The sequence below is a fragment of the Lepisosteus platostomus genome, chromosome 1 (assembly GCF_059453375.1).
Source record: "Lepisosteus platostomus isolate fLepPlt1 chromosome 1, fLepPlt1.hap1, whole genome shotgun sequence".
Classification (NCBI taxonomy): domain Eukaryota; kingdom Metazoa; phylum Chordata; class Actinopteri; order Semionotiformes; family Lepisosteidae; genus Lepisosteus; species Lepisosteus platostomus.
In genome coordinates, this window is record NC_142611.1 from 5,365,271 (window position 1) to 5,509,449 (window position 144,179).

Here is a 144,179-nt window from a genome sequence, read left to right on the forward strand (position 1 = left end):
ATGGCATTTGTAGAGTGGAAATAAATGTACAGTAAGGTGCATTAGATTATAAAAACACGAGCAGCAGAGAGCAAGAGAAACAGACAATTATATCAATAATACAGATATAATTGTATTTCATTTACATAGATACAGGTAAAAAATACAGATGCAGGTCTTGTCTCCCATTAAACACAACATATAATGACTCCACATTGTTTCTGTTACATTAAATAACATTAAGATAGCGTTAATTCAGTACATGTGTATACAGTAACTGTACCTTATACCTTTAACTTCCTCTCCTCTCAAGGCTTACAAAAACTCTTACCACCTACTATAGGTCACACGTTCGTTGTCCAGGCATTCTGCCTCCAAAGAACTGCCACCTTGACTTGGCAGAGGAGTGTTCACAGTGTTTTGTAGATCCTGAAAGAGGCCCAGCAGGCTCAACAAGAGAGAGAGGTCAGGTGAAAGGATTGTCCCAAGTTTTCCAGGTTGCAAACTAGGACGAGGGTTACAATTCCACACTGTTACTGTTACACTGTCTGCAACATCAATGACCACAGCAAATCAGTGTAAGCTCAGTGGTACTTAAAGTCCAGGATAGAATAACTCGAAATGCTCCAAAGTCTAAATTTCCCTATGAAACAGTCAGATGTGAGGACTTTACTTTTGGTGGTTTCACTTAGTATTTGTAACAGGATGTGTAGAGTAGACAGGTGCAAGATCGTTGTTGTTGCTGGGAGAGGAAACACAGCAGATGTCTTAGATAAGGTTAAAGATATCATGCTGTCTGATCAGGGCTTTTTCTGGGTAAAGCACACATTTCCTATTTTGCATGGCAACACAAGAAAAACCGAGCATTTCATATTTCAGATTGTCAGCTTTGCAATTATAAAGCTGGAGAGGTCCAACCAAAGGGTGAACTGAGCTGCAGTAAAGCGTCTTAAAATATGCAACATGGCTTGATGGAAATTCAGGAGTTGTACTTTGCATGCAAGGGATGCTAAAAATCACATTTTGAAGTTATGCAGGGAGTCGAACTGTATAAATACTCAAGTCAAGCTTTAAAAGGTGGGCAATCCTATAAAAGCATCCGTGCATCAGCACATGACTAGAATTCATTTAACCAATCTGTACAGTAGGGCATCTATATTGCTCAGAATTTTAAATTGGAGTAATGCATGTTTTATTGCTTTTTAATTTTATTACATTTATTCGAAAAGTGAAATTTGACAATTGTCGTGTTTTCATGCTGTATCTCGACGCTAGGTGCAAATGAGACAAAGGGGAGTGTTGTTAGAATTGTGAGTAAAAAAGTTGCACGTCAGTTTCCTTTTCTGTACCACGGATAAAAATAAAGAACCACATTCTTTAGATAGTGTAAACTGGATGTATTTATTCGAAACAAATTTAACAATTCTGTGTTCTTGTACTGTATATATTCTAATATGTTTTAAAATTAAATATTGTATATATAAAAATATTCTAATATCTTCTTATTTTTCTAAGTCCTTAATAGCTTTAATTAATTTGATGTGATAGAGATCAATTAAGTACTTTACATCCTTCAGTGAATGCATCAGAATATATTTTAAAAGCTAAGGTCACAACCCTACTGTATGTTTTGAGTCTTGAAGTTCAGTTATACGTGTTAATTCAGCCATGTGCACTTTTGAGTTCTGTGCTTAGCTTTTTTTATATTTTCCAAAGAGCTTCATTCAGCTTGTTCATCCTCTGTGTACTGCCCTGCTGAGGCCCCTGGTCTCTCCCACAGACACTCAGCAGCTGATCCAAATTACACAGCCTGTAAAACCATTCAGCCTCAAAACCGATGAAGAAAGATCAAACTAAAATGTTCCTTTTAATAATAAAAATCACTAAAATCCACTGAACCTTGGTCTGTTCCAGATGGTAATGCCTGATGGAAAGCCTGTTGATGACTGAATAACTAAAGCTCATGTTCCTGACCGTAAAATGCTTATGTAGGATCATGTGCATAGCACTCTGATTATTACTGTGTTTATATCAGGGACAATTCGGCATGGAGCTGAGACATAGTCATTTAAATTGTTTTCAACCTACAGTACTTCCTGTACAATTGTCATGAAATCCCAATGAGAAAATCGTAAACTTTTTAATCCATCCTCCTGAAAAAGTATGTAAGCCAATGATTCTAACTGCGTGTGAGGGCACATCTGTCACATTGTGCAAGAGAACATTCATCAGTGAGTCCTGTGAGTATACTGTACTGTATGTGTCTTAGTGTGTGGCAGTAACACTAGCCTGCCATGGAATTATCTTCACAATGATCTAACTATCATATGCAGCTTTAATCATTTGTTGCTACAGTATATACAGTATGCATATACTGTAGCCATCTTCAGGGGTTAACAGCAATCAGTATACAAGCAAACTTAAGCTAGCATCACTTGTAGCAAGGCAAAAAAATCACAATATGCTGATGATAATGCCTTGTTAAATGTGTTCACCTCCCATTTTCTGTCTAGTATCACTGTTTGTGTACTCTGTATTATGTGTTCAACTTAGCTGTCAGTTGATCAAAGTGTTCTGAGAAGCAACTCGTACAGGTTTGGAAAATTCTGTGCCCACTGAAGTTGCTCCTTCAATACGAGCGGCATAGAGACATCCATTACTAATGCATTATCGTTTTACAAGATTCTAATTCCTTTCAGCGTGTCTTATTTATGTTTCTGTCTGGTATGTTTAGGAACTAGTTGCAGACATGCATAGCTGACAGCCCATGTGTTAGACACAATGTACTGTAGATATCCTGCAAGATTTTTCAGTGAAGAGCATTGTAAAAAATTCACATTTAAAATGGGAGAAAATCCTTTAAAACATAATGGGAAAAGTAATGAACTGATATGTTAACTAAAATGTCTTAATGAGAGTTGTAAAAATTCAGTTGCTGCATTTCTTTGATATTGTATTAGGGGCATTAGTCTATCATGAGAAAATCAACTTTTCTTCATTCTCAATGGATCCGATGCATCTTTATAGTTATGGACTGCAAATTATAACAACCATATCTCAAGAATTGCAGGGTCCATTTTATGTAAGTGCCCTCCAATTAAGACAGCGATGCTTAATGAAGCTTTCTTGATCTACTGCTCCAGTAATGGTGCTATTTTGAGCACATTACAGAAAGCCTTCTTAATTTGCCTGTTGCACACATTGCAGTACACATATTGTACACATATTTCAGTCAAAAAAATGTATGCCTTGTTGTTTAATTATATTTTAAGAAAACTTGTTACCTTTTTTTAAATAACGCATTGGACAAACCGTAGATACTCTACAAAGTATTCCTGAGAAGGTGAGCTTATTTGAGGTATTAAGAAATATATTGGGGTATTTTTTGTAGCTGTGTCAAATTGAAATCTTATTTCTTTTGACACATCGAGCTTCATACTGCCAGGGGCTTTGGGGTATTCAGTACCTTGTATTCTTTAATATAAAAAGTGCAAAAGAAGTGTTTTTCAGTCTGTGAGTCCTGCAATGCCTTTAGGAACACTGGCACCAACAGCAGTGCCTAGGAAGTCAAAATACTCAAGGACGTAGATCAGACTTGACCACACGATGTCTAGACTGTAGGTCTAAACATGCAAACCAAATGAGAGCCTCTAATGCTGGAGTCGCTCAGGCAATTAATCATGGCTGCTGTAACAGGGAATAACTTTGGCTTAATGTATGGTACACTATTATTTTGTACTGTATGGCTTAACTCCACTGTCCATGAAGTAAAAGTACAGATACTCAGTCTCAGTCCTGTTTTGAGATCCAATGTTACCCCACATCAGGGCAATAGGTACAATAATCTAGCCTGTAGTTAAACATTAGCTGGCAGGTTTTACTCAGACAGAATTAAGGAGAACAGATATCACCAATTTTTGTCAAAAACATAGCACTATCCTTGAAAAATAGAAATGAGAGACACTCCGTCTCTGTTTCAAACACGTGGAAGAGACTGCTACCTCACAAAATCATATATAACACAAAAATAGATTCTATCTTAGTACTTAGGGAGGAGGTGAGGATATGAACTGCTTGATTCTGGTTTCTGTTTCACATAGACTGGTTGGTTTTACAATATTTGATGCATTATCATGCAGGTCAGAAATCAATGTACACTAATAATACAGAGAAGACTCCAGCATTATCTGGTCGGGTTCTATGAGAAGATTAACTGCAACATCCTAGGACTCCAGTTTGTTTGCCATGGAATTGAAACAGTTCAATTTACTCTGCATTATGCTGCTCTGGTCACTCATAATCTAAATTTACTCATTAAATTGGTATCTCTCCTAAATATTCAGACTCATTTTTACATGCGGTTCTAACAAATATGGTTATATTGCTCTCATGATTTATTTTGCTTTCAGTTATGTTGGTGCTGCACCATCATATTAAAATATATACTGTATAGCTGTCCTATCCCTGGATACTCTGATGTTACTGTAGATATCAAAATGGCAGGAGTCTAAGTGAATGTAAAATTACAGACTTCCAGTAAAAAATTGAACATTTTATGCTCATAAACTGATTAATATAGGTTTATCTGAAATGCTGGCTGTAATGTTATAGAATATTCAAAGCACATAAAAACATTCTTATAGTTCACTTATGAACACAGTTAAGAGAATAACCATTTAGTATACAGTTAATTAGAGTATTCATACAGTTCATCTGGTTACAAAAAAATAAATTTAAAAAACTTTAAACAGGAGTTTCAAACAGGAGTGTTAAAACATGTTTTTATTTTTTTTTAAAGAGAATGACTGGGAAACATTTGACCACCAACATCGTTTCCAAAGTCGTTTTCCTAACCCTTCTATTTTCTCTGCTAGTACATCGTTTCTTTAAAAATGATGAAACGTTAACAGAATTGGCATGTTACAGTACTGCCTGGGCAATGCACACATTTAAAATTCATAATGTCTGGGGGCCCTGTTATTTACCTGTCTACTTTAAATTTGAACAATAAAATAGTCTTCCCAAAATAATAATATCATAGAATCTCTTTTACAAGAATTTAAATATGTCAAGGGCTTCTGTTTTTGGTAAATCTGTGTATTTATTACAGTACATGGAAAGTGGTTCAAGAAAGTGGTTCTTTACTTCATAAAAGTTTCCATAGTGAAAAAAATCATAAGCATAACAAGCCAAAACTGTGGGTGAGATCGACAGTTAAAAATAGAGAATCCTAAAGGGATATTTGGGGGGCTCATCTGTTAAAAGCTTTCACCTACACAAGTCCTTCTATCTGGAGATTGGTATTCTCCGTTAGCAGTGCAAAACTGGCAAAGCAGCAATAGGGCAGGAGAGGACAGAGATGATTGCAGCGTCTTTGACTGGCAGCCTGGAAGCCCATGGGACTGTGAAGTATCACTGGGAACTGTGTTCATCTTCTGGTTGACACTTAAACTCTGTTGTCTGAGTTTCAGAGCTCCAGTGACAGACAGGCGCAATCTGCTTGACAGCGAGTCTCGGAGGATGTGCCTGTGCGTCTTTCGTTATTTTACAGGGGACGTCCAGAGAAAAGGGGCCAGACCTTTTTCAGGACGCGAGTGTGAGGTATGAGGACAGATTGAAGGAACTTAGAACTTTCCAGTTTAGTGAGTGATGGCTAGGGGAAGACGTCAGTGTACTTTTAAGTGCTGGAGAATAGATGAAGTTGATCTCTGATTTTATTTCAAAACTTCAGAACTTTTTTTATTATGATTTGTTTGGTGTAAGCTACACTGTGGCATCTTATACCATCTTATACCCTTATACCCTGGGGTCTTTAAAAATCCAATCTGATGCTGCGGTAGAGTCACTTAGCATTGTCTCATAGAAGATCTCTACTGCTGGAGTTTTTAGAGTCTAGGATGTATGTGAATATATGAAGAATATTCACTTCACATGAATTGGACATTGTCAAAAAGTAATAAGAGCCTTAAAGTTCAATTTCAGGCGTGAAAATGAGTAAAAATAAAAGAGTTTTTATAAAAAATTGCAAGATTGTGCCTTACTTTTAAATCTATCCTGCTAGATGCGTTTTCTGAATACTATGAATGAGGCACATACGTACTGTACTGCATATTTTCTACAGTAAGGATTAGGAATTCAACACCACATCACACATGTGTAGAAACTCCTTAAAGGCTATCACAGCAAATCCCATGCACTAAGCAAGCAGTCATGTGAGAGATCATTTGTTCTGAGGAAAGGTTCAAGGTTAAAAGAAGGAATAGACTCCATAAATGATTTACTGCTGTTGTTTTCCTTTAGCACTTAAAATTGAGAGGTAGCACTGTGCACTACGAACATTAGCACTGAAACTGGTTTTCACATATTCCACAAATGGATATTAACAGATGTCATCTTTAACTACAGAATGAAAAATTGAATAGTTAAATTTGCCATTGATAACCAATACAGAAGGAACTTAACCTGATGCTGCAAATACATATTTGGTTCAATAGTATTCTTATACTCTCATTTGTCATTTTACCGTACACATACTATACAGCATAAGATTGCACGTATAGACTTATAAATGAATTATATAAATCCTGACCGAATCCCAGGTTTTTAGCTTTAATGGACGTATAGCATGTGCTGAATGGAAGGTGCTGAAGCAAATAATTGGTATTTTAGGACCGTTAAACAGTACTATCCATTTTTGATTGTTATTAATTTCTTATCTTGCTACATTTGCTTTAGTACACGTGATTTCAGAAGTGTGGAATTGAAATTCAAAAGAGTTCATTCGCACATTATCATGGCTTAGCCTAGCAGAACCTCTAAACCAGGGTTTACCATAGGACTGACATGTCCCTAATAAGCTGTGCTTTAGTATGCAGCACACATGAAGATTTATGGATGCTCTACGGAAAGGTAATTGACTAATTCATCTTTTGACATTATATGATATGCAATCAATACACTGAATCCTTAGTAGACATATAATGTAGTTCATATACTGCACATCAAAACAAACATGTTGCTTAAACTGTAACTGTAACAAATTCAGAGAGTTATAATCAGAAATATAACAAAGCCTATTTTGTAGTAGTGTGTAGGTGCAATGACATTAACAGTAACATTGGTTATAAAAGGGGTTAATCAGGGTCTATTGTGGAGGTCACAGGATAGTTGCATGCGTAGTCACTGTCTGGAAACAAATATAAGCTATAAATCTATGATTTGTGCTTTTGCAGTAGGTTGTAGGCATTGTGTTGTGGGATTTTGTCCCACGTCTCTCAAAGAGCAAAGTCAAAAAAGGGCATGTTTAATGAGGTGATCAGGGTATCCATGGGATAACTCCCAGCTTCACATCTCACAAGAAAGCTCAAGAAAGAAAATGGTACCAAAGATTACATGAGCAGCATGTTCTCATGTCAGGATGAGCCCACATGAAGGGCAGAAAATTAGTACCCAAAACGAGGCAAATGTACTGTAACTCCTTCCAGTCATGTTGACATTGATCACTGTACTATACATGGAGCTCTGAACCAAATATACACTCCTGCCAAGACCAGCTTTAATGGTCCTTCTCTTGAGGGGTATGTTGTAAACAACATTAGGGTATTGTTCTGCAAACCTACTGAATGCCACACTCGTGAATATCTATTGGGATGATCTGCTGTACACAGAACCTTATTTTTAAGTCATTACAACAGTCAATAGATCTTGGCACTACTGATGATGAGTCTACCTGACATGTTGCGTTCATATAAAAATGCTACAAATCGGTGATTAACTTGATAAGAGAGACAGTTTTTTTATTTTCTTTGTTTTTCTTTCTTGATTTTCACTAGGCTTGTCATTCAACAAGTCAGATCAACGAATTTCCTGTGCCCAAAACACTTTTCAGTGAGGAGGTAGTTTATTACTTATGCAACAGTCAAGGTCACACAAGAGTATTACAATCAGACATTGATTTGCTCATCAAAATTATGCCAAATACATTTGCTCAATATCTTAAAGAGTTTTTAAGATTATATTTAAACACATAAAGGTTGAACAACATAATATACAGTAATATAACATATTTTTCAAATGTACAGATGTTGGTTTATAATTGTTCAATAATAATTAATCACATTATTACCTTTCATGGTCAATATGTTTACTTTGGAGTATGCATGTCAGATATATCAAAATGTCAGAAAATCAGATATCGATAATCAGAATAATTTATGAAAAAGAGTTTTACCTTTTACAAAGATTCCCTTTAGTCAGTTAAAATTGTTGAAGGGACAACTTCAGCCTACTAAAGAAATATAGCCTTTATTTATTTTACAAAAATGTATCTACTGTAGAGTAAAAACTGCTAGGTAAGATACAATTAGAAATTATCATAAAAAGAGAATGATGTTTTAAAATACTTTTTTTGCTTTTGTTGTTTGGGACAATGCCTTATTATCATTAAATGGACTGGAATATCAAAGCTTTTGAGTATTCTACAGTAATTGCTCTGAAGTGCATCAACCATAAAACAGTAAGATCAATTGGACAGATCTATTAAATGGAAAAATTAAATGGGTTTCTCTTATCAACCAGGCAAGGGGATATTGTGGGGGAATTGCTTTGAGCTCATAAATTCTTTTTTTCCCCGGTAGTCTCCAAGTAGCAGTACAAAAAAAGAATGCCATGCCCTCTGCATAACTTACAGTACACATATATCCACACACTCACACTATCATGAACACAAGATACTTACCAAAAGAAATAAAACAAGAAATACCTATTAAAAGCATGCTATTTTAAACATTTTGCAGTATTTTATGTACAGTACAATCTAAGCATCAAAGTATTGTGCTTCTCATATAAAGTGTAAGAAACTAGCAAATATAATTAATAAGACTGTGTTCTAAATGTTCCAAAACATATGTATTTTGAAAAAAAGTCAGAAATATCTGTTGTGTCAATTAGATGAAGCATAATTTTGAATCGATTAATCTGAAGCCAATCTCCTTAGGAGCCCTAGTAAATAAATTGGCTAAATTTCAATTTCTTTTAAGAGGCGTTACAAATACGAATCTAGTTATCAAGATTTGTTCCACTTCTTTTACCCTAAACGAACCTCTATGAATACATAATACATAATAAAAGATCAAATTTGGTCTAATGAAATACTTCTGCAGTTTTGGACCAAAGACAAGAAGATTTACATGGTTCACATATGCGTCCGTTCTTCAGCATCTACAGTATATTTAAGATCTGAGGCAGTGTTTAGATTGCATTAGAAAATAACATCATGGGACCATTCCCTGGACGGAATAAAAAATGCAAGAAAGGACAGCCCCTTTTCTGTTTCAGAGAGGAAATTGGCTACTAGGCTATCTGACCTGAATGTAATTGCAAACAGACCCTGGAAGGTTTGGATGCCCAGGCATGATTTGTGTGGTTCTTGCTACTCGTACAGTACCTTCATAAAAACACACTGGATGATGACACCATGGTTTTGTCCTTGTGCTGTCCTTGCTACATGCATGCTGTCAACAAGTGTTGTAATAACAGAATGGGTCTATTTTGCCAGCCTTAAGGCGCAGGCATAAAGAATCTGGCAATTATTTACGATTATATGAACTTATGAAACCATAAATATCAGGGATATGCATAGCATCTCAAGAAAATGACAATATTGGGTACATATGTAATGGCTGTATTTCAAGTATAAAAATATAGTAAATTATAAATGTAAATGCACATTATAGATGTGTATGTGGGTACATACTGTACATATGCTTACCAATTGTACATGTATGCTGAATGAAATTGATTTTTTCCAGAACACGTTTGCTGAAAACATAAATATCGTCAGAGACATGTTTTGAGGTGATTACCAACGTTGTAAAAGTACAATTATTGTCGTTTGGTTTAAGATTTCTTCTGGCATCCATAATACAGGATCGGTCAGATTCAAAGACAAATGAAGAGTAGCTCAGTTTAGAGCATCGCGTAACCGTTGAGAGTAATCAAAACGGACTGTAAATTGAAAGAAGAAACCATAGTCAATTGCATAGTCCTACACCGGGGCTTTAACTTTTTGAGGCATGCATTGTTCACAGAGGGTGGCATAAACGATCATTTTAATTCGCCGTCCACACGGTACAGCAAACAGAATCAAAAGATACCAACAGTGTTTCTGATCGCGCGTGTTTACATTGCATTCGTCTGAAATGTGTAAATTAGATATTTTATGTGCTCGTGTGTGTGTGTGTCGCTCACGTACCGAGTTTTCTTACTGAGTGGAGGAATTTTATGTCACTCAGTCTCTTTAAAGGGGCGGGCATACCACATCTCGGCAACTCCGCGGAATGTTGAATTAAGTGTCAAGAAACACTCACGCTGCAACGTGCTTGTACGTTGTTGCTTGCATTTCGGGTGTATTTTTTTTTTATTAAGGTTATTCACTTACTTAACACATAGGTTTAAAAAATGTAACTCTTGAGGTCATGTGGGACCCAGCAACTTGTAATCCTTTTTTGTTTTCCATTATCAAAGCGTGCTCATCTTGTTGGATTGTGGCGAAAGACGCGTAGGCGCTGTCCGGGGTACTGAAGTCAAGTTTTTTTTTTTTTTTCCCCGTTCTGGTTATATGTCTACACAAATTAAGTCCAGAGATGACTCGAAAAAGGCTGCAGTCTGTGGCTGTTTGGGGATTCTTCGCATGGGAAATAGCTTTTCTACTGAGGTAAGGAAGATCTCAACGGCAGAATGAGAATCAGTTCAGGAATTTCTGAAATGCTTTCATTCAAAAAGGTATTTTACCATTCAGTTTTAGTTCATACTTCTGATTATCCTGATATCGTTTTCCCTTTCCGTTAGGTATACGCGTCAAAATGTGCTTTTTTTAATTGGTTGTGTTCATTGCCGCTAAACCATAGTACATGTTCCTTGCAAAACAGCTACATTTCAGACGCGTTTTAAAGGTCTACAATACCCAAAGTGAAAACGTGGAAAGCATTATCTGTGTTTGCAGACAGCACCACTGCCTGTACACAAAAACCGGCGTTGACTGGTGAAAAAGTATTAGTCTGAGCAAAACAATCAAAGGGCTTTGCTGGAATTATTTTGAAAAATCAAAAGCTTAAAATGGAAAACGGTTAACAGCGAGTTATTTGCCATTTCCTTGTGTTTAGGGTTGCTGACTGTGGGGTCTAACCTGTCTAAAATAATTTTCTTGTAAACACAGTATATTTAGATTTCTGTTTGTCATAATAAATGTCACCATTGGCGGTTACATCTTAGTGTTTCCTTTTTTTTAATGTAACCTTAGTACATTCATACAGTAATGCTATCACGTTGACTGTAGTACTTGTTAAAAGGGAATCCGAAAATAGTGTTTTAACGACACCGATGCATTGTTAAGTCTTTGAATCTATTTTCGAATGCACAATGGTGCATGTAACAGGTGACACACTGTATAATTAACATATCAGTGCAGCTCACCGCAATATGTCAATTAACACATGCCTTTATATAAAGATTTCTTTTTCAGCAACACCCAAGGACACTAAGGAATCTATTTAGAGAAACATTTCGCCTGATATCTGTTGCACTTTGTAATAATAACAACACAGTTTTACTTGTTTAATGAAAGTATTCCTTTCTACTACAGTTCTTCTAACTAAACAGTGATAGTACTGTATAAAGCAACTAGTATAAGGATGACACGGAGGTGTTCTTAATGTGTTTAACAAAATTAAATATTCACTGCTCATTTAGTATCCAGATATTTTCCAGGCTATGTTAGGAACAGAATATCTGATTGACGGAGAATATTCTAATTCGGCGGCATTAAAAGCTTTAAAAAGAAGGGAACAACATACTGTAGATGTAGCACTAATTTTCTACTTTAAAAAGCATACATTAAGTTTAAACTTATGCTCGTACATCCTCTTCCCCGCTCAAGCTCCATTACCAAATTCACCAGTCACTCACTTCATTTGTATGACAGGAGTATAACCCACACATCCACAGCCAAACTGCTTAGACTAGAATATAAGAATAAGAAAGATCACAGTTTTATTCATTTTTTGTTTGCTATAAGGTGATTACTTGATGGATCTTATCCAGTCATTTCTCTAAAGAACATGGGGTGTCTGTTTTAGCAACATGGCTGGGCAGCTTGTTTCAGACTCCTACAACCCTTGGTGTTAAAGAAAAACTGCTTCCTGCTCTCAATTCCTGCTTCAAATTGCTTCAGTTCCTATCATTTCCACCTGTGCCCTTTGTTCCATGTTTCACTCCTGATTCATTGGGTTGATTTAGTTAATGCCTTTGATGATTCAAATGCTTGAATTAAGGAGATGGAAAAAGAACAATGTAGTGGACAATAATAATTCAAAATGACAGCACGTTTGTGTGTACGTTATTTATAAAATAGACATTTGAATAATAATTAGCATACATATTTTTTGTATGTGTGATTTTGTTCATTTTTCTGCTCCTGAGATATATCTGTTAAGATCTGTTACTAACCTTAAGAATTCTAAAGGAACTATAGCCCACAATTTAATCTTTCATACATTTTTAAGACAGAGCCCTGGGAAGTCTTAAAGCATTTTGCAGAAGAAAAAACATACACTTAAGAATTAAAGTATACTAGTCTGGTTTGAGGAATTCATCTGCTGTGAATCTAGATGCTTTGACAGCATGTTTCTTATCTTTAAATGCTGAACAGCAGCCTCTGCTGTTTCTACTTTTCCCGAAGCAGAAATATCAATTGTTGTTCATAGAATTTCAGTTCTATCTAGTTTATTTTGGCTTTTGAGAATCTTGTTGAGCTCTCAAAAATATCCTGCTCTCTTTCTCTGCCACTTGTCCAAGTACTGTACATGACTCCTAGTGAAATATTTCATTAGTGGATTGTCCTAACATATAGTATGTCTTCTATGTATATATATATCTTGCATGTGCAGTCGAGTGCAGTCAAATAAAATCATTCATGCTGTACATGAGAGGAAATATTGAAGTTAACATGAGTGGACATTTATTTTTAAGTAATTTTTTTTTCTTTTTTTTTACAAACATAGTTAAAACTGTCAATTAGCTCATTCTCCTTCAAATTTGAAGTGAAAATGCCACAAACTATTACGACGTGATAAATCATCATAATGAATACGCTCACTATATACTTGAAAACAGGGTTTCTTGCATCTGATGTGTACAACTAGACAAGTAAACATGATAGAAATGTATTGCATTACTGAGTCATACACTATTCTGTTAGTACCTGATATTAATCCAAAGAAAGCAAACTTAATGTTTTTCCAGTTAATGGGTTCAAGATGTTCTATAACATCATGTCAATTATCATGAGTTATCTGAGTAATGCGAATATTTCACAATCAAATATACAGTATCAAGTTTACAGATGTGGTACATGTGTCAAATACAACCCCCAAATTTTGGTTTTCCATCTTGCTTGAGAGATGCTATATATTCATATTATCTTTGTTAAGAGATTCATAGAATACTACAGTACTGTACAGTATATAAAAAATAATGGCTCTTGTAACATGTAAATGTATAATTATGCCAATTTAGTAAATGACTTTGACTATTAGTTTATTTTTGCAGGTCAAATGCTGTGGTTATAATGATTTTCATTTTATAATCATTTTCTCTTAGTACTATGACTTTGTGTGTGTGGTGGTGGTGGGGTTATGGCATACAGGATCAATAAAGCAATATTTTAACAAAATTAAATGGTCATACACCCACACAATTGGAACACATGGATTGTAACACAAGAGAGTTCATTATTTATATAAAATAAAAGAGGCCCTCAAACTGTGATTTGTCTGTTTGCTTTTCAACTGAAGTTGCAAACTGAACTTTTTTGGCATAAGAATTTTCCAAAATGAGTAATTGCTGTATCATAGCATAGTTTTCTAGATTCTTCATGTACTGTACCTGCCATGTGTCTTTCTTTGACACATCCCAGTGTATAGGGACTGAATGGCTGGATTCAATATGGTACAGCTAGTGATGATTCCAGTTTCAGTTTTCTAGATGATGATTACCTTTCTTTGATTTTTTAGAATTAAAGATGGACAATTAAATAAAACAGACAATTTTCAGTATTGTTTTAAGTTTCAGTCAGTTATTCTTGCAGCATTTTATTTCTTAAGTTGCTATAGCGACTCAACATTAGCGATAAATATTTGAATAGTCCTAGTAGTGGTAGTAATAATATAATTAAGTGCTTTAAAAAAAGAAAGTTCTGTACATTAATAAACATGTTGTATAACCCCCCTATATTGATGAATTATCAAGCTTTAAGCTAAGAAAAAAAAAACCAGCAATATCCCTACCCTGTAGCTTGATTTTGTCTGATCTCTGAAGCTAAGCAAGGTTGTGTCTGCTCATTAATGGGATGGGAAATCTCTAAGGAAAACCACGTTACTGCTACACAAGTGGTGTTGGTAACCCAGTAGTTGGTACTCTTCCCTTTGGGCCAGAATTTAGAAAACACAATGCACCCCTATGGTGACTGAGTACACACTGTAGTTATGTAGGTGGTGCTCTGCCTTGGTGAGAAATTAAACTGAATTACCTGACTACCTTGTCATCAAAGATCCCATGGTGCTGTTCATAAAGAGTAAAGGTGTTATTCCAGTGGGCTAGGTACCTGTAAATCCCACTCCAGACTTGCACAATCTTGTTCCTCTAATCTTTCTAAGATAAGATCAGATCACTTTATTAACCATATACAATTTCTTGCATTAGGAATTTGTCTTTTCACATACCCCAGCTTGCTCTCCATGAGACACAGACACAGACAGGGAGAGAAGCTATAATAAGAATGTAATGTTAATAATGTTTCTTTATTAGCCCTATACAATTTCTTGCATTAGGAATTCATCTTTTTGCATACCCCAGCTTTTCTCCATGGAGACACAGACACACAGACAGGGAGAGAAGCTTGGGGTCAGAGCACAGGGTCTGCCATTGTACGGCACCCCTGGAGCAGTTGGGGTTAAGGGCCTTGCTCGGGGGCCCAACGGAGTAGGATTCCTCAGCGAGCCGCGGGATTTGAACCGGCAACCTTCCAGTCACAGGCGCAGATCCTTAGCCACAGAGCCACCTCTCCACCCAATTAACATAATTTACATAATTCATAATGTAGTTTTATTAGATTAACAGCAGAGATATTATAAACATTTACTTTAGTAGCTAATATCAATTGTTTTTACTGTACATTCAGCATCCATCCATTTTCTAACTGCGTCTTCTAATTCAGGGAAGCTTATCCCAACAAGTAACAGGTGCAAGGCAGGATACATCCTGGACAAGGACGCCAGTCCATTACAGGATACAGACATTCACAGACACATACACTCACATAAGTCCAGTTACCCAGATGCTAATGAACTTACTAGCATGTCTTTGGACATGTAGGAAAAACTGGAGCCCCTGGATTAAACGCACGAGAACACATGGAGCGCATACAAACTACAGTACAGTACATGCAGATAAACCCCTATGTCCAGAATTAAACCCAGGACCCCAGAGCTGCAAGGCAGCAATGTTAACCATTGCACCAACATGCTTCCCTTACATTCAACATTGTTGATCAAATACATTTTTTGTGATTTTTAAGTCTTGTGTGAATTGGCTGTTATACACAGTGACCAACTCACCATGTTCTCAAGATTAATTGATATTTTATATGTAAAACTGACTTAACTTTGTAAGACAACAACAACTCCTAAGGTTAAATATACCTTATGTGCTGGAATTGTGTAGTCTGTGGTATGTGAGAGGATGGCAGTAAGAGACCTTCTACTGTACATGAATGTGAAAAATCCTTTAGTTTTTATAATGTTGGAGGATGTACTTTATGTATATCTTATTTCATTCACATTTTAGGTACCTGTAAATCCCACTTCTGATCCAAAGCCACACAGAAATAGACGATATGTATATATAATAACATTACTTTATTAACCCTTTACAATTTCTTGCATTAGGAATTATCTTTTCGCATACCCCAGCTTGCTCTCCATGAGACACACAGACAGGGAGAGAAGCTTGGGGTCAGAGCGCAGGGTCTGCCATTGTACGGCGCCCCTGGAGCAGTTGGGGTTAAGGGATACTATATACTGTATATAGAATATATAATATAATATCATTATATATTTAATAAAGAAAACAACGCCTGTCTCCTTTGCCAGGGTCTATTCCATCTAGGTCCTTTCCACTTATGCCTGCCACTAGACTGGCATCGCACGCAACCCTCACCCTTCGTTTTGCAGGTGGTGAGCCCACAAGATGGCCTCACATTGCCTTTTTGGGCCGGGCCCGGCGGGGTTATGTGGCCTGTCGGGCCACGAGGCGCACACCGGTGAACCCCACCCTTCACGTCTGGTTCCAGGGGCAGGTCCCGGTAACCCTGTCCCGGGCAGTGTACAGTACATTCGATCTTAGTTTGTACTGTCATGGGGGTCTTTTTGTGGACCGTTCTTTGTCTGTGAGAGCTGCGTCCGAATTCTTGGCATGAAGTCGAATTCGTTTACTGTGGGCTTCGGACTCCGTCGGGGCTGCGTCTTACCACCGCTCCTGTTTGTGGTGTTCTTGGACAGGATATCAAGGTGCAGCCGAGGGTGTGAGGGCTTCCGGTTGGGGGTACTAAGGGTGGCATCTGCTATTTGCAGATGAAGTTTGCCTTTTGGCATCATCTCACTGCGACCTTCGGCGCGCACTTGAGCGATCTGCTGCCGAGTGTGAAGCGGCTAGGATGAGAATCAGCACCTCCAAGAATGAGGTCATGGTTCTCTCCCGGAAAGGAGCGGATTGCTCTCTCCAGGTGGGGGGGGAGGGGGGGGCAGTAGACGGCTGCCATTAGTGGAGGAGTCTAGATATCTCGGGATCTTGTTCGGGATGGAAGAGGGGAGTGTGAGATCGACAAGCGGATCGGGGCAGCTCTCGGTTTATCTGTCGATCTGCGTCCCTGTCCTCACCTCTGGTCATGAGCTGTGGGTAGTGACCGAAAGAACGAGATCGCGGATACAAGCGGCAGGAATGAGGTCTTTCCGCAGGGCCGCTGGGCTGACTCTCCGTGACAGGGTGAGGAGCTCGGCGATCTGGGAGAGCCTCGGAGCTGAGTCGCTGCTCCTCCAGATCGAGAGGAGCCAGCTGAGGTGGTCTGGGCGTCTCATTAGGATGCCCCCCGGTCGGCTTCCGCTGGAGCTGCTCCGGGCACGTCCCACTGGGTGGAGACCCCATGGCAGACCCAGGACACGCTGGAGGGATTATATCTCTCGGCTGTCTTGGGAACGCCTGGGAATCCCCCAGGAGGAGCTGGAATCCGTTGCTGGGGACAGGGAAGTCTGAGCTGATCTACTCGGCCTACTGCAACTGTGACCCTCACCAGGAAAAGTGGAGTGAAAATGGATGGATGGATTGAGAAAACAATTGACAAGAGTGCAACATGCTTCACACATAAATAGACCTACTGTGATAAAGATGGCATTTCTTTCTCGACTGGTTACTCTACAGCTGCACGAAAAAGAGAGAAAAATAATTGCTTTGATTTGTTATAATTCTTTCCTAAGATTCTAAAGAGCTTCTCACGTAGGAGGGGACCCACTTCATCAATCACTGAAGTGCAGCTCCCACCTGGGTGATGCGCAGCAGGCAGTTTGTGCCAGCAACCCCTCAACAAAACAGATCAGGTGGAGAAAATCGTGCAAGGCACTGCAACTGTAATTAAACTCGGTACACAAAGAACTTATTGAAAATATTCTAATATTAGTTTTTGTATTTTGACAAACACCAAGATAGAAATTATATAAAATATGATCTTACCAAACATAAATAACAGATATTGAGTTGAAGTTATACAGAATGTAAATATGCTACCTTTGGGATTGAGTAAGATCTGGAATTCAATGAATAAAGTGGACAAGGGCTCTGGTGCAATGTTTTGTCTGTTTTGGATTTTACGTAGTTTTGTCTGTTGTAACTTAGATTTGCAATGGATGGGAGTAACGAAACTGATAGATGAGGCACATGGCCTGGTGTTTGTAACCTTTCTTATGTTTTGATGCATGTATGGTTTATTTATATTCTATGCATACTATAATTTGTGGTAAATATCTAGTATGTAAATCGAAGCTGTGGTAAAATGAGATAACTAGGCTGTTTTTCACTGTAATACCCTATATCAGAGTAGTTGATAAATTCAAGTCTGATCCTGATGGTGCAGTAAACCGTATCCAAACATGTACATGAAGTACATAAAGCAAACATGCTGGTATAAATTCAAGAAACCTGCAAGCAATACCCATCACAGTGTATTATTTTAACAGAGGGGGAATAAAACACTGAAGGCATTATACTGTATATATAGTTTATATACCGTATAGAATTAATGTACATTAATAACAATAAGGAGATGTGAAAAGAAATATAACAATGAATGACATAAAAGACGTCACACAGATTCTGGCCATTTAGGCTGTCATATTCATATTGAACGGGCATTTTGCTGTCATATTGAATGTGATTTTGTTGTAAAGGCAGTTTTTTACTTGTATACATATTGGCAACTTCTAAGAAAAGGACTAAGCACATGGAAACGTACTGAAGGATATCCATCCAGGCAGAGGCAAGAAACAAGACTTTCTTTAAACACGTTAAAATATGAATATTCAAAAGTGATCAATCCCATAGGTTTAATCATATATCAGATGAAGTGCATGACAGATTTATGACTTGTGAGCTCTGTAGAAATAAGCTATTTTAACTATTTGCTTTCTGCAGTTTAGTGATCGTACAGTATAGAAAAAGCATGCAAAAGAGTTACTGATGAACACCATAAATTAGAACAGGCACACCGATGTATCTCCTTTTATTAAAGTTTCAGATTTGTGTATGCCTGACAAATAAATAATACCCAACATTTCTGAAATCTCAAAATCAACATAAAAACATTATTACACAGTCTTTCTCTCAACTTTGTTTCTTCTGCTTGACAGACGTAGTGAGTTAACGTACATGTTTCTCTTAATAGTTAAAACAATATGTTTACATATTCATTTTTTCAAACATTCAAATTACTGAAGCAATATTTACTGTATGTCTATTCAGTATTACCATATACATTCCTATATGAAAATAAAACCCTCCAGTAATTTACCAATAAAAATTAAAATGCATGTATACTTAGAATAATGAGAAATAATTTGAATAGTAATATTCGTTACAAAGTCTAATGTTGTTGTCAGTTTACTATTTTTATGCAACATTGATTATACGCAAGTCTGACGTATAAGCTTTTTCTTTCAAGAATGGAAGAGATGGTGTTGACAAATGCAGACTTCACCAATGCAGAACTTGTTCCCATTTTTCTGTCTGCAGGTAAAACCCCTCTACATTGCCCATCTAGTAGCAAAACAGCTACTGTATGTTTAAATGAAGAAAAAACATTTTGCCTTCCTACATTTTACCCTATGTACAGTAACAATTTTAGTCTTTAAATATTTACCATTTTGGAGAGAGAATAAATTTTGCTCTCTAACAAAGGTTTTAGAATTGGCAAGTTGATATTGAAAATAACCTTTACCTCTGTAAATATTGGCTTTCCTTGCTGAGTAACTGTGCTGCATTGATCAAACTCCACTGTGATGGATGAGCTGTGGACAGTCCTCTGTGGAGTGCTCGGGGACACAATGAAAGCTGCTCTGAAAATCATTCAGTTGATTTTTGATTCAGCCTTAAATGTTCACAGTCACACTGAATTACAGATAACCACAGTAAGCTCTTAGTTGTGTTGTCATTTAAAAGGGATGGTTACGGTAAACATTATTCACATTTCAGAAAAAAAAATCTGTCTCCAATTCCTCTGAATTCATTTTAATGAAATTATTACGTGAAAATGTTTTGTATTCTGAATGTCAGAGCTGTCTAAAAATGTAAATATTATCTTTAGGCTTGGTCCAACAACTGGGGTGGCAGTCTCTGTTGCTGATGTCTACTTCTACTTTTTCAGTCTTTTACAATGGCACGTTAGTGAGAGTATACACTGCCAGGTGCTTTGTACACTACAATATTAGAGTTTTCTGGTTTTCTTCAGCATATTTACACAGTGGCAATTCCATGAATCCACCCATGCCTGTGCTGTTTCTCGTCTTGTGGCACATCTGTAATGTCCTAAGGCCAGAGCTTTTTTGTGAAATATGGAAAAGTTGGTAGGCAGAGCAAAGGAAATGCAAGCACAAAATATCTCAGAACCAGGTTCCCATTAGAGTATATAGGACTTATTTGATTTAGAAAGTAACTAGTAAAGTGAAATAAAAAAATAAACTGTATGCTTTCCTACAGCTCCGGTATTATTTTTATTATTATTATTATTTTCCTATCCTTTTTTTTCTTACATTAGTGCAGACAAATATACTTCACAGTGCTTTAATTTGAAACCTCGACTACTTTCTGAGCTATACTAGATATGTCGGAGAAGTGAAAGCCGTGTCTGCTATTGTCTTTGTCAGCACAGGGCACATACAGTACAGGCAGATTATGAGATGCTGTATAGGAATGTCCATGTGTTAAGCTGAGAACTAGGCAGAATAGACCATGATAACTCCTCCACTCTCATCTTTTGAATTACACTTTTTCTAATGAAGAATTCTGTGTGAATCGAATGAGGAGCGTATGTAAACTCGATTGAGAATGTGACCTAAGTTTGCTTTCTCAAAAAAATGTTTTGAGGTTCTTCAAATAGTTAAAGTATTTAAAACAACAAAACAACACAAAACATTTTTTAATTTTCTGAAAATGTGAATAATGTTCTTTTATACACTGAAATTTTGATTCCATGCATTTAACTTAACAGAAATAAATTATAATAAATCATTCTTGCTATTGTTACAATTGCTGCCATTCCAGTGGAGGTACTGGTTTTGTGATACCATGGTCATGTTTCATTTTCTTTATTTTTTTTATTCAGAGTCGGAATAAAACAATCAAGGCAAATACAGTAGGTCACGTTTTTACCAGAGCTTAAATTTTATATCATAGGAGTGAAAATACCTTGAAAAGTACATTTAAAATAAAAGTTAAATAAGGTTAGGTAAGAGTTCCCACTCGCTTTCTCTTGTAAATATCCAGCATGTTTACCTTGGTGATATATGATTAAATTGAAGCCGTAGAACTAAAATCAAAATAACTCTGGTGAATAAGCCTTTCACATTATGTCAAAGTCTCATGCTCTCTGCTTCGTTGTTGGCCAGTCTTTACCTCTCTGCTAAAGGACCTCATGCAAGGAGAAGAAATAAATTGCTTTGAAAGATAAATCTCTGGGGAGGTACAGTTCAGAAGGTTGGTTTTCCTTAGGGCAGAGTGGAGTTCAAAGAAAGGTTTGTGAATCCATCAATAATGGGTGCAGTGTGCATATAGATTTCAGTATTGGATCGACATGTGCTAAGAACATTAATTAATTGTTTTTGTGACAGTTTGACTAAGCTGCCATGGTATCCCAAGACAGCAGATAATACAGTACATATAAGTGAAGTTTAAGCATTACATATTAAAAGTGTATTTTTTATTTTCATTATCTGCTGTGTTTTGCTAGCTTTGTAACTTTGGTTCTTTTTGTGTAATGAGCTTTTAAGGTATTGTAAAATGCTTTGAGATGATTACTTTTAAAGTCACGATTTAAAGCGTGTAAATATTAGATATTAAACAGAAATGTTGAATATCGTGTACGGTATATATAAATATGTAGATATATTTAATTTAAAATGCAAGAATCAAATACAGTATAAAAAATGATAGTTGATATTAGGATTTGGTGACACCTCCTTATTACTGTACATACATGAAGCCTGCATTCATGGGTTATTACTGCCTGTCACTCCTCCTCCCACCCATATAAGAGACTTTGATTTTGAAATGAAATGGTCTCATCTCATCTTTATAGCAACGGTATTGCACATTGTTTTCTTAGTTTTATGTCCAGGTTCCACCTCATCATAAAACCTGGGTCTTCAGGACAGTTTTGATAATTGCAACATGAGCCCTGAACAGGCAATGCCTTTTCCTGAAGGTGTTTTTAAAACAATATGCACATGCACATTGCTTGTGAAAAGGAAAGTCCCACATCTCAGCCTAGTTTATGCACACTGTAGATCTGCATTATCTTCCTACCATCCTGGTGTGTCATCTGCCAAATGAGCAGTAATAAAAGCTAATAGTTTTATTACTTCTAAATGGCCATATTCAAAAGTAATGTGACAATGCAGTTAGGGGAGGAGGGCATCATCTTAGATCTCTTCTGCTACTTATCCTGCACAGATGTATGAGACCGATAGGGTAGTTTTAGTACTAATTGAAACATTCATCCAGCCTTTATCAGAAAGCCCGCTGTGCTGATGAGGATCTCGACAAAGCCTGTTCCAGAAGCATAAAGCACAAAGCAGGAAAAAGAGCACATGGCCGCTCTCTGCTTGGATGAGAGACCATTAAACCGGAGAAGGGGAAAATCTGAAATAACCGGCTAACACGTCAACACCTGGCGATCACGCATGCAAACATGGGGAGATCATGCAAGCTCCACCGAGAAATGCCTCAAACCCAGAAGCTAGGAGGCAGAACAACTAACAAACAAACAAACCACTGTGCTGTCTAATTAAAACGATTCACAGTAAAACGAAGCTCAAAATGTACAATCAGATTCAGGAGTATGTACAGTACAATAATACAATTTGAGTAAAATTCAAATGTCCCGTTGATTTCAAAGCCTGTTGTTAGTGCAGGTGGGCATCAGTTTAACTCCATGTAAATGGATGAGGTTGACATAAACTGATGGAAATTAACATGCCATGGGGGTAAAGTCCAGGGACATTTTCTTCCAACACATGGCTGACATGAAAATCACAGAAGGCACCTAGTGTTTTAGAAGGTACAGTATATAAGAGATATGTTTTCAACAATATTTAAAGGAATATTTTCCCTCAAAATTGAGTTGAAACAATCTAAGGCATCTCCCATGTTTCTTAACCTTTTATGATGTAAATAATGAAAACTATATATTCTTCACCAAAGAAGATTTTTTAACTCTCCCATGATATAAGCATGGTTAGGATTTTCAGCACTGATGTACAAGTACGAAGTGAATCTAAGGGTGAAAGTAATGTTTAAAAAGTAATCTTCACATTATTGACAGTAATTCTATTCAGATTGTTGGATTAAGCAAGAGTAATTGAATTGTATTAAGATCACTCTTGTTTTGTAACACTACTGCAGTGATTTGACTTGTAATCTCTTACTGTTCTATACTGGTAATAAATTACAAGATTAATTAATAGCAGCATCAACAGACTCTAGTTCAAGTTTTTTTGTGTGTCCTGCTGCATTTTAAATGGTAAAATTGAGTTTTATAGAATTCAAAAACATTTGGCATATTTGAAGTTTTTATAGCTATTTGCACAAGCTGTGCCACAGTGTAATTTTTGTTTACAGGTTTGGAGCTTTGGAACATTTATATGTGCAAATACTATGATATACTGTATATATTATGACTACTGTAAGATGATTACAATTGTAATCAATTTTACATATTGTAGATTCCTTATGTGACAGGGAGCATTTGTTAAAAAAATATCTCTCCATCAAAGGAAAGCTAGTTGGATTTCAGAAAAGAGTTTACCCTAGAGGATATCATCAGTGGTTACTTTAGGGTGGGTGAACCATAGAAGTATTATCTTTCGCTACAGCTCAAAGCCCTTACAGAAACATTATGTGCAGGTGAAGGCTTTCTGAAAGAGGCTTAGAGTTCATGCCTGATAAAGTCAACAGCACTGGGAATTTAATGCATTACTATATTGCCAACAAACCTACCAAGAAAACCACTGGGTTTTCATGTGGTTTGTTGATCTAACTAATTAAAGGCATAAGCTCGTGAAGTAGTATCCAATTCTTATAGGCTAAACATGAAAATGCCACAAATCACTATACTGTAAGTTTAACTATTTTTTTATTTGTTGTTGAATTGATTTACTGTACTGTTACTGTGCGTGAGAGTCTATCTTTTGCGCTGAAGAGAAAGTAACTTGCTCCACTTTTTTGCTGTGATTTATTTCATGTAATATAGTAGATATGTTACTGTATATCTTCATTGACTTCCATCCCAAATTGTCACTAAGTGTGTAAAAATTTCAGAAGCATGCAAAATAATTCAGGAAAGAATATATTCTGCTAGGACAGTGTAGCAACCAGCATTCCTAACTTACAATAACATTTGCTCTCTGCACTCTATGACAGCAAAATATTTTTTCACTTAATATAGTTAAAAGAGCCAAAGGATAAAATGCATCATGAAATTATGCTGCCTGTACGTTTTGATTTCGACCGTGTGTGATTGTGTACAGTACTATTCCTTTTTAGGAATGCCTAATTTTCAACAATACTGTATGTAAAAGAAACAGTTTCCCTCAAAGCTGACTGGAAACGATCCAGGGTGTCTCCCATGTAATCCATGTGGACATGTACTGAAGAGTATGTATGCATTGAGTTAAATAATAACTTACTAGTTATGCTAAAGTAAAAGCAATTTTACTTTAGCAATTACTATATCAATTTCAATTCTGGATATAATACAGTATATTGCTTTTTATTTGGTATTATTTGTATGGCCATATTATCTCATAATTTTGAAGATACCCAATAAAAATACCCAATGCTTACCTCTTTGTGTTGCCTCTAAAACTCTTAGTACCTTTGTCTAAAACTTTAATTCGATTTCAGAAATGAAAACATCTCCACTCTTTGTTTTTCCCCTCCCACAACAGTGCTGGCATAACATGTCGTTGCAAAACCTATTAGGTGCTTCCACAGGGAATGTCTAGCATGTACTGTACATGCCAGAGTCAGTCCATGTCACTATGTGTCAGGTCTCAAAAGGCACGCCTAAAGGTTACGATGAAGCTTATGATTATGATGGTTATTGGCATTTTGACTTTAGTTATTATACAATGAATTATTACACTATAAAAAGCATGTAGTATCATCCGCTTAATCAAGATAAGATGTCACTAGGTGGCTACGGTACTCAGTGCATAAGTTATACAACTCGTTTACTTCCACAGCAGTGCAATGCAGATTATACTTCACAAATGCAGTTATAATAACACAGTGCTAAAATATTGCTGGGCATCAGGGGATATTTATATATCCTCTGATATATATTTATTTTTATAGTGGGAGGCACGGTGGCTCAATAGTTCATTGTTCATAGTTGTGGTGGTGCTTTTTGCAGGAAGTTTTATGTTCTCCGTGTGTTCTTGTGGGTTTCCGGAAGAATTTGCCCTGATGTGAGTGTTTTGCTGAAATCTCATCCAGGGTGCACCCTGCCTTGTGCCTGTTGATTGCTCTGGCTCTGGCTCCCCCACAACCCTGAACTGGATGAAGTGGTTGGAAATTGACTCATGGATACTTGTGTTTTTGTGTATCGAATAGCTGATACTTCACAGTTTAGCACCATTGAGACTGTGCATATATACAGTACATGTATATGTGTACAATGATTTTTACAAATAGTGTATATGAGTACTGTATGGAGATTATTATATTTGTAATGTGCTATGGTTACACAGTTCTCTCTGTGAGCTGTTTGAGTAAAACAGTTGCTTAATTATGATATTTTGATTTTTCAATTTTCTTTGGAATAGCCCCACACCTCACCCAGTGTTGTTCTCTTTCTCTATGCTCCATGTGTTGGAATGGAATCTAGAGCTCATACTGTATGGTAGGTCTCATTCCCTTTTTTACATCTCATTTCATTCATTGAAAAATAGGCTTGGTCTTTCAAACGAGAATTTGATTATAAATAGTAATAAGGTATGAATATGTATGCAAGAGCTTGGCAGCCTGGGTCTACATGGGTATACTACACAGCACTAAGTAGCCAGTGCTGTAAAATTACTATTTTTGTTTTTCAACCAATGGTCCCTAAGAAGACAGTATTTTAGCCAAGACTGCTCTGTAAACAGCTTGGTGTTTCTGGACATAGAAACAGAGACAAATACACCTTCTAACTGAGTCGGACAGTAAGGCATATGAAGCGCCATATGAAGGCCATTTTCACAATTTCCATCCAGTAAAAAAAAGACATACTACAGTAAAGAAAAATCAGATTATTGTTCTTAAGACCACATTTTTAAGACTTACCAGTCCTTCTGGGAAGTAGGGAATTGAGGCAAAGACCTAAGCCTGATGGAAATCTGTCACTTGTCTCAACCAATACAGAAAGCTACAGCAAGGCTCTTGTAAAAAGCTGTGGATTATTCAGACTTGCTTAAAAAACAGGCAAAATGTTGAGAAATTATAAATGCTGCCATGAGATTGCTGACAAACGTTTATTCTTTGATTACCTATGTCACTCTAACCGAGGATAAAAAGTTTAACTCCATTGCAAATGCAATTTTCATGCCAGTTCTGATTATGGATGCCAAAGCAGAAAAAAACTAATTATTTGAGTATCTCACCAACCCAACAGGCTGATCTTCTGCTGTTCATAAGCTTGAGCCAACATGCAGAGGAGCCCCGGACCTGTCTTCAGTCTATGGGACCTAATTAATATCGGGTGTCTTGCTGAAAGGCCTCACAAAAAAATTGAATACTTACTGTATAGAGAACAATATAATTCTTATTCAGTAATATCATTTGTACAAAACAAAGGAGGTACAAATGCACTTCACAAAAGTATACAGAGTTACTGTATACTGTATATATAATATAAAGGTACAAATCAATAAATAACATTCCTTGCATCCTATATTGTATTATGAAAGGCATACAGTGTACATTGTGAGAGGGTGATGACTCGTTCATCACACGTTCCAGGATTATTTTCCTTAAATTATGAAAGGGGAAGATAAGTATCTAACATAAATTCTGTTCATAAAAGACCCATCCTTTAGCATAAGCTTGACATTGAGTTTCAGCAAAATCAACTTTGCAGTGCAGCACCTGTGCTGTTTTCTTTTAAATGTAATAAGACACTATGGGAACCATTGGGTAGAAAAAATCAGACTTCTAAGAAAACCAAGGCCAAGGCATAATATAAAGGTACAGGAGGGTAAAGGGAAAAAAAGGAAAAAAGAAAAAATAATCAGTACTAAATGCACCCAAAGCTGGAAACATGCTGTATGCTGGATGTGAAACCCATAAAAGACCTTTAAATATTACTGATATCTTATAAGAAAAGTAAAATTCAGGTGAAAATGTAATAGTATTTTTACTAAGCTTATACACACGATGCTATTACACATTTTTCTCTTAAAGAGCTTTTGTAGAAAAGAAAAGACATGGAAGTTGTATGTTAAGAAGATATACAGTACTTTCTTTCTGATTTTTGATTACACTGTACTACAGCTTTCAGTATATGGGTAACTAGTAGTTTTAATGTAAAAAGTAGCTTTTCCTTGAAATATTCTTCTAGTGAAGGGTAAGATCGACACTTAAGTTCAATTCTAAATTCATTCTGTATATGGAATAGATATTAAGATACTACCACAGGAGAGTACTTTAAAATGACCATTAATAATAATTATTTGGAGGAGGTGATAAATGTAAAGTATAATGTACCTATGTACATGTATTGTAAATGAGGAATTAAGTATCCATTTCTTAAATGACAAGTTATTGCACTTTAAAAGGTCTAAGTTCAGCATTATTTCCTTCAAGCACACCCATATTTGAAATCCCAGGAAAAGGAAGATATATTTGATTCCTACAGTATTCATTATCACCATCAGAAACCTAAGCTGTTAATCTGCAAGATTTACTGATATCACTGAGCCACAATGAGGTGAAGGCTGCTCACAGCTTAGCTGGCATTGATAAAGATTAGTTTCATGTTGGTGATCAAAAGGTTGGCTTAGTTGAAGGCATCTGAGCCAAAGCATTTCTTTTTTGGAAAGAAATCGATAATTTCACTTGGGTCTTAGAGAGTGTGTACTTGTACAAAAAATATTTACACATTGATCCTGTGCTAAATCCGTTAAAGCAATATGTTAAACGTAGCTTGCTGTCCTTGAATATCCTGGTTTCCTGTTTGTATTTTTATGATGTAGTTTTTTTTTTTATTTTCTTCTAAAATCCTGGACTTGTTTCTGCAATATTTATAAATTAGTGGCATATGCATTGTAAAATGCAGTCACAGTCACTCATAAAATACGCACGTAAACACGTGTGTGTAAAGAGACAGACCATTAAAATTCACAGGGTCATTACAAAGACTTGCAGTAACCTCTGAACAAATGGAGCTATGCATGTACTGTAGCTGTAGCTGTGTCCAATTTACATACAGTATATGAATTCAAGTACTGGACTTGTGAATGGCAATGTAAAAAAAGATTCATCACCAATAATATACCTGTTTAAAATGACCACCTTCCTGATTAAGAAATTATTTACTATGTGCATTACATATATGTCTGATAGAAGCGTGTTTCTGAGAATTAAAGCTATACAACATCAAACATCTGTCTATTTACTGTACTTGTTCTCACAACTTTAGGAGTTTTCAGTGGTCAGAGTAGTTGTCATGTGGGTTGGTTCACCTTCCTATAAAGCTGTGACCTCATCAAGATGATCATGTCACATCTGCAAACGAAATGGGCTGGGTTCTCAAAGAAGCTTGATCCATCCTGGGAAGATGCTGCGAAACGTTATCCTGATGAAACCCTGTAACTTGTAGTTTTTGTTCCACCCCTAACTCTTAGTTTGTTAAAATGTCGTCATTCAGTGCCAGGCTATCATAGTATAGGTGTTGTTTAGAGGCACAGCACAGGTGTATCTTGAACAAGTTGGCACTGTATATGTGAAAACAGAAAAACTGGGAATGGGAATATTTCAGTAAAATGCTGAGAAAGTCACGGTGACAGTTTAAAACCCACTGCTACCAGGAGGAGTTAATGTCTGCCTAGGGCACCATTTAAGATAACTGCAGTCCTAGGGCAAGGGGTAGGCGGTCAAGACCTGCTAGTCTTATGTTAGGAACAGTTCTGCAGCCAAGGACTTGAGTTTGTATCAGTTTTTTTTTTATTTTAATTAGGTGAATTACTTCTGTGAATAAAGATAATAGCTTGGATTTCTCCTCTTTTACTTTTGTATTTCATGTTTCTGTCTGCATGCCATGTACAGTATATGAAGGAACAAGTAATAGGTTTATTCCATGCTGAAAAAAAAGAAGAAAGAGAACACAACACAACGTTTCGGCCGTGGAGCCTTCTTCAGCCTTCAACATGTACAGTATATGTTGACTTACATTTTTCAGATCAAAGTCCATGACTGTGCCCACCAGTCTGTGTAGCAGGTTACTGTACATCCCTCTAGTTCTTGTTTAGGTGAATCTGTCCTCACTGATCTGACAACGTAAATAAGTGACCAAAGGATGTTAGTGGTTTCTTTACTAATAAAACCCTCTGTGTGAATGCACTTCCCCATATGCCAGGCTTTTCAAATACATAATCATGCCATGTGTATTTTTCTCTAGTGAGGTCAGAGTGGAACAATCACTCTCATAATTTCAAACTATATGGAAAAAATCTAAGTTACAGAGAAAAATTATCCGGAATCAGGTGTGATCGAATTGTGAGATTTTAACCAGTCAATAATTGTCTCTTTATGAAGACTTTATGAAATATGAATTTGAAAATAAGAGCTCAACATGCTCTCGTTACAATCAATTTAACTAAACTAAAACACATACTGTATAGCTCAAAGGGGCCATCCTTTCAGTCATTTGAAGCTTTTCCCTGGAATTATCTTAACCTATGAATTTGGAGTTTTCATGATTTGAAATTAAAGAAGAATAAATGTGGTGTTAGATAAAAAAAAACATGTTTTAGCAATAAGTAAAAAATATTGCCCCTCATAGAGTAGCTTTGCTGCATATAAACAAATGGCCGTAATTCATGCATTTATTTAGTAAGATGTTTTATTAAAGCTGCTGAGGGGTAGCTTAACGATGAAGGTTTCTGGTTGGGGATTCTGGAACGTCACACTCTATAAGACCTCATCCGCCAGTTCCCGCTTGGTTGTGCACCGTTGCCTTGCATTAATCTCACTACGCTGTCCGTGTGGAGAGTATTCTTGTAAACGCTTCGACAGCTCTGGCTCACATCGCGCCACAGTATCCATTCTGTCATTCTCGGCTACACCCTGCAGACTTCATGCCCTTTTGCTAATAATGCATGTGGCATGCTTTTTGTTAAAGAACCTTTTTTATACCCCTTTCAAATTATTAAAGAACCAGCCTCAATCTTAAAACGCTAAATACAGCAGCTGAACAGATGCGGCACGCAGAGGACATACTCAAGTGTCAACAATGTTTGCAGTATGTAGCAAGCAAGAAAAGAGCTCTTGTTGTATATTAGTAAATATAATCTTTATTTTGAAAAGCACCTCTTGATGTTGTGGATCCATATGCTACTGTATACCAGTGAGTTAAGCATATGTAAGACTGAGCAAGAGTGAATCCGTTAAAGCAAACACAATGATGCACAAATTGTAAAACAATAAATTAAACAGAAATTAAACACAGCATGGACAGCATGGTTAGGTTGTGGTTAGGAGGCTACTGCCTCACAACTCCTGAGTCCTTAGTTTGATCATGGCCTTGTTTGTTCAACAATATAATATGTACATATACAGTATGTACAGTATACAGTACATGCAGCCTCCTACATCACTCCTACATCACTCAGATAAAACCTGTGATAAATGTCCATGAAACAATCGAGTAACTGCCTTAAAGTGGTTGCCATGGGAACACAAATTGTTGCTTATATTGTAGCTCATCAACCTTCAACAAGCTGCTGTTCAATCATCATCTCTCAAGCTGTCTCCTTAACAGTGATGAATTCCACTACACCAAAAACCAGCCATCTGCCATAAGAAAACTCAATGTTGTCGGGAATCTTACGGATTTGCATCAGTGTAACAGTCTCATATTACTAAGAAAGTGGTTGCAATGTTGTCCAGAGCCTCCATTGAAAAGGCAAATTCCAAAGCTAGCTTCTTTTACTTTGTGGCATGGTAGCACATTAATACACAACATTATTTTATATACATTACAGTATATATTATTTTTGCTGTATTGGAATTTTGGAATGTATTGGAATGGAATTTTGAATGTATTATGAACATATGATGTTACCTTTGTTGCTCTTGACTAAATATTTCAATTGAAAAATTAGATTCATAAAACAAAGAAGCTCAGTATTCGAAACAATTGTTGAAACATTTTCAACATCCATTACATAGAAAATAATTGTTACATGGCTGCCCTGTCTGAGTATGTTGCCTGATCATGAAACTAAATGAAGAATTTCACTCAGGTATTCACTAAGAGAGAAGTCAACATGCCCCAGGGAGGAGAAAGTTCTGTGTTGGATAATATCAGCATAGAAGTGGGAAAAATGCTTCGGGTACTTGAAGCACTCAAGATTTATTAGTCCCCATGGCCCAATGGTATCTTACCATTTGCACTCAAGAAATGAGAGATGTTACTCAGAAGCTATTGACTCAACTCTTTCAGTCACTTAATTCCTAGGGACTAAAGAATTGCTAATGTAGTACCCATACTTAAAAAGGATGAGAAATTAAAACCAAGTACTTTCGGCTACTGTGACATGTAAGGTAATGGAAATTAATACAAGAGCCAAACTAGGGGATGCCTGTATGGAAATAATATCATTGCAGATAGTGGACTATTTGGACTATGACTTAAAAAAGGGTGGTCTTACCTAACTAGCTTGATAGAGTTCACTGAACATAGTGCATTATGATTTGGAACAAGTAATAGGTTTATTCCATGCTGAAAAGAGAAGAGAGAAGGTAGTGTTTGATTGAGAACTGGTTATTAAATAGAAAACGGGTATAGGTAAGGGGCGAATAAGCAAATTGTAATAGTAATGTTTCTTCATTAGCCCTATACAATTTCTTGCATTAGGAATTCATCTTTTCGCATACCCCAGCTTTTCTCCATGGAGACACAGACACAGACAGGGAGAGAAGCTTGGGGTCAGAGCACAGGGTCTGCCATTGTACGACACCCCTGGAGCAGTTGGGGTTAAGGGCCTTGCTCAGGGGCCCAACAGAGTAGGATTCCTCTGCCAGCCGCGGGATTTGAACCGGCAACCTTCCAGTCACAGGCGCAGATCCTGAGCCACAGAGCCACCGCTCCGGCCTTTTTTTTTTTTTTTTCTTTTTTTTTTTATAATTGTGGTGATGTAAGCAGTAGAGCACCACAAGGATCTGTACAAGGACCACTGTTCTTCTTTAAATTCTATCAGTTATCAAGATCCCAGAATAGTTAGTAAACTAGTCAAGTTTGCAGATGATAACGAATTAGGAGAATTAGCAAACACTGTAGAAGCAGAAAATAAAGTGCAAAAGCAGTAAAAACTAAGATGGGGGACACTAAACTAAAAGAGGCTGCTTACGAAAAAGACTGTGGTGTTTATGTTGATGCTGTACTGTACATCATTTGCATCTTCTATGTAGAAAATAATTAAAACATTATTTAGTTAAAAGGGTAGGTTTATGCCAAATAACAGGAATAATGTGCCAACAGCACCCTATAAACAAAGTGCAAATAGGAAAATAGGAAAATATACCTTACATTATGGTATAGTAAAAGCCTTACATTATAGCATCCACATGGGACCAAGCTCCATGAATCTCCATGATTCTCCATGAAGAAAATCCAAGAGGATAACTAAGAAAGCTTTCACTCTCACAAATGTTGTCCCAGTAAAACTCCTCATCTGTAATACTCAGATCCCCATTTCAAAAAGTTACAGCTGTCAGTTTAGGTATCAATAAAGCTTCCATCTAAGAAAACGATGCAACCATTCTCACCATTCTGCCACAGAAATTCAACAGATCACACACTGGGTGTGTAGAAACCTTCATGCTTAGGGACTGCCACAGGTACTGGAGAAAGGAGACACTGGCAAAAAAAAAAAGAAAGAAGAACCAGGAAACCCGTAACCTAGACTACAATCCTGGAATAAGCAAATACCACCGCTAGCAAAAAACATCCACGAGATTAGGATGAAAATACGAATGGTCATTGCATGTCCTCTGGGACCTTTCTTTTTCCTTTGCTGCTGGGCTATGTTCCTCTGCAAAAGATCTGACTCAATGTTTTTACTACGGCAATACTGTAATTTCCTTTTAGAAACAGTTGCTCAAAACACACTGACACTGGATTGAAGAGAATGCACCGTAAACTGATTTCCTAACATAGCTCTCCAAGACATTTGGTGTACTGTATTTAATGATCGTAAAAGAGGAACAGTTGTTACTGTCTTTGCCTTCATACTTTGGCCAATCCAGAAGCTTCACCTATTGGTATTATTCCCATGGTCCACCATAATAGATCACATTAAAAACAGAAGGTTTAATTAAACAATATACTGTTATTTCATTACAGAGGTTCATGTCATAAAGCAGTACTCTGTGTTTCTATTTAAACATAAAGTATGAAAGTACTCGATTTAAATTACTATCTTGTAAAATGGATTTCATGGGAATATACAGTATGTATTGAGAGTTTAAGTGTGGTTCCTGCTTAAACGTTCTAGTGAAATGCTTAAATGCTCGTACAGTATGTGTGCATTTATTTCTACCCAGCTGTGACATATTCGCATTATGCCACCAATGGTCTTGAAAGAGACAGGTCACATTTTTCCGCTGCAGTAGCCATAATTACATGCAGTGAGTCACAAAGAGCCAGTGGGCAATTTTATCCATAGTAATATTTTATCCAGAACTACCCAGACTAATGATCTAAAACTATCCTAGGGGACAAATTCGTATTTTTTTAAATGTATTTGAACTTTTAAAAGAAATGTGCTTACCTTTTCTTGGGGTGTCTGGATTGAGTGCTGCAGGCAAGAATTACAATGATTCAGTTATGAATGATTTATTTAATGTATATTGTAATTTGCATTTTGTGGTTTATCCAATAACTGAAAAAAGACTGAATTAAGGAAATTTGGGAAAAAAAAACTTTTTAATTCTATGCCCATAACAGTTTAAATTATGAAGATCTCCTGTGTAATGAGCTGCTGGCACAGAACAAGATGCTTTATATAAACAAAGCATGTAATTCTCTCCCACATTTTTTCTAATTTCTGTTACTGAGTTCACGAATAGTAGGTAGTGTAGGGTCAAGTTTTTAAATGTAATTATATCAATATGACTTGAATCACAATGTATTTTACAGTCACAGCAAAGCCCCTGACTGATATACTGTAACTTTTAATCACGAAATGATGAATGATCCAGGGTTTGTTTGTTTGTTTGTTTGTTTGTTTGTTTGTTTGTTTGTTTGTTTGTTTGTTTGTTTGTTTGTTTGTTTGTTTGTTTGTTTTAAGATTAACAATAAACTTGCTGAAAATAATTTTTAAAATCATTGGTTAAAGTCATCTATAGTATGTAATGTTTATATAATTACAATGTAATATACATATCTTCAAAGCAATTTCCCCCACATGCTTATTAGTTAAATATAATCCAGTATGCTGGCAACTTGCAAGTGGATTACATTTTCAAAATACTTTTTCATATCACTGGTTAGGAATTTAAAACAGACCTACAGATTTAAATATCAACTGCATTCAGTTTCGAAGGTTTCCAAACAAGCTACAGTGTCATAAAATATTAAAAGCCATGTGGCAGTAACATATTTTAACAGTAATAGTTTACAGTTACAGTCCAGTACAGACCGTGCATTGACAGGAGAAGAAAAGGACAGTAGTGTTATCGTGATTGTGTTGTTATTAGAATGGTACATTATAGGTCTGTACAGCAGGGTACCATAAGACAGACTACAATAGATCCCCACCATTGTCAGTGATCTCCTCCCTCCTGAAAAGATGTGTGTTCAAGGGACTGCAATCCACGTAAAAGGCAATGCAGATCCAACCACAGAGAAAACGTCTTTCTTTCAAAGGGACCTGCCTATAGTATCTGTGTGCTGGGGAAGCTTTGAAATAAACACGATGAACTTGTCACAACCTCCAGAAGAGTGTTGTCCATTTATTTTGTGTCCATATAACAATTAAGTCTCATTGGATCAGATTAGGAAACCACTTATAGATCACTTTGTTCAGGAAGCTAAACAGATAATCACTTTCAGGTCTCTGTGGTAATTCCACAATACCTATTGTTTTGTCCTGAGTAATCTTCCAACGTGTTATCTTCTGTTCTACCTTTCTTGCATGTTTAAACAGTATTTGTTTTATACCCATCACTCGCTTAACTCAAAAACCAGTTTAATGACCAACTATTCACACATGTTAAATAGTTGTCACCAAAATAATTATGTTCCCTGACCATACAGCAATCCAGAATATTAACACAGCCATTTCAGATTTTGCCAGCTGTGTTTGTTGATCCACTGACTGCTGTAGCAGAGCCACCATCATAGTCAGTCTAGGAGAAACTCATTCATTCAATTTCTTATATGCTATAAAAGAAATGAGAGAATGGTCCAATGTTTTTTTTTTATTTCCCTCCCATCTCAGGTAGTTCAGAGATGAAACAATAAAATCAACTGTGGAAGATAACAAAAAAGGTTACAATTGGGTGGGTTGCTGAGAGGAATCATGGTTCTACAGTCTGGTCCTCTAGGATTGGCACAGAATGTTACAAAACGTTAATACTGGAAATAATTAGAACTTTTTCATAACTGGAAATATTCCACTAACATTATTTAATTCTAATGCTTAAGTGTATTGTGATTATTTGCCACAAGACATATATATTTAATAATAATTTCACAATTAAATCTTATCACTTAAAGAATTAAAAGACAGTGGTCCAAGGAAAAATATTTAATGACCACTTGAATAAGGTATATCACGCTTGTCCATAGTACTAACTCCTAAATAATGCCTTACACAGATCACTTTAATAGTGTTACAAATACGGGTTCCAAAAATAGATAAATACCAGAAAATGACTGAGCAGGTAAATCAATAATTAAAATCATAACCCTCAACGTAGATTTTGCCAAGAATATATCCAAGTGGTTGATATAATAAAGCATCTGAGTTCTTTGTTCTCTGACACATAGAACTCTGGTGAAAATAATAATGTCAGGCACACTGGGATAAACAATTATTTATAAATAATGACAACACACACGAATAAATCCACAATATAAACAAAAAACATACAAGTTACACTTTTAAAACACAAACAAGACATTCCAGAGGCCTACATCCTGACCAACCATGATATCCCAGGCTGGTACCAAGTATTCAAATCCTCTGTAACACCTACATTACATGCAGTAGGCCAATAAGAGAGATAAATCTCCCTTCCAAACCAATAGAATATGACCTACAGTACAGTTTAATCATCTATAAATCTGGGTGCTACACAGTAAATTCTTAAACCTGTCTAACTATTATTAAGATATTTAGTCTGAAACTCTAGTTTTACATATCATTATAAATGGTTGTGAAAGATTAATCAACAGCATGTGTTGTACAATAGATGGTTTCTCAGAAAGTTGTTTGCTTTCAGCTTGGTGGCCTCAAAGGAACCTGATAGTGCCCGAAGTAGAGCAATGCCAATGTCACCTTCAGACTTTCTGGACAAACTTATGGGAAGGACTTCAGGATACGATGCCAGAATCAGACCAAACTTTAAAGGTAATTTAATTTAAAAATGAGGAGAATAACTAAAAATTAAATCCATCCCTGTATTGGATGTACTGTATTTCTCTCCAGTATTTATTTGGTTTTGTTTGGTTTCTACTCTACAGAATCGACAGGAACTGCAATGTTCTCTATCATAAACTGAGGATAATGATGCCCCTATTATCCCCAGTTTATGATTATCCTTGACTGATCAGCAGCTTACAATAGTTGTTCCTGCATTCATTGCATCCTTATAGTGACAATATGCTGGTCTTTGTTCCAAACTCTATTTCTCTCAAGACTGTCTAACTGTAGATCTCTCTTGCCAATCTTCCTACATCAGCTGCCCATCCTCCCCAAGTCCTCCAAATTGCTTTAGCTCAATAACATTTTTCTGCTTCACTTCTCCCATGAAGCCTACCCTCTTCATGGGCTGTCTTTCCCTGCTCATATTCAATTGTCATCCCTGCCGCTCTCTTCATCATCTGCCCCCTCCTGTCTATAATTCATTGCTTGTACTCTTATCCCATCTCATCATCACTACTGATCTGTTGACTGCTCTGCTGATTTTTCTCTTCAATCAATCTACTGTAATGCCTTCTTATTCTCCCCTTTTGCATCTCTGTGGTGGCACAGAAATCCTGGGCATATCAGGACTGGATCCTTTCATGCCAGTCCTTTGCCTAAGTCTGCCTTTGTTTGCTGTAATTGCTGAGCTTTGATATTTGCATAGTGTAAAATTAAATGGAATATGTTGAATTGTAACCTTCTGTAATCTTTCCTCTGTATTCATTTCGTATAGACCGGTAATTGTTTTAGGTTCAATTTGTTTGAATGAAGACTCATCCAAAGTAACCGGGAAGAAGAAAGTTGGAGATGCAGGAAGAAGAAAACAACATGCATGAACTGAAATCACAAATGTTGATGTAACCACCAGTTGTTCTTAATAATAGCTATTGCAGTGCACGATTCTCTGTCCATGTATTTGCATTAGTGAGTACGATCTGGAAAGATCCAGTTTCAGCATGAAACTCAACAAAGGGTTTGTCAATGTATTGAACTTAGGAGGATGGAAACATGACTGGATTGATGTTTGTGCCAATGTATTTATTCGTGATCTATATTTCATTGTTGTGAAAATCAGCTGGATAGGTCACCAGCCAGGATGGGACTCAATGCATCTAGCAATCCAATTGATGATGACTTAGACATGTTTATGAAAAAGCTATGTTATGGACTGAGTTTAGTGGGAATTGTTCAGGTTCATTCTAATTTGTGTGGCACTTATAATGCTACGTAGTTTGACAGCTTCTGTGCTCTACAATTGCTTCACTGACGCAGATCTTTACAATACATTGACTTACGGAAAAGAAAGTGGAGACAGGCTGTCAGAAAGTACAAAGCATTGTTGTGCAAGCACTCAACAAAATTTGAAACACAATGGCAATTGTTTTTAATGTTATGTATTGCTGACAATTTGATTTGTGTTGTTTTGTTTTCAGGACCTCCTGTGAATGTAACGTGCAACATATTTATTAACAGCTTTGGTTCAATTGCTGAAACAACAATGGTATGTAATATTAAATTTGATCAATTTATAATTATTCCTATAAATATATTTTCATTTTGGGGCAAACTTAACTTTTTAATTGCTGAAACAATTACGATATATTTTTATTATTTGTTCACTTATACAGTATTTGTCCAATCAAAGTATTACTGTTAACTATAGTATCTTTTTTCCTCTTAAACACCTGCACCACCATTTATGAATAATTCTGTAATTAAACATCACTGCTCAAAATAAGTCAACCTTATGCTAAGACTGAGAGGAACCATTCTGTTAAAAATAACGTTTGTTGGCTGTTACGACAAGTCTCAGTACAGTTCTCTCTGAAGTCATATATTCAAGACAATTCTTAACATTTAATACTGAATTTATATATCCAATGGATCTTTGGTAGTGAAGTAGTGATTATAATAAACATTTGTTGCTATGTATCTAAGGTTGCCACAGTAATGTAGTGGTTAGTGCCACTGGCTCCCTGCTCCAGGGTCCTAGGTCAATCACTGAGTTGATGTCCTGTTCTGTATAAAGTTTGCATGTCCACATAGTGTTTTGTGCAGGTTTTTTCCAGGTACCCTAGTTTTCTTTCTCACCGCTGAAGGCAAACAGGTTGGTTAATTATGTGCAATAATTAAGCTTCCATGGGGATGGTAACAGGGCACCTCTGCTAATTAATCTGCTCTATCAGGAGAAACAGCCCTAGTGTATCTCTGCCCTGTGCTTGGATTCAGGAGTCGTTTTCAACAGGGGGAACTAGAAAAAGAAAAATTTCACCTATGTCCCTAGGCATTGAAATCATGCCCAGTGATTTTGCTTTAAATCTTAAATAGCAGAGGCTACCATTTTAGCACAGATGTACTGCGTTCTGCTCTTTACAGCAGATGTGTGCAGATGCACACAGCTCTGTGTCTGAATTTACAGTGTTCCTTGCCTGCTGTTACACTCCACAGCTTAATGGGAAACAAACACCACCCCAGCTTAATAAAAAACACAAACCTTTTAAAATATCTAAATTTATGAAGTTCTTTCTTCTATCTGGTATTGTATATGTAGAGAAAGGCTTCTGTTGGACAACTGGCAGATAACATACTGTAGTACAGGGGACATACACAAGGGTGAAAGCTTGTATTGTTTACACTCCTCTGTGGTTCAATGCCCCAGCTGTGTTTACTCCCAGAGTGTGCCTGAATGTTCGTATTGTGCAATGTGTAAAATTATTTGATATACAAAACACATTTGAAGAACCGGTGAGTCTGGTGAATGGATGTATTGTAAACTGAGTGAGCTTTCAGCAATAATTTGGATCACAGAAAACATGCACCGTTTTTCTTTTTTAAAGGACATCACTGTTCTTTTTGCTGTGGAATTCTATTGTGGCAATACGATAGTGCTCTCTCTTGAAGTATGAAGTTTTGTCTTTGCCAGATGGTAAAAAATCCTGTGGGTCTGGGGATTAATTCACAGTTCAGTTTTTCTATGAGCAATGTGCCTGTTAGAACTCTGTATAAGATGTGCAGTTGATAAACATATGTGTGTCAGTATCTGCCTGTCCATCCATGCAGATACGGTATACATTAAAAACAGGAAATTGCTATTATGAATAAATTCAATTTATATAATAAAATGTATTACTGTATATAAAATAGTTTCATATAATAAAATTATAATAATATAATGAAACTGATATTGTTCCAATATATGTATATATTATCCCTATATACAATATGTATCCAATACACTCCCATTCTATATTCTATTTATCCAATACATTTGTTGTGCTTTTAATGCCTCTCAGTGCATTTTAAAGTCAGACACAATTTTGTGATCACTTTTGACTGTCACTTTTTTGCATTCTTTTCTGCGTATATGTTTTCAAAAACCATTTAAAGGCTGAACCATAAATATTATTTATTTAGCAGTCAATCTTATGCACAGCAACCTACAAGCTTAAAAGTGTACATTTTCTGCAAGTGCAAGGAACATGTTATCCTATTAAGAGATTCGAAATCCAGTTTGTCTTTTCAAGAGGAAAAAAACAACAAAAGAATATTAAGCTGTTATCGACTGTTAAATATTACACAGAATTTGACATTGACAGAAGCAATACACTGTAAGGGGGATGATGAATTAAGGCACCCGCAGAGGGTTTCTCCACTAAACGTACTGTTCCATGTGGAAAAAAGACGTACTGTAGCACTTGTTAGTTCCACTGACTCCCAGCTCTAGGGTCCCGGTTCATCTCTGGGTCGAAGCACTTTTCTGCATGCAGTTTGTACATCAACGGGTGACCATGTATATGTACCAAATTATCTCTAGCTAGGATAGCTGGGACAGCTGCCTCTTGCTATCTATAACCTAGCTTTTGATGGTGTAAAGGGAGCCGGTCCAGGCTCCCGCGAAGCGTAGTTCAGGACCCTATGCAGACGGTATAATCCGGAAATAAGTGGAGAAGGACATCAGGGGAGGAGACAAAGAGGATCAGGATGGATTGACAGACAGGGGGGTGTGACGATGGTGATCCGGGTGCTCGGGGGGCGTGGCGATGGCAAGACAATCCAAAAGGAGGAATCCGGGTTGCCGTCCAAAGTCCAAAACCAGGAAATCCATCCAAGGAAAGACAAATAAAAAACAGGGACATGGAATAAGGAGATTAAAAATGGAGTGACGAGGCCAGCTTGGTCAGGACGCCGTTAGGAGGCCTATGCCCTCAAGCTGCGGATGTAGGGCGACTTGAAGCAAGGCGGGCCTCTGGGCGTCCGTCTTCCAATGCAGAGCCAGGAGCAGCGAGAGTGCCAGGCTTAAATAAGGAGGGACAAACAGAGAACAGGTGCACATAATCAAATAAAATACGAAAGGGGCGACGCACCCTTAACAGGATGGATTCCGATCATGACAGATGGACATAATGGAGACTAATTCAAAAAACATAACTCTCCAAATCAAGTCTTTTAGATTGGGGAAATCTACTGTATATATTCAGACATCCTGCTGAACCTTTAAGCATGCAGAAAAAGACAGCTCTTTAATTTTAAAATAAGCACCACAAACATCTGTGGAATAGTACATTTGGGTTGCCCTTACCTGTTCTCATGAGTATTATACCAAATATCAAGCTTCTGCTTGAGCACGTACTCATTCAGTTAAGTCAAAAGGCCAAGCTACCAAGTATTATGATGTTTGTGTCTGCTGTGTTTTGGGTTCTGTAACATTATCTCTATGACAAGGCTCATAGACAGCCTGCATACTCACTGTGGCATGGCCTCACTACATTTCTATAGTAATACAGATGTGTTTATGGATCCTGTAATAAACAATATTATTAATGAAATAGGGAGAAGTCTATACAGCAAATGCTGCACAGTATATAGACTGTTGGAGTCATAACCCATTAGAGATCACTTCACTGTCTCACAGGACGTGACTGAGTACTGTGCATCAAGATAACACTTACAGTCACTTACTGTTATATTTCACACTTCTGTAAGTTATAAATGGTACTGTATTTTTCTTTCCTCTGTTCTAAACAATATTTCACATTAAAACATGCGCGCTGGACAGTTTGTCACAGCTGTATTCTAGCACAGCATACACTTTCAGGAAGGTACTTTAGAACACACTTAAAAACAAAGAAACAGTGACATTTCTGGGACAGAGAGACCAAGGCATGTTTATAGCTCTTCAGGACTTGAAAGAGCAAACCTCATTTAATTTGATGTATTCGCATATAACTAGCTCATCTATTTGATGAGTACATGACACTGTATTTTTCAAGACTACTGCAAATAATGTGCGAGATTGACAAGTTAAAAAAAGAATCATATTCTTTATCATCGCTAAACATTGTCCACTGAACAACTACATTAGTCACAACCAAGAACTAAACCATCAGCTTAGTAAACAATGTATTTCATCATGTTCTTTATTTTTTAGTACTGCCTTCAAGCAAAATTACTTTCCTAAAATATTTGACAGGGTACATTTCTCTGGGAGAAATATTCTTTGTCAGGTGCAGAACCCTGTCTTCCTCTCAGGCTGCTGCTTGGCCAATACTTTGATACACAGTATAGGAATTCTTTTGAAATCCAGAGTGCCCCAAATCATCATTTAGCCTAGCTGTAATTTTATTATTGCATGTTATTATGTTCTGTTTGGGTGTTGCAGTTACACATTTGTCTAAACGTGTTACAAATGTGTCTAAATTGCAGAGTTGTACTATATTGTGCTAATGTTGTCAGTTGTCCAGCAAACCCAACGGTGTCAATTACAGCAAGTGCTATATAACACTGCACCATGAAGTGGCAGAATTGCGTTTTGTACCCTTTGTAAAAAAGTCTTTGTTCAATATAGAACAAGCTCGGGGGATATGAGAAAAACATTTTTTCACTTTATATTTACATGCAGTCAGGTCTGAACTACATGTCTGAGATGAATCAGTATTTGAAAATCTTGTTCAGAGGCAGAGACTAGCATTATGTTATTGTGGTCCATGAACTTTACGTCCTTTACGTCTTGGATCAATTCCAAGTAACTGCAAACCTTACCGAGAAAAACCCGCTTTCCGATAACAGATGAATGACTATTTGCATGCCAAGTCATCTTTAAAGATGTGCAAAGAGTGCACACTTGACTTTTGAATTTAATGACAATTTGATATTACTGTATCTTTATTTTGTTTTCCTTGGGAATCCGTATGCTTTCTGTGAACATGAACTCTGAGAATTAAGAAGATCATTTTTACTAAGAATAGTAAAGCTCATGTTTTGCTGATACAGACCATTCAAGTAATCTGAATCTGGTCTCCATTACTGCAAAGCATGTTTACCAAGGTTCATCAAGAGGTCCGATGTGTACAGTATATGCAGTTTTAACAATAACAGCACTGCCTGTATGAATATAAATAATGCCTTCTTGTTTCTCTCCCAGGATTACAGAGTGAATATATTTCTGCGTCAGCAGTGGAATGACCCAAGGCTGGCTTACAGTGAATACCCAGATGACTCACTGGATTTGGACCCATCTATGTTGGACTCTATTTGGAAACCTGATTTATTTTTTGCAAATGAGAAAGGGGCTCACTTCCATGAAGTTACCACAGACAACAAGCTCCTTAGAATATTTAAAAACGGAAATGTCCTTTACTCAATCAGGTGAGCATACCAAATGTCAATGCCCCACACTTGATTTTATATTGTGTACAATGTAAGACGTTGTACAAGTAAATTAATCTGAAATAAGTTATTAATTAAATTGGTACTCTAAAATACGTCTTGACATTTTTATTGAAGACATTTACTTTTTTCGTATATTGACAGTGCAAGTCTAGGAATTATGTTTCATGGAAATAAAGAGAAGCAAACTTATTTTGAAAATCATATTGCAGCAAATCAAATAGAAAAAGACTATATTTTCATGGAGAACTAGTGTAAAATCCCAACAAAAGACAGTGTCTTTTAAAATTCTAACCTGCCTTAGATAAATGTGTTGTCTTTGACACGGAAATGGAAATTGTCAAAATGTGGTGTTGCAGCTGACAGCACAGGAGACTTGAGATTAACAAGGATCCAGTAAGAACACTTAGCCTCTGGGTAGAATCTCTTAAAAAATGCTTCAATTATAATACTAAATGGACACCTGCAGCTCTCACTTTAAAGTAGGTGCTTGTCACTTACACTTTCATTCTGAAGTGTCAATACTTTCAAGTGACAGCCCAAAACAGTGACTCTGGTCACTTTGTAAAGAATTTGTACAGTATTCAAACAATCACATGTTCAGTTGCAATCAAGATTCATGTACGGCCTGTCACACTAAGTCAAGCTTCTGATCCCTATAGCACATCCAAAATAATTGTCCACTCTTTTAGTTATTTTCTCCAGTTATAAGAATAATGCATACTTTGTGCATAATATACTGTAAATTTGTGCAATAGATTAGTATGGTAGTTTTGTATAGAACATTTTATTATCTGTGGGCACTACAATAAAATAAAGCAAAATCAAGAACATTAGAAACCCATGAATATGCTTTTTAGTACAACAAACTCAACAGAATTAAAACCTGGAGTATTTATAGTTTAAACAGTTAAAACAGCAAGCTCTGTTGTGAGCTGGTAGCCACAGCCTTGGACCAGCAGAACACAAAGCTAAATTTTAGAGCCTAGCATTGGGAACCAAAAGCAAGCAGAAATGTCATGTAAACGTATGGAGAGAGAATTCACCAATGTAATCAGGAGCCCACCTGGTCAAGGCTTCAAAATTGTTGTAAGTAATCTAAAGGGACCCAATGCAAAGCAGCTAAAATATACAGTGTGTTATTGTTTTCTGTTTGGTCGGTCTTTGGGGGGGAACAGAAATTGTATCAGACAAATGATACTTTCGAAAAATGCCTGTTTCCAAAATCTTTTTGACTTTGTGGCAATATGTATGGTCCATAATCTGTCTCAGATGAATCTATGGCTCTTGGTTATGTGAGAATGCAATGCAATTGTCAGATTCACATTATTCATTATGTTAATCAGAATTTTATTTCTTGTTTATTGCAGATTGACTTTAACACTTTCTTGCCCTATGGATCTTAAAAACTTTCCAATGGATGTACAAACTTGCATAATGCAATTAGAAAGCTGTAAGTAGTAAATCATTACCATCAATTCCAGTAATTCGTTTTGGATTGATTTCATATTGGTGTAGATTTTTTTTTTGGCAACACTAATTTATTGCAGTTCTCTGTTCCCTTGCTCTGTTCTGTCTTCTAAAGGCAGAGTTGATTAGATGAGCTGGCACCCAATTTCAGGGTAAAACGTGTCAAAACATTCAGCTGTTTCCACTATGCTGGGGGGTTTGTCATCTCATCAGACAACCCCAAACTGCACATCAAAAACAATCCCCTCTGTTTCAATCAATGGGAGTTATACCTATGCCACAACACCACATCCTTTTAATATATGAGAGAATGAACATAACAAGCATACATATCCAAGAAATTTCAAAGCACAATTTAGGGCAGCCCAGCATGTAACAATATACAGTATATATATAAATAAAATATACAAAGCAATTTTTTCATTGACAAAGAAACCGCAGAAATTTTATTTAACATCTTAAAACCCGTCTCAAATCTTTTTAAATATTAAAAATTGCATAGTTCATGGAAATATCAAACTTAAGGGAAGTGTGAAATTATGGTTGTGTTAGTGCAGGTATAGAAGATACTGAGTTAGACCTGGGAAGATTATAGTACATGAGGAGGATTTAATTATTAATTTAAATCTTTTAAATCTTTTAAATAATAATTTTAATCATATCATAACATAGTCAGTATTTGCTATTGTTCTCAGTTCTATAGTATATAAACTAAGGAACACTGTCAGAGAAGAAAATAGAATAAATCTCTTTACAAAAGGTTCATTATTCCATTGCAGGCTGCAGCATGGAACTATTGGCAACCATGATGGACAAAAACCTTTGTTTTGTTTCTTTATACTGCAAGATTTTTCTATCATACATGAGATGCCCACAACATTTTTAAACTAGAGCTGTTCTCAGGTTGACTGGACAACTGGAGACTCATTGACCACATGGAGTCAGTGATGAATTGCTTACACCAGTAGTTTCTGTAAAAACTGGATAAATGTGAGCTGCCATGGGCTCAGATTTCCTGATTCCTAGCATGTCTCAGGTGAGCATTAAGAAGTCTTGGCCAGCCCTGACTTCATTAATTCATGAATGTCAAACATGAGGAACAAGCTAGGGGCAAGCTTACCTTTGTGGTCCATTTATGGCACATTTAAACCTTTGGGTGAATCAATTAATTGGCAAGAGAATATATAACAATAAATAATGTAAGAAATTAATCAGGACCCAGAAAACTAGTTATATTTGGTAATTTAGCAAAAATCAAGTATTGTGCCGCAAAAAGTGTCTGGAGGATACACTAGATGAAACATTTTAGCTATCAAATGGAGTCAGTTACACAACCAACACATAATGATATAAAAATGGAAAAGACTGTCCCATCCACCACAGCTCATGTCTCAAAAGAAGGAATGGATCAAAACTGCTGAGCTCCCCTTCTGAGCTACTTAACTGAAAAGAATATATACTGTATATGTATATATTATTTTACCATTTATGAGACATTGCATCTCTTGGTAGTTTACATTTCAAATTACTTCCATTGCCTAACATTTAGCAACCCTGACACTGTGAAATGTTAAGCTTCTTTTCTGCATAATTCTTTTACTGCTCCTTTTAAATACTGTACCTGCTCCACCTCCTTCAGAGAGAAATCATACCCTGCTGCTAGAAATCTTCTAGAAATGTACTATCATGTTCTTCAGCGCAAATAAAACAATATTGCGTAGACTGAATTATCCTTAGGGGAAGGATATCTGAAGTTACCCTTGGGTAGATGCAGATGTGTTGGAACTGAAAAAAGAATAAAAATGAGGGAATGAGTCTAATCTCTGGGGCGAAATCAGGAAATGAGACTACAGCAATGGAATTGAAAAACAAAGAATGGAAACTCATATATTGAATTTTATATGCCTTCTTGGATTAACAAGTCATCTTGTTGCCGTTAATTGTCAAAAGGCTTATTAAAGTGAATCCCGCTGGGTTTCAAGAATACAGTTCAGTCAGAATTTAAAAATTCTCAGGTTTGGAGAACACTATATAAAACTGAAACAAAATATCAACCTCCTTTTAAGAACACCCTGCTGTCTTTTAATTATATTAATATATTTTTTCCATACTTTTGTAATCAGTACAAGTGGGGCTACATAATGCTTCTAAATTACTTCAGTCTTCAGTTCTGTTGAATTTCATAATGGTTTGTAAGCTTTCCACTGCAGGATATTGTACAGTAAGTAGCACATTAATTTTGGAGTTTATGAAGGTGTTTATTATTAAGATTGTTTTAAATTATCAGTTTATACTTTTTTAGAATACAACTTCTTGTTGATATATTACTGACAATTGTGCAATTAAACCTGCAATAACTGAACAGTATTTTTCTGCATGCACTGGCATTTGTCCTTTCCTAGCATGCTGAGGTCATGAGAATACATATTCCAGATGATCATAAAAATGTTAACTATTCTTTCGTTACAGCTGTACATTAACATGTTCGGATGCTTACAGTTAACAATTATTGAGTGAAAATGCTGGTATGAGCGGTGATCCAACTCTCCCTCCTTTTAAGATTAAAGCTGAAAAAGATAATATGGACATTGCTCAATTATATAAGGAAATATAAATTCCTTCCAATTACATTTGCTATAATTTATTTAAGTACTTTTCACACACCACCTCCTTTCCAGTACAGTAACTGCCCTGGGGATACTTGCCTTGTAGTGTTTAATGCTTCAGAAGATAATTTGTCTTTGCTTGTAGACTCTTTTATTACTTTATTGTACACGACAATTGGCAATGCCTGTTTGTGTTTCAATCATGAAATGCAGTCCAAATTAAAGCTGGAGATATAAAAGTGTTGTATTCCTGAAGCATAATGTAAGTTTTCATATAATGAAAACCACAAATGGATTGAAATTGAATTCACTGAAGGAAATTTTATTATCATTATTTCTTTAAGAAATGAAGGAAAAGCAGCAAAAACCTATTTCAGCTGGATGCTCTTGATGTTCATAATAGACAGCCAAGTTTTTTTCTGACACAGCTGCTCTCCCTGTGATACAGTGAAAAACATGATTCAGAGAAATCTGATTATTGGACTACAGATCACGTCATGGAATCTAAAACCTGTTAAAAGTTCCAAGGAGTTAGAAACTTTGCAAATTGGATCACAACCTCTTGCACTCTGTTTCTTGTCTCAACTTGGAAGTGGGTTGAATTTTTCATTGATTTTTTCATTTTCCTTTGCAGTGTCACAAAAAAACACAATACTATATGTACAGTATTGCATAATACTGTATGTAAAGCATACACTGAACAATGAGACTAAACAATGTTTGAAAAGGAATAGGAGAATAACACTAAACCACAGGGTTTTTACAGCAAAGAAGCAGCAGTGCAACAGACTGCGTAATGTGACTGGAGTCAGCTTTGAAGCCAGACTTAAAGATTGCTGCACAATTTGTAAAACACTCATTTTCATGGACAGAATTGTGTCAGAATGTGAATGTACACATGGATTTGTTTCTGTTTGTCAGTGAGTGTCGGAGTGAAAGAGTTAGTTAAGTTACGAAGTTGAGTTTGAGCATATTTAGAAGACCCAAGAGTAATAGTAGTAGTAGTGTCGGGTGGAGAGGGCACTGTCTTGACAAGCCTTAAGTTTAGATTTTTTTCCTGTAAAATTTGATACATTTTACAGGACACATTTCCTTACTTTTGAGAGGGCCATTTCTGTGTGTTACTGTGAAAAACACATCTACCAGCTATCAGCATTTCCAAAGCAAGACATTCTGTAACAACATACAGTATCAAACATGACTGAACATATACTTTATCTTATTTTTTTTTTTCTGAGAGAGGAGATTAACGTTACAGTGAAGGTGTTATTTCAGGTCCAGTTGAGCTTATTTAGCAAAAAAGGATTAACCCTTGCTGAATTAATCATTTGAGAAAATATTATCCCCGAAATATAGAGAGAATTCTTGTTCCTTCCTTTATCTGTACTTTTCTCGTGTATTTTAGGTAAGTTGTGACTCATACTGAGAGAGCCGAGATTTCTTTCTGACTTGCATTTAATTAAACTTGAATGTTAGACTTACATGAAGCCCCAGAAAGATATAGAAGCACAGTTTCACTGTTAAAAATACGCAGCATGTGAAGTCAGCCTTTTATACAGTACAGTATTTGTAAGCTAATACTATTTTGAGTGTTAAAATAAGAGCCATGCCATATTTAAGAATCATTCAAATCAAAGTTTAACAGTGTACTGTGGTATTTCTAGTAAAAATACCATCATTACATGTGATTTAATGGAAATAATGTTCCTCTAAGCCCATGATTACAACAATTTTGTGCGCACTCCCAACACAATCTAGCAAAAAATCTGACTGAAATTAAAATATAGTTAAGTTGTGTAACAAAATGTCCAGAGACTGTGAAGTTGTGATCGCCAATTTCAACTAAGGGAGCTTTTGAAATGCAAAAAAATATGATTTGTGTTGCATTTACTTTTGAGGAGATTAATCAATTGTCATGTAAACTAAGATTTTGTTCTGATTCTATTTTATATTTTTGTGAGTGGACACATAGTGAGAATGAAGTGAAATCCAGGCGAACCAGTAAAAAAAACCTTGTACAGTAAGATATTAGGATATATAATAAAGAGAGAAGACTACTATGTTCTTCTCCCCAAATAGCACAGCATCTGAAATATTGCATTCAGTTTTGGCTTTTATTATATGGGGGTTAAAATAATTAATGTTGATGGATACATGTGAAAGACCTGTAAGGTCTTTTGCGATCATTACAGAGAGCTTCTGTTGATAATGGGCTCACTATAAGATTGTATAGCCATATATGAAATGAGATAAAAAAGTGTATTAAAGTATAAAACACTCATTGACCAACACTTCGCAACAAAAATCTTCTTAGCAGCCTGTCTAGAAATCACCCAATTAACATTAAAAATTCTGTTGTTTGTTGTCGTTCTGTTTAACATCAGAGTATTCTACTGACTATGGTTTAATCTTTCAATATCATTCTATAGTTGGATACACGATGAATGATCTCATTTTTGAATGGCAAGCTAATGGACCTGTACAGGTTGCTGAAGGACTAACTCTCCCACAGTTTATTCTGAAGGATGAGTCTGATTTACGATATTGTACTAAACATTACAATACAGGTAAGAAAATGTTTGCTTTTTCAATACGCATTCTTGTTTTACTAATTAGTGTGCTTGGTAGTATGTATTAAACAAACTATGAATCGATGCCTGAGGTTGTGTTACTGTGTACAGACTAGGAAACCGGATAGTTTCAGACATATCTTAAAATGAAACCTAGTATAAGTGTTCGATATAGTATATATTCTGGCATATATTCTCCAAAATTAATAATCTAAGCTTTACTCACTGTGGAATTCTATTTCTTATATTTTCAGTTAAACATACAGTATGTGGACCAGAAATATGGACAAAATAATTAATCAAATTTAACAATGGATCTGGAATTGACCTTTTTACTTAGCTTTTATTTTTTGTGGTTCACTTGATAATTTCATTCATTTTGTGATTTAAGTTCGATCTTTTGTAACCATATTTCACTTAACTACAATTCAAACAAACCTAGTGATTTATCCTTATATCCTATAGTTACTGTACACATGGTTATTTGAGGAAATGTGGGTCCTGTGATTGACAGGAGGGCTGTGTCTTTTTCTGTTTTAATCATATTCCATGTCTAAAGCCTGGAGAGAAAGAGGAAAAGACACGGCATACAGTACAGGGGAAAAAACAGAAAGGTTAAATAAATAAACCCATTAAAATAAAAGGGTAACTTAAATCATGACCATGTACGAAGATTGCAAGATCCATGAGTGTCATTTTATGATCGATACAACTGCATAGCATACATAGATGGTTCCCAGACATTACTAAATGATGCGCAATATGAAAGGTTGAATGAAGATGGGATATTCTTTCACCTTTTATTTGCACAGAGTGCTGATTGCCGTTTGTGCAGCCCAGTCAAACTCCACTTGTGCCTTTCCCAACCAATCGCAACACGTCCTGTCTTACAGCTAGTGCACAGTTAATCCTGGGTGCTTGAAACATTTTGCAAGCCCTGCTGGGTTTCAGTCAGTTAAACAGACAGGTCTGTTGAAGTCCCAGTATAATGTGAGGAGGGAAGAAACACATGTCAGCTGAAACAAGTGGAAGTTCTTTAAGGAAAAGGGGAAGTTCAGCAAGCTGGTGAACAAGCTGTCCCTGACTGGTGTTCTATCAGTTTCTTTGTCTGTGCCTGAAAGAAATTCAGTCGGATCACTCCGGCCTAAAATCAGTTATCATACTGCACTGTTTATTTTATAGATTTTGATCAAAAGGCTGTGAAGGCCTTGTCTCACTTGGTGTGGCGTCCAGAATATTCCAATGCGGAAATACTTAGCATTAAAAAGGAAAACAATTGCTAAGATTGTCATCAGTCTTTTCAAACTCAGCTTGAACGAATCTTGAGGGATTTATTATAATGAGACTTCTGATGTTGATTTAAATGGATCAATCAATGTGTCTAGCATCAAATTACTCTGCAACACCTTGCTTTAATCTTTTGTTCTATACTAGACACAGCTTTCTCTTGTGTCACACCCTTGTGTAAGACAGCATCTGGAGGAAAGAATCCACAGAGCATGGGGTTATTTTGTAGAAATAAATATATGCAGTACGAGGTTGAAAAATAAAAGAAACTGCTGCTAGGTATACCCTAGAGGATTAAAATTACACACACTTTTTCCTTGCAAATATGGCTTCACATGCATTTCTTTTAGTCTGAAAATATAATTATAAACAGAGTGACTAAACCAGAAAGGCTAGCGTAATGCACTATGGTCTTGCCATGCTTTTTAAATTGACATGTCATTTTAATGAAATTATGGCAAAATACTAAATTATTAAAGCACAGAATATTTTATAGTACAGGTTAGAAAAATATGTTACTTATGAATATCAAAATGTAATGAAACTATGGCATACATTAATTTTGAAAGTCATTTCTATTTTGAGATGGTGTTTGGAAGTAGGGGAGGGTTATTCTGGGTGAAAACATTGAGAAACAAAGCTTAGATGGTCAGTTACAAGTTTTATTAGAGTAATTTGCAAGGCAGCGGAATCTTGTTGCACTCTGTTAAACATGGGTATTTCCAAATACAAAAATATTTCAGATCTGCAAAAGAAAAAAAAAACTTGCAGTCACTATAAGAAATGCTGCTAAACTAAAAGATTTTTTTTTAATTTTCATGTGTACAGTATTTTACAGTACAGTATTTTATTCTGTCTGGGAATAAAAACAACGCTTTACCATTACTGTATTACTGTGCTCTGTAATATGAAGGTGTCAAAAGAATACTCATTTAGCTGTAAATATGCATCTTTTACTTGTAATGTGTTCCATACATCCAATTTATTCATATGCACATCCATAATAATAGCTCATAGGTGATTATGCAACTCAGTTGTGACATATGCTGTTTATAATTTATGTCAAAGTCTGAGTAATAAGAGTGGGGACACATTAGTTATATATTTCCATTGCTTGCTGCTCAAGCTGCCATGGGCCTTCTGCGACGCTGTCATTCATGTAATAAACAGAGTTTGGCTAGTGGACTCCCTTCCAGGTATTCGTGAAAAGGCAATGTACGGATGACTCACGAGCACGAATTTTACATGATAATGAGTCATGTTCCAGTCAATGTAATTGCTGCTGCTACTCTGTTATTATCGGGGCTCTTCATCACACTGATAAATCTTTGTCCCCTTAGCTTTGCAGAAAAGCATGCAGAGCATGGATATACTGTAAGACCTTTCTTTGAATGCTCGGTTTTTCTCAGAACTGTCACTGGCTCTCACAATGCCTCAGCTTGCCTTCTAAATGTGATAAAGCTACAAGCAAGAAACTGACATGAATGTCTCTTCATGTATACCATTATCATATATATTTTTTTTATTTATATATTGTATTTATTTGTTTTGTGCACTATAGTTAGTTCTCTTTGATTCAATCGGTAAATTAATGTCACGCCTGCTTGTGTTGTAAGCGCCTTACGTTAAACAGGAGGCTTGTAGAAATTTAAAAGGCTTGCTGGGAACCTGTGATTATCAGAGCTCTATGGAAATAACTACATTTCCATCACTTCAGGTAAAGAAATATTTCAAACGTGGACACATAGAGACGGTGAGAAAACATATCCAAATAAGAACGGAAAAAAAGACACTTGCACTGAAGAAAACATACATCAATTAATTGGAAAAAGCCTTGGAAAATAAAGGCATTGTATTAAGAGAAAAACTAAACAAAAATTAATAAACAGATTTGTCCAGCAAACTTGGATGAAGCTCAACATACCCCAGTCTTGTTATGAGAGAACGAGAAAACTCACAAGAAGAACCAAGATTTAAAAGACCAACACCTCCTTCTGTGATAATAATCCATTCTAACAGTATGGTGACTGTCACAAATACACATGATGGCTTTAACACTGGTGGAGCTGGAGGGTGTCATTATACACCAAGTCACAGGCCGTGTTCCTCTTGTAAATGGCATTCTAAATATTAAATAAATATTTAATAAATAAATTAAAGAACTAACTTTAACTGACAAGCTACAGTACAGGATGTGTAAATTAAGAGGACATCTCTAATAGCAAAGGAAAAATAACATAAACCTGAGTGTTTAGGCAATATGCAGATATTATGCAAACTATGCAGAGCACAATAACTGTATGAATACTTAATTGGATTCACTTGATACATTATGCAACTTTTAAAAAACAGACACATTAACGATGAGTTTTTCCCTGGAGGTGAAAATGTATATAAAGTAGAGTCTGTATGTTGGTTTGTTCCTTTAGGCATTTGGACACCCCAACGAACCAGAGTGACCATACTTGGCATGGCCTCTTCTAACAGCTAGGGAAAGAGCAAGAGCTAAGTTTGTCCTCAAAGTATGTGACCCATGTAAAATATTTAGACGGTGCACAGTAGTCCCTGCTGCCCTTTCCAAAACTACACGAAATACGAACCAAAGGGAATGAGTGGGAATTATGTGGAAGGACATTTAAAACTAGGAACAGGTCTTCATTCAAATGGCAGTGGAAAATAGGAAAGTAGATCCTTGGATCAATTATTTACCAAATGGGCTAGATGGTCTTAACGGATTCCTCTTGTTCGTAACATCTCTTTTTTTATTTCAAAGGAAGCATGGCAGCCCAGCAGATAACACTGATAGTTCACAGCGGTATGCCAGAACAGTACAATAGAAGCCTTTAGAATGTTCCACAGTTTTTAATTAACCCAGGGTACTGACCCCAGGCTTGTCCGTTTCATGTGTTTGTGGAGAAAACTGCATTTCTCTCAGGATTTTATTAACTTTGGGTGATGCTCTGTAGTATTGCTAGTACGTACTCAGGGCACCTCTCCTGGATATGGAGAAAAAGAAACAATAAGAATTAAAAAGACACAGAATCTTTAATATTAATAATTCCTTGCACTTAGCACTTTTTTACACACTCTACTTGAGGGCTTTACAGATACTGGGGGCTCCCCTCCACCACCACCAGTTTGTTGCACCCACTTGAATGACGCAATGTCTTCAATCACCAGTTCAAAATGAGACTCAAAAAGGACAAAATACATGAAAGTTTTAATTATACATTTTTCAACATAAATGCATTAAAACAAATGTTAAAAACTGCACACTTTTGATTGTAGTAAGAATTGTCTTAATGCATGCCAAAAACAATAATTAAATATGTTTAAAAAGATTAAGGCTTTTAACCGAGATGACAAAAATGCTTATCATATTATTATTTCATATGACATGTTTAAAATAATGCACACTTGAATCTTCTTACTGAAGTGGAGCCTTCTGATGCAACCAGTGATTAATCTTGAAATTTCAGAGCATCTAATGATGTAAAATGAAAGAGAGTTATGTATTGCTCTTCGGATTCCTGCTCTGATTTTTTATCTTGCTATTCGTATTGCAAAACATCATTTATAGTTAAGAGCAGAGGTAAGTGCACTAAGCCATGCACTTATATCGAAGCATTAACTTTCTAATCTTTTGAATTGCGGTGTTAAGAGGTTGAAGGAAATTAGATTTTAGATTAATGCTTTTCTGTGCATGTTGTTGGTGTGTTAACTGATGGCAGCAGCAAAGGCCTTTTCAGAAGTCAGAAAAACAATCTCTTGGGAAAACTAATCTTGGGAAACATTAAAAGCCTTTCAGGAGAAAACTATTTTCTGTTTGCTTAGGTTTTGTAAAACAAAAAGATGATTTGAACTAGAAGCACTTTTTTGAAAGGTTGCGTGCAAACTAAAAGAAGGATCGTACCTTTCATCATACACAATCCTGTAATTTCTGTAATCACATGTATATACAGACATACATGTTGTATAATTAAGTTCACTATGTTTCATTGTTTTGCATACTGCATAGTGTATGCTGCAAACATTAGATTCTTCAGAGCAATTGACAGATCATATTGCCTCTTGTCAAGTTATATTTCAGGTTGAGGGTAGGCATACTGTAGCTCACGCTGTTCATGCGTGAAATCATGCTTGTCCTTGACCCAAGTGTTCGAACAGGAATGGGACTTTTACCTGGGGCTGATGGAATGAACTTTGATCGCAAAAAAGTACCCTTGGCAACATGTTTAAAGAGGAATTTGTCCACAAGCATTGTTGCTTTCTACAGTAATTTTTTCAGCAGTGTTTATTAAATCACAAAACATGATGCTTACAGTGTGTCACTTCTTTCTTTTGGACATTCAGCTAGTGTTCTGTTAGGAATTTAGTAACATTACAGACTAGAGTTGTGAGTTTGCATAAAAACTTACAGATTTCTGAATATCAACACAAACCGTCAGAGTGTGTAAGTTGGACATAGGCACCTGCAGCCCTCAATGGTACTGCAGGTTTTTCAGGAAATATTCAGCTAACAGCTGATTAAGACCTAAACACACAGGTGATGTGTCATCTTAGATAAATAAATTGTTCAATTTAGTGCTTAAAAAAAATAATGACCTTGTCACCCCCAAGGACTGGACATGACCACCCCTGGTGTTAACAATACTAATCTTTAAGTTTTGATTTCACAGTCATCCTTACCACTGATGCAGAAGGTGGCAGTGGATTGTTAAAACTTTCTTTTTATACAGGATGCTGCTGCATTTAAAATATTTAGGCATGTTACATTTGGATCATTCTTTTTGCTCATGCCAGGAAAGTTCACCTGTATAGAAGTACGCTTTCATCTCGAGAGACAGATGGGATACTACCTTATTCAGATGTACATACCCAGTCTTCTGATCGTCATTCTGTCCTGGGTGTCATTTTGGATCAACATGGATGCAGCCCCAGCTCGAGTAGCTTTAGGTATCACAACTGTGCTGACCATGACAACACAGAGCTCAGGATCACGAACATCCCTGCCAAAGGTATGAAACAATCAATTTAAGGGCAAGTCACTAAAGTGAAAAAAAAATATTATTCTACTTATTTAAAAGTGTTATGGGCATTTCATGTATATAAAACTGTTATATAATGTTATGTTTGCTTTACAGACAAATAATTTTGTTGTGATCATGAGATTAATATCCACAATAAATTACATATACATACATTTTGGGGGGTAATTCTACACGTTTTTTATCCCCATTAGTACATCAATACTTTGCATTGGGAGACATTCACTTTAAGTAAATTTCAGGTTAAGAGTCAGTATTTGGTTGCATATTCTTTGTAGGCAATAACTGCTTTAAGTCTGTGACCCATTGAGCTCACAACCATTTTCTTCTGCTTAAGCAGCAACAAATACTTCTGAATACTTCAGAATTCATTCTGCTTAGTTACAGGATATCATCAATAGTGATGAATAAACCAGTACCCAAGACAGCAGAGCATACTGTACCTACTGTAGGCCTGCCCAGGCTTTGCAGATGGGGTGGTATTATTTGTAGCATCTACAGTGTCTTTCTACCTCCCCATTTTCACTTCTTACTTTGGTGAAGGTTTTTCCTGGTCTCATCTGTTCATAAAACATGACTCATGTTTGTACTCCAGATTAAATTCTGTAGCATGGTGGAGGTACAGTAATGTGATGGTCTGGGCATGCAAGGCCATTTTTGGAATTAATTTCATGATCACAAATACAAACTGATTGACTGTAAATAACAAAATAACAGTTTGGACATTTGGAGGGCACTGTATGTAATTGTAAATTGTATTGCAAATGTGCAGAAACACATGCAGTACTTGCAGATGTTTGTGGTACTAACTTCTATTTGAATGTACACATGACAAAAATCATACACATAAATAACACATAAACAACACATATATATTATATAATACAGATATATTTGTATTTTTTTAGATAGTAATTACTTTGGAGATATCATTAATCAGTAAGTGAAAGAATGCTAGGATTAGCAAAACACTTTCAATACACTATGATGGAAAAGATTTATGAGATTGACAAGAAATCCAAAGCATTCTGGATCTGACAGTGATTGATGAATGTCTTTTTTATTTAGGTGTCTTATGTCAAAGCTATTGACATCTGGATGGCAGTGTGCTTACTCTTCGTATTCTCTGCACTGCTGGAGTATGCAGCAGTCAACTTCGTCTCCCGTCAACATAAGGAACTGTTGAGGTTCCGCCGCAAAAGGAAGAAGAACAAGGTAAAACCTTTGTGGAGAAACACATACTGTGTAATTCAAGACGTGGCTCAAACTGACATCACACAGTTTCACTTTAAATAAAATCATCTTCAACCGGGGCCCAAGAGAACCCTTGTCTTCCAGTTTTTCAAGGGATGTAAAAATTAGGATTAATTGTTACTAAGACCTCATTTAGGATATAATTTGCCCTTTTTATCGCTACTGTAGGTTATAGCAAGCTTTAGCTGCTCTCGAATCAGTCCAGAGAAGAGCAACCAGATGCCTTTTAGAGCTTTAGAGAATGTTCTACACTGCCAGGCTCAAGGGACTGACCCTTTTTAGTCTAGAGAAGAGAACACTCTGACAAGACCTGATCCAGGGATTCAAAATCCCCAGAAGCACTGAAAGAGTCACACTGTCACACAGAACCAACTGTCCATGTCTGCCAAAGCCCAGCTTTACTGCTGTTTTGAAAGCTACATCTTTTGACCTGGACATCTGTTAAGATGCTTTAGGTTTTGAAGGTCTCAATTTCTGACTTTACGTTTATCTGTCCAGAAAATGGTAGCTATTCTCATTTTTGTGACCTCTGTTGCTTTTCTTCTGACTTTTATATTTTATATATTTTTTAAATTATCTGCTTTCATTGACACCTTAAATCATGTATCCTGCTCAAAAGAAGAGGGTGTCAATTTCTTAGCTTTTTTCCAATTCTTTGGAAATTGTTCTTGGAAAACATCCTCAGCTGCTTCTATGTGATTTATTGCACAATGCTCAGTATAAATAAGCAGAATGACTTCTTGTCAATTTAATATTAAAAAATACAATAAAAACCTGCCACCTAGTGTATATAAATAAACATGACATCTTTCTTCCCTGCAGAAAAGGTCTGGATTCTATTCCAATATTTTTGAGTATTCAAAGCAACAGCTACTGTATAAAGAGACAAGAAGTCCAGGCACATTGGAGTAGTATGCATTTTTGCATATCTTGTATGATTAATATTGCATGTTGACCTACATGTGAGAAATCCTCAGCTGTGTTCAGAAGAAAGCATTGCTTTTTGAGTTGTTTGAATATGTTGATCATCCTGGAGAATAACAAAAACACAAAAGGCAAAATAAATGTACAAAACATAGCATAATCATCCATATATGAGTTAAAAACAAAAAAATAATTATTTCCCATAAACATTTCTTTGAAATCTAACAAAGAAACAAACACATACCAATTTTGTATGAGTAATTTTTAATATTAACGGTAAATGAAGAAAGCATGGTATTGCAGTGTATGATACATTACACCCAATACATTAAAGAAGAATTACTGTATAAGTCTTTAAGGATTTAAGGATTAATATCCTCCCCATAGTCACATTATTGACAGTACAGTTATTCCTCATTTTAGTTTTTAGTCTGCAAACCTTATTATATTTTGTTCATATTTTTAAACCTGGCATTAATTCATGCTCATTTTGTCAAATCGGCAAATTTATTACTATACTGTATGTGCACCTTTTTGAAATGTATACAGAGAGGAGCTGCCAAGTTTGAATACTTGGTAATTTCCCCCTGAATTTACTAAATATTTCTAAATACTGTATCTTTACTAACAGCTGCTTAAATCCCAAACTTCAGAAAGTGCTAGCTAATCTGAATAAGCTTCGTGTGTGTGTGTGTGTGTGTGTGTGTGTGTGTGTGTGTGTGTGTGTGTCTTTTCCCCTTTGTTTATGGACTTCATAGAATTATCATGTTTATTTTAACATGCAATGTGTTAGTTTTAATTTGTTTGTTTAAATGTAGCAAATGAGTGTTTGTCCAAAACAAACTCATTCCCCAAGCCCATTCTGAGAACAGTCTCACAGTTTGCTGAATGTTATCATGTGCTAAAGCCCCATTTCAGCTACAGCCGATTACAGTATGTTAATTGATGTTTAGATGATACAAAAGAAGAAATATTTATTGTAGACTGGTAACAGAATTTAATTATTGGTAAACATATAACACAAGTTATCACAAACATAAAGCAATGAGAAAATTAAAACCATATTCTTTCATTCAAGAAGCCTATCTGATTTCACAGGCCACATGCAGATACGTAATTGGATCCAATTCCTACTTTTAAAAAATCTATGTTAAAAACAACAAATAATGTTAAATTAGAATTGATTTTTTAAGTATTTTTAGTATTGATTAGCACTAATTTTTTAACCCTTTTCATTCATCATACTTGCATTAACCATAACAGTTTATTTACTTTAAACTTTCCAGAATCTGTAGGATTTTTATATTTCAGAGAAGCACCTGCAATATACAGCACATAAAAAAAAAATATTTTAATGACCAAACAAACTCAGATTTGAAAAGAGCCCAATCACAACGAGAGTCAATTCCTTGAACCAAAACAACAGTGACTGTTTGATCACCTTTGTGAAAACCCTTTTCTGTTCTTTTTTTGGGGTCTTCCTCTGCTTTGATGAAAGAATGTTGAGGGGGTGCTTGATGGAAATGAAAATGCTGACCCGTTACGACTTAGCAATGGTTTGAGAAGCGCCGAGCCTCTATACGGACCTTTGGCGCAAATCTCCAGTTCAGATTGCAGGGTAAAAACCCCAGCAGACGGCCCTTCTCTGTCCCGATGTGCTTTTCTGTAGAAGGCTCCAGCTCTTGGCATTCCCCTTCCATGTCGTCCCAACCCCTCCTTGCTGTTTACGTGGTGACTCATGCTGGCATCGTCAGAAATTGTCAAGAAAAAATTGAAGACTTTTGTTATATGAACATTGAAGAATTAATGACATGTTCTAATCAATCAATTGGCATTCGATGGTTTCCCAGTAGCTGCCGATGTGGGATGATATTATGGTAGTTTCCTCTATACTGTATACTGTGTACTATTCCTTTATATAAAAAGTGAATTAATTATTCTGTCCAACAGAAAAAAATGCCCTCCTCCTCTTCATTGTGTTTCTAGAGAAAAATTAAACTGCTTAGTGCTACTGATTAGATTACTTTTGTCCACTCAGCTTCTTTTAATATTTAATATGTATCCTGCTGATGTTTGGAAGGTCTCTTCAGAAGGAAGAGTTCACCGTGCCTGAGAGGAATGTATTTTTAGTTTGCAGATAAGCCCCAATGAAAAACGGTAAAATGACTGGCAGCATTGCTTATTTGCTCAGCAACGCCTACAGACTGCACAAACAGTTTAACTGGTTAATTGTGATTTGACTCATGTCACCCTTTGAAAGGAGACCTGATATAGAAGGGAGGTCTTTGCATGATGCAGCCAGCAAAGTACCCTGTAAATGAGCCTGTTTTCATGTTATGTTATCCTGTTACTTCAATTGCTGCATCTTTATAACTGAAAGCACATAACTGGCAAAAATAACAAGGTGGAGAGAGAGCAGATTATGTGAGGTTGGCGTTGATTTCTCAATAATTAAACTGGTGAGGTATACAATATTACTACAAACCGTACTGGAAAGTGTTTTTTATTTTTAAGCAAATCCTGATGAGTCATTTAGCATCTTCACCTTGATTCAGAACACTTTTTTTTAGCTTGATAATGATTAAAGATACAAGATCTAAATCTCCTGATGTGTTAAGGATGCTGCTTCACTTCATCGGTTTCAAATGGGTTTAAACACTGCAGAAGGAGATTCTGATGTTATCAGTGAAGAGGCTTCAAAGATTATTTCATTTATCTACAGGATTATTCGAAAATAGATTCATTATGAGAATCTAAGCACATATGATGCTTTAACGGTAATCTCTATTCAAAAACAGTTACAGAATATATGTTAGAAATTTGTACTACCTACTGCGTACTTCTAAAACTCATCCACAATATTTTCTCTGATGTTAATATGGCTGAAATAGCTATGGCAGAAGTTCTAGTAAATAAAGAGTTTATAGCTGAATTTCCTTCTCATATATACTGTAGAATTCAACACTTTAAATGACTTTAAAAGGTTCTGATCCATCACACTGAATTCTGTCTTCATTTTTTTATCATTTTCAATGGCACACATCCATAGTTCCTCTCACTGGTATGGACATTAATTCTGTTTTGTATGTATTCATATCCTGTTTGATATTGTCTGTCTCCACCTCATTTCTGAATGCAGACAGTGCATTCATGAGATGTGGAACATCTGTTTGTCTCCCTGGTTTTGTCAATGCTTTACATTATTCAATAAATTAATTCAGCTGACAAGAGAATGTGCCTTAGACTGCATCGCATTTTTAATCAAGGAAAGTGGCTTATTGTAGAATGAAAACAGTTAAAAGAAATCATAACAAGGTAAACTTGTTACATTATTAGATTATTCTCCTTACTATTTTTTTTTAAGTTTTCATACTGTATAAATAAATCCCGGTTTATTGGATTAATGTCCTTGAATTTAACCTGTTGTAATCTGCATTCCATCATTTCACATCTGAAGTTTCCACGGCAACTCTTAGAAAATTAAGATGCTGTACTTCATAAAAACCTTAAAAATGTGAACAGAAAAGCAACAAAAAAAAACGTATTAAATGTTATTGACAAATAATGAGGTGTTATTGATGCCAAGCCACATTCTGGGCTACTGCTCAACGACCTACAGGAAAAAAGTACTTACAGAGGTGTTATAACCACACTGGGCTTCTAACAGTTCCCTCTTCACACATTTAGTTAAGCAGTTTCTCTCTTCTCCACCTGATCTGTTGTATAGTGGGGCTGATACTTTCATACAGTTGGTGCATAATGGCCACTGCATGTTACCCCAGTGGGTGGGGGCTGCACTTCAGTGAGACATAAAGTGGGTCCCCACCTACAGTAAATGTAAAGCCCTTTGAGATACTACGGGATGAACAGCTCTATATGAATTTAAGGAATTATCATTTCTGCATATACAGTACCGTACTGGTTCACAAGACAAGCTTCCCAATTGAGCCACATCGGTTCTGTCACCCTCATTTACTGTATGTAAGATGACTCAAGCCATTTGCCTTCTCTGCAGGAGGAGGATGTGAGAGAAAGCCGACTCAGTTTCGCGGCTTATGGCGTGGGCCCTTGTACTGCGGGAAAGGATGGAGTCATCCCGAAGACCCCGAACAACTCCCCCCAGCCGGCTGCCAGAACCCCGGAGGAGATGAGGAAGCTGTTCATCGACAGAGCGAAGAAAATCGACACCATATCCCGAGCGGGCTTCCCATTAGCCTTCCTGTTTTTTAACATCTTCTACTGGGTTCTCTACAAAATCCTCCGACACGAGGACGTACACAAGCAATAAAGTAGGAACAGAATCCCGAGCCCTCAGCAGCGGAACAGTAAGAACGTGTACAGAAACCCATTATGATACCATGTAAGAAACGGAACAAGCAAGCAAATGAGCCACAAAAAACCTGTACAGACAGCTCCTGTCCATGTCATACACCATTGAGACACTAAGTGAACTATGCAAAGCCAAACTAGACAGGTATCAATGGTTTCTAATTCTGTAATGGAAGCGGAAGTAGTGTTCTTAATGTACTTCAAGTTTTCCATTCGATACAAAGAACAAAAGATACATAAAGATTTCCAGGACTGTTATATTCTAATTCAGTCAACGTTGTGTATCTGACAGCTTTACTGCCAATGTTCTCTTTAGTGTTTATATACACCACTTGTGATACCACCTGTAAAGAATATTCTTGATGACATTTATATATTTTAAAGCACTTTTAGAAATCAAAAAAAGAAATGTTATTCAACATTTGTAACAATGATGGAAAAACAAGCTTAAGAGTCCACTTGCAAAAAGCCATATTTCTCCTACATCTCAGATGTTTCAAATACAGTGAAACTGAAATGGGAAAAGTTTCTCTTACTAGTCAAATTAATAATAGGATATAAAGCAACTCAGACATCAAGTACACATGCACTCACTGAGATCTTTGCTTATTTGAATGAAACCTCCACAGAAGAAATATATATTTTTGCTGTTTTAAAAGTTCTATTAATGATAACAGTAAACACATACAGAAAACACCTTGAAATAAGAATCACTCATTTGAAATGTCCCCGTCCCTATATAAAAGAAAATATAAATACTGAAAGGCATTATGAATGCAAGTTAGAGACAATACTAATTTGTTTTGTTTTTATTTATGCGTCTCAGTATAGAGTAGGAATATTAGTTTTCAAAATAGCAAGCAGATATACCTGTCTGATGTCTGGGTACCCAAAAAACCAAGACAGACGTGTCTGCTTAATGTTGAAATGTAGCTACAGTACATGTCCAGATCTGCTGCAGATGTTTCAGTTTATGGATAATGTCATATAAGCTCATTGACTGTAAAAACATAAAAAAATTTAAAATGAGATTCAAAATACCTCTTCAGTGATATCTTATCATGTCTTTGGCTATGTAATTGTGTTATAAATGATGCTGTTGATCACCTGCTCACCTGCTGCACTTAGTTTGGCAAGCGTAAAAAGAACATAAAATCGGCTTTGTAACTCAGTGAGGTAAAAAGAAAGATACCATACCTTAAAATCAGCTGTTTTCCATCACACTCCATTACTTCAGCTGTGTGAGAGAACTACAGTATCTTTTACTCTCAGAATCTGAAGGTTTAGCTATTTGACATTTGCACTTCATATTAAATACTTCAAATTGTTAAATACTGTATTCTTATTTTTAATTTTTAATTATTCTTATAATTCCTAGTAGTAGTAGCATGTTTTCAACACAGTGAGATCAGCACATCCCTCTTACGCAAAAAATGATTTCTTTTTGTTTTATCTTGTTTTTATTTTTCTTTCATCAGTCTTATCTGTGGACTTTTGTTACTGCATTTGGTGGCCATCATTCTTTCAGGAAATCTTCACTGATAAGTTGAAAAGATTGTCTTCTATATCATTCTTTCCACCTTAGGCAACTCCCGTTGTAAAGGAAGACTACAGCATATCAAAATATTATCAGCCACACGCCATCTGTTTTAAAAAAGTAAAAGATTATGAAACACTGTCAGGCAAAGACATATTTTATTATTCATATTTTATAGCCAATTTGTATATTAAGTGAAGAACGGTGAAAAATAAATAGCTTACAAAAGATATGGAAGCATACAGATAAGATCTGGACCATAGGGTTCAATAATAGGTAATAGGCATTTAATTCCATTTAATTTATTCATAAAGTAGCTGCAATATTGAACAGCTTTGTTTTCACAAAAAATCATTTTCTTAGAGTGCCTATTACCACTTGTTGTTGTTGTTGTTGTTGTTGTTTTTTCTCTGAGGTTAAAAAATACATAATACAGTGTGACCAAAATCAGAAATCTCAAGAGAAAACTCAAAAACAAATTTTATTTCTTAGTACATTCAAGTTGCAGAGAATTCCTTTACAACGGGAAATGTAATCCTTTTTATGTCATGAAATAACAGAAGAGTAAGTCTTACATCAGTTGTCCTTACATACTGTAATTAAGTCATGGTCTTACTATTTAATTTTAAAGTTTATTTTCTTTATTAAAATGCTTAGCAGTACTTTCAAACAAAAATAGCATAGTGCCTACCACATTCCTAGAGGAAACCCAAGAAAAAGTATCGTTGTTGCGGCACCTTGTGAGAGCCGAGAACTACCATGTTCTTGAAATAATGGACACGAAATAGTCTATACTGAACATCCTTGTAAAACTACTTGCACTATGTTCCATGGCATCAGGATTGAGGTAACAACATGCGTGTTAAATTACTTAATTGTTTTGAGTGCATGTAAAGAACTTTTAATACTAAAGTCTTTTAGATTGCATTATGGATTGGACAGTACTCCTGATTGAGTAATATACAGTAATTTAACAATCAAATAATAGTCAATTGGTTTTATATACTGTACCTGGATGGAAATGACACAGGTAAATAATAAGATATCACTTTAATGTGGACCCCAATGCTTTTTTCCCTCCATTAACGTAACAGGAAGCAATATAAGTTTGCATTTTGTTATAATTAGTTAGTACTTCAAAAACTCGTTATCCTAAATATTAAATTTTTATGAGTATTTGACCTTCAGCATAATCAGACGTGACACGAATAAGCAGAATAAAAAAAAACATGCAGGATTTGTATTGTTTTACAAGAAACTACTTTAGTTGTGTCATAATAGGTTGTGACAGTTTAATCCAGATCCGGCCATTGCGCTCTGATAGCCAACAGATATTTAAGGGATAATCTGAGGGTTGTAGATTATTTGAGGGATTGGATAATGTAAGGGAATGTAAGAAAACAAGCAATAGTTTATCATAATAAGCAAGAATAAAGCCGTGTAGATACCCTTTTTCAAAATGCCATTTTGGTTGGATTAAATAAAACTTGTCTATTAATTAAAAGTACATATTTTAAAAATCAACAAGCAAACATTGTTTATTGTTAACTTTACTAAATAATAAGCATATCGGACAAAATCCAATTCTATAAATCCAATGTAAATTAAATGATCAGATCAGCATTGCATACATAGGTAAATGTATTCTCAGAACATAGAACATAGTATTTCTCCGCATAGAAATGTTTTTTTTGTTTTTGGTGTGTTGGTCAGATGTCGAAACCTGTCTTGTGAGTTTGTTACTACCCAAGGCAAACAACTTAGAAGAGATTACAATTGGTGGGCTTCCTATCAGCTATGACTCATTTCAGATTTTGCTATACTGGTAACATTTCAACTGGAACTGTATGTCTGTGAGATCCTCAGTTGTTGTGTAGGCTGTGTGTATTGCATTCTTATCATCGCCCTGAAATGAAGACTTTGTTATTGGATCAGCATATAATCCTTTGATAACAATCAGAAATACTGTCACCTCCATATTTTGGTACATTTACATGTATACACACACTTTGAACATATCACACTGCTTGTTTCTAAACAATTTAATTTCAGTTTTCGAAGGCCATGAAGATGTTCTGAAAGAATTTTCCAAGACGTATATTTTGGCATTTTGAATGCAATTAGTTTGGAGTATTCTCATGAGAAAAAAAAAAACTTGGCTCACAGTATGTTACTGCCCTGTTTTGCACAGAAAATATTGCACTGATCTCATACTGAGATGCTATTCCAGAGTGTGCCAAATCATTTTGTGTGTTCTTGGGCCTCAGGCTTGAATTTGTGGGCATCAAAACAATATGTTCTTGCTTTAAAATGTAGTGATTTAGTTACAACTGATCTTCTTCAGCTGGATGGAGTCCTTGCGGTACCTGTCAAACCTTGTTTTGTTTCTAGTCATCACTATTTTGAAATAAATAGCTCATTGTTCCCATAAATCCCTGTTTTAGGGAGAACTATTTGTGATAAATTGACAATTAAAGGGGTCATTAATGACTTGAAATTATTGAAAACCCACCTATGGTTTTATACTGTAGGTAAATATTATAATCGTGCAAATTTGTTCATTTATTCTATTTTATTATATTCTATTAATTTTTGAACAGACATTTTAGCCTGAATGTGGTACAGTATATATTTTTGTTACGAGACATCTTTGCATTTGAATATAAGAAAATAATCTTACAACCTTTATCACAGAAATATTCCAATGTATGCCATAATTGTACTATTACTAGACTATTTAAAAACAAATATGGAAAAAAAATATTTATTTTATTTCTGTCTATACTGAAAGACTGCAACCTGTTAGACTTAAATATAATTACGTGATGAGCTGTTGTAGACGCATCACTTTTCAACAGGCGACAGGTTAATTCACTTCTCCTTCACAGTCATTTCTATGTGCAACAATGCTGATAATACTGTAACTTTAATAGTGCCAAATTTAAATATTGTAAATAAATTTAATCTGATGTGGAAATGAGAAACACGAGGAACAGGTAGGAAATTATATTTTTATCATGCGATTGTTCGGTACTATTTGATACAATGCCTGACTTACCAGGAAAATCTACAGTGTAAAAATAACTTCACAGCAACCAAAACGTTTTTTTTTTCAATGCAAACTGAGGTATTCTCTTCTATATATCATATTCTATGTGATAACAGGAAACCACTGTTTAAATAAAGCTGCCGATGTACAATCCAGTACAGTTTTTAAAATGCAACACATTTACATTCCAATGAAATACCTAGTGTGCTGCCAATGGTACAAACCAAACAAATTATTTGATTAACATATCAGTGCTCTAACAACATTCCTTAAAACAACAGATTTTGATAGATTTTAATAATGTCAACTTTCAAAACATTTCACTACAATTACCTAAACATCTCCATGAATTACCTGCAGACATAAAATATTTTGATGTAGATTCTTCAAACTAATTTATGTATTTATTTGTATAAAGATTATTAAATATTATGCATGAATACAAGTAAATATCGATGTACTTTACTTAATGAAATTGGACGTGCCAGGTCATTTGTGACTTTACAATGCACAACATCAACAGATGAAGCCGTTCTGTGTGTTTACAGTGGTTCTGTCAAATCTTCATGTACATCTACTGTAAATAATTTTAATAAAGGATCTTTTATGCAGATCAATCTCATTATTTTTATCTTTAAAATTTGTTCTAGAAAAGGTGAGTATTGTTCATTATTGCTTATCCTCTTAAATACCATTCCTGATTATAAACAAAAAAAGAACTGTGGATCAGTGGATAATTGATTTTGATTTGCAATACTGTATAAAGTAAGCTAGGTGTTAAAGCAGCAGTTAATAAGTTACATGTTTGAGTAAGAAAATTAACTGAACAACTAAAAATAATAAACTGTCCAGAGATGCCTCAAAGATCAGATTTCAAACAGTACATGTTTTTTTTTAACGCAGGTTTTAAATAACATTAATATTCACAAAGCACAGTATATATCATTTGTTAAGAAATATGAGCAATAATTATTTTATTATAATTATTTTTCAAATTATTTCACCATAAAATGTTCTGGTCATACTAAAATAAAAAAAAATCTTCAAACACTTTGTTGTAGTGTACTTGGAAAAAGACACAGAAAACCTTAATTAAGAAAACCTTTGAACATGCAACCACTTATCAAACCTTCCTCCAATATACGATACCATCTGCTTAAAGGCTTCTTGGCAGAAGGCTTATCTTCCAACATGCCAAAAAGATGACAGCCAAGTTACCTCTGGAATTCATGAAGAATTTAAAGCTACTGTATTCTCTATGAGTGACCTCACATGACCTCAATCCAATCAGAAATGTTTTTGGAGAAACCTGAGAAGAAGCTGTTTATCTGACCATTTTGGGCTCAGATTGTCTATGATTAAGGAAATATTCAGGAAAGAATGGTCCCAGATTTCTCCAACAAGAAGTAACACACTCATTCAACATGTGAAAGAAGCCACAAAAGCAAAAAAGGACACAAATAGAGAAAAAACAAATACTTTTGTCATGAATCACAAGCCTTAAAGTATGTTTTGCAATAGATATTGTAACTTTTCCAGAAAGGCTGTATTTTGCATTTTTGTTTTTAATTAAAAGTGTCCCTTATTTTCACATTCCATGTAAAGCTAAGGAGGCTAAAATAAATATGTTTTGTTTTCAGAACAACCAAGAATAAAAAAGGATTATAGAAAGTGTCTCAGAAATGAAAATGGAAAACTTTTGTCTATGAGAGGGAAATTGCTAATACAGTATATAAGATTAATGTTTCAGAAAGGTGTTTATCAAGAAAGAAACTGACAGTGTAACACCCATTACTGGAAATGTGCTGATGTAATACCTGTCCGTCAAAAGCGTACAAAACTGAACCAAGTATTTACTTCTATCACATTTTTGGTTATGGAAATGATCATTAGAACTAACCTATAGGAATAATCTGTATGACAGCAGGTTTTCAGGGGTTCACCACTATGAATTTAGAAAAAAAAGCACTGTAGGTTTTGCATAACTAAGCAATTAAGAGTTCTTTGAACAAACCACAACAGTAATGGATACAGAGCATATAATAAAGTATAATTATATTTTCAGGAGGCTTTTCATAAAGTTCTCTCAAAGTTGTTATTCTAATTTATTTTATACTTCTTCCATGCTTCAGATGTAATTGAGTGAAACTAATTGGTCTCTAATTGCCTGCCTGTGTTTTGTCCCTGTGGTTTTTCATGAATAGATATTGCAATTGCAATTTTCAACCAATAGGTACATCCTACTAAGAAGGAATGAAAAACACACTGTTCAGTTTCCTCTGGTGCTGTGATATGACAAAGAACTAATTAATATTCATACAATAATTCAGTGTAACTTCTCCTCATAACAGTTACCCTATCCTTGGGTGTTCATTCTTATATTTAGTAGGTACATCATTTGCTGTTAGAGGCATATAAAATGTCCTAGTGAGCACTCTAATAATGAGAACAAGTAGGAAAATAATATTTGGTCCAACACACCTTCTTCTGATACAGAGCCTTGAAAAAGGATTTTTTTGGCTTGTGGTCCTAACAATTTAAAGTAGCAAATAATATTTCTTATCTACCTAACATTCCTTACACATTCAAATAAAAAATCAAAGAAACTATATGAAATAAAAATGGAAAAATCAAGACTGTGAACATTTTCAGACCATTTGCTGTGACAAAGCTAAATTAAGTTAGCTGTACAAATTAATTTAAAAAGCCAAGCAATTAGTTTAGTGGTGTGCAATAATAATGGTTCATATTATTTCAGAAAAAAATACACCTACTATATCTCTGATATGTCTCTTAGAGACTTTTAAGCAAAGATTTAACCATAAAAGCTAAGGGACATTACAAATAACTCATGGTTATAGTTGTATAAAGACAAAGATCAGAAAAAGGATACAAAATAATTTCTCTTAATAACACTTTGAGCATGGTGATATCACTTTGAGCATGGTGAAGCTGATCATTAAGAAGTGAAAGGCACCACTTCTTAAATGGGATAAAATTGCACCGGGCCATTTTGCAAAATTGGTAAAGATTTACCCTAAAGGACTTGTAGCTATGATTTCAGCCAAATGTTCTTCCACCAAATACCGTGTTCATAAGTTTGAATACATATGCAATGAAATAATAATCAAGTTTTTTTAGGTTTTTCTGTAGCTTATCTCATTTTTAGAATTCTTCAGTCTGAGCACTCAAATTTGGACTAAAAGACTCATTTAAAAAAATGTGCAGGTATTATTTTAGAATTTCCCATGCGACACCATTGGAAGGGTTTGATTGCTTTTGCAAAGCATTATGTGCTGTTTAGAACTGAGTGGGACTGTCTTTTTACCTCTAGCACATGATCAATTTCTTCCTTTATGTATTTCTTTGAAAAATAACCTTTTCCCAGACATCTTCTAAAACTGATCCATTTGCATTTTTTAGATACTTCACTTCCTTCTTCCTCAATTGATCTTTGCTGTTATAATACTGAAAAAAAAAGACTAGTTATTAGTTGTGGCTGATATAGATACAACTGATATACTGTAGCTTTTGGCTCGTGTTTGTAGCTCAGTGTACTCTGTGCTGTGCCTTATCTTTGTCACTTTATGAGACTCTATAAAGCATTTGCTTAGCGATATACCAAACCCAATAAGCCAGTCATTTCCTGATTTGTTCACCTTTAGTACAAATTGTTCCTGAGTTTCTTCTACCATGTTTCCAGTGTGATTAATCTAATTTACCCTATTTCTCATGAGTTATTATAATCTATCTTTCTAAAACAATAAACCACTCCTTTAGACTCTGCCTGTTTGTTTTTTAAATGTATGTCAAAATTCAGAACGTTGCCACACTTTACCAGTACATCTCTTATATCTACTTGTCTTACGCAAACTGAGTTACTTGAAAAGATAAGATCAAAGAGGCTGTTTCCCTTGTTAGTACTCTGAAAAGCTCGGCAAAAATGTATCACTCACCACATAAACTATTTCAATCTCAAACTTGCACTCCCAATTGGTCTATTCCAGTGCGTGTAAGGAAAACTGAAATCCCTCAAATAATATATTATCTTCCTTGTTATGAGAAGATCCTACTGTACTGCAGAGCAAAGCATTGTTATTAGTGAATTCAGTAGTTCTATCCTTCACATGAGATGTTAAACCGAAGACTTCTTAGTCTTTGAAAAGCCTGTTGCACTTTTTGAAACAGTTATCCCTGGTATTCTGGCAAAAATAAATTTCTAGGTTTGTACAATGCAGCTTGCTGATGTTCTCCCTTAAATCAATTACTAGAGCCATTTTTTTACTTTCCCCTCTGGTCTGCAATCTAGTGGAGCTCCAGGCCCAAAATGGCTGCTGCACTTCATCAGTGGATGACATGACCCCCTCTATGTGTAAAATGGTTTGGATATAATATAAATATAAAAATAAATATAAATATAAAGCATAACTGAATTTCTATTACTCCTATCACTAAACCTCGAAGCTTTAAATTTAGGTTCGATCCATAAAAAAAGAGAAGCAATGTCAATTTTAAAATTTTCTGTCTTTCTTTCTTTTCTGTCTTTTCAGACACAGATATGAGCTAAACAGAACTTTCTACTGACGCACTAAAACACACTTATTTGTAGCCTTCTTGCAACGTGTACAAAACCCTAGTAAGATAATCAAGATAAATGTGGTTACAGCTTATGTACCGGTAACTTACTCTGAGGAGATTAAAAAGATGAGATAAAAAATTACTCTTTTCACTAGCATACTTAAAGTCATTTCAGATGTATTATGAAGGCTGTTTTAGGTTTACAAGTTCCTGTTCTTTTTAAAATTCTTATAAATTGGACCAACAGTACAAAAATATGATTCCATTCATACCCATTATTATTTCACAATATTATTAGTATTAACTATTTGTTTCATCATCAAACATATATTTTTTAAAACCTGGAGTTGTGTTTCAAACATTAGTACAGTGTCAACAAGCTAAGCTCCACTGTGCTGTTCTGCTTGCTCAGGAGCTTAAGTCAAAGGATCATTAATCTTGCTTGAATACCTGGTACTTCAACATCAGTGATACATTCTGAATATGACTGGAGATTGTAGCCATGGTTGCCCTAAACAAAATATTTTATTTCTATCCTCTTATCATGAAAATCTGAAATCTAGGTATGATTTAGTTGCATTATAAGGTTTTATAAGATATTCTGTTATTGATCAATTTACTATAAACTGAGAAACAGAAGAATGTTACTAAAGCATTTATAAATACACATACTTTATTACATCTGTGTTCATACTCTCACTTTAATCCTACAGTACATCATTTACCTGTTACTGTATATAGGAATAATCTTATTCATTACTACTGTTCTGTAAATCTACAAATGTTTATTAATGTCAAATAAAAATGCACTATACAGAAAAACTAATAGAATATCTACTTAGTTTTAATTAAAAAACTATACTGTAAATTGCAAATTGTTGCAAAAATGACACATGAGGGAAAAAGGGTAGTTGTATAAGGGATACACACTGAAAGAAATTTGTACCCCAAAAAAATGATAAATTGAAAACTTCAAATATAGGTCAAAAAATGAAAATGGCATACTGTATGTCAGTCATGACTGCTTTCTACTGTAGCTCTTAAAAAGAGACAATTGTAATGGTATTTAATGAGAGGAAACACTTTTACAGTGCCTTAGTGAAGCACTAAGTACTTGAATTGACATTGCTGGACTACAGTTTAGTTTCTCTTTGTTTCGGTTTTTTAACACGCTTTACCTGTTTCCCTTAACACCCTCTTTGAACACAGTCTTTTTCTTGCATGCAAACAATTATTCTTTTAACTCCTGGACATGCATTAATTCAATACTTTCTATGTAAGTAAACCACTAGATAAAGCATCATGATAGAAAAACTGAGTTTACTTCAAGCTGAGGACTGAAACCAATCCTGCGTGAGATAAGCAGAATTTACTGAATTCACTGGTAAAAACTGGTGACTAAAATAGTGCTATTGTATACCTAATTGTTGAACTTAAAGCAGCTTTAGAATTGTAACATCTCCTCTCAGGATTTTCTCTTCAGGATATTCACTGTCTAGTTATTTGTTTCTGCAATAAAATTAGATAATCATACATTTTGTATTTTTATATGTATGTGTCAAAATAAAATTAGTTTGAACAAACCAGAAGCCAAGCTATGTACTGCACAGTACATGCTGTCTACTATAGAAATCACAAGGTGGATTGCAAAATGCAAATATAACTGCATAGGTCAAGTAGGTAGCTGCGTCAGCATGCATAGGCTGCAAAGGAACAAGTAAAGGTTTATTCTATGCAGAAAGGAGAAAAAAAAGACAATGTTTCGGATGTGGAGCCTTCTTCAGGTGTCACCTGAAAAAGACACCCGACACCTGAAGAAGGCTCCACAGCCAAAACTTTATGTTTCTTTTCTTCTCTTTTCAGCATGGAGTAAACCTTTACTTGTTCCTATAACTGCACATGTAATTTGCACTGATATTATGTTTGTGCTAGTTAAACATGCAAATATAGTATGTACAAAAATAATCGAGATGTGTTTTCAGCTCAACCACAGCAACAGATAAAACAAATGGCTAAATGCAACTTACATGGGACAGAATGAAAGATAAAGAAAAGTAGAGATAATAAAGAGTTTTGTCAGCACATTTCAGTTAAAGTCTACACTGCAGTTCTAACCAGATGTGTACTGTGATTTTAACCTTTTTTATCCTCTTGTACTCCACTGAAAAGTTTGTGACCTACTTGAAAGTGCACTAATGCATGTGACATTCCTATAGCTTCATGAGATGTATCTGGCATTCTTTCACTTGTTTTTATTGTTTCCCAAACAGATCTACAGAAAAATGCATTCATTCATAACTATTTCCCTTGTTTTAATGTACAATTTACATTCAACTGTGATGATAATCTTTATTTTGTAGAGTACTGTAGTAGCAAGCAATGCTTATCAATAAACTAAAAATTAAATATTGTTTTTAAAAGGCCTCTCTGTGGCTTTGACTACAGAGCAGCCTCATGGACTGAAGTTTGCAAGAATTCAGAGGAGATGGGCCCTTTCTAATGAGCAGCATATCCAAGTGATACAAATCAGGATATTGTCAACTGGACCATTCTTAATCTCCCTGAATGATGAACATCCAACATGGAGCCTCTCAGTCTGGTACCCATGAAGGGAGATTCTCTTTAGTAAAACCACGGGTCAGAGGACACAGTCAATACCCCGAAGAATGACCAACCAATGTGGAACCTGTAGGGTGCAAAGAAAGCCTACACACCACGATATGACAACCAATCACCAATTAACCATGATTTCCTGGTTTAAAAGATACAGCACGGCTTGTTCTGTCTGCTCTCAATCACAGCTTGGCGAGCTGACAACAAAACCAGGAGACTGCCTCAGGACTTAAACGTTTGTCCAAGACGAACAGGTGAAGGTTAAGAGCAAGCCCATACAAAGAATTCTGCCCAAGGTGCTCTCTACACAGCGAATCCTTGTGACTAGCTACCCAGCCACTGTTCCATGTGATCACCTGCTTTACTACATTTGGGTTTTCATCAACTGACCCGTATACACTTTCCTTCAGAAGTATCAGCTACACCAGGGAGCAGACCAAGTTTCTCCCCACCCCTTTCACTCACCTGGACCAGAGTTAAACTCTGTGCATGAATTTCACCAAGCCTAGTTCAGCTCAGTGTTAATAAAGAGGTCCTTCCTGGAGAACTGTCTTGCAGCGCAAAGCTGCAAAGCTTTCGGTGAAGTCACTCGCTTTTCCCCTGACTGGCAGCGCCAGGCCAGCAGAAGAGGATTGGGCACTGCTCCGACATATCCAGTCAGAGGTTTCTCTCTCTTCTTGCGTGGGAATGAAGAACCGATAAACCAGATGATTATGGGATGAGTATAATTCATTATTCATCACTATCAATCTCAAGATTTAAGTTGTTATCCTTGACACGTGTTTTGATATCATGTGTTTCCAAGCATGTTCATTGCCCCCTGATACTTTGATCCCACAGGTCATCCTAACTCATTTCACAAATGTCCAATGAGGTTTAGGTCTTGCAAGAAGTGCGTCCACAACCTAGTTGTTATATTGACACCTTGCAAGAAAGCCATTGTTACACAAGGATGTTATATGAAGATGTATGTTGTCCTGCAGGAAATTTGTCACATTACAATGCGCAAAACAAAAAGTTTCAGGAAAGGTTCTTGGACATCATCAATGTAGTGTGTGCAGTCAGGCTGTCACTGCAAGTGGAATTCTGTATTGCTCACTCTTGGTCAGACGATAAAACTTTGACCTCCCCATTGATCTTGGTGAGGTGCCATGGCACGTGGATTCCAAGATCTTGACCTATCATTGACAGACTGTGTTTGACTGTGATGTCTTGCCTCGTTTGACTCTGCTGGCTGTGAAGCAAGCAAAACTGTGCTGACTTAGTACAGCCTCCAAAGATGTTGTTTTCTTTAGTACTGGTTGGCATATTGGTTGCGTTCTTTGTTTTATCTTCATATTATGTATGTACAGTACATATAAATTCATCATTCAATATGACTCCTAACACAGTACCTTATGTACAGTAGATGAAAAATAGTTCAAATAAAATTCCCACAACTGCTGCACATATTTGTGGTCTTGCTTATCAGTAAACATGTTACATGTGCTACAAACATAATTAAAAACTCAATCAATCAAAGTTTATTTATCAATGCAAGAACAGTACAGCATACAGTGGTGTTGTCAGCAATGAAATGCTTTGTCCACAAACTCATTAAGAGGGATAGAAGAGTAGAAGGAAAGGAATTTATAGGGATTAGATTAGGATTATGATATGATAAATTATACAACTGCTATTTACAATGCAGTTACAGATTGTACGAATGTAACACAAGGATAGGAGGTATTTAGCGCTGTTTGTACGTGTCCTGAGAGTGCAAAGTGACAGGAGGGCGCCGGTGCACCCTATCAGTTCAAATGGTTGCCTATTCACCAGCAGTTGTTGGGTAATTGCAGGTGTCTGCTGTGGTTGGCTGCTTAGCAGTCTTACTGCCTCGATTTTCAGTAGCACGCAGCCGGTAGTGTTTTGTGCCAGTTTCACCACCCTCTGGAGCACCTTGCACTCTCGGGCGGAGGAGTTACCAAACCAGGCAGTGATGCAGCTTGATAAGACTGTAAATTGGAAAGGATGAGTGATGGCATGCAGAACTTCTTTAGTCAGCGGAGAAAGAATAGGCACTGCTGTGCTGTCTTGACTACGAGGTTGGTGTGGTGGGTCCAGGTTAGATCGTCTGTGATGTTGACACCTAAGAATTTGAAACCGTTGACTCTCTCCACTGCAGAACCGCTGATGTGAATGGGTGCGTGGTCTGTTCCTCGATGCTTCCTGTAGTCCACAATCAACTCCTTAGTTTTACTGGTGTTCAGAGAGAGGTTGTTGTCCTGGCACCATGCTGTCAGCATTTCCACAGTACTTCCTCATCACCGTTTGTGATCAAGCCGAAGGTCATTGTATTGTCCGCAAACTTAATGATGAAGCTGCTTTGTTCCTGGCGCCGCAGTCCTGGGTGAATAAGGAGTAGAGGAGCACACAGCCTTGGGGGGCACTGATGTTCAGAGTCAGGGTGGAGGATGTACTTGTGCCTGCTCTCAGAAAGTCCAGGAAATCTAGATCAAACTGTATGCTTGCAAGGTGCTTACATAGCACACTGGGGTTTTGTAAGAAACGGTGCACAACTGGGAGACTGCCATGGTCTTTGAAACTTTTAACATAAAATCATGATCAATGTGAAGCCACATCTGGGCTCTGATGCGAACTTGCAGTGTTGATAGTGAGAGACAGTGCTCCAGCAGTTTGGCTCTAACTCTCCTTTGAGATGATGTGGAAGTTTTAGCTTGCCTAAAGAAGAAGGGGCTCAGTCAAGCTGGCATGTAACAGGATTTCAGGATTTAATCGAAAACCAAGCCTTAAATGAGGGGCAACTCCAGACTAAATCGTTATGTGCTAATTCTGCTATTCCATTAAAAAAATATACCAAAGCTTTCTCAGGCTGGTAGTCTACACTGTATGCCTCCTTTGAATCTTCTTTTGGTGAGGTTTTTTGCATGTTTTTTTCCATGTGCCTTTAAGTCAGAATTCTTGCATTGCTAGTGTTGAAAGTGGTGTGGAAGTCTCTCCAGCCACCTGGGTCCCTCTCTGACTCCACTGCCCTAATGCTATTGGCTCTTGCTCTTCACTGAACCGTAGTATCCAATCATCTCAGTAACAACTTTGCTGAACATCTGCTTTCTATTGTCCATAAAACTACTGAACTCAAACACTTGACCTGCATTTGGAGTGAAGGCTTATCTTCCTGCCAAACTCAAGAAGTGCATCTCTGGACCTGCACTTACATCTCATTGAGCTGATTCCTAATATAGGCTCATCCGAGCAGACTGGCAATTATCCAGTCTATAAGTCACATGGACTTTGTTGTAGTAATTTACACTACATAAGGGATTTACAGACTTAAGGTCACATCAATGCAGTGTGTTTCTGAATGCAAATAAAACGACACGAACAGACATGTAAATTGTATTAAATGTTATTTAAAAAAGCTCAGATAATTAAACACGGAAAACTCAAAGCTCAAATTAGACTAGGTAAAAACTGACTTTTTTACATTACGTACTTAATTGCTTAACTTACTCGCTAAAAAACTAAGCGTGAGTTTCAAAAGGATAACAGAAAATTCTGCAATACTAGGAAAGAACATAACTTACAAATCCTTACTATGTATTTTTAAAGCAACGAAAAACGAATGCAGGTGTTACTCTGTTGCACGGGGGAAAAGGCATAAAGAGCTATCATATTTACCAGTTCACGCAAATTCAAATTTATTTTATTTCCACACCAGCACAGCGAATGGCAAAAAAATGTCTGTACTTATATATATATATTATATTGTTGTTGATGCTCAAAAGCATACATAAATTCAATCACCCACCATAAAATTAATTAGTAGAGATTTAAGTTTTTAATTGGTACCTTGTGTACTATTTGTGGAAGGTGTTTCAAGCATATAAAAGGCAAAAGAAAATTAAACACGAACTTTATTATAAAAGTAAAATCCGCACAGATATCAAGCTTAGAAAAATCTAAATCTAAATTTAAACAACTGCGAGAGGTGCTCGTGACTGCACTTCTACCGACAAATGAAACGCCACCACCCCAAGTGACGACTCAGCAGTGACTGACAACTATCTCCATGTAAATACCAGTGCCTTGGCCGAAAAAAAGGCAGGTTACCTTTGCTTTACTGAAGCGACGACCGCCCTCTCGCTCAGCTGAGGGAACAAAGCGATTCTCGGAGCTCAAGCCGCGTCTCTCCTATTACAAGTATGGCTCTGCGTGGAAAAGTAGCTTTGGTGACTGGAGCAGCGCAAGGAATTGGCAGAGCAATTGTGGAGATCCTTCTCAAAAACGAGTCAAAGGTACATTAAGCGCGGGTTTGCACGTCTTAAATTAAATCGCGTACTGAGCGTCTTTATAAACCTTGTAACTATTATCTGCGTTCCAGTTCCTATAATGTTTTTATTTGAGGGGTGTTATGTCTTGCTTCACTGTTCAGCTTTGCTCGTTTCGGCACCGTGACGCGATTTTCCTCAAAATACGACTTCTGCAGCTCTGGTATGATTTGCGTTCAGTCGCTTACTTCTCTTTTTTTTCGTTTGGTTTGTTGTTGTCTCACACTTAGGTCGCTGCTGTCGATTTAAACGAGGAACTGGGGGAAGCGTGCAGAGCTCAGCTTTCACAAGAGTTTGGAGCTGAAAACCTAACTTTCATACAGTGTGACGTAACTGACAGAGGGGAACTGCAAGGTAATCAGATGTTTTCTGTTGAGAATGATTAATCTAACCATTCTTTCCTAAAACGCTACTTTTCACTTCTGCAGCGAGTGAAAACAATATTAATAACAAGAACATTAGAATCCCAGAGAAGTTCGGGATTAAAGAATGCCTGCGGATCCTTCTTTTGCACTTCTTTGTTAACATTTGTACTTTAAGAACAGAGTGCCAAGAACAGGATTCCATTGTTTAACATGAATTAGTTACTATTGGTATGAAGTTGCATAACTGCCTAAAGCTATGTGGTTGGGAATGTTGCTCTATAAGTTGTTAAAACTGTTTCATCCTCGTCCTTCATCTGGAATTGAGTTTCAATGCGTCAGGACAGAGCTATACACCATACTTGCAAATTCTCAGTTTTTTTGTGCTGTGAAGGGGTTTTTTTTTCCTTCTGTGCGTGCAGAAGCTTTCAAGAAAACAGTGGACCGCTTTGGACGTTTGGACATCGTTATCAACAACGCCGGGATCAATAATGAGAAAAACTGGGAAAAGACAATCGAAGTTAATTTGGTAAATATATATTCGCAAACGTGCTAGGAGGCCCTTTGTGTTCCTGTGTATGTATGGGTACTTTACATATTTCTTTAATAAGTCTCTTGAAAAATTACATACTGGAAGGTTAATTGGCTTCTGGAAAAATGGCCCATGTGTGAGTGTGTGCATGTTTGTGTCTGCATCTGCCCTGCGGCGGACAGGCTTCCTGTCCAGGGTGTGTCCTGCCTTGGGTGACGGCCTCCGGGTCCCCCTCTGCTCCCACCGTAAATCAGGTAAAGGAGTTACAAAATCGATGTGTGGAGTGAAGGTTATTTTTTTAATTTGAATGTTAAGAAATAAGCATCATGAATTGGGCAATGGTTTGGACCAGCTGTGACGTCTGTGTGGTTGTTTTTGTTGTTGTCTTGTAGAATTTAGTAACAACAAGCGAAAAGGTTTTTAAATGATGTTGTTCACCCCACCTTTATTAGTCAGATGAGTTCAACATGTATAGTTATGAAATATACTTCCCCTGTGTGAATTACAGTATATCTAGACAATTGTACTTCACTACAGTTAGATCTGTTATTTGGATTGTCTTTGATTAATGTTTATTATATGTATTAAAGTATCACAGAATTTTAATTTCAGATCCTGTAACTTTCTGTTCTTAGTTTAGTCGATAGCAATGATCAATGTTAAAAGCTGACAGACCATGATGAATAACTCAGCTGTCCTGCTTATATTTGTCTCCTCCTTAGACATCAGTCATCAAAGGTACTTACTTGGCCCTAGATCACATGAGCAAAGAGTATGGGAAGGATGGAGGTGTGATCATAAATATTTCATCCATGGCAGGTAAGTCACTCACTCTGTCTTATGGAGGGTTAACATATCCCAAATCCTAACCCAGCAACAGGACATACTGTAAGGCACAACAGTCCCTCATAGGACAGACACAGGGATGAATAAGAGAAAGCACTTGAACCAGCCAGCATGTGTGGAAGGTGGGAAGAAACGGATCACCTTTGGAAAACCCTTGCAAGCAACCCTTGGGAAAATGCACAGGGTGGCTTACATAGTGTTGAAAATAACTTGCATATGTAAAATGGCTTTTCTCCTGGTTGACATGTCAGCTGCTACTGCTTCTCAGCTGCAGGGCCCTACTAAGGCGCTCTGGTTCTTTCACCTTCCGAAAAAACACGCTTGCTAGGTTTGGTGGCATATTCTGATTTGTCCCTTTCTCTTTACTCTGTGATGGTCTGGTGTACAGTAGCATCCAGGAGCAGAACTACTGCAAGCTTTCAGCCCCTCCTTTTAACTCGTGTTTCCCGAATTTGAAATATTTATTGAAACATAGAATCGCCTGTTCCCTTTGAACAACATACAGGCTAAAATGCTGAGTAGAAAAGTAAATTCCTTGGTCGTATCTGCATCTCACAAGGAAGAGGATTTTTTTTTCTGCCTGTGATGAAACACTCATTACTAGTGACACACTTTTCTAGATTCCAGCCCTGACATGGCGACATTGAAACCCTGTACTTCATGGTGGGGAGCAAAAATCTTATTGGCCCCCAAGAAGCACTAGGTTTGGATTTTGCAGGTGCTGGGTGGGCTGAAGTAATGATTTAGTAGGGCTTCAGATGGGTAATATTTTATAACCTGTACAGAAGGTCTACATTAGGGATGAACAGCTCCAGTCCTTGAGGGCTCTCAATCCATGTCTGATCATAACGACTTAAGTGGATTCATTATGTGGATTAGGAATGGGATCACTGGGTGCTGAACTAGCGAAGGCACACAATTAGAGCACAGGCTGAGCTCTGTGGTCCAGATGTTCCAAGTTTGAACCTGGCGCATTTCACGGGCTGACTGTGACCAGGATTTCTCAAATGGACACACACAATTGGTTGAATTCCACTGGGGCTGGGAAGGTTATACTACAGGGTCCTGTCAGCTTTTGACTGAATAAGGAACCTGAAATCTGAAGGAACCCTAGACATTTGTTGCAACATCAGTGCTGACAAAAGTTGCTCCTGTCGGCACTAACTGCGGAGCCTGCAGCATGTCAAAATACAAATGGAGAATACATTCTCCCTGTGCAATTCCAAATTAAAATAAAAAATTACATACATTTTTAGGGTCCTTTGCGAAAACTGAGAAATTGAAATAGTTGATTTTTTAAATCTGTGTATTTCCATGTACTGTACATACTTAATTTGAATATTAACTTCTCTAACCACATAAGAAAAAAATACCCCAGCTTCTCAGAAATGTATTAAATTGCTGCAAAACCACGCATTCAGATTAATTACAAAGATATTGCTGTATTTGAATGACATTCAAAATCTTCATAGACGCCAAACGGCAAAATGTAGCAACATGACTAATTGTTTATAACTATTTGTGCAAATGCCATTACAGGCAAGCTATTATTTGTGATGGTCCATAATGAGATATAGTTTCAGTTGAAAGCTAAGAGCTTGTAGAGGTCAAGGGAGTTGGGTGGAAATGATGAAAGACACCATTGAGGAATGGAGAGCTGACAAGGACTTGCTGCAGATGCAGTTACAGTAACACTGCTCTTGGTATATTTATGCAACATGTTATTTTGCAGTACGGTTTTTAAGCATTTTGTTTTGCGTTTTGTGTATGACAGTTCGGTAGCCTCACCATTGCACATTAGTCAATGAACATGTTTTCAGAAAATAAAGTTATTAAGACCTGTGTATCTGTGTATGCAGCTTTTCTTAGCATTAACCCTTAAATGGAAAGTAAATATTAGTATAGAGTGTCCAGGCAGAAGAAAATGAGTATCAGTGACCCCTATATTATACACTGTACCTGTTTGGGCTTTTATAGCAAAAGTGAAACAGCTTGTTCATTTAATATTTCACATACCGTACTGTAGGTCTGAATGAGAAAATGACTGCATTTTGGAACATATCCAGTTATTCATCGCCAGGGATGTACTGTGTAGTGGGAATAAAGATCAGGACAAGCACCCTCATGCATCCATTGGGAATATTAGGATGGTGTATAAAGATTGGGAGTATGTGTTCACTGCCTAATTTAATCCCAGAGCATTTTGTTCACTAATGTATAAATTCTGAACCACTAGTGCTAGTGCTTCCACAGTCAGAGCCAGGTGAGGCCAAGTAGGTGCCTTTGTGTTATACACAGACATGTCACAAAGGTGCACAACACTGAAAAACATCGATCACTGTACCAGGTTCTCCCATGGCCAGCCATCCTCCTCTCAGTCATCATTTACCCCTTAAGCCTGCAGGTTTCCTTCAAGGTTTCCTGGATTCTTATTTCCGGGACACTTAGTTCATTTCAGGAATGTTAAACCAGCATACAAAATGTAGTATTATGATGTTAATTCCTAAAGCAGTTGTGCATACCCTTTATCAAAATCTTAAATGATCATTTTTGCTTAAAGTAGTATGTAGTATTCTCCTCACTGACTCGCAAAATTCTTCAAATAGAAAAAACAGTGAAAAAGAAAAAGCCTTTAAAAAGCTTTTTTTCCCCACATGTCATGTTGCAACGTCTATTATAATTACATCGAAGAATGTTGCTGCTATAAATTAAGTGTAGTGAAATTCAAGAGGATATCCTTATCAGTTGTCAGACACCTGCGTGTGTTAATGTGGCTCCTGGGGAATCGTGAAAGCCCTGCATCTTTTGAGGAATGGCTTCGAAAGCTTTTTAACTTTAAATTTCTGTCTCTGTGAAAGCATCACCGTTGTGTTTTGTAGCAGGTGTGCATACTCCAATAATGCCCGTTAGGCATGAAAGCAATGAAGAACACATTAGCCCGTAAGCAGTGTAGGATGCTTGTAGTTTGTTACAAGGTGACATGCAAGAAATAAGCACAGGCTGCTGAGCCTTTACACTTTCATAAAGATTGCTGTCAGCAGCATCACCACCTTGTAGATCAGATGTATCGGATCTCAGGAGCTAAGGTCTGGTCATTATGGCTTTTCCCTCTGGATCAGAGTTTCCAAAGCATTTCCCCTGGGGGATATTAGGAGGTTCTTTCCTTTGGATAAGATCTTAAACCTTCTTACCAATGTCTTGGTTATTAAAGAAATGTTTTTTGTAATGGCATTTGCACTTTTCAAAGGAGTAGGTGCGTTAACCCTGGTGCCCTGGCTAAAATGCATTTTTCAATTATGCAAAATGAGTAGATCCTCAATCCTGATTTGTTGTGAATTGGGGATTCTGGTGCATAATTTTTGCCATGTTTCACCCAGCTGGGTACAGCACAATAGGGCTCGTGAATTGGGTCCCCTCTTGTACTGTATGTTAAGTGCTCTGATATCCTTTCACATGATATGCACTATGTACACTACGTGCAATTAATTATTATTTTTTGCAGTTGAAGTAATGTCCAAAGTTACATCTCTGTGTTCGTCTTCACACACCTGACAATAATGTGATTTTTAGTCTTGTTTCAAAATTTTTAAGTTCGGTTTTAATATTGGCATTGTAGTTAAAATGTCCTGCTTTAAAACAAGGTGCGTGCGTCACGAGGATAAGGACAAGGTTTTATTTATAACGCCCTAGCTCCTTATCTAAATAGTGTTGCTCAGTTTAGTTGCCAGTAGTATTGTTGAGTATTGCAGTTGCAGCTGCATGTATTGGAAATCTGCTACATTCTTCCATTGTTGGATAACACTGAGCAGGGGAGGAGATGTTATTCCTCGTTTTCCACCAAACAGCATCGATGCACAATGTCTGACCTGGAGAAACTCAGGCAGTCATGTGTTGTTTAAATGAACAAATTGATAGCACATGCAAGTTGTCAAAATATGTGCGCACACAGTGCAATCCAGATTTTTGGAATTTGCTCACTGTTATCTATTCTTTCAGTGACTCATGCTTTGTAGTTATCTGACCAATGTATTCAGTTTACGAGCAGTCTTACGGTATCTTGGCTCATTTGTCATTGTTGATAGATTAGCACACACGTTTGTATTTTGAAAATCGATGTAGCTGCAGTTATTTTGAAAGACAGGATCATAAACATCTCAAATCAGAAGACAAATAGTAGGAGGAAAGAAAGAAGTTTAAGGGCAAGCAAAAAAAGTGTATTGATGCTTCATAGTATCCTGAAATCGCAGCAGCGTCCCGTCACAAGAGTGGTTACACCTCTAAGGCAGACCTTCGTTGACCTACAGTATATGTGAGCCATGAATATTACATTGCTTGGTCTGGAAATACTTCCCTGTGAAAAAGAAAAATCTTAAATTTTGGATGAAACTTTTTTTAATTCGGATTCTTCCTATATTCTTCAAGTATATGCTTCCTGATTGAGTCTGAGGGGCCTTTTTAAGACTTTCCCTGGAATTAATCACCCAGATTTTCAACCCTCTAGCCCCCCTTTCACCTGCCCGTTCCCAGTCTTTCTTTTCTTCGACCTCCCTAGATCCGACTTTTGCCTCTGTCACTTCGATCTCGCACTCGGACCTAAATCCTAAAACATTGTGTCGTTACGTTAAACCTTTCAGTATGGAATTAACCTCTGCTCGTTCACTAGTTGCTTTTAGGTATGATTTACTGGTTAGGTGAAGTAAGTGTTTAGGGGAAATAATTTTCTTCTAAACACTAACAATTTATCATTGGTTGTAGCCCCTGTGAGATGCCTTGATGTACCTTTATACATTAGCCCAGACCAGGGACCAGCCCGATGTCACTGTCATGGCCTCCCCTGTGGTAGTTCTTCTACTGCCTGTTTAACTCCCAGTCACGGTTGATTCTGTTTGGCCGGCCTCTCTCCCACCCGCCTTCTCCCTTACTGGTGAGCCGACATGGAAACAGCCTAGGCTGCCTGCTGCTTGACAGGAACTGACTTTACCGGACTTTGCTCCACCTGAATATTTGGTAGCCTTTGAAGATAAATGCCTCCCAAGGATCTCGGCCTGAGATCTCTCGCGCTCGCCGTCCCGAGTGACTGTGGGGGTCTTGGCAGATAAGCTCTGGCTGTGCACTGAGTGCTGGTGCCCCCAGGTGCAGCCTGGTCCCTAATTTCCTCGTGAGAATGTGGGGAGTGTCGCAACGCCACCCTCTGACATTTCAATCCCGTTTCCACAGTCCCGACTCGTCTGCTCAGTTACAGTACACATTGGAGATATAGCTGTTTACTTTTTCTACGCCTTACTATGTTCCACTGTGGGGAAACAGTGAAATTAGAGCCTCAGGCGTTCCTCTGACGAGTGTATGATTCTGACTAACAGAAGACGCATCCCTTATAGCAATGACAGGCATGGAAAGCCCGTCCTAGAGTAAAAATCAAGGAAAACGAAAGGAGCCTCATCAAGTTTTAAAGAGGGTTCTTCATTTGAAGTGGTCTGTGTCATTGGGGGAGGGAATTGCCTTTGAAGTAGCTCGCGCTCTCCGAGTGTTTGACTTCAACAATGTGGCCGAGTTGCTCGTTTCCTGCCAGGCGAAGACAAATGTATTGCACAGTGCATTGTGTTCTCATGGTTGCTTGAAAGATTGGGATGACCACGTCTCTTTAGCTTTTCTGTCCTAGCTTGATGAGAACAGTGCATTGGGCACTATTCACATTATTATTAGCTATAATTGACATAGAGCATCTTTTTGTAAAACCTCAGCTTTTCTTTCCCATACTCTAAACTTCTGAAACATTGCACACTTATTTGCATTATTGCATGAAAGATGGTGCAGTGGTAGGAATCCACTGCCAGCATAACAAAGAGAACCTATACAGAATCAAACATAAACTGAAAATAGACTCGCTCACGAAAATACCCAAAACCCTGGGTGCACTTATCCTGAATGGTCACTAGAGGCCATGGTATGTCAGCTTTGTAACTGTAACCGCAAAACACCTGAGTCAGTAATGCTTCTGGCCTGCATGAACACTGGGAATTCAACCAGTAGGCTAAATGAGTGTTAAAGCTGTATAGATGAGGGAAGGCAAGATCTTGCCCTTATAATAGGTTACTCTACTGCAGTTTGGCAGATGTGTTGATACACAAAAGCTGTAGTTCCTGGACCTTTTTTGAAGGATTCTGTTTGTTGATTTGTGAAAATCATTTAGATGTTTTGAAGGATGTCTCCGTGTGGGTGTAGTTCAGATGGAGCATGCTATACCTTGTACATGACGAGAAGGTTTGCTGTGCTGAGGGATTGATGAAGGGTCAGCGTTGTAAGTGTTTGGAAGGGGACAGTAACTGGTAGACAGATGTGTCTCCTTCAAATTCTCTTGTCAATGTGAAAAACTGACACTTGAATTTCCTCTTGGGGAAAAATGGTTTCCTCTTTCTGGAATTAACAATTGTCAGTGCAAGGATGCTAGTGCTGATACTTGCCACCAATCCGAGTGTGAACTGAGGGAGGTTCCACAGGTTGTTGCTACCATACTAGCCGAAAATTAAATTAAGAGTATTAAAACCCATTGAAGAACAGTATATAGATACTGTATAGAGTTCTACAAATACAAAAATACTGCAGTGTATTACCAAAAATACTTAGAGAGCACTCAGTCTTCCTACTTGTTCTTTTTCTTAAAAGGCTTATCAAAACCGCTTGTTCCCAGTAAACTGCAGTAACCTGGAGCCTATTTTAGAAGCACAGGGTTCAAGGTGGGAGTGCACCCTGGACTAGGTACCAGCCCATTGCAGGGCACATACTGTAGATGCACAGGGACATTTAAGAGGCCTCCGTTAACCTATCCAGCTTGCCTTTGGAAGGTGGAAGGAAGCCTGGGCACTTGTCGAAAACCCACACCCTGAAAGAGAACTGTAAAGAAGCCAAGAAGTCACTTGTTCACAACACATTCGGATTGAATGCTGTAGGTCTTCCATTTGGCAAGTGTGTTCACTGATGGGGTTAGTGGACGCCCATGCACTGCCTGCAGTGCCAGAATGCCCCAGTACTCACCTGGCCAGCTGCTGGACGTTGTAAAATGCCACATTGCTGATTGCAGCAGGTGACAAGGGGGCAGCTCTTAGAAAGAACTTTGTTCTGATTAGTTTAACGCTTATTTCAATGAGCCCATCTGGGCTGCCTGACAATAAATGGGGATTCTATCTCCCTTGCCTTAAAGCTTTTTAAATTTTCCCAGTGTTTTGAGTTTTGAAATTGAACTTCCTGCTTTCATCAGTACCCGTATGGTAGCACTTTAGTGCCTTTCACATAACTTCCTTTAGCTAGGAAACTGAGCTGAGATAAATGTTTAGTTTTGGTGTGAATTCAGTGCTGAAAGTGTGGCTCAGATTTTTGCTGGTTTAATTTTTCCTTTTTCACTTTTTTATTTTTGACTTTTGTTTTTACTTCTTTCATGGATTCTTGTAAAGTAATGGTATATAATGTACTAATACACCAAAGTTACCCAACTTGCAGACTGGCTTCAGAGTCAGAGAGTTATCTTCAAAATCTTAGATATAATCCATTCTTGTTGTCTCTGCGCACAGTTGGATTGGCTCTGGTGAAATTATGCAAAACAAAACCAGATTTCTCCTTCAGTCACACATGGGAATAAAAAAATCAGTTAAAATGAAATGAATGAAGTAATGATTGAGTTGCCTATGGAAAACAGAACTTGAAAGAACTATTGGTTGTGTAACCATGGAAACCGTAAGATCTGCTTTTCATCTTGTACTGACTAAAATGCTTAAATAATTAAAGCAGACTAAATAACTCCAGCAAATTGATTATTACTTTCAGAAGGCTCTCTGCAGTTCTGCTAAAAACAGACAATGGACCCTAGGTGGCTTGAGTATAAAGTCCTTGCAATTCCAGATATTAAGTATCAACATACCAGGCCCTTGAGTGAATTGCTGCAGTTATGAATTAGTTCACTGCTGGCCTGAGTATTTTAGATATAAATTGATACTACCAAAATAAGCGTTGTATATCGAGTGGCATTAAAAACACAAGAAGTGGTATTCATTCCAGTACTCATTTGTTGTACTTCAATGTCTCAGTATAGTTTGCCGATGAATTCTGAACACGCAACTAAAATTAAGTAACTAGGTGCATTGTTAAGGGCTTTAGCCTGTAGATTATATAATATTTTTAAATATGATTCAGTAGAGTAATCCATAAACAGAATTTATCTAAATGAATTTATGCTTTATTTTGCTTAACTGTTCTCTTAAAAGTTAAAAAGGGTAGCTTTGTACTTTTTGAAGATTACATGTAGTCTAGACATAAATATTAATCACAGAAGATTTTTGCTTAACATTTGGAGCACAGCCAGGTTCCACAACAATGACCTTTTACATAAAGAATACCACTTGAAGAGAAATATACACGCTAACCGTTTTGATCTTCAATGTATTTCGCAATTCATTTTTATAAAATAACTTCCCTTCATACTTACCGTACTGTATCTGGGAAGGGTTACAGTTCTTCTTTGAATGTGACATTTAACAGCTTGTTGTTTTGCAGAGGTGGAGTATAATATTTTGTAGAGAAGAATGTATTGTAATGTATAATTGATTTAAAGGAAAGGTATTTTTAGAAATCTTGGATCCGCTTATTAAAAAAAAAGGAAATCCATTTAGTAGTATTGAGGGTGTTATCTATAAAATAATATTTTGGTGGAATATTTAATAAATAATAAATTCACTGTAGCTGTGAATTAATTATGATCTGCATAAAGTAGCACCCAGTGAAGACGTCCATCCATCCACTTTCTAACTTCTTCTTCCAACCCAGGGTCAGAGGTCACAAGGCAGGGGGCCTCCTAGAGGGGCCAGTCAAAACACAGGCACACAAACTCACACCAGGGCCCATTTTCCCAGAGTCAGGGAACCCCTTACAGTACGTTTCTGGACTATAGGAGGAAACCAGAGCACCGCAGACACCAACACAGACTTGGGGAGAACATGCCAACTTTTTTCCATTCAATTCAGTTTTATTTGTATAGCGCTTTTGACAGCGGACATTGTCACAGAGCAGCTTTACAGATTTCTGGGCCTCAACCCCCAGTATTGAAATTGAATTGAACATCTCAGTTGTTGTAACATGAATAAACATCATTAACTGCGTAATAAATTCAAATAAGAGTTAGCAGTCTACTAGACTGATTTCCTTAACCTGGTATCTAATTTAGGTTATCTGTTCCAACAAAATTGTTCTGTAGTAATGTTCCTAGATTATACTGATCAGATGTTAATTTGTGCCAGGAATTACTTGTTGGGTATGGTACTTTACTAACAGAACAATATGAATTTGGTAAAGTGTAATGTTTATCCAAAGTTAACAGGAGATAATTTTCATCAGCTAGAAAACAATAATATTTTATATGAATACTAATACTAATATTTTAGATTAATTGTGATATGAATATGAATAGATTCATATAAAATATAAATAGTTTACATTAATCTATTGTTTTGGGTTTTATTAAAGTTAAATGTGCTACACATGGGTGCTTAAGCCAAATGTTAATCTTAATTTCTTTCAGTTTAAAGAGAACTTGTTGCACAGGTCAAATGGTTATCATAACTGTTCCTTCCAAGTGATAATATAATAAATCAGACTCTATCTAAAAAAAAAACACGAGTAACCATGGCAGACACTTTTTTATTTGTTTGATGTTTTTATTATTTCTATTTTTTAGCATTCCTTCATTCCCCACATCAGCCTGTGTACACAGCTACAAAGTATGGGGTTCTTGGATTTTCTAGAGCCATAGCAGTAAGTATATAATATTAATGAGTAAATACATTCTTTTACTACTAAAGTAGACTTTTGGCAGCAGTACAAACATGCTATTTTTGCTCCATTGCTTTTTGCATCCATTGTGTTTCTTGTTTCAGAAAAAAAAGCAGTCATGATTACATGGAACATTTATTTACCAGTGTGTTTGTGAGAGATTCTTCTGCCTATGTAAAAGATGTGTCAGGTCTATATAGTGTGTGTGCCTGTTAGCAGTGGAATAAATATGCTCCCATTCCTGTTATTTTATACATGTTGCTCCTGATCAAAATCTGTGGTGTGGCTATTTTAAAAATATCTGTACTTGAAAGTACATAGTATACTATTTTTAAGTAAGTCTAGTAGCTTTATAGTACACTTAAGGCACCATGATGTACAGTATACCCTTTTATTTATACTTTATTAAAATAAACTTTGAGAGAAAAATTAGGGTATAAAGGTATAGAGTCTATTTTGAATTTTAGAGCAAAAATAATGTTATATTTTGTGGAATCATGCTGTATTCAACAGATTTATATTAGTCTCGACAGCTTTGGAAATTAATGCTCTTTGTACAATGTCATGTTTCGGCAAGATTCTGTCAAAGTTAGAGGTTGAATTAAAATCCACAATGAGTTACTTTCTTTTAACTATATTTTAGCTATATAATTATTGTCACCATTTGGTTTATTCAGGTGATCAATGATTAATTCCTAGTGATCTGCGTGTATTTCCAGGATGCTGCAGAAATAGGAAATTACGGTGTGAGAATAAATGTGCTCTGTCCTGCATTTGTTGATACTGCACTCCTTCAGTCTGTCCAAGAGGAAGAGAAAATGGGGAAATTTGTCAAGTATAAGGACGATTTTAAGAAGAGGATGGATACATTTGGATTACTGCCGTAAGTAAACAAATATCAGCTGATGTTCAGATTAGTTTCTCAGTCAACAATGCTTTAACAAGACACAGCCGACTATATAAGGCTTTATATGTTCATAAAAATGTATCAGTTCTGTAAAAATCTTTCTTGGTCTTCCTCTTTACACTAAAAAATCAGGTATGCAGTGCTGATACATTTTTAATATAATTTAGCCACGAAGGGGATAAAGCATTTTTCCCTGCCGCTCTACATATTGACTTGTCCCAAACAGCGATCCTCTTAGCTAGTGCTACTGTACATCTTTGCTTAAGTGCAGAATGATGTTATGCCGTTGTTATGGGAATATTTTTGCAGCTCACAACAACAAAGACCCCCACACAATATTGGTGACTGTACTTTTTTTGAGTACAGCTTAGCTTTTGAGTACAGTTTGGGTTTTGATTTAGCTGCTGTACGTCAGCAGCCTTAGTCAAAGCCATAGAGGAAACATGACAGTCACGACAAAGTCAGTTCATGTTCCTGGTTCAATTATTTGTGGGATCCGGCATTGTACATTACATAATAATATGTGAACTATGTTATTGTAGGGTCATGGTTTGCTTTGGAAACTGGGATGTTGTACCCATGTGTACATTTAATTTTCCCTTACTGACAGGAACAAAATACAGGGTGACAATATTCCATTAAAGTTCCGTTTTCATTACTTTAAGTCCTGTTCCATGGTCCTGAGATTGTTCTACAGCTACAGTTATCTAGGGGTAAGGTTCATATGCAGGTAAAAGATGCTCTTCCCTCTGGACCAGAATTTCCAAACCAGTGAATTAGGACAGTGACTGGGGACACTATACTATAGTAAAAATGATGCAGGACCTGACTGCTTGATCATTAAAAATTCCTTGGCACTTTTGAAAACAGTAGAGTGAGAGTAGTGTTGTTAACCCTGCTGTCCTGAAATAAAATCTACTTTTTTACATAATAATCTGCCCTTCCTAAAGTTCCTCCACAGTTCAAGTGGTGGGGCACTTGAACTTGAAATACCCAGGTGGATATTGCACTTTAGTTGTGGGTGAAATGGGTGCCCTTCTATATGTAAAATACTCTGAGATTGTCATTTTGAATTATTATTGAACATAGTGCAAGTCAATGGCTGCCTGACAGGGAGTAAAGAGTATTCATTCCACTCGTTTGCTGGAGTTGTTCAATTCTAGAATTCAAAGGTGTTGTTTCCTTTATTTACTACCTGTCGTGGGTTATATGAATATTAATTAACTCAGACCATTTCATATTGCTAGAAAGCATAACCATCTCAAAAGAATCCTAATTCTTCTTTAAAGTCCAAGTTAATCACAAGAGATAGCAGTTTTGGTGTTATAAGGGCTCATCAGCATGATGTATTTGGTGTCTATGCACACGTGCCAATATCTTTGTCCAACTTAGACTATGTGTATATTAATCAGATGTCTGATCCTGCTGAAGCAGTTCTGCTTTCAAGCATTGTGAACGGTCAGATCTAATTTATATTCACATTCCCATAAGTCATAGTTACTGATAGCTCTTAAAACACACCATAACCATGAAAGGTATTCCCTGTAAAATACGGTATTTCTCTTATGGTATTTTCTGCTTTGTAGGCCATCTTTAATTGCTGAAGGGGTGTTGAAGATCATAACAGATAACAGCCTGAATGGAGCAGTCATGAAAATTACCTCCTCTAAGGGAATTCACTTCCAGAATTATGAGCCACTATCAGCATAAAAGAAATGTGAATGACAACACAAAAATGTTTGAAATGTCTGAAGTATAATCTTGGTGACGCATGAATGTGAAGTTTTTAAATTATTTTCTTCATCAGGTGATTTTATATATACATGATATGTATTTTTTAAAATAATTTAACATATAATTCTGGTAATTGCTTCCTCTTTGTTATAAGCATTAACATATATTTGTTACTCTTACATTTCTTTAATATCCGAAACAAAGAGTAATATTATGCTAAATTTTACTGATATATCAAATTATTTCCACATGACATTAACAAAATATTTTAAACAAAAGGGGTTGTATTATTAGATTGCTTTAGATATAAAATAATTATAATGAAAGACCTTAGGATCTTAAATACCCATAGAATGCAAAGTGATTAAAGTATTTGAATATGCAGTCCGATATTTTTGTTGTTCTTTAAGATCCAAGATTCAAAAGGCTTAAAATTGTTTATAAGTGAATTAGAGAATGGAGGAAGGCTGGGCGTAAATGTAGAAAATCTAGACTTCAGATCCATTTTGATATTTATAAAGAGAGGCTTTGTATTTACAATGCTGAATTATGCAAGGCTAGACAATCTGAATATCATTCATGGCGACATCAACAGTCCCCATGTTTTATTTACCATTGTTTATACGCTAATTCCCCGACTCAGTTAACCCCGAGTTTAGTGTAATGAATTTGAATCTTTTTTCTGTAATAAAATCCAAAATATTAGATTAGTCATTAGTACCACCTTGTCAAACAATGACAATCTGATGGATGTATCACCACATAGAAAAAATGTGGTTATTGTGTCTGAATTTAAAATCCTTGAGGAGTTAGTACAGCACCTTAAACTGTCTAATTGTTGTCTTGATGTTCTGCCCACCAGCTTTTTAAAAAATGTTTTTAGTTGTTTATCAATGGACTTATTACCAATAGTGAATGGTTCACTTTTATCAGGCATTTTTCCCAACATCATTGAAAACTGCAGTTGTTAAGCCCTTCCTGAAAAGGAGAAATCTGGATCCTTCTATTCTTAATTATAAACCCATTTCAAATCTTCCCTTCATAGGCAAGATTATTGAGAAAGTTGTTTTCAATCAACTTACCAACTTTTTAAATATGAATGACTATTTTGATAACTTTCAATCTGGATTTCGGCTTTCGACTATATCACAGCACTGAGACTGCTCTTATGAAGGTACTAAATGATATTCGCCTGAATACTGATTCAGGTAAAATATCAGTCCTGGCGTTACTGGATCCTAGCGCGGCTTTTAATACTGTCGACCATAAAGTACTTCTGCATAGATTGAAAAGTTGGGTTGGACTGTTTGGAGCGGTTCTTAGGTGGTTCAGGGCGTATATAGAAGGTAGGGGTTATTATGTCACTATTGGCAATTATAAATCTAAACGGACCACCATGACGTGCGGAGTTCCCCAAGGTTCAATTCTTGGCCCTCTCATATTCAATCTTGCATGCTTATACTAGGTCAATTTTTACAAGATAATAAGGTTGCTTATCAAATGTATGCAGATGACACTCGGATCTATTTGGCTCTTTCACCTAACGACTACGGTCCTATAGATTTACTCTGTCAATGCCTAGAGAAAATAAATAACTGGATGCAATGAAATTATCTCCATTTGAACAAAGACAAGTCTGAGATAATTCTCTTTGGGAACAAAAAGGGAAGGCTTAGACTTAGTGCTTACCTTGACTCTAGGGTTCTAAAGACTAAGACCCAGGTCAGAAATCTTGGTGTAATAATGGATGAAGATCTTGGTTTCAGTGGCCATATTAAAGTAATAACTAAATCGGCCTGTTATCATCTTAAAAATATAGCTAAAATGAGAGATTTTATGTCTAAGCAGGACTTTGAGAAACTCATTCATGCTTTAATCTCCAGTAGAGTGAACTATTGTAATGCTGTTTTGATTGGCCTTCCCAAAAAGATCATTAGACAGTTGCAACTCATTCAAATTACTGCTGCTAGAATTCTAACAAGGACCAAGCAAACTGAACATATTACTCCAACTCTTAGATCCTTACACCGGCTTTGAAATAGTTATAGAATTGACTTCAAAATATTGCTCCTTCTGTATAAATCACTCAGTGGCTTAGGCCCAAAATATATTTCCGATCTGTTTGAGGAATATAAACCTGGTAGGTCTCTTAGATCTTTAGGGACTGGTCAGCTAGTGGTGCCCAGAGTTTGAAACTGAACATGGTGAAATGGCGTTTAGCCATTACGCTGCTCACAGCTGAAACCAACACCCGGCAGATCTTAGATGTGCCCCAACCTTAGCCATTTGTAAAGCTAAGTTAAAAACTGTTTTATTTTCCTCTCCTTTTTCTTAGTTTTATTGTGTTTTTAATTATTTCTTTTGTGATATTCTTTTAATTAATTTGTATTTTATTTTCTGTTTTTTTTTTATGTTTTTCTATTTGTGTAGAGTACTTTGAATTACCAGTGTGTACAAAAATGTGCTACAGAAATAAATTTGCCTTGCCTTTAGAGCATCAAAATGGCTAGAACAGACAAGTAGAAAAATACCTTAGTCAAAGGAAAACGGAAAGAAATACCCTTAAATTGCTTTATCTAAAATCTGTTCAGAGGAAACTCGTTTCATGTTTCACTTTTAGAATTTACCGGACTAAGGACTTGTTAGACATTTTAAAAAAACTATTCAAGTAGGTAAAAGGTTCTAAGATACTGCAGTATTTAAAATGATTTTACGAGTGTTTGAAAATTGCTTGTTTAAAAAGATGTAGAAACTTTATTTTATATTATAGCCTTAAGTACATTTAAATAGATAACTTCAACTAATTAAGATTTTCTTTAGTTTCTAAAAGAGGTTTTCAAAGCATTTCATTTGGTTTTAATAAATTATTTTATTTTGTATCGGAACAATAGATTGAAATGTTGCAGATGTTCACCAGGTTAAAGGTGTATAAGGGTTTTTTAGTCTTTTGGTTTGTCTTGTTTCTTTACTCAGAAATAAACTTGAAGTGAACAATGAGGTGTATATTTCTTTATTTCATTTTTTGAGAAACATTTTTTACCTCTTCTATTTATTGATGATAACTTCCAGAATTCACTGTATTCCATCCATGGACTTTTTATGTCTACTATATGTCAATGCTGTTAGTGGGAAAACCAGTATTTATTTAAACGTCTATATCTTTCTCAAGCAGCTACGGTACGTGTGCAGATACAGTCAAACAGGTTATTTGTGTGATTACATTCAGTTTTCAAACAAAGTGTTCACATTTTTTAACGTGCGGTGCATGCAGACACCTGAAATATACTGGGTATAGCAAGAGGTTTGTAATTCATCAGTTCAAAATCTGTGGCCTGATGAGTGATTTACCACAAACAATAGTGTCACATTTCACCCTAGAGGATGCTAGATGTCAGCATACAATTGCTTATCCAGTGAGATGACAGAAATAACCTTTGACTAATGCATAATGTCTACATTGTGGAATAAAAGTGAATTAAAGTACAGAAAGCATGTGTTTGGATCCTTGCATGGGAGTGTGTAAAACCAGACTAGAGTCTGAAGAGTGCAAAGGATGTGTCTGTGTGAAAGGAATTCAGGAGTTCAGCGATGTTGTCAGGAGCCAACCTATTTGAGCCCTTAAAGGTGAGAAGTAGTATTTTGAGTTTCATTATAAAATTCTCAGATTGAGACACAAAGGAAGCTAAAACAGGTCCTGTAGATATGCTAATGCATTTTAGTATTAAAAGATCTGAGCAGCTGGAGGCTGAACATGCTGTGGCTTGTGAAGAAACACGTACGGACAAGGACACTGGCTCCACTGCAAATATCCAGCCTGGAGAAGTAAAAACCTCGCAGTAGCATTTCCGCATCACGTTAGGAGAGATGGGAATGGATGTCAGCAATTTTACACGGAAGAAAACCATTCATAAATTGTGAATAAAGAAGCTCACTGTGATAAAAAAAGTGGGAATCCTGTTGTGATTGTACAAGGAAATTTGCACAGAGCATGTGAGAATCTTTTAATACTGTACTAGGGAACTTCAAAATTTGTATTCCAATGGCAAAAGACTATCTTGACTATGCTTGTCACTTTTATGTAAATCCATGTGATTTTAATTGTGGGGATTCCTGAATGACTTTTTGCAGACTAACCTGTGCACTAGTGAGCACCAAGTCAAAGGGAGTTTATTCCATTTGATCTGACACATTTAATTGTGTACTGTAGAATTAGTCTCCATATACTCTTTGATCATGTTAGAACTTATTGGACAGCCTATTGTTGAATTGGCTATCTATGAATTGGCTTCATTACTCTCTGCTCTCCTCCCCACTAATAACTGATGTGTGGTGAGCGTTCTGGCGCACTATGGCTGCCGTCGCATCATCCAGGTGGGGCTGCATATTGGTGGTGGTGGAGGGGAGACCCCATTACCTGTAAAGCGCTTTGAGTGGAGTGTCCAGAAAAAGTGCTATATAAGTGTAAGCAATTATTATTATTATTATTGTTAACTACTGAAATGCTCTATTATTAAGTAGTTTTAAAACACATTTTAAATAGTGTTTTTAGACAAATTTGCACACATTGTATCTAAATGAAAGGATTATAACTGTGAAAAAGTTTAATTATTAAATCTTTCTGTATTTCACTGGTTTCAGAAGGTTTAGTCAAAGATGATTTGATAAACACACAGTAGCTGATAGGTTTGCTGCTTGAGGTTAATATATGCAATTTATAGGTTTATTCCATGCTGAAAAAAAGAAGAAAGAGAACACAACGTTTCGGCCGTGGAGCCTTCTTCAGGTGTGAGAGAGACAGGGCAGTAGGCAAAGGTAAAGTAGCAGGAGAACAAAGGTTGAGAGGGAGGAGGAGTGAGAGGCGGGAGCAGGGGACAGAAAGAAAGGCCAATCAAGAGGTGTGAAGTCAGAATGGGTGCAGAGAGGTGTGAAATGAAACTTCCAATGAATGGAGAAAATTTAAAAGAACAGTAGTCTGTCGTTAAGGGAAGGGAGAATGTGTGATCCTAGCTGCAGAATAATTTTAGTTTCGGTGGTCTTTCTGATGTATGAGTTCGGAAAACCGTCTTTGAGAATCACACATTCTCCCTTCCCTTAACGACAGATTACTGTTCTTTTAAATTTTCTCCATTCATTGGAAGTTTCATTTCACACCTCTCTGCACCCATTCTGACTTCACACCTCTTGACTGGCCTCTCTTTCTGTCCCCTGCTCCCGCCTCTCACTCCTCCTCCCTCCCAACCTTTGTTCTCCCGCTACTTTACCTTTGCCTACTGCCCTGTCTCTCTCACACCTGAAGAAGGCTCCACGGCCGAAACGTTGTGTTCTCTTTCTTCTTTTTTTCAGCATGGAATAAACCTATTACTTGTTCCTTTGCAGCCTATGCATGCTGACGCAGCTACCCACCTGAACTACATATGCAATTTATATTCAGTATAGGTAAAATATAATCCTCGTGCAGGTTTTCTTCACTCAGTACTATAATCAAAGGAACAAAAAATACTATACCCTTTCTAGTTTCTTGTACAGCGGGACAGACTTTTTAAAAACTGCTTCTACACTCTGCATTCTTCTAAAGCAGAAGCCATTTGCAAATAGTTCATAGTTCATCTTTCAAATGTTTATTTCTAAAGCAGGTACACCTTTAAAAGAAATCTGTGACATCCAACTAAAAAATAATACTTTTATATTCAGAATAAATGTCAGGAAATGTGTATCTTGTTTCGAATTGCAATTTATTTCTTAAAACGGTTTACATCATTTTAAATGACAATTTGCATGATTCTACAGTATATTGTCAATAATGATTTCTTTCCATTGTAGAATGAACCTTAGGCATGTACTGTACAGCGCTCTTTTAATAGTGGTGAATTAATTTTTGGCTTATCCCAATCAATTTGGCAGCTATGCAGAATTATATTCTTACATTTCTGTGAAAAAGAAACTCCTAAAACAAGGGATTCATCAATGCAACTGTCAGCTTTTCATTATTTTTTTCTGTCATCGTTTAAATCCACGAAGTACTCCAGAAAACCTCCCTCGTTTTTATTTTGATTGATTAATAGTCACAGCGTGTTGAGACATGAATCGTTTTCTGGATATCTTTGTGCGTTGAAAATGTAGTGTCAGTACAATTAGAGTCAGCAGTGCTTTTCTGTTCTTTCTTTAATCTTTAAAAGCCAAGTTATAATAATGAGCTTCCACTGGATCATCAACTGTTTTTATTTTAACTCTAGGGCACAAATTCAGTAACAATGAATGGCAAAATAAACTCCCAACAAATCTTGGCCTGTACAAATCCTGTATGATTATGTGATACTGTATCTTAGTCAAGGGGAACTCCTGACCACAAAATCCATAGACAGTCAACAAGCAGTTTGGTCAGGCTGTGATGCCAAATACTGCCCCACTCTGGAGGATTGAGTTTTAGCCAGTTGAGACTTCATTACAGTTGAGGGCTGTTGTTGAGTACAGTAGATGAGTCAGAGCAGAGTTCAGTGGTGAATGTACCATCTATTAAAAGGAGATGTTTTATAAATAGACTGCCACTGAGTTGCACAGTAGATACAAACCGTAAAAGGAAACTGACACATCGGGATTTTAGTCAATGCCCAGATTTTTAAAAAGAAACCCACACCTCTCGTAAGAAGGAGGTAGATTCAGACAAGGTGACAGCTTTTGTCCGAACTACATTCCCCAGGAGGCTGTAGTGGATGACCTGCCACCCTTAGTCACAGAATTAATTGTTAAGCGATAACCACCGAGGCGACAGTTTTAACACCAGCAAGCTGAGGCTGGACATCTGAGTTTTGGAATGGTCTCAGAGTCAGTTTTATGTTTTAGAGCCATTACCCAGCTTAGTTGCCTGGTTATTAGTCAAAAGTAACTGTGGACGATTTTGAGTTAGGATCTGAAACAGAGCTATTTTGTTTAATTTTATATTTTAAAATTAAGAATAAGCACTCCTGAAAGGGGCACTGTAATGTCCTGTGCTTCGAATCAGGGAGACCGAATCTTCTTAGTCTTGAACAGAGAAGATGAGAGAGGAGCAGCATGAAATACTGGGGTCAAGTTCTATTCTTTTGTAAAATAAATGAAATAACATGAGGTGTACAAATTGTGGTAGCGATCTCCATATAAATAATGTAAGGAAAGGACAGGATCTAATGATGTCAGGGGAGGAGGGGAAAGAACTGTATGTGAAGGTGTCCCATTGGTGAATGTGCTCAAGGACTATGGGTGGGTTAACTAAGTGCATCCTGTTAAGAAAAGGTAAATCACTAATTCGAGTCACATTTTGTCTAACGGTACGAATGGAGAATGCAGCTATGGACTGTTTAGATCATGTTGCTGCTGTAAAACAAAAACGTTTTTAATTGTTAATCCATGATTTACTGTTCCATTTTTATATTTGAAACAACAAGATGAAGTTGTCACTGTCATGTTGGCCGTGATGTTGAGCCCTGAACAGCATATTACCATTTCAACCATCAGTACCAGTTCTACCACAAGCTCCATTTTTTTTTCCAGTATTGGAGAGGCCATTTTGAAACTGATTGTTTTTACAAACTGATTGTAAATCAGTGTCACAGATTATTAGATATTGAGGACTGGAGATGTTTGTCTTTTGAGCTGGAGACACTAACATGGTAATATTGTATTAAAATAATTTAATTCAAGCAAATGATAGTCGAGCTTGTTTTAAATTGTATATTTAAAGCATTGTGTTTGCACAGGGTTGTGCAAATGAAAAAGATTTGTTTTCTGATTTAACGTTTTAGACTGATTTCTTTTTCTGTCCTGAAGCTAGAAGGAAAATGGATTATTTTAAAGACCTATTCAAGTTGTGAATCACAAGTCGAATTTTAGATTATGCTGCCAGAAAAGCTAATGATTGCCACATGTGATTTGTTTGTTCCTGGTGGCAATTGGTTACACAGGCTTTCATTTTGTCACATCCTCCGATGACTATTGTTTTTAATCTCCATGTTTAGGAATGAAATGTATATGCATGTAAATAATTGTATTCCCAGTGAGGCTTGGTGCTGGGTGTTGGTCCTACCCTGGCCCCTTGAAACCCTTTAAACTCATGGTGTTTACATTATGCTTTATGTACTTTAAAAACACATGCTTCCTCTTAACAGGTGCTGGAAATGGCAGATGTTTTCTGTATTTAAGTAGCAGGAAGGGTTATTTTCCACATTTAAACAATTTCTATAAGAAGCTGTTCTGTGCAAACGTAAGTGTTCATTTCCAGTTCAGATGGATTGATGACAGAAAAGTATAATGGATTAATTTATAAATGCTTTTTGTCTGAAGCAAGTTTCTTAGGCTTCATTGGAATATTGATATCACTTACCGTAGTTCTTTTTGTAACAAATCCATGCAGCTAGTGTTCTACAATATATTGATGACGTTTCTGAAGAAAACTATTCTCAATAGGAGCGTTATCGCAAGCGTGCTTATTTTCAGAACACGTTTTCTACGCCTCTAATAGCCGATAAACTTAATTAATATTTTCTTTTACTGCGGAGATGCTGTTTCGACATCAAAATTGTTTGCAGCCAAGTCAGGTTTTCTAGTATTTATGCTTCTTCATAGCACTCGGAGTACTCTATATGCTGTACGTTTGAGGAAATGGTAGTTTTGATTCTTACTGCTGTGTGGGTGCAGTCGTAATGTTATTTGCTTGTGTGCATTATGAAAGTTCTGCTTTTCTCTGCTAGAATGTATTCCTTACAGCTGAGTTCCCCTCCGGCTCAGTGTTCTGAGATGACTGTGGGCAGCTGGCAGCTGTCATGCTTCAGAGAGAACAGCTTCCTATGGCATTGGAGGGGAATGTCCTCTAACGGAACACTATAAAACGTGGTCACAGGAAAAAGTGGAGACAAATCCTCAAAAACATTAGCTACAGTATTGATGGAACGGAAGTGGAAACAGTCACCAGCTTTAGGTTTTTGGGAATTCACATCTCTAAAGATCTAACCTGGACTGTGAACACTGACTCTATCATGAAGAAGGCTCAGCAGCACCTTTATTTCTTGAGGTGCCTCAAGCGATGGGGGATGCCAATACATGTGTTGGTGAACTTCTACCGATGCACCATCGAGAGCGTCCTCACCAACGGGATCACCGTGTGGTATGGCAACACCTCTTCGCGAGAAAGAAAGGCACTGCAGAGAATGGTCAATATGGCCCAGAAGATCATCGGCTGCGGTCTCACCGAGATTAAACAGCTCTATGAGGACCGCTGCCATGGTAGAATTCTGGCCATCACAGAGGACAGTCACCACCCCGGGCATGAGCTCTTCACCCCACTGCCCTCAGGCAAGAGATACAAGAGCATACGGACACTTACCACTAGATTCTTCAATAGCTTCTATCCACAAGCAGTGAGACTGGCGAACACATTTAGCCATCCCCCTCGGACCACACCTACACCATCACCATCTACCTCTTTATGATTTCTTATCTATTGCACATCTCCAGTCATTGTTTACACGTCTGTATTGTTTACATTCAAACTGTCTACATGTTTACTTGCACATTGTCTATTGTTTGTTTGTACATTGTCTTGATGCACTGTTTGCACTTTGTTTTGTTTTTTACACTTGTTTTACAATCGAGAGACTTTCTGTAAGTAAGAATTCCATTGTACCAGTACCGGTTACATATGGCAATAAAGTTCAAGTTCAAGTTCAAGTACAGCAGTTTTCTAAAATTGAGATCCAGTTATCCTCCCACAAGATCTACTGATGACTTGTACAGTAGGTCATCTGTAACATCTTGCGTCTGGTGCCCAATGTTCAAATCTCCCTCAGGTCACAAGCGCATTTAGGTTTCTGAGAAGACCAACATTTCCAATCCAAGTGCCAGTAGGACAGTATGATGAATATTGTCAGAAAACACCCTGTATAACACATTGGCACTTGACAATAGAACATAGTAATTTGTTCTATTAGTTTATTAATAGTAAATGAAAGAATAAATGTGAAATAATTTATTTGTACTGGCAGTTTGACATACACTACTTGCTTTAAAAAAACAATGATTTTTAGATTTAGATTTAGTTGGATTTGCTTTTTATTCTATTGCTGTGATCTAGTTCTTACCTATCACATCCAGAAAAATCAAGAGTTTTTCATTTTCATGGAACATACTCATGAGATAACTGCCTCCGATTACTGGTGTACACTTTATGAAATTATGAAATTAATTAATTATGAAATTGCCAACTAAATCCTATGGATTTCAGAACATTTACTGAGAGCCTTATGTTATTTCACACGAATATGCAATGTGTCAACAATTAGCAGGAGACCCCACCCTGGTATGATTTGGCTCATATTTGATTATGTAAAATATCCCTCTTCTTAGATACTATATATATATATGCATTTGTGAAGTTACTGTAGCTGCCTACATAAAGAGCCTGCATTTAAACTCTCCTGAAAAAAGAATAAGTTAAAACGTACCTGCTCTCAATGCAGTTAGCCAAGATCTACAGATGAAAAGCAGAAAGACAGAGCCATCTGTCATCTGACATTAATAAAATGTCCCAAAGAACTCTGTGAGCATTAACTGGAGTATTTACTATTTTCACAATTAATCCCAAATCTCATGGTTTGCGCATAGAAATACATTTGTTTCTCATATGAAAGAAAAAACTGGACAGAAGATTGTTCAAGCTCCTACTGTATATCAGTCGTGCATAACAACTAAAAAAATTAGAATGATCTCAATCGGTTTTCACATGGGAATTTATGTTGCAACTATGCAAATTTGGGAAAATAGTCTTAACGATACTGTATCAGACAGGGTGATAGCATTTGTTTGAACCTGAGACTGTAAAATTAAGCTTTGGACCAATACGTGTACATTTGTCTTTGACTAAGCAAAACAGGTTTGTTGTACAAACAGTAAATAAGCAAAGCTATTACTTTTTTCCAGAAGAACATTATCTGTGATCTGTGATAGCAACTAGGGTAAGACTCATCTCGTATATTTTTTAAGTGAAAAATCACAGAACTTTTTGCTGACAGAAACTATTCATCTGTCTTACAGTAATAATGGCCATATGACTCTGATATTACTGATACGTAGCTACAGTATGCAAGTTCGAAGGGGTTGGAGGTGACAAGATGACACTTGTTTCATGCATTTTTAACAAGTGCAAAAACCTTAAACAAGTCATCTATATTCTCCAAACTATTTAAGCATGCACAAACTACCTTCAGATGGACCATTAGAACAACTGTGTGCTCATTTGCAAGGTTAACTGCATGTCTTTACTGAATTTCAGTGTTTCACCCTCTCACCTCTAAAGAAACTCTTTTCTATTTACTGCTAACTTGGTTGGTTTTGGAAGTACAAAATGAAACTAAATAAACTTTCACTAAAACTGAAATTGCTGAGCTTTCACTTTGCAGGCTATGCACACAGCCTCAGTACATTTGCGAGGGAATCTACGCAAATTAAATCATGCACTTTCGCATGTCTGAGACTACTTAATACTTCCACCAAATGTTTACTCCATGTTACTCTGTTTCTGGTCAAGGCTGCTGTGTAATACATTTGGTATACATTTGCAGAATACAGCAATAAAACAAAAGGAAATGTATTATGTTTTTGAAACTTTCTGTTACTGTCTTGACCCCTTTATCACTTATTAAACCTGAAACCTATGGTTTAGTTACTGCCGGGGTCTGAACAAAAAAGGAAGGCAAAGCAGATAATTTGAAATTAAGTTTAATTAAGGTTTTAATGAAACTGGCCTACGTTCAGCAAAGCATTGTGTCCACACTTATTCCGAGGCATTTTACAGCACAGTGTCATACCTGCCTGAAGTAGAAGTGGATTATTCACACAAAGCAGCAGGAATTGTTTTTGTCCCAAAAGCCCTCACTCCGCATAGCTGCCGTCTTGTAACCTTTTTCATGAGCTTTTTTTTCTTTTTCTTGACTGGGTCTCCTGAACTACAGTACTATCATGTACTGTAGTTGAATATGTTGCACATTAAAGCCGAACTCCGATGCTATTTTTATATTTCTGGGTTAGAAAGAGTCAACACTGATGAGTGCATTTCAAACCACAATAACAGTAAAATGTACATAGTAACTTGTAAAACCTCAAATTTCCATCACAAAATAGACAAAACTCCAAGTATGAGCAGCGCCATGTTCTGCGATTCAGAATGAGGCAACAAAACTTGCAATGACGTGTTGCGGCCCTCTTATACTGTAAATAACCAGGCTTGCGAATACGTCACTTTTATTCCAACGGAAATATTTTCAAATTCCCGACAGTTTTGCCGATAAATGGAATTTACTTGTTAACTCTGCATGCAGGTCACGTAGGAAGCTTTCTGTGGTGAATTATCTGCTGCGCAACCTGTACTTCATGCATCACATTACATTAGTCATTACAGTGACTAGTGAGCAGGAAGACAACACGATGTCACTGTTCGTGGGAACGCTCACGCTGGCCCTTGGCGAAACTAGGGGTTTGAAACAACATGGCAACATGGCGACGTGAACAAAATTCACGATTTGGTGCTTAGTTTCAAATTTGTCATTTCTTTCTATACCGTCAATTAATTTATTTTGTTACAGAGATTTAATTACCCGAAACTGGGACTGTAGTTTCCCTTTAACATGTAGCATGCAGTTAACACAAACAGCCATAGAGTCTTCCCTTCGCCCAGTCTCTCCAATTAATCGCTGTGATGTAATATTACAAAAAAATGACCTACGCAACTTCATTCTAAATGCTGTTTTCTTTTAGCAGTCAGGCAACCAGGGGAAGTTCCCAAGCAGTCAGTCATTGTTTAAAAGGCAGTTAAAATAAAGATAAGGAAGGTTTTGTTCATATATTTTCACTAATGAGGGCGGAGAAGCACACAATGTTCCATTTAGTAGAAATAAGGACTTTGTCATGCTTGGGATATCTTCAATGTAAATAAAAATGCAGGGCCAAGACTGAAAGGGAACTGAGTTCAACAGCCTATGAACTTTGGACTGTGGTATTGTTTTTCACACAATTTTGGAATAACAAGCCAAATGTTAACATTCTATTGTAAAATTATGCAACCATGGGAGAAATGTGTTTTTTTTGTTTGCTTGATGATTTGATCCTCTTAAAGAAGTTAAAGAATCCTCAATAACATTTTAATTTAGGGACTGTTATTTACAATGTGTAAATGCATAACATTTGTAATACATGTTCCACATCTATTACCACAAAATTTTTAATTAATAAAATATTTACACATGAAAACTTTCCTCATTTAATTCCATTTTAAACACTCGTTAATAAAAGTCAATTACTACTAATTTCTTAGTATGTTAATTATCAATAGTGTTAAGTTGTACAGAATTTATAAACGGAATTACACTCCGATAAAAAATAATCATATAGTACTGCCATAATTCCACTCCAGTCTTGTATAATCTACGCTTCCTAAATGTTTACATCAGCTGGTGAAGGAACTTCTCCGCCTGATCTGCCAGTGCAGTCTGACGACAATGAAGTGGGGTCCCCCCCCCGCCTTACAGTATGTACTGTATAAAGCACTCTGGTGCAATAGAAAACTAAACTAAATGAATTAATTATTATTAAAGTATTAAAGTGCTAACAATTCTTCTTTGCATACAGGTCCACAGTTGAAATACCAAGAGACAAGTCTAGGTTTAACAGGACAGCAGTCCACTTAAGCCAATAAGCTAGGGCTAGACTTTTCACATGCCAGTCATTTATTAATTAAGATTGCATCCATCCATTTCCGAACGGCTTCCTCCAGTTCAGGGTCACAGGTGAGCCTATCCCAGCAAGCAACTCGCACAAGGCAGGACAGGCCACCGCTCCAACACCGAGCACACACACACACTCACACCCAGGGTGAATTTTCCCAATTAATTAACCCTAGAGTACATTTTCAGACTGTGGGAGGAAACCGGAGCATCCAGAGGAAACCCACATGAACTCAGGGATGTGTTCTACGCACAGAAATGAACCCGGGGTCCCAGCGGTGTGAGGCAGCAATGCTGAACACTGCGCCACGATGTCACCCTTTAACATGGTGCCTTCTTCCTTTCTTTCTTACCAAAAACCCAAACACACATTGAAAATCTACCTCTACCTTACATGTCAAAAGCTCACTCCCCATAATTTCTATCCCTTTATTTTATTCTGTTGATGCATATTTTTGCACAGAACCTGTTACCTTTTTTGTTGTTTTTTGCACATCGCCTGTTGCTGTTTTTTTTGCACATCGTCTGTTGTTGTTTTTTGCACACTGCCTGTTGTCTCTGTCTTTCTTTTGCTACACAATTGTATTGTTGTTGTTGTTGTTGTTTTCTCTTTGTACTACTTATGTCCAAGAGCTAGCTAAATAGCATTTCGTTATACCATATACCATGTATACGAGTGTAATGACAATAAACTTGAACTTGAACTTGAATTTTTGTTAGTATATTTTATTAAGAACATGTCAGAACATTTGAAGTATTAGGGGTCAGGGGAATGGTACGGAAACTTAGTCACACTCACTTAGTCTTCAACAGTTTTAGCTTTCAGTGTAATTTTAAATTTAGTTTTTCTTATATATAATATAAAATACCAATTTTATATTATATTATATAACGTTGTGTTCTCTTTCTTCTTTTTCTCAGCATGGAATAAACCCATTACTTGTTCCTTTGCAGCCTACGCATGCTGACGCAGCTACCCACCTGAAATAAAATTACCAATATCTTATATATAAAATATAATACCAAAAACTGCTCTGGCGGAAGCCTGAATTATTATTTAATTAAATAACTGCAAATTTCATAATGATAGCAAATTTAACAATAATTATAATGACGACGGGGAAAAAAGGCATAGTATCTACTGCCCAGCCCAATTAAATTCCTGCCAAAAGAGCAGCCGCCTTCTGGTGAAAGAAAGTGAAAATGTGCATTTTTTTAACATTCTTAAATGGTCCAATATTCCTGAGCGCAGTTATTTCCACTGATAACATGTTATTGTACGACTTCCTATTGGCCTGTGAAAACTGTTGTAACTGGCAAGAGCTACGTTCTTGGGGTCTGGCCAAAATTAACAACTTGGCTCCTCTTGGAAAATGAGGAAAAAAATGTCATAACAAATGTGCAATCAAACATTTCCTTTAAACAAAAACACGAATCTGGCAAGGAAATTCTTTTTCTTTCCAAAGGCAGTGTTTAGAAAAATAGCAAACAGCTAATATGCTGTTAGCTACAATGTTTCCCATCTTTAAAGGTGAACTTTTCTACTGGACTTTAATTTATAAGGTAGACAGATAGCAGACCTCTCTCTAACAATCTGTTTATTAAATGCATTTACATTCAGTTTTAGCAATGTTTATGTACAATTTACTACATATATTATTGAAGTTTTGGACGTAATTTTATGTAATTTATTTTTCTAATTACTTTCACGTTGGTTTCAGTGAATGAAGAAAGAAAAATTATCCTGATTTTTCAAACTTGAATAGGGTCCTTTGTTTTTTATGGATTTTAAACATAATCATGGAACCATTTTACTGGAAGTCTTACTGATGAAGTTACACTGGAGCAAGAATTCAGTATGAGGAAAATGCTTTTGTATTATGGATATGACTGAAAATACATTGGCACGTTCAAACAAAAACTAATAAATTTAAATACAGCAAAAGAAGTAATTCATAGAATATAAAGTTGTATCACTGTAATTTTCTCTATAGCCCACTTTCTTTTCTGTGACTCACAGAGGCTTTATCTCCTACTGAGTGTGGCTTTACAGAAGGATAAGAAAATGCAGTTTTATTCCCAATTACAGAATTCAAACACCCTCCTACTTAATATGGGAACTGCATATAGTACAAAGAAAATCCGTCTTTAAACTAGTATTTAGTTAGTCAAGAAAGTGTAGAAAAGACATTAACTGCCCCTTCAACACCTTATTTGCTCCTTTGGAATTTTAAAATTGATTTAAGTCGTTTTAAAATTAAATACATATATTCAGTACCATGCCAATTCACACATCCCCTCTCTAGACTTGCATTTTAAAATCCTTACCTTTTTTCCCCTCAGAAAAATGTAAGAATATGGTACTAAAAAAGGGAATAAGAAGTCTAAGCCATGTCTGTTAATGATTATATAATTTAGTCTATTTTATCTTCTGTTTCGTCTTTTAAGACTTCCCAGAGCTTTACAGCAACCTCTCATTTTGGTAAGGAGCTAAGAGCTGTCTAAAAACAAGCATTAATTCTGATGTTGTTTCAACAAATATGGGAGAGGAAATTAAAGTCTTCCAACTGGAATGTGCTATGAAATGAGGTTCCCACCTCTTCTAAGCTTCCATCCTCTGTATAAGGTTCCATGCATTTTTGTTATCCACTGAAAACCCTCCTTTCATTATCTTGACAGATTGCATCAATTAGCAGGCAAGCAAGTGGAATAGAAATTCCTGCTATGCTGAAGCTCGGCATCCCAGGAAGGTAAAGAGTTCAATGACATGCTTCAGGTCCAGCTAATTAGGGTGAAAATTATCTTTAATGCCTTTGGAACATAGCTGAGTGAGTATGCATTGAGCTGAGTGTAGGGAATGGGGAGAGCAGTGGTAGTCCTTGCAAAGCTTAGAGCTTTTCTTCCTTTGTCTATTTTTTCTGTGAGACCTGAAGCAGTCATGATTAATGAGGCCTCTTAAATGGATATTTAGATTTTTGCTCAAAATCTCGATCAGATGAAAAGGAATAGTAAGAGCGGTGTATTTCAATCCAAATCAAGAGGAACTAATGACACATTTACTGAATTCTGGCTGCAGAACATTATACTCGCTCTTTGTAACACAATTTCACAGCTAATGTCTTGTAGCCAGAACACTCTTTTGCAATATATTCTAAGTATAACATAAATCATAATGTGGCCAATTACTTAGTGAAGATTGGATTGGAGACTGGCAAATAGCTTTATTTACATAAGTTTCTCGGTAACAGATGGCAAAAAATGTGTTACATTGCCACCTCTTTTGGAAATATGGCACTAAATATATCTATTTACTTCCATTTGATTTTGTTCTTGGATAACAATGTCGATAAGGATTATGTCTCAAAGCAAGACTGATCTAGTAATGTGGCAATAAGTGTATGAGTTTCAGTATTTGTTAAAGCCTCCTAAAACGTTCAGACAATTTAAATAAGTAGCCTTAACCACTTCGTGGTAGGTTTTCAGACAAAGATACATTTTACTATTCTCATGCATCATTTCATTTTAGAGCACTTTCCTGAGATTCTCTAACAGAGTATACAGTAGGTAACACCTTTAAAGCGAATTCTTAAATTTTACTCTTAGGTTCCACAACTTCTAAATAAAAAGAAAACTTTAGAGAAAGCTGCAAATACTTCACACAATATGCATAGTAATAATCTGTGATACAGTATATTCAGTGTGTGCAAAAATAAAAAAGAAAGATCAAGCATTCAAATCATTTCAATAACTATGTTGAGAGAGCAAGAAAAATTTGAATGCACACAATGAATTATGTTTGCGTTCATCTCTTTAAGGTCTGGTGTACCTTGTTTTTCGTATTATTACCCCAATTAAATGTCATTGCCACATTTCTGAACATACAGTAAAAGGAAATGTCAAGTTGCTCTCACGTTTTCCCAACCAGGCTCATGTGTTGGATAAGATTTAACACAATCGCACTGCTCCCATAAACAATTTGAAGTCTCTAGTGGATTACATAATTTATGCTACAGATGGGGCAATGCGTATCCAATGTAGATAGCCCCAAAGCCCTCACATAAGGTTTAAATTTGGATTTTAGTATTTTTACATTCATGTTTTCCTCCTACATGAAATGCACCTCAAACAAATCAAGAAGTTTTTTATATCCTGCGCTTTAATTTAACACGTCAAATAGACCTAATATCCAGTTAAAACCTCACTGATGAAATATGTCACAAACCTTTACTACATCAAAGTTAAAAATGAAGAAAACAACAGATCTGTTGATACAACTTTAAAAATGAATACCGTGGTTTGTGAGCATTGGGGTTTTGTTTAAAAGGTGTACTGCCAGCACTGCCAGCAGTTTCTCGAAAAGTGTAGGGGTACAACCCCGGCGTCCTGGCCAAATTTGCCATTGGCCTCCTAATAACCCCCATCTATGAATTGGCTACATTACTCTGCTCTCCTCCCCACTAATAGCTGATGTGAGGTGAGCGTTCTGGCGCACTATGGCTGCCGTCGCATCATCCAGGTGGGGCTGCACATTGGTGGTGGTGGAGGGGAGTCCCCATTACCTGTAAAGCGCTTTGACTGGAGTGTCCTGAAATGCGCTATACAAGTGTAAGCAATTATTATTAATTATTATTATTATTATTATTATTATTATTATTATTACTAATCCAAGCAGAATAATACAGAATTCTTTAGAAATATGCGTCCATATACATACAGTACACAGGTGTTCAAATACAATCTGAACATTGCATTGAGTCTGTGTAGCATGCCTTCTGTCTAGGCTAAAAGCATGATAAGACAGGACAAATCAGCCACACCAGAGATAAACTAATGGTACTGGTGATATTTACACATGGGGCGGAGGTGAGCAGTTTGCACACACGCAGCAGGTTTTACTGCCCAGACACACCTCAACTTCAATTTAATCAAAATCATCTCTACCGGGTTTGGTCCCTAAAGGTAGCGATAATGGGAACAAAAGATTTAATTCCTTTTCTAAAAGATTATGGAAAGTGAATCAGTGAAGGCTGGAACAGGAAAGATTATATGGGAATTTGATTGTGCATTCAAAATCCTAAACGTTATTGACTAAACAAATTCAGAGGACATCTACCAGCACTTAGGAGCAAAAACAGGAGATGCTTTTTCATACAGAGAAGTTTATAATAATAAAATACGTTATTTTATTATTTTATAGTTTATAATAATAAAAGACGTTATTTTATTTAAGTGCCTTGAAAAGTATCTTCTCAAAGTGTTTTAGAGGAAAGGTAAAAAAACAGTAACAAAGATAAAACAGTACAAGGTAACACAAGGGATTAGAAATGCAGTAAAAGATGCTAGGAGCAGAAAGACACCCATTTAAATAAAGCCTTTCTGAAGAAAGTTTAAGTGACTGAAACCAAATTCTCTGATCATGTTGTTGAGGCTGGCTGTGTAGGATTCATTAAGAGAAGCGTTATTAGGATTCATGGATCATTAATTTAATAGTTAGCAGAATTACCAAATATCATATGGATAAAAACATAATATGGTTATTAACGTTATAATGCACACCTTAAACACTGACAGAACTGAAAATAGACATAATATCCAATTGACTTAGATATAGAAAAATGAATATTTATATCTGAATGACTAGCTCATCCCAAGAAGAATGAATGAATTAGACCAAGCAGAGCAGTAGACTCACAACAAACAAACGTGAAGGGCATGGGTTGGTCAGTCCTGTTCTATGTCCTGCCTTGACATTAAAGCATTAAAATAAAATAAAAAGATTCTTTAGTCTTAGACTTTTAAAATGTTATCAAGCTTACAATAAATTGTCGGTTATATTACGGTTTATCAAATAGTCAGAATGTACGGAGTGGATAATTACTAATTTTTCATCAAAATGTTTGCTTCAGCTGAGCACATAAACATAAGTCAGTCCTCAGAAATGCTTCCTCGTGTTCAGGCAATTTGAAGTATGATTTATGATGTCTTCAGAAAACGGTCAAGGCAGAACTTCATTACGTTATAAGCCTAATAATATAGTGAGACATGAGTATCAAAGTTACAACGCTATTATCAGGAAAACAACCGTAACTGCACAGACGTAACAGAAATCCATTTGTCAATTAGCATGCGTCATTAATCAGTCTACTGTGAAAGTACAAATAATAGACCGACCTATATTCTTGATTTTCCTCATATTTCTCAGTCCAAACCATATACTCTAAAAAGCTGAATTTAAAATAGGGGACAAGCCATGCACAACTGAACCAAAACCAGAACAGGATTAGCAAAAACTTGATTCCTAGCAAAATATACGAACTGTGTAGATAAGCTAGAAATATAAGCAGCTTATTGACATCTTCACATTGAAAAGGTCCAACAGGATGCCACCACCTTTGGTGCATACAAAATGAAATACAAGGCTCAACTTGCTTGTGAATCAGTCACAATTTATTAAAGTTCACTTTATTAACGCAGTTCCATGTCTATGATTTAGAAAACACTGTGGGCTTCACAACCTGACACCTTACAAAGCTTGTACCAGCAGCGGCCTTCTGCTTTACTATCAGTAATACAATCCAAATTGAGGTCATGTCTTCACCAGAAGCCAGATAAAGCGCACCTTGTAGCTTAATGAAGAAAATGGTAACCTTTGACACAGTAAACTCTTCCCAGCCTCCATAGGTATCAGAATCTCAAGGGCTTTTGGCTGCACTGATGATGGTAAAAAACAGTAATCTTACTAGGGGGTGAGGGGTGGAAGTGTCAACGAAGAAAGAAAACATTCTGCTATTATCCACTAGAGGGCAGACACGCCCGACACTTTGCAACCCCAGACAAGACTGAGTGCTCGATCATTTTCCTAAATGAGCAATGAACGCCTCAGTATTTCACGCCAAGATAAAAATACTTTAGAAAGGAAAGAAAAAAAATGTGTGCACAGAAATCTTTAGCAATAAAATGCTCAACAGAATAAACAGTACATATCCAAACAAGAACAGAAGTTGGCGAAAAGAATGTATTCCAATACATTCAGTATTAATTCAATTAACAGGCGAGTCTTCATTTTTTTGGACAAATTGATAAATTTATTTTAGCACTATTAAATAAAACATTTTTTTCCCATGAGTGCCATGTGCAAGGGGCTGAGTTAGGATTTATATGCACATGTTGTCATTACAACTACTCACACTCCACTACCTGTTTTCTTGAACTTGGTTTTAAAAAAAAAATACAGTCATCAGTATAGATGTGATGAAGATAGATTCTTATCCGTGCAATCAATACTTGACAGATCCTCAGTTGTTAATAACCTCTAAAAGATATATCCTCTACCCCAGTGTATGTTGTTCTAGCTTCATCCTAGTCAACCTCTAAAACCTCTAAAAGGAGTTTTCCCAAAAAAACATCTGCACAAATGGGATCAGGCGGTGTGGCTGGACAAAGCAAAAAGTTACAATTTTGGATGTGCAGACTAGCGAAATGTTTGCCTCCAAAACAAAGTGAAGTTGCACTCTGTAAAACAAAGAAGAATCCAACCAAATTAGATCCGAGATCTACCAGTACTCTTTAGATAAGTACCAGGTCAATTAGGTTTACACTTTTTTTTCTATGCACTTGTATAAAATTGATTTTGCTTAATTTTACTCCCTCGTATTGAGAAAGTCTATGCCTTGACGGTGCATTTATAAGTCAGCACACAGAACCATGCTGAACACAAGAGGGCGCCATAGGAACATGAAAGTGCCTCTCTGGACGCCTATATACAGTAGTTATCAATGTTAGAACTCAAGTTTCAGGTCACCTTAAGTTTATTCCACCTGAGGCATATGCAGGCAGGCTATATATGATTCCATCTCGCCTAGATACCATTTCAAGTGATATGTATGCATTTTGGTCTTGTGCCACATACAGTTAAAATCTTTCAAAAGAGAAAAAGGAGAAAACCTGCAGTTGATTTAAAGTTTAAAACCATTTCGATTTAAACATAATATCTGGTTTATTTCTGTGAGGTAAAAAATGTTTACTTAAAATACATCTAGCAGATTCAAAGAGGATTGTCTGTGGACTTCAACAGGGCTGCAGTTTCCTTCATCCTGAAATAAGGAGGGGAAATGGTCAATTATAAAGAGTACCACTGAGACTCAGTTAAGTACAAACTGCAGTACATTTCCCACATGTAATACTTAGCAGTAAAGGCCAGCATTGCTTTTAGCAAGTACCTAACACACAGTTAGAGGCCTTTACTCACATGATTGTTATTCGTTCCAGTCTTTCTTTCGTAGATGCCTGCAAAAAACAACCGTATGTTTATTACATGCACAAAGACCCAAGAAAACAACACATGGCTTGATTCTAAAATTATAAACACCACTGGCAAAACGTGAATGAGATTAATTCATTTTGGTGCTTCTTTTGTTTCTGCTTCAGGCACTGAGATGCCTACACACATGGATAGCATTAGCAGAACTGAAGGCCATTTAAAGCCACTCAATTGGTACAAAGGATGTTCTGGGAGGGGGGACCCCTGGAACACTTTTTAAGGGTATTTGAGCTATTCAACTATTATTTTATTGTCGTTTAATAGCTAGTTATTGATTGAACTGAAAATAATCCTCTCTCTCCCTTTTTGTTTTCAGCTAAGGTTATGTTGTTTCATTTTGAATGCCTGTTGTTCAAACTACCTTTCCAGAAGCTCAACAGCACAGCCATCCCAATTTTTAAAATATATACAGTACCTGTGAACTTCACTGTACCTACGTTTCAAATAAGCAAAGGAACACATGAGGTAGATATGTTTGAGATCAGCAGCGTGGTTCGGACTTACTTTCTGAACCTGGCTAAAGCAAGACAGTGCTTGAACCACGAGGAACAGACGTTGAAGAGCAAGTTGACTGAAAAGATTACCACTGTTGGTGTGAAAATAAAGTGGTCTGTACCGGCGATACACATCAACTAATGTCAGAAGCTATTACAGATTGGGTGTCACATGTCTGCAGCTCAAGCTGTGGAGCTGAAATGAAGAGGTTTTAAGCACAATCGAGTGCTGAACCCATTGAACTGATGTACCAGCACTTAATGGATGACTAAGCACACTTTACCTGTCATTTGTAAAACAGACCAATCCCCACCAGACCCATCTGGATGCAAACATTGTGTAAACAAGTTCCTATTCATGGTTCTATTTCCAATTATTTTACTCTGATTTTCGATACAACACTTAAAATATACTATTGTTAAATTCTACCAGTATTTCTTTGTGCATGTTCCAATATTAAGAAATGTAAACTATTAGTAGTATAAACATTAAGGGAATTAATAATAATTAATAATTTAAAAAGTCAATCAAAAACTGGTTTATCCATATCCATGTTACAAAGCTACAATGCAAAGAAAGGAACAAAACTTTGGGACAATCTTAAGCCAGGCATTATTTAGGTTTTGTGAAGATGCTTGCAAAGTATGTTCCATAATTGTTTTGTACTTCCCAGCAGTGTATATCACCAGTAATGTCAGCCTGTTCTCTTGACCTCAGGGAGGAATGTAGTTAAGCCTCTGCCAGTTATACTCACCTTTGAAACTTCTGTCAAAACAAAAGAATTAATGTTAGTGGCGTTAGGAGATGTGTCTGAGGATAGGACTGAGCTATATCCAGACGAGTTATGATGAAGACTCTCTGGCGTCTTAGATCTTGTCTCTGCATCGGAAGAGAAAAACGCAGAAAAAAAATCGCTCTATTTATTAATCACGTGTTCTTTTCAAGAGCTGTTTTTTGTTTTATTTGTTATACCCATGAAGAAGGTCAGCAGTTAAAATAGTACAAACAATTCTTTCAAAAGGTTTTAATGTAATGGACAATTAAAAAGACTAATCCATCATATTTTCCTAGTTCAGCTGTTTCAGTTTTAAAAAATAATCTAAAGACAAGAGTTGAATTAATAATCTCAAAACCTATTTCATCTTAGATCATATTTCAACTAAAATAAAAAAAAAACAGTTAAACCAATGACAAGGCCCCATCAGCCTTATTTAATGTTAATTATAATGTTGTGCAGATACTATAAATGGAAGAACAGTTGTTTGTTTTGATCTGCATTTTAATTGAACTAAATTGTTGTATAAAATAACTGTTTTCAGATTGATTCAAATTTTGGAAGATTAAAATATAATTACCAATTGAATGTGGATTTGTACATTTTGACTCATGACTACCCTTCTCATTGGATGCTGATGGTTCCTGAAAGAAGAAAACAAAGAATTAGAGAAATTACAGTAACGGATTTATCATTCAGGGTATGCTTCAGAAACAACTGGAAAGCATAAAGCTTGTGTACAATAAACCTTTTCTTACTGAATTACTACTCCTTGATTATTAGGCATCGCCTGATATTTAAGACTAAACATATTTATCACATTAAGCAGGGACTAAGGGATTCGGGGATTATCCAGTTTGTAAAAACATCATGAGAAGTTCAACAATGATTTTGTTTCACTCTTAAAATGTATAATATTCCTAACAACAACAATCATCATCATATACTGATGAAGTACTGTACTTTTTCCTTTGTCATCAGTATAAACGAGCATACCCGCTGAGTCTAGGAATTCACCTGAAGTGTTACAGTTTAATAATCGTTTGGGTCATGGTTTCTCCATCCTCAGTACCTACCTACCTGTCTGGAACGCAAAACCATCTCCGTTTCCAGCAGGACAACTCTGCTGACGAGGTTGTCCCATTCCTTCCTGTCTATAATAACTTTTCCTGCCATCTCTCTTTCGAGGACTTTGAGTCTCTCCTCAAAAACCGAGAGGCTCTCCAGTTTTTTCTGACATTCTACAAGCTGGGATTCCAGGCACTTCAATTTCCAGCTTTCAGCCGCCTCCTGCAACAGAGATGGAAGGATCATTCTAACTTCACCTCATTAACGTAGGTAATTTATAAAACATCAAAAATGTATTTCAAATATTATAGTACAAATACCATAGTATATCAAATATTACAGTACAAGTCTGAATGCGTTGTAGATAAGACCTGAACATGGGAATCTGTTATGAGCAATAAGTTATGGGCACCAATTTCAATGTCATCCTCCACTGAAAAAAATTTAATGACAATATAGCCAACATGTTTCAATTTGTATTTTTCATGGCTCTAATATTCTAATAAATGCTTCTTGGTTACCCTATACAGACTAACTTGGGACATACAATGTTATAATGACTTTTGAGAGATGTATCCATTTTATCCAATGGTACAGGCAGTCCTTTCACAGTCTCCTCTTCAGACGCACAACTATGGCTGTCAAGCTCCTCTGCATCGGAGACACTTGAGGAAGAACCTGAGCGACCTCTCGCCGTACTGCTCACATGTCTTTCTACGAAAGGCTTCCTCTGCAAACAAAACATCGAAGAAGAGAGAGCAATTGCTCTTAGCTTGCACAGAAAACGGAAAAAAAAAAACAAAGCACAGAACATCTCCAGGAACTCCAAACTGAATAAATATGTAACATAATCAAATGTTATTGTAAATAAAGAAATCTTACAAATTCATAATTTGTATTTTTTAGATTAATACAAAAAAACAAACAAGAAACATTAAGAAAGCTTTTTAAAAACATAATTTTCTTTATACACCTTAACTCATTCAATACAGACATAATATAAAAACCTTTTACCTCCTTGATAATGAGAATTAAAAGTAGAAGAGGCTAATTCTACTTGTATTATCTCTCCGCTATAAACTAAAGATGTCTTATCATATAGTGCACATCTTACCATATAGTGCACAGGCTGTGGCATGGGAGTTTCTGGAAGAATTTTCTCATCTTTTAGTTGTGGCTCGTGAGTGGGTGCTTTGTTCTTTGGCTGAAGTTTAGACTGAAAAGGATACTTAGTAAAGATTAATGTCCAAACCATAGTCACTGTATTAAAATTTGTATAATACACTCATATACTGTATTAAAACACCGTAAAGGTTATTTTAATAACCGATTTAACCTCTGCAACACATTGTGGAGTCCCTAAACAGTTTTTTTTTACAGGATAACCTGACTTTTAAGGTTAAAGTTTCTCAGGCCTATGGACTTTTTTCTGTCACGGTCAAAAAGGGACTAGACAACATGTTTAAAGTCAGGTTACTGGCAAGGACCAATGTGCCAAACAATATGTTTACTCAAAAACAGGAAAATAACCTTGAAAAGCTTTCTTTTGGCAGAATGATTACACATTGCACAACTATTCTCTGGTAAAACAGTTAAACTGGTTACCCTGACATACACAGAAACTAAAATGAAATTACGTTCTTTCTGGCACAGTACTCATTTTATTTTAAAGAACAATCTAACAGGATGAAATTTTCATATAGCCCAGAGACTAATGTAAACCCCTGTCTTCAAACGTATAGGTTAAAGGTTTAATTCCCAAGCTAATGAGCAGTTTAATGTCATGTGTTGTTATCTATGTAGATAGGTTGTCCTCTTTATAGTCTGCCTCAGGCAAGGGCAAGAAAAAAAAATGTTTGAAAATGTGTACACAGGCATCTGTACAAGACTGATCTTATCAGTAATGACTGAGGGCAAAGAGAGCTAATCTCCAGCTCAAGATTGAGGAGCAAAATGCCGAATAAAAAGAAAACCAAGAATATCAATATATGACTTCCTGGCAGACCGCAAAATCTTTAAATTTAAGCCTACTTGATATTTTCAAGTTTTCATGTATTATACACAGTAACTATGTTGAATGTTATATATTGTTATCATATATAATAATATTTATTGTTAATATATCATCATCATATTTTATTTTCACTACAACTTTTTGAAATTTTCTCATTAAAATTTGTCAAAAGGTGTTTTTTTTTTTTTTTTTTTATAATCGATCCTATTGGGCTATACTATATTAAAACCACATACTGTACTATATATTTTTGGGCAATGTCTCCTTAGGCATCTATTGCATTTCAAGATTCCTGTAGTGTACATTTCATGAAATACTCTACATAACTCACTTGTACTCATGCAAAAAAAGTGATCATTAAAAATTACAAAACAACTGAGTCTAAAACAATGATATGACCAGGAGCCTATGTAGTGCAAAAATAAGGCTACTTTGCATGAAGAAAAAGTGAATCCATATGTAAAAATGAAACTTCTTTGGCCTGTTGAAACTAAAATTACAAACATTATGCAACAGGGAGTACATGTTTAGTTGATTTAAAGATGATTTACAAAACTTTAATTTAAAAACAACAATTTGTTTTGATAAAGAAACCAAAGAAAGGCTGATACATTTTTAATGTTACATTTCTAATTAAAGAAGTAAAGTGTTATTACCTTGTGTGTGCTTGAAAGCTCTTTGTGTTTCTTTGTTACAAAGCTGATAATGTCACATAGAATGCTGATCTTTCTTTCTGCATATCCAAACTGAAGAAACTGCTGTTTTGTCAAAATTGGTTTATAGTGAAACAGGTCCCGCAGCACCTATATTAAGAAAAATAAATACATTCACCTGTGTCTAAATCTTACTAGAAAATTTTAAGATTCCATTAAACATCCTTAAAATCTGTAAGCAAACAAGTCAAACAGTAACTGTCAATATTGTGTGCCTTTCACCCACCAAATTTAGAAATATAATTTCTGTAAGGATTTAACAAAATGGTGTTTTTGAAAGTGTGCTATTGTCAACATGGAAGAAGGCCATTCTAAATGCAGTAAAATAAAAGCAGTAATTATATTAACGGTAATTAATTGCTGGACATCTCAAGAAATTATCTGCATTTCTGAAATAAACAATTTTGAGAACATACCTGTAGAAGTGATGGGTGATTACCCAATTATAATTTTATTAAGGTTAAAGGAGCTATTCATGCATTTTGTATTAACATCAATTCAAACATAAATGAATGACATTCTGTTATGCAATGTAACTTTTCAATGTTATCAGCCACCAGTTTCAGACAGGCAGCAGTGAGAGTGCACTCCAGACACGAGACAAAACACTGACCGCCTTGTCAAACCTATACCTGACTGAGTTAAGAGTTCCCACTTTTTAATGGTGACCGAACCCAATTCCCTGCGAATTTAGAGTGTTGAGCATTAGTTTGCCAGCATACCTTTCAAAGGTGAAAGACCAGAAAAGGAATGGCAAAGCTATAGGCAGCCTCAGCAAAAATAAAAAGCAACATTATTTACATCATCCACTCATCCTGTATCCATTTTTGAGTTATGGGGGTGCTGGAGCCTATCCCAGCAATCAACAGACGCAAGGCAGGATACACCCTGTGCAGGAAGCTAGTCCACTGCAGGGCACACACAGATACAAATGTACACACACACTTACATCAGGGACAATTTTTCCAGAAGCTACTTATCCTACCTGTGGGAGGACACCAGAGCATCCAGAAGAAACCCACATGAATATAGGGAAATTATCCAAACTCCAGGAAGATAGTGCCCCAGGTCCCAAGACCCTAGTGCTGTGAGGCAACAGTGCTAACCACTGTACCACTGTTTCTATCATCCACTCAATCTAATCATGGTTAGATTGATTAATGGAATTACATTTATGGTATTTTTGTAAGCTTCCATGAATGTGCACCACTTTGCATCAGCTTGCAAATCCTGTATCACTGATTCAGGCCTACATACAGTAAAATGTACTAGCTAATTGATTATGGAACTACATATGTATGTGCACCAATTAAGGGGTAAAAGCATAAATTGATGCCTCATTAACCAGTTTTCTGCATAAAAACACAACACACTAAGACTTCAAATTAGATAAATAACAGAGGCCATAAAAAGATAATGGCAAAATCAGAGTTACATGAAATGGAGTCAATAAGAACAGCATCCACTTAGAGCTGAGGAAGATTCTGGAGGATGTTTTTTATACTCATCTTACACTTTCTGCATTCAGTGGCAAACAGAATTGTCCACTCTTTAATGTCCTCCCCAAGATTATTATTGAAAAAAATCAATTCAGCCAGATGTTAAAGTTCATGAGACACTTCCAATATACCAAACAATTACATGCAGGATAAGAGGAAATACATTAACACTGTGACAAATCACTCTACATGCAAACATCTAAATGGAAAATTCTTGGTGAAGATCTAAGATGGGAACTTGGAAGCACATGAAGGGTTCCATTACTCGGCAGGAAATGTGAACCCCGATGTAATTATTCAAGGACTTCTCCACCAGCTGCCAATTCAACACAGGACATTTCAATGGGAAAAAAAGTTTGTTGAAATCTCCAGGACAGATGTACTGTATCATAGCTCTTCTCAGAAAATAATGAATTATTCAATATGATAAATTAAGGAAGGTAAGGTGATTTAAGGAGTAATGAAATCCCCAGAGATTATGTAAGCAGGGCAAACTGCAGGATGTGACTAGTCTTATTATTATTTAATTTAATATTGATTTGTTTGGCAGACAGTTTTGTCCAAAGGCTGAAGCTCCTTGCTCAAGAGTATAACAGTAGCCCCCCTTTCCAATCTTCCAATTAGGAGTCCAGAGCCCTAACTACAGTACTACTCCACACACTAGCCACAACCATGTAAGCAACGTACTGTAAAACAAACTACTTGTTGAGTAAAGGCTCTATACAAAGAAGCTCAGGTGATAACATTTCAATGTACAGTAATGGTGAGCCGATTTCAAGTTAAATTGTACATTAATTTTGATGATTTACTAATTTAACTAAATATTTAGAAGAACATGATTCATCTGTAGTTATTTTGTAAATTGTGGAGATTTTAGATGAAGGTTCCTGAGGGACGACAGCAACCAAGGTTTCAATCACTTCTGCTACTTGAGCTCAGAACTCTCCATGACATCACTTCTCAAAAACTTTAACTGCCAATAATGCCTCTCCTGCTTGCAATCGCCTTTCTGAGTCCCTCCTCCACCTGTGCAGCTTTTCCGTCTTCATAGGGAGGGTCCTAAACTTCCACGCCCAACACTTCAATAATCATTCCCAAACAAACCTTTCTGGGTGATGATGTTCCTGGTGAAGCAGTCATAAACTTAAAGCAACCCTGCCTGAGCAAAAGCTGTTTTTATAATAATATGGTCTGAACTATGGCAAAGTGCATAAGAGGGAATTCCGAGACAAACGAAGATTCATTGTTCAGCTTATCTTCTTAACTTCTGTTGGAAGAAAGTGCAATAAATGAATGTGTATGATAGTTCACACAAAGTTGCCTTTTGCAAGAACATTTTTACAGTGTTCGTCAGACTTATCAACATTAACTTGTGCTTCAACAAGTTGGAGCTAAGTGTAACATTAATTCAATGTCTTCTGAAGTTCCAATCCCAAATAAACAATACTCCTCGAGATGCCATCGGATACTGGATGGGAGAGTGTCGAAGAGGTGAGCCTTCTCAATTCCCAACATTCTCCCTACTTATGATAACAGTGCAATCCCTTTCCTTATATACTGTATACACTGAACACACACCACATGTGTTCTGAAATTAAAGAAAACACCTACTTTTGGGTCTTCAGTGCAGATGATAAATGTATCGATTTTTCAGTCGCTATGCAAAACAGATATATACACAACAGGATTCCCGTTGTAATTTGTTTCCCTAATTAGTTAAGTCTTATCAGATTTTTAGCAAATTCTGCTTCAACCTGGATTGCTTCCTCTGGGTTAAATTTTCTGTGGCATCTTCATAATTCCACAGAAATTAAATAAACAGGATTTAGTACTGCCTATTAGTCATACAACAAGTTTTTCTTGCTGATGGATCCCATCTTCTGACGGGAAATGCTCAAAATACTGCATTTCCCCAAGTAATACGATACCATAATGCTTCATTGTCTGATTTCACAGAAATTTGTTTCTTATCTAAGTAGCTTATGTTTTACACACACTGAGACTGACAAAAACCATTAAAAACAGTACATATAAACATTACATAAAAGACATCAACCCATACACAGCCTTTACACACCACTCCTACAGGACTCCCCACAGCTTACCAGAAGCTGTACGTTTACTCCCCCCACAATCACCCTAAGCCCCTATAATTGCACAATCTGGAACACTGCAACTCTTCCAAGATATGTGCCTGCTTTCTTTCAGAACTTACCACCAACAGCCCAATTAAATATACTTTAACTTTTTAACTGAACTGAATGAAGCACTCCTATGCAACACAGGAGTATAATTTTATACTTAATTATTAATGAATGCCATGCTAACCAATCATGCTGCTTTAGTGTTACACTTTGAGAAGCTGCGATATACCCAGTAAGAAAGACCTTCAGGTCAGTGTGTACTGTATGTGCAAAGCTGATAGATCCACGCGTAGAAGGCACTCTGGTGGGCTGGCTCCAAACACACTTCCAGCATGGCAGCTCTATCAAAAATTAACTCTGAGGAGCTAGTCTGGGTCCATCCGCTCACCAGCTGCTAGAACTCAGCGGCCGTGCAAACTGCCAGGAAGTACTGATGAAAGACACTGACACAGTCAACTGCATGTAACAACCCAACGACACGCTGATCAGATATAGGAGAACAACTTGAGGGGTTACTACCACACACCAGTAACAGGTTCCCATTGCAACTGGCAACCTTCATATGGAGGCTGTCAGATCTAGTCAACACCGGCATTGACTTCTTTGTACTTTGGCAACAAACCTCAGAATGGATTGTAATCACCTGGGTATTCGCACAGACTGGTATTTACTGAATCTCAATTCTGTCTCTCATTCAGTGACGGCAGAATATGTGTGTATTAGGAAAAAACAACAAAAAGATCTGATGATGTCTATATAAGGGAATGCAATTGTAATATGTATAATCCCTTAATCTAAATCACACAGATCACACATGGTTTCAATGAGTTACTATGTTGAAATGTTTTACTACAGTACATTACCAGATCTCAAACCAAATCAATGCTGAACATACTAATGATCTCTAAAATAGGAGTTGCCTGTTGGAAAAGCACCTTCTAAGTGAAACACCATGTGCCTTTCCAACATTTGCATGATTGTGTTTACAAATGATGAAACATCACAGCCTAAAAAGAAAAAAAGACTATCCCACCCAAGGCTTATTCTGATTATTTGATAAATATTGTCACATTTTAGTTCTTAACCTACAGATGTGCACTAACAAAGATGGAAAAAGACTTCTGTTGTTACATGTTTATATTTGGTTGAGTATGATTGTCGTACTCAAGCTTTGTTTCTTTAAGGGATTTATAGTGCTGATTGGAGTCCATGTAGGGTGCTTTCAGACACTGGCTTGACAAGCAATTCTGAGAACCTTTTAACCAAGGCAATGTTGCTATATTCAGAAACAGACTGTGCAATCTCATTCCGAACACCAGGGTTGCACGTAAAATATAATCCCATAGTTTACAATGCTCACTTCATGACAGAACTTTTTGGATTGCCGCTAGCAATATCTCTTTTCTCATAGGGGGCATGCAATGTTAGCCTTGAGTGGACGTTATTCTTTAGGATGTATTCTTTTGTCTTAGTTGTTCAAGTCAGAATATGGTATTTCCATGTTCTAACTAATTTCACATTTAGGCCCAGTGAGAAATATTTTAGTATTTTTTTATTGCAGGTAGTACTATAAATGGAGATTAATGGATTCTTATTACAGTTTGGTTTGTGCGCATTGTTGGGCAGGTATAATTAGCAATTTGAGTCAATGCAAAAGAAAAGTAGAGAAAACATTTTCAGAAAGACAGAAACTCCTGACAGACAACCTGATGATTTTTCATAAACTAAACACTGTCTTCTTTGAAATAAAAAAAGTGGCAAGAATATTTGTTTTGAGACGACTTTCACTGCGTCTTTTCATTTGAGTGAGCCTGTAATAATAAATAAAAATAGAGTGACAGTCAAAGAAAAGTCCCCACAGATACAAATGTTTGTGTTCCATGCAAATGTCAGAGTAGAAGCTTTTTCTTACTATTAAAGATTTTTCTCCATCTATGAGATGGAAGAATGATTTTTAAATGTTGTTTGTGCAGTCCTTGGTTATATTGTGACTGATCAATTCCTGATGCTGCAGTACAATATCAATTAGCTCTCCAAAGATAGAGTGATTATTTAAACTATTTACCTTATAGACGCTTTCAATGAAACGCAGGTCATTTTTTCCAGCAAGCTCCACTCCAAATCCTACGAGATGCTCAGCTAGATACGAAGAATAAGAAATGAAGGCGTGGCTCACAACTGGTAAAAAGGCAGATGGATCACCCTTCGCCAAACTGTAAGAAGACACAGCTACAATGTAAATTTCCCAAGCATAAATACTACTTATCTGCAGTAAAAAAACACTGGTAACAGAACTTAATACACTAAAAAGTTTTCTTATTAGAATAAAAATGGTATTTGACCATATTGTAACCAGAAAGAGTTCAGGCCATTTTGGCTATGATTCATTCAAACACAAATTAATATGATCACAGTTAACAGAAAATAAACTATTGAAAGCCTAACAGCAATTATTATTTAGGAATTTTGGAAATTGAAGTAAAAAATGTAAAACAATATGGTCATATATTTAAAGGCGTGTCCACAGCATCTATTTTTATCACATCAGCCATTCTTTAATTATTTTAAGTTACTAAGATGAACAAAGTTCCATGATGTTCCATGGCTTATCTTTGACTACGTACTGTACATGTCTATTTCAACCCAAAGTAGGCTTTCACTCATTATTACTTTACAAGGTTGAAGAAAATGTTCTGCAGTAAAGACAAGGCATTTGCAAGAAAAAACAATTTGCTTCCAAAATGGTAAATGGTGGGTCAGATTTGAATCATAGGTATATATATTTTTTTGCTCAGCCACCACCCTTGTCTACAGCAGTGTACAATTATATGCAGGTACATTAAGATAAAAATACATGAATAAGCCTTGCAGACAAATCAAACAGACGTGTTATTTATGTTGATAAGTTTTAGACTTTTATTGATTTACTGGCTATATTTTAATGATGATCCTTTTGTTACCATTTCTATTACGGAACAGAGCTTTGATAGGAGGAAATGACAAGTGTGAAATAATTGCCTTCTCTAACAGGGAGAAAGAATAAGAAAGTAGTTATACATACACTGTTTTAAATTCAAGAACATATTTCTATATATACACAAATATTTTACAATATAAAGTGTGTTTTTTAAAGCCTAAAAAATAAGATATTTAAATAGACATTTAAAAACCCTCTCATTAAGGACACATTAAGTACATTAAGTATATGATAGTAGCATTTACAAGAAGATGGGTCTTCTTATCCTCTTATAAAACTGCATTGCCCATTTGTTTGGGAGACTTTACACGTATCTATGGAAAATATTTTTCTTCTAACTGCAAACAGTCTGCACTTCAAACAGATATCAGCGCATCTGATCTTCAGTTCAGATCTGTTTTAGCTAGAAGAGCTGGTTAATGTAAATATAAGGGTGTTTACAAAACAGCTCACTTTTCTGCTGCCAGGTCTTGAACGCAGATACAGGAAAAAACTGTACTAAATGTTTATTGAAAACATACACTTTCCTTGCATTCATATGGGACATAATTGTCAATTAACTTTGTTCTGATTTCCCCAATACAGTATAATGAGAAGTGATGTAACTCTTAAAATGTTCCATTTTAAACATTCCTCTAAGGTGGAGACAGGTTAACTGTCCTTCTTTAATCTATGTAGTTAACAGTCTCATAGTCATGACACACAGTGTTGAAAAACTTTGCTTTGGCCTATTTCTTGTGGAATTTATTGGGGCAAAAACGATGCACACAATATATTGATGCAATTCCTTACACACAACTCTTTGTAAGTCAAGACAGAAATTACTTTCATAATACCTGCTGTGTATGCGCTTATGATGAAAACCATGCACATATTTTACCGCTTATTTCCATAAAGAGAAAGAATGTATACCATATGTATCAATACCACAGCACTTCTTAAAGCATTTCCTTAATTTTAATTTCTTTTAACTTTTTTTGAAACCGCGGACATAAGAAATTAATATGGTATTAATAAACCCTTAGGTAAAATAAGGTGATTCAGCCAGGGTAATAAATCTAACAACAGGTCCCATTTTTCCAAGTTGCCTTTTTCCTTGACAGTTTACAAAATGGCATGGTAACAATAAACTACAATAGCTGCCAGAATCTCTTCCTTTTAGAAAGCTGTGACCTTACAGCCTACAAAGGTTGAAACAGAAAGCATAACAAAAAATTACATCATAGGAAATTAAAGAAATGTGCTTATACCAGATGTTAATCTAACTATTAGTAAATAAAACCACATGTATGAGATGTATAGAGGTTTTATAACAGGTCCTCAGAAGGAAGCAATGACTAAAGAATAAAGTAAAAATCTCCTGAGGGCTTCTTGTGCCCCTTAAACTGTAAGGAAACCTCCATCAGACATTATGTCCATCACATTTGCATCTAAGCAATTATCTTCTTTTGTTTATAGTTACTACTACATCAACCACTACTTAATAATATAACTTAAAATCAAGACAGTGGCTATAATAATGCAATGCTTTAACTGTTTTTCTATTAGTCTGGACATCTTCACAATGTATATAGGAAACAATATTGTCCTTTCGAGATTTCGTTTTCCCAAACATAAAATACTGTTTTAAAGGCAGGGGATTCAAGTAGAATAACTTCTAAACAGACCCCCTTCAGACTCTTGAATCATCATTTCTGCTTTAGGTCCTATTTTGCCTTGCTCAAGAGTTAAGTTTTTTTTTCCCCAAGTCATCTTTAACAGCTGCTTTAAAGTTGACGGGCTGCACGTTACAGATTCTACACAAGTTTTCTAAAGCTCTGCTAGGTTGTGATTCACAGATCGCCAACAGCATTCACCGTGTCTGGGGATTTAAAGCTTTTCAGGGCCTACACTAGCTCAGAAGGTACTGCTTTTAATTGAGTCATACATTCTACACATATCCTTTATATGGCCTTATATACAGTATTTACACCAAAGTAGACAACTCTATATCACCCTGCAACTCACAACTGGCAACCCACTGAAGCTAAGCAGGTGTGAGCCTGGTCAGTACCTGGATGGGAGACCTCCTGGGAAAAACTAAGGTTGCTGCTGGAAGAGGTGTTAGTTGGGCCAGCGGGGGGCGCTCACCCTGCGGTCCATGTGGGTCCTAATGCCCCAGTATAGTGATCGGGACACTATACTGTAAACAGGCGCCGTCCTTCGGATGAGACGTAAAACCGAGGTCCTGACTCTCTGTGGTCATTAAAAATCCCAGGGCGCTTCTCGAAAAGAGTAGGGGTGTAACCCCGGTGTCCTGGCCAAATTTCCAATTGGCCCTTACTAATCATGGCCTCCTAATAATCCCCCTCTATGAATTGGCTACATTACTCTGCTCTCCTCCCCACTGATAGCTGATGTGTGGTGAGCGTTCTGGCGCACTATGGCTGCCGTCGCATCATCCAGGTGGATGCTGCACATGGTGGTGGTGGAGGGGAGTCCCCATTACCTGTAAAGCGCTTTGAGTGGAGTGTCCAGAAAAGCGCTATATAAGTGTAAGCAATTATTATTATTATTATAACTCTTTATCATTACAATGAATTGGCAAAGATGACAAGGCTGCATGGGCGGATGGGAGAAATGGAATACAAAAGACTTTCGTATAGCTGACAAACAATTATACAATCGCCCTTACCCAGTGTAATCCACTTCTCTTGGATAATTAAGCAATCGAAGATGTTGGTCGAGCTTTCTCAGACTGCCTTTCAGATCCCCCGTTGCCATTGTCACTGAAGATTTTTGCGTGTGTGTGTGTGTTTACCTGATGTTTCTGAACATGAAAAAACAGTGGTCAATACGTGAAGCATTTCCGAATAATGACGATAAATTACAAAATACAGGACTCGATTAAATGTAAGAATACATTCTGAAAGGTACCAACTACCGTACATGTGGTTTATCTGACAGTTTGCCCATTTCTCTTGGGCAGTATCTGTAACGTACTGTGCATTTATATCGTTTCTTGCTATTGGTGCGTACTTTGCTACTTACAGTAACTAAACCAACAGTTTCCTATTAATTTATGAAATCAGTACAGTTGTGAGGAAAAGGGTTCTGTTTGAGCTTATTCAGATGCTTTCCCTGTTTCATTAAGTCGTTTCAGAAGCCAATGCAGTGTTGCCACGATAACTCCGAGAACAAACAAGAACAAAAATGAACAAATGGATCGCCCACACCAGAACTGCAGCAACTGTTTTAGATTTACTGTGATTTGTGCTGAAGAACTTGAGAAGACCACAATATGTAACCTTGAAAACGGTGCAACACGTAAACCGACAAATTAAGAGATGGTGCCATTAAAACAAAAGATACAAAGTGCAAGTCAGATGATTACTCTCGACTTGTTAGAATAATGCAATTTGAGTTCCACTGCAAACTTTTTACATGCACCAGCGCTAGGATTTGAATTACCAATAATAAAATGTGAGCAATCGACAATTATTGCAAACTTGAAACTAACAGAACTTCGTAGGTCTTCTTTTAAAAAGTTTTTCACTACATGCACCTTTCCTCTTTAAAAAGTTTTACTTACCAGTTTATTTACAGCTGTAGTAACTAAAACTCAACAGCAATACAGTAACAGCAGTGACAATTTATAGATCAGCTGTATCTGCAATTAAAATCTAAAACTTGTAAATGTTACACTCGGTTACTGTTATAAATCACTAATTTATTTTCAGATGCGAAACCCTGATGTAAACTGTCTTGCTAACTACCGTAAACACAATTCTCCTTTACAAAAAAAAATCAGTTTGTTCCTTGCCGGGTTAATCATGGGAACTGCCGCCATTGGTTAACTACAAATAAGCATACAATTATCTTTAAATTAAGAGACGCACATTCGATAACAATTAAAGTCAATCTGTTTGGCCCAGATGGTGAAAATATTTTTTTTTTACTGAATGTAACGAAATTTTACATTATTGGATAGCATGAATGTGTTATGCTGGTTTAGTCTGTTTTTTTTTTTTATAAAGGAAATTGATCCCAAGATAGATTTACTCATTGACTTTCTTACGTCATTTCCACCAACAACACGGGACGTCAAAAGTGACAGCAGTGGAGAGGCTGACGGAGCGAAGTAGCTCCGGCGGTCACAGATAGGAGGAGGAGGAGGTGGCAAGAGGCGCTACAGACGCTACAGACGCAGGTTAGACAGTACTCGATCTTCCTGTGGAAAAGACGGGGCAGCTTTGGTCTCAGATGGGTCTGCTTGGGAACTGATCGCGGAGGAAAAGAGAAACATTCCTGCGAAAGTGCTTGTTAGTCTTCGCTGTTTCGTCGCGGCGGCGGTAGAATTCCTTAGTTTGAACAGGTAGGTGGCGTTTTCTTATGTTTTGTTTTCCCTTGTTGCTGTTGCTGTTGTTGTTGTTGTTGTAGTTGTAAATCAACCAAACTTAACAAAGAAGGGAAAACATTTGAGTGTCAGAAGGCCAGGCCAATCACAGCAGTGGCATATTTCTGTAGAAGCCATCTATGGTGGAGTACAGGCTGGACCTGCGCCTCAGTCAAGCTTGCTGAAGCGGCACCAGAATCGCTGGGACTTCTCGGGGAGCTTTTTGAACAAAGTCGTGCGCAGGACCTGTTGTTTTGTCGGACAATGCAGTAGGCACAGCTTCGTCACGCATGTGACATGCAGTGTTCAGTCGCCTGGTGACACAGCACTTGTCACAAGTTGGCGACGTTCATTTTTCCTGAGTATTTGGTGATTTATGATCAACACTTGTTTTCACAGCCAACGGGCGACTGGATCTTATGAGTAGCTTCCCCGCGAGTTGTTAGTGAACTCCTGCTGCAGTCACAGCCGAACACTAGTCGAGTAATGCTTTTATAGTCGCCGGAGGTGCGTCGTTACATTGATTTTAATATCAAATACAAATATAAGAGATGTACCTAAATTCTACGAACTGTAAGTGTAGCCAATGGACAAAAGTCTTCATGAGAACACCAGATGCTGTTCTGTAATGCTTCAGGGTGGATAGCTGAACAGTAACACTTTCTTTGAATTACTACTGATATTTTGGAGAGTTGGTTGTCATGCTTGTAGATTCTTGTCTAATGTAGCTATTAATGAAATAATACTATCATCGTTATTTATCTGTGCCAGCAGCGTCTGCCCCTTTTGGCCTAAATCGGTCTCAGATCTCAGAAGCTTGCAGCGTTTGTCCGGTCAGAAACTTCTCCCTGGACCAGAATGTTCACATCAATACCCCAGTCTGGTGACAGTGCGGAACTGCACTGTAGAAAGAACCAGTCCTTTAGCATCTGATGGCATTGTTAATGAGAGGAGTGCTTTTAACCCTGCTGTCCTATCTCTTTGGGATTGTGCATTCTGGCCTAAAAGGTTTCCCCCCAATTCAGCCATTAAATATATTTCTGACTTCTCGACCGTGCCTAACTTGTAATGGGGCTACTGGTGCATAATTGCATCAGTCATGGAGGCTGCAGTTTATGTCCTACGTAATGGAAGTAGTATTTGTAAGTTGGAATTATTATCACAGTGGGCCTGCTTTATGAAATCTTGTGCTGTTCAGCAAGACGCATCACATTTTATATGTGTAAACCCAAAGTAAGCACCTTACTTCCATTATTAACTTCTTTTTTTTTCAGACTCTGCAGGTTTAGGCCTTCTGAATCTCAGATGTTGACCCTGTTCTTGCTCTAGGCAGATCAACAAAACGGAGCTGCGTACTCATGTACAATGCAGTAGGCCTATACAGTATGTGAAAAATACAGCAATCTCCTCACTGGAGGTTAGTGAGCATTTACATTTGAAAATGCCTTGAATCAGTCTTCTGTTTCTAAATAAGCGTATTTGCTTCAGAAAGCATGCCTTAATCTACCCCCCTTCATTAAATGTATTTTTTTTTCTTTAAGAGAATCTGTATTTGAATAGTAGAGAAGGCAGTAATCAAATTGAAGTGTAAAATAATGTATTATCACTGAACTGCGTTTTTGTTTAGTAGGAACCACCACTGAGAATCAAGTACTTGATTGCCACCTAGCCTACTATATGTTCGGAGTCGAGTTGTATAAGAGTATCCTGCAAGATATCAGGAGTTTTCCAAAAAACCTATTATGAATAAAATGCATCTACTGAAGCTACCTCCGTTTACTGTATAGTGGTTTCCAGTCTTTGAGAAACACACGTAACACCATAACAAACAAAAGGGCAGGAAATCCCTTTCTGGGAGTTGTGTGTTATTGCAAGTTATTTTTGGTTTCAAGTGAAACCTGTAGGCTTCAGACATTTTACTGAAGAAAATCTGAAATGGCAATATCGAGAGAAGTGTTTGAAGATGGCTAGCACACTGGCACAATGCTGCCTCTCCGCACTGAGGCCCTGGGTTCAATTGCTGGGGTGCTATCTGCATGGTGTTTGTATGTTTGTACATTGAAGCACCCAGAGAAAACCCACATTTTCTCCAGGTGCTCTCTTACAGCTCAAAGACATACTGGCAGGTTAATTGGCTGCTTGGAAAAAGGTGCGAAAGTGTGTGTGCTCTGTGTCCCATCCAGGGTCCCATCCAAGGTGTACCCTGCCTTGTGCCTGTTACCTGCCTGGATGAGCTCCTCCCCTTCTGTGATCCTCTGGTGGATTAAGCAGTAAGAGAGTGGATAAATAGACATCTGTTTGAAGAGAACAGCTTGCTGGATAGGCGCTCATATTGAGTCCTGGTATATTCATTTAAGTCTAAAAAATTTTGGTTCATAATTCTTCTTGACAAGAAAATTATGTTTCAAAGTTATTTAAAAACTTCAAACCAGATGTACCTGTCCTTTTTTTTTCCATTTCAGCATGTAATTTCATTCTCCCCTTAATATCAGTGATTTCACTGCTGAAAACGGATATAACTGTGTAAGCTTTTTTTATTTTTTAGATGATTAGGTGTTTTATAGAGTCTGTTAAAGTGTTTGTGTGTATATCCGTGTCTTTGTATGTGTTGGTATACTGTAGCAGTTTTTTATGTTTTTGACTGAGGGAGCTATACAGTTATTATCCCATCAAAACATTTGGTAGGTAATGTTTGAAGATGGGTGGCACATCGGCACAATGATTAGGATAAAGATGCACACCATTCAGTTTGTTGGAAAAAAATATTTTTAGACTTGTCGTTGTATTAAATTATCTACGGTATATCTGACCCATTTCAAAGTGTAGTTGGAATGGGAGGGATGTGGCCAATGGATTCACGTCACAAGCTAGTCTTAATAGAGCAATTAACGCTTCCCTTTTCAACTTTTACCCCGACGCAGAGATGGAAAAAAGTAGAAAATTGCAGAATTTACCATTAAATTGAGCTTTCTCTCACTTGGTCATTTAAAAATATAAATGTCTATCTTTTGGTAATGTTTTTCAACTGTGAAAATGGGATGGATGCCTTGTGCAAAGCTATTGAATAATCCCTGATCACTCATATTTGAGTTTTTATGTTTTTTAAGGTTTTTGTACAAGATTCTGTACCGTGTGCATTACCATTAATACAGAAGGTTTTCTGCTGCATCAGAAATAAATAGAAATCAGTACTGTAGACATGATATAGGATAGGATTTGATGTTTTGCGCACATCAGGCCTCTTAACTGGCATCCTCTCATTTATAGCTTTGTGCTTTTAGCCATGTTGTTTGAAATTTTGAAAATAATATGCATTTTATTTTATTTACTCTTACAAGGCTTTGCCCACTCCTTATCTTGTCTGTACACTCTATGCTAGAATGTTGAAAAGCAAGTTCAATTATAGTGTCAGAATCCTAAAGCTGTCCTGCCCACATTACATTTTAAACAATTAGAAATATTTTAGGAATGCCTCTGTGGGGGATGATTCTGTTAGGTTGTGATCACAAAGCTGGTAACTTGGCAAAATAATTTTGAATCCCATTATAATTAAACAAATAACATCATAGATAAAGCAATGAGGGTGCTCTCATCCCAGACCAAACATGTAAAGATATGTTTACGACAGAATTATATACTTCTAAAAGAATAATAAAATAATCCCACTTTAGTTAGCCTATTAATTCTAAATAGGTTGAAAATCCAAGTACACATATGAAGAAGGGCTTCTCCTCTTCCTTTTCAGGCCTGTCATTTACTGTGTCAATGTAAAGTTGATATTTTAGATCTCTTAAAACAAAAGTCTTTTGCAATCTAACATGATATTTAGCTGTTTCCATTGTATTTGCATTCTGGTCACACAATAGTAGAGAAATTCATAAGCAAATCCTATCACATTGCCTGTTAAAAAAAAACTATGTGGAAATTGGACGGTAGTCATTTTAATTTTCTGTTAATTTTGAAGAAATACCTTTAATGACTTCAAGTACTAATGTCTTTAACTTGGTATTTTTATTTTTAAGCTGATAAAAGCTGAAAAGGAAATACAGTATGTACTGAATGCAAACTCTACTTAACCTTATCTTTAAGTTTAACCTTATCTTTGAACTTTCTAGCTTGACACTGCCACTAATAATTAGAGAATTGCTACCATTTTTAATTCCAATAATTCATCAGTGGAATTAATACTTTAATACCTGTGATTTGAAGGTGTCCAAGGTCAACAGGCTGCCCAACCCCTCTGGGCATGCTAACATTATACAATTGAGAAAAAAGTCCTCTTTCTTATGAACACATCTCATCATCACATCACCCACAGCAGATGATGAGCTGGAGTGAAACTGGGACGTAAATGTGCATTAGAAGTTTGATGCTGTCAACAAAAAGTAAAATGTTTTAATACTCCGGATTGGACAGAATTAGTACTTACTAAATAAGTCGCTGTTAAATTGACATTTTTCTCATTGATCTGGTTCTGCCTAATGTTGAGTATAAAACAATGGTCACATAAGCTTGATCATACAACAATTAATATCCAGCCCAATTAAGACACATGGAGACGGTTCCCATAAATGATTTGTGCTGGTCTGATAGCTTCTAGGGTTTTCGACGTGTCTCCTCTAATGCTGGCTGCGCCTTCCTGTTGCAGATCTGCAGATGGGTCAGGGGCTGTGGAGGGTTGCCAGAAACCAGCAGTTGCAGCAAGAATACAATGAACAGGGCTACCTTCCAAGGGAGCGTGGCAGGAGAGCAGCTGCTGCCGCCGAGAACCTGAACCACCGCAGGCAAGGCCCAGGCGGCATCGACATCTATCAGCTGCTGAAGGCTAGGAAATCCAAGGAGAAGCAAGGTTTCATTGACTTGGAAATGCTCCCGCCTGAGCTGAGCATTACTATCCTATCGTACCTGAATGCTACTGACCTGTGTCTGGCTTCGTGCGTCTGGCAGGGTTTAGGAAATGATGAATACCTCTGGCAAGGGTGAGTGAACGATACTGCATGTAGAAAAAATAAAACATTAATCCGCAACGCTTTCAGCGAGGAGAAGAGTCTGCTTTGCGTTTTCTTAACTGGGTGAGTTCATACGAATTGTAGCAGGGAAGAATTCACGCTAACTGTACATGTAGTTAACAATTGCAGTGCCGGGTGACATGCAAATACTGCGGTCTTTACCGAGAAATTAAAAATGTAAATGGTTGATATCTGTTTGCAGAAATTGACAGTAAATTAAGTTTACCTTAACTGCAGTGTTTTAAAATGAATTCAATTAAACTTTCAACCTACTATGTTACATTTTTAAAGGCGTTTGAGGGGTTCAAAATTACATTTCCATCTATGCTATGACAGAAAAAGCCTTGAGAAAGTAAGTGGCTTTGACAGAACTAGCTATGGTATACCTGGTGGCATACTCAATATTACAAATAATTAAATGGGAAACAAAAACTATTTCCTGTTGCTTGAATGTTGCTCGGATTGTGTTGTCTTGAGAAATCTTGAACAGATAAAGTGAACCGCACAAGATCGTGCGGCATTAAATAGATGTAATACATGTTATAAATGGATTTCAGTGATGGTTGCATTTCCATTCAGTGTAATTCATTTAATGAATGAATTCCTTAATGAGTTAATAAAATTTACGTTTTCTGCTTTAGGTTGTGCAAATCCACATGGGGTCACTGTTCCATATACAATAGGAGACATCCTCCAGGCTTCTCTTACAGGAAGCTGTACATGCAGTTAGATGAAGGCAGTCTAACCTTCAATGCTAACCCTCATGAGGTAAACAACTCATGCGTATTCTCATACTTGAGGAAAGTTATTTAATCTGTACGCTTTAACTTCACTGTCTTTATGTTTACAAATGTGCACACTGACATTGTCAAAAGGTGGCATCTGAGCCATGAAATAATGGTGTGAAACAATAGTAGCTTTTAAAAATTGTAAACAGTGATGACAAAATCAGTGTCTGGAGCAATACGTTACAGCATTTTTCATAATTTTAACAAACAAATGATCATCATGGCATGAGCCCTACAAGAGAGGTCAATCTATAACATGGGCTGCGGTAGAAACCGATGTTGTTCTGGTATTTCCTGCAGTTGTAGTGTTGTTTCAATTTCTGTAAATGTCATTCTCTTTAGGGTATTAGCTACTTTATATCAAAAGGCATATTGAATGACCATCCAAAGGAAGTTGCCAAGTTCATATTTTACACAAGAACGCTACACTGGAAAATGCTACGGATATATCTTGATGAAAGGTAATTATTTGCTGTTTATGTGGTACTGTATGCAAGTATATTTTCAAAAAAGTCAACGGGGTGTAGCTTAGAACTAATCTTTTATATTTCGTTTTAACATACAGGAGAGATGTCTTGGATGATCTTGTTACTTTGCACAATTTCAGTAACCAGTTTTTGCCCAATGCACTGCGGGAGTTTTTCAGACATATCCATGCGCCAGAGGAACGTGGCGAGTATCTGGAGACTCTCATCACAAAGTTTTCACACAGGTTTTGTGCATGTAATCCTGGGTTGGTGAGGGAGCTTGGCTTAAGTCCAGGTAAGAGACAGAAGGCCCTTCTTTGAATTTAGTGCCACAGTTTTCCACCAGTCAGAACAGCAGGATTTTTATGCAGCTATCTCACGTAGTAAATCATTATGTAGGGCAGAACTGGATTTGTGTCATAATGGGTGAAAATGCTTTTGCATTTCCTAATTTTGCATCATGACTTCCAAACCAACTATTTTCCTGAAGTAAACTGTGGAGTTACTGCAAATCTTTTGTTGTTCTTTTTTTTTTATTTTGCAGTTATTTTCCTGCATTTCAGATGTAGTAGAGTACTATGCTTGTTGCGTTACAGTTAGCACATCTGCTTACTTATAATGCCTACACATGTTCTTGCTATAAATAAAAATGTATAAGAAACCTCACTTCTTAGACTGTTATTGAACACTAATGGCATGGTAATCGTATAGGCTCAAAGGTTTAGTCGTTTAAAACACTTCCCTAGCCAGTTCAGCTTGGCTGTCTGTTATTATAGAAGTAAATGCAAATGATTTATTCTAAACTACCTGTTGCATGGAAAGTGGCCTCAGAGCTGAAAGTACTGTGTACTGTACATCAGATAACGTACGTGTTTCTTTAGGTGCATTATCATTCTACAGTACATGTATTACATTTGGCTGCCACTACTAGTCAAAGCAACTTATATTTGCTTTCATATACATACATTGTATTTTACCTGAACAGTTACCTGAACAGTTTGAGTGACTTACCTTATTCAGGAGGTCAACAACAGTGCCTCACCTGGGATCACTCACAACTTTCCAGCACTCTACTCGCTGTTCTGCCCTGCTGCCTCTAAATAGTTGTGCAATTGAAGACAGTGCTTTTGTGCCAGATATCACAACAGTATGAAAGTATAAAAATCCGTACTATTTTTAATAGGGTTATCTTTTTTTTTTTGCTCTTTCCAGATGCAGTCTACGTACTGTGCTACTCCTTAATTCTGCTGTCCATCGACCTGTCCAGCCCACATGTGAAAAATAAAATGTCAAAGAGGGAGTTCATTCGTAATACTCGACGTGCTGCTCAGAACATCAGTGAGGATTTTGTCGGCCACCTCTATGATAATATTTATCTTATCGGCCATGTGGCTGCTTAGTAGAACTAATTGTTGCACTTAACTCATGAGTAAATATCAATGACTGCACAAAAAAAAGTAATTCTACTTTAGAAGAGGGGTTGGATTAGTGCAGGTCATTCTAACCTCTGTTGTAACAACATAACTGATTGTATACTTTAATATTTCATATGATTTTCACCATCAGGTTATGCCTCTTGAAGATCCCACTGTGTGTAACATTTGAGGGCTTTCCAGTGAATCAATTTTGAAATTTGACTAAACTCTGAGAGTAAAATTGTAATATCCGGTAAACAACCAATTTAGAAAATAACCTTATTTTTAATATGTATATAAGGTTTGCCTACAGTTGCCGTAACTTAAACTAGTCCTCACATATGCACATTATGAAGTCCGTTATCAAACAACAAATTAAAGTTCACACATGGTGTGGTTCCCCAGCTTGGCATTGGTCTCTCAGGTCTTGGACTTTGCTCTTAGACACCTTTTTCAACCACCTCCTCCTGCTTTTTTAACAATTAAATATACTTTTTAATTTTCAGATATTACCACTGACAAAAAAAAAAGTTGGTTTTATGTTAAGCTTTTTCAGAGTTTATTTTTGTTTGTTATTGACGAAATTCATGTAGTTACAAAAAGAACTTACTGAGCACAAGGATCCCTGGGCAGAATTCTGAATGTTTTTCTTTTTTGTTGTATGTAGCTCGGCAGGATTCATGGATTTAAACGTCTGTGTTTAATATCTTGGACTAACAACAACATTTTTACATGGCTTTGTACTGGATATCCTGTTTTTACTTAATGGCAGCTCATATGCTTCTTACACTTACTGTACACTTACCTTCAGTGCACTTCTATAGCAATTACATAGTTTGCCAAGCAGCTTGTCAGGTGAGGTGTTGTAAAATCATGCTGTCCTATTCTGATGGGGGCGATACAGCCTACAGTATATTTCTAAAGGACAAGCAGGTGGTGACTATTTTTACCAGATGAAAGACTAGTGATATTCCGAGACCTGTTTTCCAGAAACAGTGTGAGGAAGTTAAAAATCAGTGATAACAGGGGCATGCAAAACTGCTGGGTTTACTCATGTGTGTTTTAACCTAGTGTTAGAACCAATGAATAAAAATCAATTAATCAACCGCTCTGTGTGATCACAGGAAAATGTAATTGCACTTTAACTGCTGTGTCCTTGACTTTTATGGGAGGAACAGGCTTTTTTGTGAGTCTTAGATTCAATAAATAGGCCTCTTTTAGTATAGAAAAGTATTTTAAAAAATACTTTCTTTAGGTCCTACAATGCTGGCTGTCTAATACATGAAGGATTGTGTGAAAATCATTGTTTCCATTCTGTTATGTCCTTTTTGATTTGCTGCACAAATAAGTGCCAATAGAAAAAAAAGTACAACTGACAAGATAATTATTAATAAATAATATAGGTGAAGGGTTTGTTTACATTAACTTGCAGATTAAGCCCTGAATATTTTTTCTTTTTTAAATTGCATGTGATGTGTAAATATTTAACTTTAGAGATTTATAAACATTATTTTATTGTGAAGTATTTTAACTAAAGATTTTCTTTTCTCTGTAAGATTCTTCTTATATTGTGTTTCCAAAATACAACTCTTTTGAATTATTTGAGCACTGAAAAAATAACTCTAATACATAAAATGTGAAAAGAACATTGTTCCATTTTCTTTTTTGTTAAGTAAGATTTTGAAATGTATTCTTTTTGGTTGTCACAGTTTTGAATGAAAAGCTAAAATTAAGCACTTTGCTCTATGTACGATAAAACATTTAAAAGAAATATTTCCTGTTTAATGTGCTCTAAATACAGTACATTACAGTGGATGACACTTCATGTGATAGATTTTTCTGGATGCTGTGCGGTCTGCTAGAGAATTGGAGAAGTACAAACAGGCCATTGTGCAAGGCTGGGATCAGATTTTTTGCATTGAGATTAGGTTTGGAATCAAGCATCAGCCTATCAGTGGAAGTTTGTAAGTGGAACATTTCTGTCCTTTGTTTTACCATAGCAATATTCACTGTCCTCTGTAGCTGAAGACCAAAGTATTTGTCCTCCTACATAAGAGAAATGCATAGAGTATTCAAGGTTAAAATCACATTCATACATGATTTTAAAAAAATAGACAGCAAGAATTTTTTTTGTAAGATACTGTAGTTTTTTAAAAGCAGTTTTGTTAAACAATATCACAAATGGACATATATATTTTTAACTGAGATTGCACTTAGCATGTCTTCTTTTGGCTTTTGATGCTGAGTTGTGCTCTTTGCTTTTGTACAGTAGTTTAGGATAGGTAATACCAGTGATCCTTACTTTTGGTCCTGGAGAGTGACAGCTCTGCTGGTTTCCTAGTCTCTGAGGAGTGGTCAAATAAAGAGTTGTTATAGGCAGTTCATTCACTTACTGATCAAATGAAGTCATCTCATAAGATCTCAGGTGCAATGAAAATCAGATGTGCATGTGTCGCCAAAAGGATTGGAAGGCAGGATTGATCATTCGTCCTAGATAAATATTGCCCAAATTTTGACTGCATTCAAATTAGAGTATAGTTGTGAGAACATATATCCATGCATGATGCTAATATCTGAAATGTAGTTTTTTTTTAAAAAAAAAGCTTTATATTATTAGATTTAAAAAAACAAATAACTTTAAATTCAGTTTTTACACTAATTAAAATGAGAATTTCTTATTTGTCTACATGACTTTTAGTATTTGAAGTTCTTTCCATGGTCATGGTCATTTACAAATAATTTTATTATTAGATTTGGTTCCCCATGCTTTTGACAAAATGTACTCATTTAACAATTTCAAATTTACAATTCTATCAATTAATATAAAATCTGTTTAAGATTATAGTGTGTTCCAATCACGCACTAATGACTGGCAAATAAAATTTTGTAAACAGCACCATTGTTTCATGGTCTTTAAACATGCTAGTGAACAGAATAAAACACTGAACACTGAAAGTGCTATACTACCTAGTCTACAGTCTACAGACTACAAGACTCACAAGTATCAAGAATCTTTGACTAGTATTTTGTTTTCTTGAGTTGCATTCACTACTATTCCTTTTAAAGAAACTAACTTGTCTAAATTTCTCTAAAGTTAAAAGCTTAAATGACAATGATATATATAACACTACATGCTGCAGTTTTTACGTCTCGCAGGAGGTGGACATTGAAAAGCTTTTCCAGACACAACATGACATTTGACCCAAGTGTGACATATGTTTTAAGTGCTATTAGTTAAATGGATACATTTTCTAAAGCAGACACCGAAAAGATAAAGACTAATCACAACACCTACAAGAGCAGCAAGCTGATTTTAATTTTGAAAAACAACCTGACATGGAGGATCTAATTAAGTGTGCACAAGCCTAATGGCTTTATGTTCAGTGAAGCATATGAGTCATAACTAAAGACAATATTTATACATGAGACATATTCTAGGAAAAGGCATACTACATGGGGCATGCTCTATGTGGGAAAGATACAGTGGATCTTTTAAAATCAAAATTGGTACAGTATCATCAAGAAGTATAAAGGGCTAAGAATATATACTTTAGTGCTGTTGTGGATAAAATACATTTATTTTTTGTAAGCTAAATCTTTCCACTGTATAAATCAGTTATTTGATTTAAATTGTGAAGGAATAAAGTTCCAAATTTAATATTGTATGTGTGTTTATATATGTAAATATAAGTTTTAGATTTGTTTTTTGCAAGTTAAGTTTGACTGCCCACTGTATAACACATAACAATGTGATTATCTGTTATGTATGAATATGTAATCATGTACGATTATGTATTAATGTACAGATGATATACATTAAAGTATTTTTCATATTTAATTTTACATGTACAAACTGTTTCTATGTAACATTTTACACAAAGTCGTGTTTTAATCATAATGTTTTAATGTGAATATTCTGCTCTTAGTAATATGAGGCTGTTTTACAAGTGTTTCTGACCGCAAAACATTCAAAATTCAAATCAGTGATGTAATACGTTACCTGAAATAAGCCATACTTATAAAAGTTCTGGAAACTATAGAAGACAGTAAATAGCATATTACAAAATAAATGTAATTTATTAGGCAGATGAAGAGAGGGTCTGCAAGTGCAGATTGAGTAAGTTGTGAAGAGGCTGTGGAATTTCTTAAGAGGAGGTATAGTCCTGATAATTGTAAGCACTAAACTTCTACCACGGAGGTCATAGGAGATTGCAGAGTAATGGAAGGCTCAATCAGTCACCCAGTAGAGAAGGAGAGAGGACACAGGCAGAGGCAGGACTGGAGGAAGGTGAAGAGACTGGCAATCCAGGAATAGAGATTGCAGAAGCAGACGGAGCAGAATAGAAGAGGAATGTAAGAAACTACTCCAGGAAATTCCTGAATACATACAGTACATCTAACAAATGTTCATACAGCAGGTTGAATTGGACAACGCTACAGTATATACTGTATAAAAGGACATGTAAAATTTTGTAATATTTAAAAAAATATATTTTTACATGGCTTACAAATTCTCAAAAAAATAAAAATGCCTACAACATCCATTAGGTTCTACTTGTTTGAGAGACTACTTTTGAGGCAGTGTGTACCAATTTAAATTTTGAATGGAAATATTAACTTATCTTCCTTACATAGTGTTCCCTTCAATTTCCCTTGAATCTAGCTCTTTTCCTTCCTAACAGTTCTGCAGTTCCAGTTACTCTTCCAAATTGGCAGAGATTATGTCAATGTACACAATCTAAACATGACGTGAGTAGCTTCAAGCTTTGTCTGTTAGCTGACATACTGTAGATGGCATACTGTAGAGTTAGCATGTGCCAAACTGAGTAGGAAAATGTATTCACATGATAGAAAATAAAACACAAATCACAGTTCAGAAGAGGGATTTTATGTGCATTGAACGTGGTTCACGTTCTATATAAAAATGAGAATTCATCAATGGACTCAATGATTTGTTTAGAACAACAACTTTCTACAGTAAAAAGTGTAAATTGCATAAAGGTTTGCAATGTATATAATGTTCAGGAAAGCAGAACAAAGTACATTTCAAATGGCATAACACGTTCTTAATCTCCTTGTGGGGAACCATTACAGTACATCTGTTGAAATTGACACATTGTGATAATATACCCTTGACGGGTTTGTCTTCCAACCTAATTTGTTGTGAGAGCTG

At 36.4% G+C, this 144,179-nt stretch overlaps 4 protein-coding genes and 1 long non-coding RNA gene across 13 annotated transcripts; 3 read left to right on the top strand and 2 right to left on the bottom strand.

Annotated features, from left to right (window-relative positions):
* Positions 1-10,308: 10,308 nt before the first annotated feature.
* glra3 (glycine receptor, alpha 3) lies at positions 10,309-68,099 on the top strand. Of its 2 annotated transcripts, XM_088646246.1 has the most exons (10): positions 10,309-10,693; positions 36,562-36,689; positions 38,180-38,247; positions 43,168-43,391; positions 44,783-44,865; positions 49,918-50,055; positions 56,149-56,363; positions 57,462-57,608; positions 60,070-60,189; positions 62,587-68,099. In XM_088646246.1, exons 1-10 carry the CDS (start codon positions 10,623-10,625, stop codon positions 62,857-62,859), a joined length of 1,467 nt encoding a protein of 488 aa, XP_088502372.1. In that variant the 5' UTR covers positions 10,309-10,622; the 3' UTR covers positions 62,860-68,099. The 2 variants fall into 2 exon arrangements, with proteins under 2 accessions (XP_088502372.1, XP_088502294.1); XM_088646168.1 differs by lacking the exon at positions 60,070-60,189.
* LOC148677549 (uncharacterized) lies at positions 54,357-78,911 on the bottom strand. 2 transcript variants are annotated; one of them, XR_015941530.1, is made up of 5 exons: positions 78,788-78,911; positions 58,608-58,677; positions 57,508-57,572; positions 56,224-56,354; positions 54,357-54,829 (listed from the first exon to the last, which is right to left on the bottom strand). It is a non-coding gene; the product is annotated as an uncharacterized LOC148677549 (long non-coding RNA). The 2 variants fall into 2 exon arrangements; XR_015941528.1 differs by lacking the exon at positions 78,788-78,911 and adding an exon at positions 60,158-60,812.
* Positions 78,684-96,199, top strand: hpgd (15-hydroxyprostaglandin dehydrogenase). The gene is made up of 7 exons (XM_088647087.1): positions 78,684-78,972; positions 79,236-79,359; positions 79,790-79,896; positions 80,622-80,718; positions 90,467-90,543; positions 91,281-91,444; positions 93,055-96,199. The coding sequence occupies exons 1-7, from the start codon at positions 78,880-78,882 to the stop codon at positions 93,176-93,178; spliced, it is 786 nt and encodes a 261-aa protein (XP_088503213.1). The 5' UTR covers positions 78,684-78,879; the 3' UTR covers positions 93,179-96,199.
* Positions 96,200-114,918: 18,719 nt separating this feature from the next.
* cep44 (centrosomal protein 44) lies at positions 114,919-131,130 on the bottom strand. Of its 3 annotated transcripts, none has more exons than XM_088646456.1 (11): positions 131,010-131,130; positions 129,627-129,761; positions 126,041-126,188; positions 120,276-120,422; positions 118,720-118,821; positions 118,153-118,335; positions 117,618-117,827; positions 117,118-117,181; positions 116,517-116,641; positions 115,196-115,233; positions 114,919-115,040 (listed from the first exon to the last, which is right to left on the bottom strand). In XM_088646456.1, exons 2-11 carry the CDS (start codon positions 129,713-129,715, stop codon positions 114,992-114,994), a joined length of 1,155 nt encoding a protein of 384 aa, XP_088502582.1. In that variant the 5' UTR covers positions 129,716-129,761; positions 131,010-131,130; the 3' UTR covers positions 114,919-114,991. The 3 variants fall into 3 exon arrangements, with proteins under 3 accessions (XP_088502582.1, XP_088502502.1, XP_088502670.1); XM_088646376.1 differs by lacking the exon at positions 131,010-131,130 and adding an exon at positions 130,524-130,906; XM_088646544.1 differs by lacking the exons at positions 120,276-120,422; positions 131,010-131,130 and adding an exon at positions 130,524-130,909.
* A 38-nt stretch (positions 131,131-131,168) lies between these two features.
* fbxo8 (F-box protein 8) lies at positions 131,169-142,844 on the top strand. Of its 5 annotated transcripts, none has more exons than XM_088646761.1 (8): positions 131,169-131,306; positions 132,602-132,744; positions 133,511-133,597; positions 135,976-136,306; positions 136,978-137,104; positions 137,467-137,585; positions 137,690-137,886; positions 138,804-142,844. In XM_088646761.1, the coding sequence occupies exons 4-8, from the start codon at positions 135,984-135,986 to the stop codon at positions 138,989-138,991; spliced, it is 954 nt and encodes a 317-aa protein (XP_088502887.1). In that variant the 5' UTR covers positions 131,169-131,306; positions 132,602-132,744; positions 133,511-133,597; positions 135,976-135,983; the 3' UTR covers positions 138,992-142,844. The 5 variants fall into 5 exon arrangements, with proteins under 5 accessions (XP_088502887.1, XP_088502746.1, XP_088502812.1 ...); XM_088646951.1 differs by having other exon boundaries at positions 131,170-131,306; positions 132,657-132,744; XM_088646620.1 differs by lacking the exon at positions 133,511-133,597.
* The last annotated feature ends 1,335 nt before the right edge of the window (positions 142,845-144,179 follow it).

Coding starts and splice junctions, on each gene's coding strand:
- glra3 (XM_088646246.1), top strand. CDS start 10,623: ATGACTCGAAAAAGGCTGCAGTCTGTGGCTGTTTGGGGATTCTTCGCA. Junction 36,690..38,179: donor AATCAGACCAAACTTTAAAG/GTAATTTAATTT, acceptor TTTTGTTTTCAG/GACCTCCTGTGAATGTAACG. Junction 38,248..43,167: donor CAATTGCTGAAACAACAATG/GTATGTAATATT, acceptor TTTCTCTCCCAG/GATTACAGAGTGAATATATT.
- hpgd (XM_088647087.1), top strand. CDS start 78,880: ATGGCTCTGCGTGGAAAAGTAGCTTTGGTGACTGGAGCAGCGCAAGGA. Junction 79,360..79,789: donor TGACAGAGGGGAACTGCAAG/GTAATCAGATGT, acceptor CTGTGCGTGCAG/AAGCTTTCAAGAAAACAGTG. Junction 91,445..93,054: donor GATACATTTGGATTACTGCC/GTAAGTAAACAA, acceptor TCTGCTTTGTAG/GCCATCTTTAATTGCTGAAG.
- cep44 (XM_088646456.1), bottom strand. CDS start 129,715: ATGGCAACGGGGGATCTGAAAGGCAGTCTGAGAAAGCTCGACCAACAT. Junction 117,182..117,617: donor TGGTTTTGCGTTCCAGACAG/GTAGGTAGGTAC, acceptor TTCTTCTTTCAG/GAACCATCAGCATCCAATGA. Junction 116,642..117,117: donor TACAAATCCACATTCAATTG/GTAATTATATTT, acceptor CTTCCGATGCAG/AGACAAGATCTAAGACGCCA.
- fbxo8 (XM_088646761.1), top strand. CDS start 135,984: ATGGGTCAGGGGCTGTGGAGGGTTGCCAGAAACCAGCAGTTGCAGCAA. Junction 137,586..137,689: donor CGGATATATCTTGATGAAAG/GTAATTATTTGC, acceptor TTTAACATACAG/GAGAGATGTCTTGGATGATC. Junction 137,887..138,803: donor GGAGCTTGGCTTAAGTCCAG/GTAAGAGACAGA, acceptor TGCTCTTTCCAG/ATGCAGTCTACGTACTGTGC.